Genomic DNA, 114,918 nt, shown 5'->3' on the forward strand with positions numbered 1-114,918 from the left:
AGGAACGAGGATGGTTTTCCCACCCTGTTTCCCTGCAAAGATTCCTCACCTTCTCTGTGCTGGGCCTGGGCAGCCTGGAGTTCCTCACAGTTTGTTTTTTATCCCGGCAGAGTGCTCAGAACAGCTGAGTTATTGTCTGTACCTCTGCTATCGACCCTGCAATCTCAGGAGTGACTGGAAGGGGCTGGGGAGGAGGGACGGGAGGGGGGATGGAGGGTCTCAGCTCCAAATTGTCTCATTTTGGGGGAACAGAGAGTGTGGCTGCTCTGCTGAGAGCTCCCATTCCTCTCCAGCCCCTCTCCTGGGGTCCGGGTGGAGCCTGGGCTGTGTTTCCACTGTGCCTTCCTCTGTCCTGGGCCCGTGGGAACCACTTCACCCTTCAAAAGGGACAATTTTCCACCATGTCCTGCTGCCGGTGGCACAAGAGCAGATGTCCCCCTGAGGTTGTATTTTCCCCCCCAGGCTCTGTCGCGGCAGTGAAAACCCCGATTCCCTCAATGCCCCTTCCCCTGGATCCCCATTTCTCCACCCCCGTCCATGGGCCTGGATCAATAACACTGATCAATAATCTGCTGGGGGGTGGGGCTGCCCAGGGCACCTCCAGACTCTCCCTGTGCTCCCCTGGGCCTGCAGCGCCCGAGGGACAAGGGTGGGACACAGGAGCATCCAGTGTAGGATTCCTCCCTCCTGATCTCTGCCTGAGCCCAGCTCAGGCCGTCCCTTCTTGTCCCACTGGAGCCTCCAGCCCCCCACAGCACCCCCAGGATATGTGGGAGCTGCTCCCACAGTTAGCTCTGAGGCTGCAGCAAGGGCTCCTCAGAGACTCCCTCCCTCTGCAAATCCCAGTCCTGAGGTTCAGCAGCTCTGGGGCAGCTGCTTCCCAGGCCTGGAGTGGGGCCCTCTCCCTGCATCCTCCCCATACCCGGATCATCCCTGTTCCTGGATCCCCACGCCCTCCCTAACCCTGGGTTATCCCTTTCCCTGAGTCCCCACATCCTCCCCATCCGTGCACCCTCCCCATTCCTGACCCTAACCCTTCACCCTCCTGGGTGTCATATCTGTCCATTCTCCCCATCCCATCCCATCCCATCCCATCCCATCCCATCCCATCCCATCCCCTCCTCCCAGGCTCTGCATCCCTGCATCCTCCCAAACTCTTCATCCTCCCCATCCCATCCCTGCGTCCTCCTCATCACCCCAACCCTGTATCCTCTCCATCCCTAAGCCCATCCCCGCATCCCCCCCATCCCGACCCTCTCTCCGTCGCCCCCATCCCGACCCTCTCTCCATCCCAACCCTCTCTCCATTGCCCCCATCCCGACCCTCTCTCCATCCCAACCCTCTCTCCATTGCTCCCATCCCGACCCTCTCTCCATCCCGACCCTCTCTCCATTGCCCCCATCCCGACCCTCTCTCCATCCCAACCCTCTCTCCATCCCGACCCTCTCTCCATCCCAACCCTCTCTCCATTGCCCCCATCCCGACCCTCTCTCCATCCCAACCCTCTCTCCATCCCAACCCTCTCTCCATTGCCCCCATCCCGACCCTCTCTCCATCCCGACCCCCTCTCCATCCCGTCCCTCTCTCCATCCCCCCGTCCATCGCCGCCTCTCCCGGCTCCCCTGTGCGGCGGGCTGGCAATGGTACAGCCCTGCCTGCAGCGCCCGCTGCTCCGGGGACGTTGCTGGAAGGCGAAGGCAGCGGCTGCGGGGGCTGCGGGGGCTGCGGCGGCCGCATCCGGCCCCGACACCTCCCGGCAGAAGGGCTGGAAGGGACCTCGCGCCCGGCTCCGTCCCGATCCCTCCCGCGGTACAGGCAGGAGCCATGACCCAGGGAAAGGTAGGAGGGAGGCCGGAGCGGGCAGGATGAGCCCGTCCCTGTTGCATAACGGCGCGTTTGGAGGAGGAAAGAGGGCTGGAGGGAAGGGGTTTAAGGAACAGAACCATGGGTGGAAGGGGGAGCTGGGTACCCGTGCCACGGGGGTGGAAGGGGCTGGGGGGCTGGTTTTGGGGTTGGGGGCTGGTTTGGGGCTGGTTTTGGGATCTGGGGCTGGTTTTGAGATCGGGGGCTGGTTTAGGGATGATTTTGGGATTGGAGGCTGGTTTGGGGCTGGTTTTGGGATCGGGGGCTCGTTTAGGGGTGATGGATGCACAGCTCAAACCCTGTTGGACCTGTGGTCGTTTTTATCCCCCTACGCCCCCCAAATCCCGGGTTGCCAGGGGCTCCGTGAGCTGTTTGTGCTGTCCCACCCCTGTCCCCACCTGGCAGCACCTCCTGCCCGGCCCAGGGGCTCTGGATTTTGGGGATTTTGGGGTTCTCCAATGCTCTCAGACCGAGGAGAGGGGGTTGTGGATCCTCTGCCAGCTCATGCACCATCGCCATGGCAACACTCTGGATGCAGCTCCATCCCTCGGCATCTCCTTGGATATCCGGGGGGGTGGGGAGGGGGTCTGTGTGAACTCGGCCCCCTAAACCCAAGGGACAGGGAAGGACAGGGAAGGACAGTCCCTGGGGCTGGCAGGGGACATCATCCCTGTGGGTGACACATCCCAGCCCAGCCCCTGCTGTGTTTTCCGGCCCTGTGGCCCCAGCTGAAGCGCTGCTCACTCTGCTCTGTTAACGCCTGCTTGCTTTGGGGCTCGTTGCTGTTGCAGCCCCCCCCGGAGCTGTGGGGACGCCAGCCGGGGCTGAGCTGGCTCCTCCGTGGGCAGCAGAGTTTATCCTGGCAGTTTATCTATCCCAGGCCCATCTGGAAAGGTTAAAGCGATCATGTTCCCAAGGAGAGGCGAGTGCTCAGGTGGCCCCAGGTTGGCTCCTTGCTGCAATCCCAAGTCCTTGGAATGCTGGGAAGCAGCAGAGCTGAGCCTCCACACGGGCAGAGAGGAGAAAATTCTGGAGGGCCAAACCAGAGCATTCCTGGGAGCAGCTGACCCACAATGGGGGTAAATGGGAATGAAGAGTTCAGAATTTTCTGCCCAGGAACTGAAAGCGCTTTTTAAGGAGCAATGTAGGGAGTTTGATGAGAAGCAGAGAATTCCTTGGATGGTTTTGGTGTCACGTTGAGCCCGAGGCACCGCGGGGGCTCCGTGCCTCCCCTCAGACCTCCCTACCTGGAACTTTTCATCCCAATGAGCACCTCCAGGGCTTTCCCATCTCCCCTGAGTCATGGATGCCCTTCCCGGGGGTGCAGGGATGGGCCTGTGTCCAGCGCCCAGGAATGGCTGGGGGGCTCCCAGCTCCTGTGTGCCTCCCAGTTCCTGAGCCCTTTTCCAGAACCTGTCCGTGCCAGCTTCTCATCCAGGGCGGTTTCTGGGATGCTTTTACTCAGATCTCTCTCTCTCTTTGCCCCTTTCTGTGCAGCTCTCTGTGAACAACAAACCCCCCAGCTCTGAGGGGCAGGGGGACAAGAAGGACAATGCCACAGCCCCCCCGGCTCCTCCGTCCTATGAGGAGGCGACAGCGGGAGAAGGGATGAAATCCGGGGCTTTTCCTGCCCCGCCCGCGGCCCCCGCTCCACCCTAGCTGGGCTTACGTGGATCCCAGTAAGTCCTTCCATGGCTGTGCTGGGGTGAGCCCTGGGAGAGGGGCAGAAATCCCCCCCAGGACTGGAGAGGTGAGAGGGAACCAGGATAAGAAGGGGACCAGGGATAAGCGGGGAAGCAGGGATGTGGTGCCCGGTTTGGCCCAGGGTGGAGGTGCAGCCATGAGCTGTGAGCCTCTGTCTGCACAGGAGAGTCTCTATCAGTGTGTAAAAGTTTCCATCTACACATAAAAGTCTCCATGTGCAGATGGAAGTCTGTATCTGTAAATAAAAGCCATTCCAGCCATCCCAGAGACCTCACCCCCTTCCAGACATGGGAGTAAACTCCTTCCCAGTCCCATGGTGGGAGAAATCCCCATTCCCAGCTCGCTGCCCTGGGAGATCCCAGTTCCCAGGGCTGGAGGGAAAGTCCTGGAGCAGCTGGATCCCCCCCACCCCCTCCTGCAGCTCCTGCTCAGCCCCAGCTCTCAGAGCAGCTGAGGTGGCACAATTGGTGTCACAATTGGTGTCACAGCCCTGAGTGTGGCTGTTGGCAGAGCCAGGGAGGCTGGGACACGGCTGGAGCCAAAGGCTGGATTGTTCCAGCATCCTTGTAGTCGTTCCTGGGCAAACCAGCAGTTTTTCCAACAGCCAGAAGCTCCCTGGAGCTTCTGCTGGGCTGTAGCAAAGGACAGAGCCCTGGCTGTGCCCAGGGAATGGCTGCAGGCTTGCAAGTGGGGCTGGAGGGGGATGGGGTGGCTCGGAAGTGACCCTGGGGGTGGCTAAGTGCTCACTCAGCACAGTTCCAGCCAGAGAAAATGCTGGAATTACGGGATTTAGGGACTTCTGAGCTCTTGCCCTGCTCCATCCTTTGCTGCCTGTTGTGCCCAGCTGCAGGGATGGGATGCCTGGGGAAAGGGAATGAGTGAAAACTTCACCTGCTGTGTGTGTGCTGGCATATTCTGATGTTTCTCAGCCTTTCCCCTAGGGAACAGGATAAATCCCCCCAGGTGCCTCTGGGGATCATCTGGATTTTTCTGCTGTTGTGTTGAATTAGGGTGGGTGAGGCCTAAATGGGGTGGGATGGGGTATTTGGGTTTAGGGGGTGGGATGGGGTATTTTGGGTTTCCAGATGGGAAACCCACGCTATGGGATGTGTCACACCTTACTGGGAGCACCTGGAGAGAAGGGATGTGGATTTGGGGTTGTTTCTGTGACCATGAACTCAGGACACTCTGTCCTGCTGTGGCCTTGCATGGGGGGGCAGAGGGGGGGACACCAGGAGGGAGGAGGATGAAACCTTCTGGATGCTGGGAGGGAGGGAGGGAGGGAGGGAGGAGGGTAAAACCCTTCAGCTCCTCCAGGGCACTGAGGTGCCAGTTTGGTGTTTAGGGGCCAGCTGGGTGTTTAGGGGCTGGGATTGCTTTGGTGCAGGAGGCTTGGAAATGTCCCAGGGGTTGTCCTGGCCCCAGGTACTCTGGGACCCATGGGGGATCCAGGAGAACACGTGGGAGGTTCAGCTCCAGTGGGGCAGGAAGGAAGGACCAAGGGATTTATTGACAGCAGAACAGCAGCAGAGACTTGTTTCCTGCTGGGGGCACCTTAGTGAGGCTCCTGCACTTTGAATGAGCAATTTTTGACCAGGAAAATAGGAGAAAATCAGGATCAGGACCTTGAGTTTGTCACTCCTGGTTTCTGCTCTGAGATTGAGAGGGCCTCTGCTCCATCTTCCTGAAGGATTTGGGTATCCCTGAGCTCAGAAGCTTTAGGAGGAGGGGAGGCATCTGTGGATCAGGCAGGGACAGGAATGTAAAGCAAGAAAATGACACAGAAGTCCTTCTGTGGAAACCCAGCAGGGGGGACTTCAGTGACACAGGAGGGGGCATGAGCAAGGGAAGCAAAGAGGGCACAGAATGATCACAGAGTCATGGAATGGTTTGGGTGGGACGGGACCTTTAAGCCCATCCAGTCCCACCCCTTCCACGGGCAGGGACACCTTCCACTGTCCCAGGCTCCAAGCCCCATCCAGCCTGGCCTGGGACGCTGCCAGGGATGGGGTAGGGGAAACCAGCAACAGGAGCTTCCGTTCCTGTTTGGGCAAAGCAGAGATGACTTGTGCAGGGATTTGAGGATTCGGGGGAAGGTTTTTCTCACTGGTAGCACTGGAGCTGTTTCCTCCTTTTTCAGGCTCGGTGCTTAACTGATTCCTGGTCCCTGCATGGAAATGGGATTGAGGGATGGAGCTCAGGGAGCTGCCAGGAGCTGCTCTCGGAGCAGAGACGTTGTTGACAAAAGCCACGATGCAAACACAGCTCAGGAGAGCAGCGAGGGAATCCTCCTGTTCCGCTGGGAATGCTGACTCACGGCTGCTCTGGGGATGCTTTAACATCCCGTGAAAGGAGAGCAAGGGATGATCCCACCCCCTCCGTTGCTGTGGAAGGTTTGGTGTTTCCTCAGACGAGGATTCAGCCTGGTGTTGGGATGGTTTGTGGGAATGGTTCCCCTCTGTTCCCAGGGATGGTCCTAGGAGCCGCAGGAGCGGGAAGGGAGCAGAGGAACGCCTGGGAATTTGGGGCACCTGAGCTGTGATTGCTCCATGGGCTCAGGTCCCACAGCTGGGGGGGATTTGGGGTGGGAGCTGCTCCTTTGGCCTCTCTGCAGGCACCAGCCCCAGCTACGGCAGCGGGGGGTACCCGGGGGACACGGAGCTGCTCACAACCTTCAGCTGGGATGACCGGAACGTGCGCAGGGTGTTCATCAGGAAGGTGAGGGAGGGACACGTCCCTCGCCCTCTGGGCTGGCAGAGCTGGGCCTCCAGCCCTTGGAGGGCCTGGCTGTGCTGGACTCTGGGATCCATGGATCACCACCTTTCCCTGCAGGTTTATGCCATCCTGATGGTCCAGCTCCTGGTCACCGTTGTCATCGTGGCTTTCTTCACCTTCTGGTGGGTGCTGGGTGTGTCCTGAGCCACCTGGGCCCTGGGCAGGTTCCTGGGGTTGTGTCACACCTGGATTCTTTCTGAGTATTCCCATAGAAAAGCAAAGCTGAGGGAACACTCAGAGGTTCCCCAGTCCTTTTGCTCCCATTCCCACCCACGCTCGGGATGGGATCATCCATCCTGGGTGCTCCCCAGGGCTGCTGCCCTTGGGCAGTGACTGCTGGGTTTTCCCTGTGGGAGTTACCAGATCCCAGCTCCAGGGGCCAGCTTCCCTCCCCTGCTCATTCCCTTCTCCAGCTCGGATGACTGAGCGCTCTGGGTGTGTGTGGCTCATGTTGCCTCCAGAATAAATAATGGATCAGCCAGCCTGAGGACTTGGGCTCCCTGATCCCCTGTGGGAGCCATTCCCAGCCAGCTCCAGTGTGGAATTGGGGGAGCAGCACTGCCCTTCCCACCTGGCAGCTGGAATTCCTCTCCACAGGCCCAGGCTGCCGAGAGGATTTCCCCAGGGCTGGGTTTTTAATCCCCGTGCTAGGGCTGTTCCTGGGTTCATTGAGCAGGGAGCTCTGAGGGACTGGATTCTTCCTGCTCAGGATCTTTCCTTCTGTCTTGCAGTGAACCAGTCAAGGGCTACATCCAGACCCACTCCGCCTGGTACTGGGCTTCCTAGTGAGTATCCCTGGCTTTTCCTGCAGCCTTGTGTGCTCCAGACAGCCTGGATGGGGCTGTGGGGATGTGGGAAGGGTCTCCAACACTTCCCAAACACTTCCCTGTCCTGCATGTGAAGCATCACTCCGAAGCGTCCAGGGACAACTGGGGAAGGTCATGGAATCATGGGGTGGGTTGGGAGGGACCTTAGAGCCCATCCAGTGCCTCCCTTGGATGGGCAGGGACGCCTCCCACCATCCCAGGCTGCTCCAAGCCCCAGTGTCCAGCCTGGCCTTGGGCACTGCCAGGGACCCAGGGGCAGCCCCAGCTGCTCTGGGCAGCCAGTCCGTGGGTGAGCCTGAGGTGAGCAGATGGGAAAGCTCACCTGAATGAGCAGGAGACACGGGAGAGGAGAGCTCCAAACACTTCCCCAAAAATGGCTCTAGAAACCAGGGTCGAAATAAATACCTGAGTATTTCCTGCAGAAAGCCAGAGAAAACTGGGGAGTTTCCAGGGAAACAGTGTGGAAACTCCAACATGAGAACTGGAAGGATGTTCAGGGTACCTTCGTGGCTTGATTTTGGGAAGGTCCCTTGGGAAGCTCCAAAGAGCTCCTTGCAGAGCTTTCAGGAAAACACTGTAGAACCACATATCTGACACCTGGAAGGATTTTCAGGGCACCGTGGAGGCTGGATTTTGGGATTTTTTTCTTGGAAGCCAGGTGGTTGTTGGAGTTTCCATTACATAATATTCAGTGGATGTGGGGGGATGGATTTGGAGGTGTTGAGATGTTCCTGGCCATGTCTGAGTGGGGTTCTCACTCCTGGGGCTCCATTCCAGAGCCCTGAAATTGGGATGCCATTCCTTGGTCCCCCGGCCCAGCCCAGAACGGAGCTCCAAGGTGCTGGCATCTCCTGGCTCCGTGGTTTCCGGGCTGCTGGCAGGGTCAGTGCAGCTCATTAAGTGTGAGGTGAACTCAGCTTTAATCAGTTCACACCCAAATCAGGAGATGAGACACCGGCTTATGTAACCTGGGAGAACCCTCCAAACAGCAGCAATGGGAGCATCCGGCAGCTCTGGGGCACCAGGAGGGAGCCAAAGGTGCTCCAGAGGGCAGCTGGCCTTGGAGAGGCAGTGTCACCTCCCAGGGGACAGGGAGAGGAGGCTCAGCCGTGGTCAGGTCCCCACCTTGGCCTCTGGGGTCACCTCTTCCAGCTCCCTGCCCAGATGGAGTTTATTCCCTCCTATTTCCCAGGAGGAACACCCTTGGGGCAGCTGGGGGGTCTCTGTCCTGGAGGAATTTCCCCCCTGGTCATTGTCCCCCTGTGCCCAGGTGAGACCCCACCTGCAGAGCTGCTCCAGCCCTGGGGGCCCGCACAGGGAGGATGAGGAGCTGCTGGAGAGAGCCCAGAGGAGGCCACGGAGCTGCTCCAGGGCTGGAGCCCCTCTGGGGCCGGGCTGGGAGAGCTGGGGGTGCTCCCCTCACTCCAGGGAGAGCTCAGAGCCCCTTGCAGGGCCTAAAGGGGCTCCAGGAGAGCTGGGGAGGGACTGGGGACAAGGCATGGAGGGACAGGACACAGGGAAAGGATTGCTAGTACCAGAGGGCAGGGATGGATGGGATATTGGGAAGGAATTGTTCCCTGTGAGGGTGGGGAGGCCCTGGGATGGATTTCCCAGAGCAGCAGTGGCTGCCCCTGGATCCCTGGAAGTGTCCAAATTCAGGTTGGACAGGGCTTGGAGCAGCCTGAGACAGTGGGAGGTGTCCCTGCCATGGCAGGGGTGGGATGGGATGGATTTTAAGGTCCCTTCCCACCCAGGCCATTCCATGACTTTGATGTTTTTTCACGGCCCAGTGAGCCAAGCCCTTCCCTTCATTGCAGTGTCTCCAAATGTTTTTCCTGCTCTGTGCCTGGGTCTCCTTCCTAACCAGAGACCTCTGTAAGATAAACCTGGGAGCCCTAGGATGTTTTCCCACAGCTGGGATGGCACCTCAGCAGGAATAAGCCCAGAGCAGACAGGGGATGGGTGACCCCGCCGGCTCTGTGCTCCCAACAGTCTCTTTCCAGCTGCTCAGCCGTGTCCAGTCTGGCTTTCCTGGTTTCCCAGTGGGAGGGCAGGGGCCAGGTTTATCTCTGTGCCCTGGGTCTCGTGGCCCTGGGCTCTGCCGTCACCTCCCTGCCTTGGCCGAGGGTCAGTGGCTATCAGGAGCCATCGGCACGCCCGGAACTGCTGCCCTGGGGGAAGCAGGGGAGCAGCTTCCAGAGCCTGGAAAAACACCCAGCTGCGGGCAGGAGAGCCTCCTTCAGCTCTGGGGCTGCTGTGCTTTGAGAGGAGTCAAGTGCTGGGGGGTAAAACCTGGGCGGGGCTGGGCAGCCACAGCACGTTGGGCTCTGCTGAGCCGAGAGGATCCTCCTGCCCTGGGCTTGTCCCTGAGCTCTTTTCTGAATGGATCCTCCTGCCCTGAGCCCTTCCCCGAGCAGCTCCTCCTGCCCTGAGCTCTTCCTCAGGCACTCCAGCAGGGGAATCCTGGAACGGGTTGGGTTGGAGGGACCTTGAAGTCCATCCAGTGCCACCCCTGCCATGGACAGGGACACCTTCCACTGTCCCAGGTTATTCCAATCCCTGTCCAGCCTGGCCTTGTGCACTTCCAGGAATGGGAAAGTCCAAAATTTCCCATTCCTGGAGGGATGTACCATGGGAGCAGCTCTCTCCTCCAGCGCAGCTCTTCCAGCCCTGCCTGAGCCCGGGCACTTTTCCAGCCCTTGGTTTAAGAACCTCCAGCCTTGACACCCTCAAGCTAGAAACGGTTTGGAAATGAGGGGCAAAGCCTGGCACCTCCATATGAGAAACTCATGAGAAGAACCATGGAATCTAGAATTGTGAAGGTGGGGAAATCCCCCGGAGATCATCGAGTCCAACCACCAAACCTCCCCTCACCGCTGGCCGTGTCCTCCGGCGCCACATCCACAGGCTTTTGGGCACTTCCAAGGATGGGATTCCACCACTGCCTGGGCAGCCCCCTCCCATGCCTGACCTCCCTTTCCATGAAGGAACGTTTCCCAAGAGCCAACACAAACCCAGTTCCTGCCCTGTTTGTCATTAACACATTTGGGTGCTCTCCAGGGTCTGAACCCGACCTTGACTCTGCTCTAAACCCAGCCCTCAGCTTCTCCAGGGATATTTTGTCCCACCCTGGGGACAGGCACATGCAGAGGAGGCCACTGACAGCAGGAAGGAGCTTAGTGAGAGGGAGCAGGGGTAGGAGCCACCCTGATCCACGCCTGCTGTGTGTCTACATTTCCCACATCCCCATCTCCGGGAATTCCCCCCTGCACCACCCTCCCAGGGGGTTTTTCCCCCCTTGAGCTCTCCCTCTCTCCTTGCAGCGCCGTGTTCTTCGTCACCTACCTGATCCTTGCCTGCTGCTCCGGGCCCAGGTAAAGGGAAGGCTTTGGGATCTGGGGCAGCCTGGGGAATGCAGCAGGAATGTTTTCCTCAGCTTTCCAGCTCTGTTACAGGGCAGGGATGCAGCTGCTGTGTTTCCATGGGATCATGGAATGGTTTGGGTTGGGAGGGACCTTAAAGCCCATCCAGTGCCACCCCTGCCATGAGCAGGGACATCTCCCACTGTCCCACGGTGCTCCAAGTCCCATCCAGCCTGGCCTTGGACACTTCCAGGGATCCAGGGACAGGCACAGCTGCTCTGGGGAACCTGTTCCAGATGCTGGAAACATCTGTTCCAGGCCTTGGGTTGCTGCAGCTCAGGAGTCCAATTGCAGCTGTGACTTCCCGGCAGAAACATTCCCCGTTTGCAGCTCTGGACTGTGGGAATTAAACATTCCAGAGGATGCTCTTGTCAGCTCCCAGTGGAGCAGGAATATCCTGGGGACCTTTGTCCTGCTGGCCCCGGAGGACCCCAAACGCCCTGCGGCTCCCAGCAGGGTCACTGTGCCCTGCACTGCCCCAGCACTTGTGCACAGGGCACCAACTACCAGCGTGGACACTAATTACCCAGCAGGGTCATTAATGGCCATTAATTACCCTCACAGTCACTAATTACCCTCATGGTCAGGGATTCCCTGGCACAGCCCCTGCTGACTGGCCCCTGTTTCCTTTGCAGGAGATACTTCCCATGGAATCTGATCCTGCTCAGCATCTTTGTGAGTAGCACATCTGGCCAACATCTGCCCTGGGGTCAGAGTGGCTCCAAGGACACACACAAGGCTGGCATTCCCGGGAAAAAGTGGGAATTTCATCCTCTTATTGTCCTGTGCTTGGGCTGAGGAGCTGTGGTTGCACTTGGATGGGAGAAGCTGGAAAAAAAGGGAGCCTCTGTTTGTTAAAAAATTGCAAAAAATAATCTGTGGAGTCTGGTGGGAACTGGGATTGGAGCTGGGGTGAGAATTGGAATGGGAATCAGGATGGAAACTGGGATGGGAACGGGAGTGGGAACAGGGATGGGAGCTGAGATGTGCTGGGGTGGGAGCAGGGATGGGAGCAGGGATGTGGGATGGGAGCAGGGATGTGGGATGGGAGCAGGGATGGGAGCAGGGATGTGGGATGGGAGCAGGGATGGGAGCTGTGTCCTGTGCAGGAGGGATGCAGAAGGGGATGCTCCCGTGCTGTTTGCCCTCGCTCTGCCCTCTCCTGTGCCTATCAATCACTGGAGGGTTCCCAATGCTGCCCAAGTTCCTTCTCCTGGGAGTCTGAGAGGCTTCCCTGCCCTTTTCTCTGGGATTGAGGGATTTCCTGTGGTGTTTGCTCTGGGACACGAGGGCACTAACCAGGCTGTGCTTTCCCCCAGACCCTGTCCATGGCCTATCTCACTGCGATGCTCTCCAGGTAGGTTGGGCACTGTCCTGTGTCCTGTCTCTTCCTGAAAACATTCCTTATTCCTGAGGTACCTGGGCCGCCTGAGCTGTCTGGGGCTCCCAGCAGCCACACAAAGCTGGAGCTTCCCTGTGAAAACACTTTCCAAGGAAGGTTTCCAAGGCCTGTCCCTGTCCCAAGGGAGGCAGGACTGGGGGATTCCCGCTTCCCAAATCCTGCAGGAGAGCCCTGGAGGGCCAGGACAGGGCAGCACCTGGATGGGCTGGAGGTGACCAGCCAGTGATCCCACATTTCTCACTGGGCAGGTCCCAGGCATGTGGGGCTGCAGTGAGCCAAGGAATTTTTTCCAGCAGTTTCAGGAATTTGTATCCCACAGCCTGTTCCCTTCCGCTCATTTGCACCAGGAAATCTGCTCCTAGCTCACGTGGGAGCCTGGAGAGAGGGACACGATCCAGGGTGGGTGATGGATGTGTTGGGACAAAGAAATCCGCAGCCTCAGCAGCTCCAGGGGGAAAACGCCAGTGACTCCACACAAATGGAGAGCAGGACTGGCTTTTCCAAGGGCTGAACCTGGCACTGCAGCCAAAATCCTGATCCAGCCTGGAAACCATTCCAGCCTGAGTCTGCAGCCCCTATCCTGCTCCAATCCCTCCTTCCTGCGCTTTTCCAAAAGCCAGACTGGGCAGGAGCCCAGGGGCTGCTCCTTTGCTTTCCCCTCACGCTGCAGTGACTTTTGTCATCCTGGTTTTGTTACTTCCCAGTCAGGATCTTCCCCATTCCCTGTCTGTCCACGGACAGTGGGATTGGTGGAGTTGGAGCTGCTCCGAAGCTCTGGGAGGCCCAGATGGACCCTCCTGCCTTCAAAACAGCAGGAAAACCCATCCAGCCTTTTTTCTCTCCTTCCTTTTTTTAACATCAGTGTGGAATATTGATAATTCCAGCGCTGTTTGTGTCCGTAGGATTTATGCTTTCCTTGCCCAGCTCCTGCCTGTCTGAATCCCCCTTTCCCATCCCTGTGGGAATGATCCAAACGTGGTTTTCCTGGTCATTTTGCAGTTACTACAACACCAAGTCGGTGCTGCTGTGCCTCGGGATCACGGCCCTGGTCTGTCTGTCTGTCACCATCTTCAGCTTCCAGAGCAAGGTGGGGCTGTGGGGACCTCCCTCGGGAAGGGCACATGTGGGGCAGGACAAGGAGCTGGGGGAGCTGGGAGTGTCTGGAGGGCTCTGGATACAGGACCAGCCCGAGGGATATGAGGAGGCTGGAGTGGATCAGGACACGTGCTAGGGAGGGATGTGGCTGGGATATAAGTGGGGCTAGAAGATGCTGATAAATGGGAATAAAATGAGATTTTGTGGATTGGGGTGGGAGCTAGGAGATGCTGATATATGGGAATGAGATTTTTTTTTTTTTTTTTGTGGATTGGGGCGTGCCATAGGTGTAAATGGGACTGGAAGTTGCTGACGTGTGGGAATAATCTGGGATTTTTGGAGGATTGGGATGTGTCAAGGATGTCAGTGGGGCTGGAAGAGGCTGCATGGTGGTAAATGGGGAATTTCTGATGGTTGGGCTATGGGATATGGGAGGACACTTGTATGTGATGGATTTGGAATTCCTGGTGCATGGTGGGACCCGAGCTCTTCCCTGTGGCACTAACGGGGATTTGGGAAGTTGGCTCTGTACCAGGGTGGGGTTTCTGGGATGGAGAGGCAGAACCAGCTCCGGGTGCAGCCCTGGAACGGGAATTCCTCCCTCCCGCCCGCAGTTTGACTTCACCTCGTACCAGGGCGTTCTCTTCGTGCTGCTCATGGTGCTGTTCCTGGGGGGGCTGGTCCTGGCTGTCATCCTGCCCTACCAATACGTGAGTGACCAACTGGGCCAAACTGGGCGTGCTGGGAGGGGGGGCCCAGCTCCCTGGAAATGGGTGGGAACCCCCATGGAGGGATGGAGGAGCAGGGTCATTCCCTGGGATGGACCATGGTACGGCTCAAGGATGGAACTGGCCCAGGGCTGAGGATGTTTCCTGCTGTTCCTGGTGATGGAATCATGGAATGATTTTGGCCAGGAGGGACCTCAAATCCCATACAATCCCACCCCTGCCATGGGCGGGGACACCTCCCACTGTCCCAGGCTGCTCCAGCCTGACCTTGGGCACTGCCAGGGATCCAGGGACAGCCCCAGCTGCTCTGGGAAATCCATCTCAGGGCCTCCCCACCCTCACAGGGAACAATTCCTTCCCAATATCCCATCCATCCCTGCCCTCTGGCAGTGGGAAGCCATTCCCTGTGTCCTGTGCCTCCATGCCTTGTCCCCAGTCCCTCTCCAGCTCTCCTGGAGCCCCTTCAGGCCCTGGCAGGGGCTCTGAGCTCTCCCTGGAGCCTTCTCCTCTCCAGGTGAACACCCCCAGCTCTCCCAGCCTGGCTCCAGCCCTTGGAGCAGCTCCATGGCCCCTTTGGACTCATTCCAACACATCCCTGCTTGAGCCAGTCCATAGGAGGGCAACAAGGCTGGTGAGGGGCTGGAACACAAGCCCTGTGAGAAACGTTTGAAGGAACTGGGGTTGTTTAGCCTGGAGAAGGGGAGGCTTAGAGGTGACCTTATTGCTCTCTACAACTTCCTGAAGGGAGGTTGTAGACAGGTGGGGATCGATCTCTTCCACTGGGCAGCACTGACAGAACAAGAGGACACAGCCTCAAGCTACGTCAGGGAAGGTATAGGTTGGATATTAGGAAAAAAAAATTTCACTGAAAGATTAATAAAGTACTGGAATTGTCTTCCTAAGGAGGTGGTAGGAGCAGCATCTCTGGATGTGTTTAAAAGAAGACTGGACATGGCACTTGGTGCTAGAGTCTTGTTGAGATGTTAGGGCATAATTTGGACTTGACGATCTTAGAGGTCTCTTCCAACCTCATTATTCTGTGATTCTGTGTGATTCCTGTACTGGGACCCCCCTGGGTGCAGATGGGGTCTCACCTGAGCACAGGTGCCTCTGCTCAGGCCTCAGTTTCCCCTCAGTAAAACCAGGGAAACGAGCACATTAAACTCTGTCCCAAGTCCAGGGCAGGACTTGAACTCAGGACTAACATCTGGCACCTGCAGAGTTCATATCTTGAGGCCTCCATTTCTCAGCAATGACCCTGAGGTCTCAGTGACCCTCAGGAGCCAAGTCCAAGGGGACAGTGACCCCCTGTGTGTCCCCAAGGCCTTCCAACCCCTCACACAGCTCCAGCCACTTCCTTTGGCCTCTGCAGCCACTCCTGGCCCCAAGCTGTGCCCAGGGGAAATCTTGGAGCAGCTTCCAGCCACCCTGGAGCAGGGCTGGGCAGCATTCAAGGGTGTGTCATCCTGGGAGATGTCACTCCCAGAGGGTCTGGCAGCCCCTGGGACATGGGCATGGATGAGGGAAGGGGGCTGGGGCCAGGCAGGTGCCATAAATCACCTGAGACGCTCCTGGGACCCCAAATCCCTCCCCATCGCAGCCAGCTCCTCTGCCCCGAGTCATTCCCTAAGGGAGACCTCCAGGAGATTCCCAGTGGTCCCAGCCCCGGAGCTGGTGCTGGACAAACCCAGCCTGGGCATTCCAAAGGGTTGGATTTTGGCTGTCTGGGCTTGAGCTTCTCCTCTTCCCAGTGGGAATGTGAGGCTGGAGCAGCTCCCAGTGCCAAAGCACAGCCATGAAACTGGAGAGACAGCTCCTCCTCTGACACGTGGCGAGTTAAGCACCACAGCGCGGGAATGAGCCCAGGGCAGGGACAGCCCTGGCTTCACTGAACCCATCTCGGGTTGAACCAGAACCTTCTCCTGGTTCCTCTGGGCCACAGCAGGGGCTAGGCTTTGCCCCCAATTCTGGTGAAATTCCCCCTGTGACTCCCATGGATTAATATGTTTAACTTGTGCTGGTTAATTAGAATCATGGAGTATCCTAAGGAGGAAGGGACACACCAGGGTCATCCAGTCCAACTCCTGGCCCTGCCCAGGACATCCCAACAATCCCACCTTGTGCCTGGGCATTGTCCCAGTGCTCCTAGAGCCCTGGCAGCCCTGGAGAGCTGTTCCAGTGGAGGAAGAACCTTTTCCCAATATCCAACCCAAACCTCCTCTGACACAGATCCCCCAAGCTGTGTCAAATTAAAGCTGTGTCTGGCTCTTGGAATATTTGGTGTTTCTTCCAGTGGGATCAGCTGTGTTTGGGTAAATAAATCCATTCTGGGAGAGCTCCAAAGTGTTCCCATCACGAGAGTGCTGAGACTGGGACATGTGGCTTCCCCACCCCTGGAAGTGTCCAAGGCCAGGTTGGACAGGGCTTGGAGAAACCTGGGATAGTGGGAGGTCCCACCTAAACCATTCCAGGATTCCAGGATTTCCACAGGACAGTTGCTGGGGCCAAGTGCTGTTTGCAATAAGGAGCACCTGATGGAGAAGTTTAAATGGATACAAAGGCCTCAGAGAGGGAGGAGCCGAGGCCCCGTGTCCTGCTCCTTACCACAGAAACGTTCCCAAAGCACTGTGGAAGTTGGAAGTGGTGCAAATCCAGCCTGGGCTTGTAGGGCATTTCCCAACTTTCCCCCTCCACCCGGGAGCCAAGTACCTTGGGAATGAAGTCCTAAATAGCCCATTCTGTGCAGCTCTGACGGCTGTGTCCATGTGCCCCTGTCCATGTGTCCCTGTGTCCCTGTCCATGTCCATGTATCCCTGTGTCCGTGTGTCCCTGTCCGTGTCCATGTGTCCCTGTCCATGTCTATGTCCCTGTGTCCCTGTCCCTGTCCATGTGTTGTTGTCCATGTCCATGTGTCCGTGTCCATGTCCATGTATTCACATTTGTGTCCGTGTCAATGTCCCTGTCCCTGTGTCCCTATCCCTGTGTCTCTGCCCCTGTTGCTGTCCCTGTCCATGTGTCTGTGTCAATGTGTCCCTGTCCATGTGTCCGTGTCCATGTCCATGTATTCACATCTGTGTCCATGTCCCTGTCCCTGACCCCATGTCCGTGTTCATGTGTCCCTGTCCGTGTCCATGTCCATGTATTTACATCTGTATCCATGTCCCTGTCCCTGTGTCCCTGTCCACATCCATGTGTCCGTGTCCATGTCCATGAATTCACATCTGTGTCCATGTCCCTGTCCCTGTGTCCCTGTCCACATCCATGTGTCCGTGTCCATGTCCATGTATTCACATCTGTGTCCATGTCCCTGTCCCTGTGTCCCTGTCCCTGACCCCATGTCCGTGTTCATGTGTCCCTGTCCGTGTCCATGTCCATGTATTCACATCTGTGTCCATGTCCCTGTCCCTGTGTCCATGTCCCTGACCCCATGTCCGTGTTCATGTGTCCCTGTCCCTGACCCCATGTCCGTGTTCATGTGTCCCTGTCCGTGTCCATGTCCATGTATTCACATCTGTGTCTGTGTCAATGTCCCCATCCCTGTGTCCCTGTCCCTGTGTCCCTGTCCCTGTCCATGTGTCGGTGTCCATGTCCATATGTCTGTGTCTGTGTCCATGTCCATGTATTCACATCTGTGTCCATGTCCCTGTCCCTGTGTCCCTGTCCCTGACCCCATGTCCGTGTTCATGTGTCCCTGTCCGTGTCCATGTCCATGTATTCACATCTGTGTCCATGTCCCTGTCCCTGTGTCCCTGTCCCTGACCCCATGTCCGTGTTCATGTGTCCCTGTCCGTGTCCATGTCCATGTATTCACATCTGTGTCCATGTCCCTGTCCCCATCCCTGTGTCCCTGTCCCTCTGTCCCTGCCCCTGTCCATATGTCCCTGTCCATGTCCATGTGTCGGTGTCCATGTCCATATGTCTGTGTCCATGTCCATGTATTCACATCTGTGTCCGTGTCAATGTCCCTGTGTTCATGTCCCTGTCCCTGTGTCCCTGTCCCTGTCCATGTGTCGGTGTCCATGTCCATATGTCTATGTCCGTGCCAATGTCCCTGTCCCTGCCCCTGTGTCCCTGCCCCGGTGTCTGTGTCAATGTCCCTATCCCTGTGTCCCTGTCCCTGTTTCCCTGTCCCTGTCCATGTGTCTGTGTCCATGTCCATGTATTCACTGTGTCTGTGTCCCTGTGTCTGTGTCCCTGTGTCCATGTCCCTGTGTCCCTGCCCCTGTCCCTGTGTCCATGTGTCCGTGTCCATGTGTCCCTGTCTGTGTCCATGTCCATGTATTCACATCTGTGTCCGTGTCAATGTCCCTGTCCCTGTTTCCCTGTCCATGTGTCAATGTCCATGTCCATGTGTCCCTGTCTGTGTCCATGTCCATGTATTCACATCTGTGTCCGTGTCAATGTCCCTGTCCCTGTTTCCCTGTCCATGTGTCAATGTCCATGTCTATGTGTCAATGTCCATGTCCATGTCCATGTGTCGATGTCCATGTCCATATGTCTGTGTCTGTGTCCATGTTCATGTATTCACATCTGTGTCCGTGTCCCTGTGTCCCTGTGTCCATGTATCCGTGCCCATGTCCATGTGTCCCTGTCCGTATCCATGTCCATGTTTCCACATCTGTGTCCATGTCAATGTCCCTGTGTCCATGTCTTTTTCCCTGTGTCCCTGTGTCCCTGTTTCCGTGTCCCTGTGTCTCTGCCCCTGTCCCTGTCCCTGTGTCTCTGTCCCTGTTCATGTGTCCCTGTCCCTGTGTCCCTGTATCCCTGTCCCTGTGTCCCTGTGTCTCTGTCCTTGTCCATGTGTCCCTGTGTCCCTGTGTCCCTGTGTCCGTGTCCTTCAGGTCCCGTGGCTCCACGCGATCTACGCTCTGCTCGGGGCTGGGATCTTCACCATGGTGAGTGGCTGCTCCTGGGATCTGGCAGGGAAGACAGGCAGCAGGGAAAGGAGCTTGGATCCCGACAGGGAGCCAGGCAGGGATTGCAGCTCGGGGCGGCCTCGGAGCAGCGATCCCGGCGGGAGGTGCCGCAGACGTGCCGGGCACGGTGTGAGTGCCGAGCTGTGTGGGGTGAGCAATCCTGGCTGGATTGATCTGCAGGGATCGTGAGGACACGCCAAAGGTGCCTCTGGAGTGGAGCGGGTAGAGCTGAGCTCGGCAGAGCTCCGGGAGCGAGGGGATCCAGGGATGGGGCTGCACGGTTGAACCGGGGCTGATTGGGTGAGAGCGAACCAAGGTTTGGGATGAGTTTGGCTCACAGAGGTGCAGAAAAACAGGGAAGGCTGAGACTGGGGATTAAGAGGCTTTAGGAGGGTTTACACAGGCAGGAAAAGCCCTGGAGCTGGGCAGCTCCTCCAAGGGAAGGCTTGGCTTGTTCCCGGTGGTCCATCCCCCGAGCCCCTTCCAGAGCGAGTCCCGGCGGTGCTGGGCTGGGATCCGGCCCGGGGAGGTGTCTGGGGAGGTTCCCGGTGCTCCCGGGGCCGGGGCTTGGCCCGGGGCTGCCCTGGGCTCCGAGGCGGTGCCCATTGGGCATGTTGGGAATGGGAGCAGTTGAGCAATTGCCTTTATCACCCATAAAAGTCACTCCGAGGGAGCGCGGGGAGCTCGGTGCTGATTCATGGCTCAAGATCCCTCTGTAAAATACAAGGAGGCTTCAACATCTGATAATTACCCCATAAACATCAGTCAGAGCCTCGGCCTGGCCCTGCCTGGGCAGCTCGGCTGGGATTTGTTCTGGGGGGACAAACCAGCATCTCCTGGAGGATGCTGCAGCCCCAGAGAGCTCTGGACCCATGAGGGACAGCAGGATGGAAGAAGGAGGAAAGGGAGGGAGGGGGAAATGGTAGATTGCAGTCATGCCTGGGATTTCTGGCAGTGCTGCTCTGTATCCTGCTAGGGCCAGGTCACCCTGTGACCACCTCATTCCCTGGCAGGTGTTTCCCACCCGAGGGAAGTCTGGGAATAACAAGTTATGGCCTCTGGGAGAGGATGAGGAGGGAGGGTGGCTCCAGAGCCGGCTCTGGGATGGAGGAAGCCTGAGGGAAGAGGGCCTGGAGTGGGAGTTATACTCGGGGTTTGATTGTCAGGAGGGAAATGAGGGAAGGGGAAAGTTGCAGCTTGTTCTGAGCTCTTAAATTTTGGCTCCAGCACATACAAAGGGGCTGCACTTTCATGCTGGGTTCAGGGAGGCAGTGGGAATTCTCCTGTCGTTAGAGCTCTTCTTGCATCTCTGGGCCAAACCTCCCTGTCACTGTCCCGGGGTTTCCTCCTTTCCCTTCCAGTTCCTGGCCCTGGACACGCAGATGCTGATGGGGAACCGCCGGTACTCGCTGAGCCCTGAGGAATACATCTTTGGAGCCCTCAATATCTACCTGGACATCATCTACATCTTCTCCTTCTTCCTGCAGTTCTTTGGCTCCAGCCAGGAGTGAGGGCAGCGGGGCAGGATGCTCCCTGTGCTGGCAAATGTGAGGGGTTAAATTGAGAAGCAGAGGTGAAAGGGTTCAAAACCGCCAGCCTGAGCCAATCCCTCCCTTTCTGGTCCATCCAACGCACTGAGGAGCCCCAGGCCCCTCCCGCAGCTTTGTACATTTGCTGCCAGGCCTTTGTGACCCAGAGAGCAAAGCAGGGCTTCAGTGTCGTGTCCCTTCTGCTCCCCCCACTCCCGCCCAGCCCAAAGCAGCCCAGAGGCTGGGGGCAGGAGACCGGGACCTTCCTGGCCCCAGGGGCTGCTGGAGGCACCCTCTGAGTCCTGTCCATCACGGGGTGAAAGTGTTGTGACAAAACAACAGTGAGGGCAGCAGAGCAGGGAATTTGCTTAGATCCTGGCAGGAAAATCAGCTGAGCCAAGGGAAAAGCCTTGGGGAATCCTTGCATTGCCCTGTTTCCCACAAACCATTGGCGCTTGGTGGCCTCTGCGCTATTCCTGGTGGCTCTTGCTGTTGGAAACGTGGAGTGTGGGATCACGTAGCTGGATTTCAGTGCTCCAGGCACAGAGAACCTGTTTGTTCAGGACGTGCAGCTCTCTGAGGTCATCCCTCGTGCCACTGCAGGAAAAATTCCCCTGGATCCCTTGCATCTGGCTGAGTGCCCTTCCCTTCCCTTCCCTTCCCTTCCCTTCCCTTCCCTTCCCTTCCCTTCCCTTCCCTTCCCTTCCCTTCCCCTTCCCCTTCCCCTTCCCCTTCCCCTTCCCCTTCCCCTTCCCCTTCCCTTCCCTTCATCCATGGGTCCCTCCCAGGGGAGTGTGCTGGTTCTCTTTGGAGTGTGGCTCCTCACCAAGGGATTGGGATCCCAGGGAAGGAATATTGCCAGGAAATGGCAGAGAAGAGCTGAAGGAGGCTGAGTTTCCATGCTGAGAAATGCCATTCCATGTGGGAAATGGGCTGGGATCCTGTGACCCACCCTGAGGCTCTGACACCCTCACAGAACTGTCTTGGTTGCTCCAAATTAGCGTTCCTAAGGGGGTTATTTCCAGGGACGGAGGCCATTGGAACAGCAATGTTCCCTCTCCCTGGCTGTTTTCCATTTCTCCTCTCCCAGACGGGAATGTCAGCACGGGCTCTGGATGTGCTCAGGTAACTTTCCACCATGGCCACGCTCACATTCCCTGTTTGGGGCTCAGCTGGCTGATCTTGGGCTGTAAAGCTCCCCAGGGAGATAAGGGGCCTTTTGCTCTCATTCCAAGAGTGATCCTTGCTGCAGATAGGACCTCGTATCTCCCATCTCGCTGGGAATGCCGGCGAGTGCGTCAGGGAGCTGCCTCCAGCAATTCCTGCTGCAGAGAGGCTCTGCCAGAACGCTGGAACGTTCCTGCTCCTTCTGCCCTGGGTTTTACCCCACACATGTCCTATCCTCCTGCCACACGTGTCCAGGGAAAGTTACTGTGCAGGGAATGGAAATGCTCCGGCCCCTCCGCGGGTGCAGTGATGAGCAGAAGTGATGCCTTCCCCTTATCTTCCTCCCTAAAACACCCCAAAAAAACCCCAACCAGACCAAAGAAGCCCGGTCAGACACAAAAAACCCCAACCAGACAAAAAAATCTCATCCAGGTCAAAAAACCCCCAACCAGACAAACCCCAGTCAGACACAAAAAACCCGAACCAGACAAAAACCCCACAACCAGACCAAAATAATCTCTGACCGGACAAAAAATAAATCCCAACCAGACCAAAAAAATCTCATCCAGATCAAAAATCTCCCAACCAGACAAAAAAAAAAAAAAAAAAAAAAAAAGCCCAGCCAGACACAAAATCCCCAACCAAAGCCAGATTCTTTGTAGGGATGAAGGACACCACGAGGTGATGCCAGCAGGAAGTTCATGCCCTGATGGTTCCTGCTGAGGAGAACCAAATCCTTGGATTGCTGAGCAGGCAGGACTGGGAATTGCATGGGAGGCACCCTAAAAGTGGATGGAATAAGAGTTTCAAGAGGGAACTTCCCAGCCCTCAGCAGACTGGCTGGGCAGCCTTTCGTTGCTCACGGTTATTTCCTGTAGGGATTTGTGCTTTCCAGGCTTGGAGGGAGGAGTGTGGAGCTCCATGATGAGCTCTGGCTCTGAAATAGTCCCAGAACTCCTCCAAAATGCCCTGCTGGGAGCTGGGGAGGAACACACAGACCTGCAGCCCCTTCTGGAATTGTTCTTTTCCCTTCTGGTGTGGAGTAACTTTGCTGCTGCTGCTGCATCCTGGCTTTCTGCTGATATATCCTGGCTTTCTGCTGATATATCCTGGCTTTTTTGCCCCTGCATCCTAGCTTTTCTGCTCCTATTGGGAACACCTGGCATGACCCCGCTCCAGGCACCTGGCTGGGGGGGACTTCTACCCTCCTGTGTCCCTTGCACATGTCCTGGTCCCTTTTCCACACTGATCCCACCCCAGGCAGCCCTGATGGATGCTGAGCACTGCCCTGCTCGGGGAGCTGGAGTTCCTTGGGAGGCTGAGGAATGCAGGATTTGGGGTGGGATGTGGAGGGCTGCTCCCCCTCCTCCTGTGTCCTCCACCCCAAATCCTCATCCAGCTCCATATCCCAGTCCCTTGGAGCGGTTGTTCCTATGATTTCACTGTAAATAGAATTTTGTATCTTCTCTGACTATTGCTAATAAATGGTTGCAAAACTGTTCCTGTGCCTGTTCCTGCTCTGGTTGTGCAGGTGCTGCTTCATCCCTCAAAATGTAAACAAGATCCTGGCACGGCCCAAAGGTTTAACGGAGCCCGAGTCACGTCTTCCCCGGTTATGAGTATGGAAAACATCCCACACAGAGCAATAAAAAGCACACGGATCTGGAACAGGTGTCATGGATGAGGAATAATCGAGAACTGAGGGCCAAAGGGCTCCTGGAATGAGGGGTTTGCTCCCTTTCCCACTTGGTTTATGTGACCACAGGATTCAAAAATCATTGAGTGGGGATACATTGTGGGAGTGCTCCAGCTCCAAGGGAATTTTCTGCAGTGCTGGAGAGCAGCTGGAGCTTTCCCAAGAGTAAATGGAAGGAAAAAATTCCTCCAGAGACAATTCACCACCTGATGAGATGAGATGAGAACCTGCACTGGGAGAGGTAAACTCCCATCTCACTCCCTCAGCTCTGAAGGGATGATTGTCCAGGACAGAAATCCCAAGGCAGTAGGTCTGTGCTTTTGGCAAGGAGTCAAACCCAAAATGAGGGAAATTTGGTTCCTGGGAAGTGATGCTGAACAGCCAGGAGGGATTTCCCTGCGTTTTCCGTAGGAAAAAAAAAAAAAAAAAGGCTGAAGTGGAACATTCCCACACAAATAATGAGGTGTCCAAGAGCAGTTGGATGAGGATTCCCTGAAATTACCACAGACATGATCAAGGCTGATGACTCCATCAAATTTCAGCACTTGGCTTTTGGATGCTCAGTCCAAACTGGGGATTAACCAGACAGGGACCATCAAAGGAAGGATGGAGGGGTGAAGGATAAGGGGGAAGATTTGTCAGGGTGTGAGGGATGCTGGAAGGAGGAAGGGATGGAGCTGCTTTCCTGTTAAAAACAGGAATTTGGGGGTCCTAAATCCAGCCAGAGAGAGTCGGAGGAGACTTCAAACCCCTGAATTCCATTGCCTGGAGAAGGGGGAGCATTGTATCTATTTTTGCATTTTTTCCTGCCTTTCTTCTGTGGCCAAGGGTCCCACACAGGGAGGATGAGGAGCTGCTGGAGAGAGCCCAGAGGAGGCCACGGAGCTGCTCCAGGGCTGGAGCCCCTCTGGGGCTGGGCTGGGAGAGCTGGGGGTGCTCCCCTCACTCCAGGGAGAGCTCAGAGCCCCTTGCAGGGCCTAAAGGGGCTCCAGGAGATCTGGAGAGGGACTGGGGACAAGGCATGGAGGGACAGGACACAGGGAAAGGATTGCTATACCAGAGGGCAGGGATGGATGGGATACTGGGAATTGGGAATTGTTCCCTGTGAGGGTGGGGAGGCCCTGGGATGGATTTCCCAGAGCAGCAGTGGCTGCCTCTGGATCCCTGGCAGTGCCCACAGCCAGGCTGGACAGGGCTTGGAGGAACCTGGGACAGTGGGAGGTGTCCCTGCTATGGGATGGGATGGGATGGGATGGGATGGGATGGGATGGGATGGGATGGGATGGGATGGGATGGGATGGGATGGGATTTAGGGGATGGATGGGATGGATTTTAAGGTCCCTTCCCACCCAACCATTCTGTGATCCCATGAAAACACAGAAGGGCCGATCCAGGGAGCAGGAGCCTTTCACCTTCATTTGTGAGCTCCAGGCGCCCTCTGCTCTTCACGCTGTGGTTGAAACCAGCAGCGAATGAAACCCAGCTTAACCCTAAACCTGCACCAGGGCCCTCAACCTGGGCCTCCCTCTCCTCTTAAACCCCCCTTTAGAGGGAACTTTTATTTTCTTCTGCTTTAAAACCTCTCTCAGCGGCAGCCTGTGGGGTCCTGGGCACCCCTAGCGCAACCATGTGTTTAATTGTGATTTAAATAACTTTTATTAGAGAATACCATGCACAACCATGTGTTTAATTGTGATTTAAATAACTTTTATTAGAGAATACCATGCACAACCATGTGTTTAATTGTGATTTAAATAACTTTTATTAGAGAATACCATGCACAACCATGTGTTTAATTGTGATTTAAATAAATTTTATTAGAGAATACCATGCACAACCATGTGTTTAATTGTGATTTAAGTAACTTTTATTCGTTATTGATGTGTACAACATTTATATGGTATTTCTTTGATAACATTGGTTTCTATTATTCAAAAATGCTTTCAATAACGCTGATATAATTAGCATTTACACTCCATTTATTTGAACAAAATTCATCTGTTTCATATGATAAATTATGGTTTTTATATTAATTAATTAATGTGTATGTGTCATTTGAACCCCTGAACCCCGCCAAGGCCTGAGACCCGCTGGTCGCCAGCACGGGGGGAGCGGGTGGTTGTCACCGTCCCTCTGCAGCCTGGCTGGGGAGAACAGAAATCACTGCTTAGAGATTTTCAAAGTTTAATAATAATAGTAACAGGATAAAAAAAGGACAATATTTCCAGCACTGGGGTGCTCCTGGCCAACAGCCAAAGAACACACCTGGGTACACAGACAGTGTTATCTTTATACTGTTATATTGCTAGGATACAGGCATATTCATGTGTTTCATGCATTATTCAAACGTTCTTTCAAACTTTCTGGTGTTTTGGGGACTCATTTATTTGACTTCTTCACACTCTGGCCTCTCTGCGTGACATCCTGGGTGTCAGGTCAATGTATTTTATTTCTTCTTGTGTCTCCATCCTGCTGTTTCACATCCTCTGGTAAGATTTTTGTATGTCCTCCTTAAATGTAACATGGTGTGCTCTCATTGTCCTCCTTAAATGTAACATGGTGTTCTGTAATTGTCCTCCTTAATTTTAACATGGTGTTCTCTAATTGTCCTCCTTAAATTTAACGCGGTATTTTCTCATTGTCCACCTTAATTTTAACATGGTATTTTCTCATTGTCCTCCTTAAATTTAACACGGTATTCTCTTACTGTCCTCCTTAGTTTTAACATGGTATTCTCTCATTTTCCTCCTTAATTTAACACGCATTCTCTCATTGTGCTCCGGTGCTCTGGTTTGTGTCACGGTTATCTTATCACTTGGACAGGTAGGTCAGTGGCTGGCCTTACACTGTTTTTAGTTACACAAAAGCCTTTTTTTCCCCACATCTGATGTTTTGCTATGGTCTATAACACAGTACATTCATCCCACTGGTATTTCCATAAGTTATATTATAGCTGTTATATTCATTACAGCACTATTTCTATGAGCAACACAGTGCACACTTAAACTGATAAATTATATTATACCAACATGCAGCTAAAAGGAGTTATAATTTAGATAACTATTGATGTGAAAAATGCATATTTTATGATCGGCTTTTCGCAAATATTAAAATGAATATTCTATGTGCAATGTTAGAAAGTTGTGCTGTATTAATTCTCTTAAGTAGTGTGGTAAATATAGTTTTAGGTTATAACATAATGTTAAAATAAAAACTCTGTATGTGGGTTTTCTTTTAAAAGAGGGAGATACTTCAAAATAACAGTCCCAGAGCACCTAAATCTTCCAGAGAAGAGGAATTTATGGTTCTCTTATCAGAAGAAGCTAATTTCTTCAGGCTTTGCTCAGACTCGAAGACGCCGTGGGGATTAGAAGAAGGAGTTGACATATTCCAGAGAGAGTTTCTTATTTTAAATAGAATGTATGCATAACCATGAAGTATGTATGAATATGCAACAGTGTATTGTTTTAAGGGTTATCCCTTTGTTCACAAACCATGCTTATCCTAGCTTAAGTGCCCGAGAGCATCTGGACATCCGTAATTCTTTGTTTTTTATTGTCTTGTAATTGTCCTAAATCTAAATTTTTATTACTCTAATTATATTACTATTTTTTTAACCATTTTATTAGTATTAAACTTTAAAAATTTTAAAGACCAAGTGATTGGCGTTTTTCACAATTGATATAACTATTTCTAAATAGTTACAATCACTAACAACATACATAGGCTAATGCGGAAATGCGAAAGACCAATATTATCTGGTCATTTTTCACAGGGTTCTTTACACAAAATCTCTTCTCTTCGCCCCCAGGGGGCTGTGGCTACCCTGGTGGCACTGAGACAGAGTGAAAATTTAACGGGGTAGAAAATCCATTTGGATTTAGGTGAAATGCGCCGCTTTGAGCTTGCTAACCTAAGTAAAATATGCTGTTTAGTCTGGTGACTGCAGCACTAGCACAACTGCCCCAGCTGAGGAGAAAAAAATGCGAATTTCCAAGCTAAAGAGATAAGAGATAAGAAAGACTCCTCGGACCTTGAAACAGACAGCGCAGAGTGACCCAGGAATTCTCTCTGTGCTTTCTGACAAAAACTGAGTACAAGTGTAACTGGCTGTAGGTGTACACGAAATCAGCAGAATAAATATGCATGAGCCTATTGTGAAATTCTATGAATATGTAAATTAGCTACAGTAATAGAAAAGGATCAGGAGTTCTCAGGGGCGCGCATGTCCTTTGAAGGGAAATGATTCCCCACGTGCGTCCAGCGCTGTAATAAACATACCGTCCCTACAAATCTTTATAGGAATTGGGGGGTCTTGATTTTTCACCGCAACTCTGCACTGTCCCTTGTCGCTGTCCCTGTCCCTTGTCGCTATCCATTGTCCCTTGTCCCTTGTCGCTGTCCCTTGTCCTTTGTCCCTTGTCCCTTGTCCCTGTCCCTTGTCCCTGTCCCTTGTTGCTGTCCATTGTCCCTTGTCACTTGTCCCTTGTTGCTGTCCCTTGTCACTTGTCCCTTGTCACTGTCCCTTGTCCCTTGTTGCTGTCCCTGTCCCCTGTCACTGTCCCTTGTCGCTGTCCCTTGTCCCTTGTCACTGTCCCTTGTTGCTGTCCCTTGTCCCCGTCGCTGTCCCTGGTCACTTGTCACTTGTCCCTTGTCGCTGTCACTTGTCCCTTGTCCCTTGTCCCTTGTCGCTGTCCCTTGTCGCTGTCCCTGGTCCCTTGTCGCTGTCCCTTGTCGCTGCCCGTCGTTGCTGTCCCTTGTCCCTTGTCACTTGTCCCTTGTTGCTGTCCCTTGTCGCTGTCCCTGGTCCCTTGTCACTGTCCCTTGTCGCTGTCCCTTGTCCCTTGTCCCTTGTTGGCGTCCCTTGTTGCTGTCCCTGTCCCTTGTCGCTGTCCCTGGTCCCTTGTCCCTTGTCGCTGTCCCTTGTCCCTTGTCGCTGTCCCTTGTCGCTGTCCCTGGTCCCTTGTCCCTTGTCGCTGTCCCTTGTCGCTGTCCCTTGTCCCTTGTCCCTTGTTGCCATTCCTTGTTGCTGTCCCTGTCCCTTGTCACTTGTCCTTTGTCCCTTGTCGCTGTCCCTTGTCCCTTGTCACTTGTCGCTGTCCCTTGTCGCTCTCCGTCGTCGCTGTCCCTTGTCCCTTGTCACTTGTCCTTTGTCCCTTGTCGCCGTCCCTTGTCCCTTGTCCCTTGTCCCTTGTCCCTCGTCCCTTGTCCTTTGTCCCTTGTCCCTTGTCTCTGTCCCTTGTCACTGTCCCTTGTCCCTTGTCGCTGTCCTTTGTCCCTTGTCGCTGTCCCTTGTCCCTTGTCCCTTGTCGCCGTCCCTTGTCCCTTGTCCCTCGTCACTTGTCCTTTGTCCCTTGTCCCTTGTCTCTGTCTCTTGTCGCTCTCCCTTGTCCCTTGTCCCTTGTCGCTCTCCCTTGTCCCTTGTCCCTTGTCCCTTGTCCCTTGTTGCCGTCCCTTGTTGCTGTCCCTGTCCCTTGTCACTGTCACTGTCCCTTGTCACTGTCCCTTATCCTTGTCGCTGTCCCTTGTCCCTTGTTGCTGTCCCTTGTCACTTGTCCTTTGTCCCTTGTCACTGTCCCTTGTCGCTGTCCCTTGTCGCAGCCCCTTGTCACTTGTCCTTTGTCCCTTGTCCCTTGTCGCTGTCCCTTGTCCCTTGTCCCTTGTCACTGTCCCTTGTCGCTGTCCCTTGTCCCTTGTCCCTTGTCGCTGTCCCTTGTCACTTGTCCTTTGTCCCTTGTCCCTTGTCGCTGTCCCTTGTCCCTTGTCCCTTGTCCCTTGTCGCTGTCCCTTGTCCCTTGTCGCTGTCCCTTGTCCCTTGTCCCTTGTCCCTTGTCGCTGTCCCTTGTCGCTGTCCCTTGTCCCTTGTCCCTTGTCCCTTGTCACTGTCCCTTGTCCCTTGTCGCTGTCCCTTGTCCCTTGTCCCTTGTCCCTTGTCGCTGTCCCTTGTCCCTTGTCCCTTGTCCCTTGTCCTTTGTCCCTTGTCGCTGTCCCTTGTCCCTTGTCGCTGTCCCTTGTCCCTTGTCCCTTGTCGCTGTCCCTTGTCCCTTGTTGCTGTCCCTTGTCCCTTGTCCCTTGTCCCTTGTCCCTTGTCCCTTGTCGCTGTCCCTTGTCCCTTGTTGCTGTCCCTTGTCCCTTGTCCCTTGTGCCTTGTCCCTTGTCCCTTGTCCCTTGTCCCTTGTCGTTGTCCCTTGTCCCTTGTCCCTTGTCCCTTGTCCCTTGTCCCTGTCCCTTGTCGCTGTCCCTTGTCCCTTGTCCCTTGTCCCTTGTCCCTTGTCGCTGTCCCTTGTCCCTTGTCCCTTGTCCCTTGTCCCTTGTCCCTTGTCGCTGTCCCTTGTCCCTTGTCACCGCTGCCGTCGCGGTCCCTGCTCGGGCTCTCTCTGCCCCGGAACGTTTCTCTTCAGTTGCGGTTCCCGCCCGGCGCGCGGAGCAGTGCGAAGATGGCGGCGCCCAGCAGCCGGGGCGGCCGCGGCCCCGAGCCCGGCGCGGCTCCCTACGGGAACTTCCCCAATTACTCCCGCTTCCACCCGCCCGAGGGGCGCGTCAGCCTCCTGCCCCAGGGGCTCCTGCGCAGCCTCTTCCCCGCGGCCACCCGCCCGCTGCTCGGGCTCGATGTGGGCTGCAACTCCGGGGTGAGGGGGCGGCCCCGCGGGCGGGTTTGGGGCACCTCGGGGGGACGGGGAGGGGGCGACTGGGGAGGCACCGGTTTGGGGTGTTGGGGGCACCGGGGCAGACTGGGAAGTCCTGGCGTGGGGTCCTGGGGGAGGCTGGAACAGACTGCAGGACACTGGCGTGGGTGCCGGGGAATCCTGGGGGGCACTGGGGGCACCGGGGCAGACTGGCAGTCCCCTGGTACGGGGGGCACTGGGACACACTGGGGAGGCACTGCTGGGGGGCACGAGGTGACACTGGGACAGACTGGGGGGCACTGCTGGGGGGCACGAGGTGACACTGGGACAGACTGGGGGGCACTGCTGGGGGGCACGAGGTGACACTGGGACACACTGGGGAGGCACTGCTGGGGGGCACGAGGTGACACTGGGACAGACTGGGGAGGCACTGCTGGGGGGCACGAGGTGACACTGGGACAGACTGGGGGGCACTGGGGCACAAGCCAGGCCGTGGCGAAGGCTCGGGGTGAGGCACGGGTCTGGCGTGGTGCAGACTGGGAACACTGGTGGGGAACGAGGGAGGAGGGCAATGGGACACACTGGGAATACAGGGAGAGGCAGGGGTCTGGGGGGGATGGAGGAGCCGAGGGAGGCAGATGGGAAGGCAGGGGGGGCACTGGTGAGGAGTGCTGGGAGCACTGGGAGAGATGGGGAGGATGGGGCGGGCAGTGCCGAGCGCCTGGGAGGGAGGGCTGCGAGCAGTGGGACAGTCACTTCCATGGGAGGACTGGGGCAGACCGGGAAGAAGCATTGTCCTGGGTCTGTTAATTCCCTCTGGGAACGGGGTACTCCTCCCCTGCCCTGGACAGCCCTTTCCGTGAGGAATTTTCCCTGAAATCGAACCTAAACCTCCCCTGGGATCTGCTTCCTCTCATTCTGTTCCTGGGAGCAGATCCCCCCCTCCTGCTCCACCTCCTGTCCGGGTTGGAGAGCGAGGAGGTCCCACATGAGAACCCCAGCTCCCTCAGGGATTTCCAGCTCTGACTGGTGCTCCAGCCCTTTCCCAGCTCCAGACACATTCCAGTCCCTCAGGGGCCTGCCCTGGATCCAGGTGTGGCCTCACCTGGCCCAGCAAAGGTGAACTATTCATCCCACCTGAAACCCACCCTGGCGGGGACAGTGCTGCTGTTCCTGGGGTTTGCAGTCCCCCTGAGGCAGTACCAAAGGGACAATTCCAGCTCCCATTCCTGGTGAGCCGGTGGAGCGGGTCAGTGAGAGGCACCTGTCACCCCCAGAGGACATTCCCAGCCTGTCCTGTGCCTGCAGCTCCAGGAGCTCTGTGGGATCTCCTTTAATTAAGGATTCATTCACTTTCCAGCAGTGTGCACTGTGGAAAGAGATTCCAGGCCGGGGACCTGGACATTCCAGGAGCCAGCTGCTCTTGTGGAAGGTGTCCCATGGCAGAGGTGGAGGGGGATGAGCTGGGTTCCTCCAGCCCAGAGCATTCCATGATTCCCTGGATTTTGGAGCAGGCCCTCGCTGTGGGGGTGTCCCTGCCTGGGTGATAAGTGACACAGACTCCATGCATTTACAGAAGGTTGAGCAATTTCTTTATTAAGAAACCCATTTCTTTTTTATACCCTAGTTCGCTACAGATAGACCTAATTGGTCCTCTAATTAAAACACCATCACCATTGGCTAATTAAGAGACCACCCTTTGGTAAACAAATCTCCATAACATTTCACATGTTCACAACACCAGGTGCAGCAAGTGAAGATAAGAATGAGAAACAGTTATTTTCTCTGATGTTCTCACAGACTTTTCCAGAACCGTGCCTGGGAAAGTTGTGTTTCTGTCGTGGCCAGAGAGCTGCTGCCACACAGGGGATCCACTCCAGGTGCTCAGGGCCCCTGGGACAGATCTTTTGCTGATCTTGGTCAGATTTTCCTTTGGACACCCACGGAGAGGAAGCTCTGGGAGGGTCTCCCTGAATCCCTGTTTTCCTCCCGCAGGAGCTCAGCGTGGCTCTGTACCAGCACCTCCTGGGGCTCCAGGACAGCAGTTCCAGCCCGGAGCCGCCGGGAGCCGCCAAGGAGCTGAAGCTGCTGTGCTGCGACATCGATCCCGAGCTGATCCGGAGGGCCCAGCAGAGCAGCCCCTTCCCTGCATCCATCTCCTTTGCCAGCCTGGACATCATGGATTCCGGGGCCAGGGAGCCCTTCCTGAGCTCCTACCTGGAGCGCTTCGGCCGCTCCTCCTTCGACATCGGCTTCTGCATGTCGGTGACCATGTGGATCCACCTGAACCACGGGGACAGGGGCCTGCTGGAGTTCCTGGCCCTCCTGGCCTCGCTGTGCACGTTCCTGCTGGTGGAGCCCCAGCCCTGGAGGTGCTACCGGGCGGCCGCGCGCCGGCTCCGCAGGCTGGGCCGGGACGACTTCGAGCACTTCCGATCGCTGCGGATCAACGGGGACATGGCCGAGAGCGTCACCCGCATCCTGACGCAGGAGTGTGCCATGGAGCTCGTCTGCTCCTTCGGGAGCACCAGCTGGGACAGGAGCCTCCTGCTCTTCAAATCCACCGGTGCCCGTCCCGAGGGCTCCGGCTGAGGAGCGGCCTCGCACACCCACGGGTTCACGGGCAAGGAGGCAGATCTGGGAATTCCTAAATCCCTGGTAGGACCAGGCCTTGATTTCCTGTGGGAATCCAGGGCAAGGAATGTGTGTGACTGATGTTTTAAACCAATTTAGTGGGGTGGGAGGTTGTTCGAGGAAGTGCTCCTTCAATCCAAGTTCCTACGTGTGCTTTCCACGTTTATGAAGAATATTCTCTGGAATACCAGGGAATATGCCCAAGGGAATGTAGAATGTCCTCATTGGAATGGCCTCACAAGGACCCTCGAGTCCAGCTCCTGACCCTGCACAGGACATCCCAAAAAAATCCCATTAATCCCAAAATCCTGATGCCCAAGTTGTCCAGACATTGCCAGACCTCCAGAATCATGGAATATCCAGAGCTGAAAGGGACCTGTGAGAACCAAGAGTCATGGGACATCTGGAGTTGGAAGGGACCCACCTGGATCATCAACTCCAACTCCTGGCCCAGCACGAGACATCCCAAAATCCCACCCAGAGCCTGAGAGTGTTGTCCAAGCACTCCCTGACCTCCAGAATTATGGATAATCAGAGTTGAAAGGGACCCACAAAGGATCACAGAGTCATGGAGTACCCTGAATTGGAAGGGACCAACTCCAGCTTCTGGCCCAGGACAACCCAAAAATCCCACTGATCCAAAAATCCCAGCACCCTGAGCTCTGGCTTCTTGGGGCTGTCATCATTCCCTGGGGAGTTGGTCCAGTGCCCGACATCCTCTGGATGAGGAACATTTTCCAAAAATGCACGCAAAACTCCCCCAGGACTGGGGTGAGGCACCTGCAGGACAATCCCCTCCCTGGACCCAGCAGCCCTGGCTCAACTCTCCCGGGACAGGGGCTCATCCCTAACGGTGAGTGCTTTTGGGAATGATATCCTTGGAATAAAAATCACTGAATTTTATCCTAAATTCTGTGTTGGGGTTTGTAATCCTGTTTTTATTCCCATCCCTTTTAGCACCTGAGGGGTGCCAGGGAACTGAGCTGGTAATTCTGTTGTACTTCCACTTTTCCTTGCTCCAATGGGAGCGATGGAAGCCCAGGGGTGTCCCGAGCCTTGTTCCAGGTGAGCTCCATTCCAGAGGGAGAGGAGGTGTCACCTCCAGGAGGTGGTGCTCGTGTGTCGCTGCTCCTGCCCAGGTGAGCAGGGACACGGGAAAACCTGGATGGATTTGTCCTTGTCCTTACTGGGAATTCCTTGTTTCCTGCTGCGGGGGGAAAAGCAAATGTGTGGATCTGTCAGGGGAAGGGAAGGGAAGGGAAGGGAAGGGAAGGGAAGGGAAGGGAAGGGAAGGGAAGGGAAGGGAAGGGAAGGGAAGGGAAGGGAAGGGAAGGGAAGGGAAGGGAAGGGAAGGGAAGGGAAGGGAAGGGAAGGGAAGGGAAGGGAAGGGAAGGGAAGGGAAGGGAAGGGAAGGGAAATCTTGGAGCCCCTTCTGGTGCCTAAAGAGAGAGCTGAAGAGGGGCTTGGGACAACGGTCTGGAGGCACAGGACACAGGGAATGGCTTCCCACTGCCAGAGGGCAGGGATAGATGGGACATTGGGAAGGAATTCTGGCTGTGAGGGTGGTGAGGCCCTGGGATGGATTTCCCAGAGAAGCTGGGGCTGCCCCTGGATCCCTGGCAGTGCCCAAGGCCAGGTTGGACAGGGCTTGGAGCAGCCTGGGATAGTGGAAGGTGTCCCTGCCGATGGGATGGGATGGGATGGGATGGGATGGGATGGGATGGGATGGGATGGGATGGATTTTAATGTCCCTTCCCACACAAACTATTCCATGATCCCTGGTGTTTCAAGATGCTGAGCAGGGTTGCAGGAAAACTTTGAGGCCCTTCCCATAAATGCAACTTCCACAGGGATCCTGCAGCTCTTCCAGCACGTGAATCCCTTTGGGAACTCCCTGATATTCCAGGAGCTCTGGGGAAGCTCTGCTGACTCCAGGGGTGTCACTCATATCGTGTTTTCCTCCCTTTGCTCCTGCTCAGCTGCTCTTTCCCAGCCGTGCTGCTGGGGGCACTGGAGGATCATGCATCCCACACCCTTCCCCCCTGGAATGTTTCCCTTCCCTTGTGTCAATATTTGGTGCTGTTTTCTTTCACCTTTGAAAAGTTTCTGAACTAAGCCCAGCCCCATCCCTGCTCCCAGTTAAAGGGGGAAAGATTTTCTGCCTTTTGTTTTCCTTTGGGGATTTTCGTGCTTCCCTGTGAAAAATTCTAGGAAGAGTTGCTAGGAGGGTGCATCCCCAACTGTTGTCCCTGCACCTGGCTGGAAGGATCTTTTCCTTCAGAAAGACCCTGGTTCATGCTCCTTATTTACTGGGAATCCCCCCAGGATGTGCCTGGGGAATCCTCCTGGGCTGCTGTTTGAGGGGATGGTGTGATAGTTTCTATTTTATTTTTATGGAGTTGATGGTTCCTATTTTTCCAGCCTTTCCATGCTGTCCATGCCTGGTGTGTCTGTGACTGCAATGGCTCCTTATCTCTCATTCCTGGACTTTGGAATTGCTGATCTGGCTCTGTCCCAGGGCTCAGGAGTGGCCCAACTCCAGAATTCCTCTGCTTGGCTTTGGCACAGCCAATTCCTTTGGGTTTTGCCACAAATACAGGTCAGAATGGTCAAAACAAGTCCCTGTGCTCAGCCTGGAGAAAAGGAGGCTTAGGGGGGACCCTCTCCCTCTCCTCAGTTCCCTGACAGCACGGTGGAGCCAGGGGGGATTTGGGATCTGCTACCAGGAAACAAGGGAAAAACAGCCTCAATTGCACCAGGGGAAGTTTGGGTTGGATATTGAGAAAATTCCTTCATGGAAAGGGTTGTAAAGCACTGGAAGGGGCTGCCCAGAGCAGTGGGGGAGTCCCCATCCCTGGGAATGTCCAAGGAAAGTGTGGATGTGGCACTTGGGGACATGGTCAGGGATGACCGAGGTGGTGCTGTGTTGATGGTTGAACTCAATAATCTCTGAGGGCTTTTCCAGCCTGAACAATTCCATGGTTCTGTGATCCTGGGATACTGCAGAGCACGGAGTCAGTCCTTCAGCAAAGAGGAGGAAAGATCACTTTAATTTTCCTTTCAGCTCCGTGCTCCTGCTGTCCAGGAAGGTGTTGGGACTGGAGAGATGGGAGCAGCTCTGGGATACAGCAATGGGAGAGCCTGGAGGAGATCCCATGGATCCCAGCTGCAGTAAGGATCTGCAGAATTCTGTCTGTTTTTTATACTCTGCATTTCCCATGTTGCTAAAATGTGTTCCCAGTTTTCCTGAGGGTGGGACAGAGGGAAATTCCAGCTGGGGGTTAAACTCACGTCTGCTTCTTGGACAGCAGCAAAGCTCTGTGGTGGTTCCTCATGGAGAAGGAATGGTCATGGGGAAATGGAGGTCCTGGACTTGGGGAAGGGTTTGGGTGGGAAGGGACTCCTAATATATTCCCATCCCACCCCTGCCATGGGCAGGGACACCTCCCACTGTCCCAGGCTGCTCCAAGCCCCATCCAGCCTGGCCCTGGACACTTCCAGGGATGGGGCAGCCACAGCTGCGCTGGACAACCTGACTCGGTTTCCTTGAGGGACCACTGGCCTTGGTCACCCTGGTAGGGTTCAGGATACCTGGAGCAGGGCAGGAGAGGGATGTCCCTGATCCCAGGATGGGCCTGCCAGTGGTGGTTGCTGCTGCTGAGGGAGCAGGAGCCTCCCTGGGAGTGCAGAGCTCCCCTGGAGTGTCTGGCTGTGCCTCGGGAAGCTCCCGAGCTCCGAGCTTTGGGATTGTTCCCGGCCTCCAGCCCAGCTTGCCTCCGTTTTTCCATCCCCAGAATGGGTTTGATTCCCTGATGGGGAATCTTGGCTGTGTGATTGCACTGTGCTTTTGGGATGGAGAACCTGAGGAGCTGAGCTGGAGCCTGGGCTCAGAGCTGTGCCATGTTCACAGTAATCCCTGCAGGGATTAATTAGTCCCCTGCCAAGTGCTGGGACTCATTAAGGCTCCCCCCTGCTATGAGGAGGTCACTCTGCCCTTCCTTGCATGGAAGAATCAAGGCAGGGGAGCTGAAGCATCAAAATTCAGATGTTGGAGCTTCCACTTTACAGGTGGTTCTGCAGATGCTTCCAGCCTTTGGAGGAGGCAGAATTGGGTTGGAGTCAATGAGATCCTTTTTTATTTTATTTTGGATTTCTCTTTACTGTCACTCCTGTGACAGTGTCGCTTCCTCTAAGTGACACTGCTGTCTCCCAGAGTCCTGTGCTGAGTGAGCACAAAGGACACATTGCCAGTGGAAAAATGGAGTGTGGACCTCTGGGGCCCAGGCAGGAACTGAGAGTGGCCAGATGAAACAACCTGAGAGCACCAAATGTCCTGGAGCTGCTCCCTTCCACATCCAGAACCTCCCGACACAGCTGGAGAGGGAGTCCCCACCCTGGTATGGATGTGGCACTTGGGCACATGGTCAGGGGTGGCCTTGGCTGTGCTGGGGAATGGTTGGACTCCATGATCTCAGAGGGTTTTTCCAACCCAAGCCATTCCATGATTCTGTGGTCATTGTGCCATTTCCATGGCTGCTTTTCCTGAGCCCCTGGAGCAGAAGGAATTCTTCAGACTCCTCAGCTCAGCTGTGATTCCTTCCCATTCCCCCACCCCTGGCCCTGGAAGGGATGAGTCTCCCCAGCAGCCCCTTTCCCAGAGCTCATCCAGGTTTTCATTCTCTACTTCCCAAATTTACCACATTTAGCAGTTTCTCTGAGTTCCCCCTTCCTAGAATTGGGTTTGACCTAGCAAATGGAATTGCATTTCCTCAGAGGGACTCTCCACACCAGAGCTGGATCATATCCATAAAAGGCTTTCTCAGAGTTTGTTCAGCTGTGTTTGGCTTTGATGCTGAGGGATGGACAGCTCCCACCCCTGGGAATTCCTGGCTGGGAAAATGGAGGATAATTCTGTCAGTGTTAAATCATGGCTGCTCCATCCCTGATGTTCCAGGCCAAGTTGGACAGGGCTTGGAGCACCTTGGGATAGTGGAAGGTGTCCCTGAGGATATTAAAGCCCACGCTGGGACTGGGTGGGCTTCAATGTCCCTTCCTACCCAGGCCATCCCATGATTTCTAACTGGGGACATGGCAAAAAAAATGGATTAATTCAACTTCCAGTTTAATCCAAGCAGCCCAGGAGTGGAGGGAGCCACTTCAGGAGCTGGGAGTTGGCAGCAGCTTCCTGGGCCTGGGAACTTGTCCCTGCAGGTCCCAGGGCACAGGTTTGGACTTCCTTGGCTCAGCTCAGGGCAGGTTCCTTCTTGCTCCTCCTGTCACTTTGGAATTACAGGAGAAAAGGGAGAGGTGGCAGCCTGTGGACATCTGGGAATCTGATTCTGGAGAGCTGGGAAAAGAGCAGTCCCAACCCAAACACACTTTGGGAATTTGGCTTTTACCTCCCAGTGTCACCAGTTCTGAGGCAAAGGTTGGACTGGGGAGGTGAAGTGGGGGGGGAACAGAGCCCTGGTGGGAAAACCAATCACAAATCCAAGGGTGAGGCTGGGGTCACTCTGGACATTTGTCCAGAGCAGCTGTGGCTGCCCCTGGATCCCTGGAAGTGTCCAAGGCCAGGTTGGATGGAGCTGGAAGCAGCCTGGGACAGTGGGAGGTGTCCCTGCCCATGGCAGGGGGTTGGATGGGATGGATTTCAAGGTCCCTTCCCACCCAAACCATTCCAGGATTCCCTGATGTGCTGCGGGCAGGTCCTTCTCCCTTGGGTTACAAACAGGGAGAGTTTGGCCGTTCCCTTCCTCGGGCTGTCCGTGCTGGAAATGGAAGTGCCTTGGCCATGAACCCTCAGGTTTAAATTCCAGGTGGGAAGGGTTCCTTGGAGCCCCCAGGGCTTTATCCTTGCTGATCCTGGTGGAGAAGCTGGCCCCTTGTGGAAGCTTCTCATTGAGCTCCTTCATCCCTCTCTGAGATTTCATTTCAACACCTCAGGTTTCCCATTTTATTCACTTATGGAACAAACTGAGGCAGGTTTGTTTTCCCCTTTGGCACAGAAGTCTCTTGGATGATTATGGACATGATCTTTGCCACCATTTCTTAGCTCAGGCTCCAGTTCTTTGGAATGAGTTAATTTGGAGCATCCTTGTTCCTGTGGAGCTGGGCCCACTGGAAGGGGCAGGAGTCGTGGTGCAGGGTGGGGATCTGCTTGCAGGGAATATAAAATGCTCTCAGACCTTATCTCTTCTGACCTGACAATCCCTGTTCAGTCAGGATCATAAAATGCTTCTTATCAGCCCCCTGGAATTTCATTCTGATGTTTAACAAAGCTGCTCCGTCCTTGGATCCTCCCCGGAGCACGGAGCCAGTTTTATTGGGAGTGAGAAAGTTCTGAGGCCAGAGCTGCCTAAACTCGTGTGGGGACCCTGCCGTGGAGCAGGGAAGCTCAGGAGGGATCTGATCCACGTTTCCATGGCAGAGCGCACATTGGATAATTGATCAAACCCCCATCCTGTGGTGGGTCAGGGGTCAGACCCAGCCCTGTGAGGTGGCATCCCTGTGGGATGGGATGCACCAGGATCCCAGAATTACCCATTCTGCTGGAATCCTGGGTTGTAATTCCTGGAAAGGACAGGGGAGCTGATGCTGAGGGGGTCTCTCTGTGTCACTTGATGTCCCTGCTCTGCCCCGGGGCCAGTCCCAGCCTCTGGAAGCTGCTGAGATGCAGCTTTGTTCCCGCAGGAATCTGTGAGCAGTCGTGCTGTAACAGGCCCTGCTGCCAGGCTGACACATCAAAGCAGCTCCCTGGGATCCTCCACGGATCAAACGGAGGCAGCAGGGAGGGAACAGGGAGGCTCCCAAACCTGCCAGCCCTGCGATGGCTCAGCTCTGTCTCCACATCTCCATTAACTCCGGGAACATCCATCCATGCTGGACACCCCTGCTCCAGGCACTCCCAGCTTGGATCCAAAAGCTGGAGCCCCTCTGGAGCCAGGCTGGGAGAGCTGGGGGTGTTCACCTGGAGAAAAGGATTCAGGGAGAGCTTGGAGCCCCTCCCAGGGCCTAAAGGGACTTCAGGAGAACTGGAGAAGGACTTTGGACAATGGCCTGGAGTGCCAGGATAGGGGGGAATTCCTGGCTGTGAGGGTGGTGAGGCCCTGGGATGGATTTCCCAGAGCAGCTGTGGCTGCCCCTGGATCCCTGGAAGTGCGCAAAGTCAGGTTGGATGGGGCTTGGAGCAACCTGGGATAGTGCAAGGTGTCTCTGCCCATGGCAGGGGTGGCACTTGGATGAGCTTTAATGTCCCTTCCCACCCAAACCATTCCATGGATCTGTGTGAGATGGTGCTGGGAAAAGCTCAGTGAAGGGACTGCTGTGAGGGAAGAGATCCTTGCTGGCATTTTGGGCCAAATTCCCGTTCCCTATGTGAGGAAAACAGGCAGGAGGGTGAAGGTTCTAATGGGAAAAACTCCTCTAATCCAGCCAGTCTTGGTGTCCCCTCAGAGCAGGTGACACAGCCTGAGCCAGGAATCATGGAATTGTTCAGGTTGGAAAAGCCCTCAGAGATCATCAAGTCCAACCTAGCAAGGTCACTCCTGACCATGCCACATCCGCACATTTCTTGGACACTTTCTGGGATGGGGACTCTGCCCCTGCTCTGGGGCAGCCTTTTAGGGCTGGGCAACCCTTCTATGAAGGATTTTCCCCAAATCTCTAATAAATGTATGCAAATATGGAATATCTCCTCCAAAGGCCCTGGTGAGGTGCTCTGGCTCTGTGTCCACCTGGAGAAGATCCATCCCCTCGGGCAGGAACATCCTCTGTTGGTGTTTCCAAGGGTGGCCAGTGCATGGACACAAGGGAATTGGAAGTTGTGAAGGCTCCTCTGGAATGTGTGGTGGCTTCTATCCAGGGCTCGTGGATCTCCTGGGAATGATTTGAGGGAGAGACCACTGTGTTGTCTGGCTGGACTTTCCCAGCCTGACCAGTGCCAGCTCCTGGGGGATAACTGGGGCAGATCCCAAAGGATTTCCTGTCCCCCAGCCCCTGAAGCAGGACCTGCAACACATTCCTCAGGTGGGGCTTTACCTCCACACCTGCCCCATTGCTGACACAGGTGGGGCTCAGTCCTTTCCTCAGAATTCCCACAGGATGAACACCCGGGAGCTGCCTTTGGTTTGCCCCAATCCCATTGTGGATCCCAACTGTGGCCAGCCTTGTCCTTGGATCTAGGCAGCCACAGGGACCTGGGAAGGCCCCATTTCCACTCAGCCTCATCCCACCTGAGGGTTTGGCTTCTTCCAGGACAGCTTGCTCAGTGCTCAGGGCAGGTGGGAAAGGTGTCCAGGTTTCCATGGAAAAGCCAGGAGAGAGCAGAGGGGTTGCACCTGGGAGCACAGGAACGTGCAGGGAAGGTCTGAGTGGAAAAGATGCTGTCTGGAAAGCTCAGGGAGAGGGAATAGGGATCCCATGGGAGCCTGGGAGCTGCTTGGGAGAGGAGGGAGGAAGGAAGGGAGGGTGACAGGATGAGAATTGGGAATCAAATTAGACATTCCTGGGGTATCTCCTGAGCTTTGAGTGTGGATGAGGTTTGGGAATCAGGTATTCCTGCAGTACCTCCTGGGCCTTGTGTTCATGAGCTCCATTCTCCTGAAGATTGAGGCTGGACGTGGGAATCTCAGCTGAGCTTGGCTAACCCTGGATGAGGTTTGGGAATGGAACCAGGAATTCTTGGGGTTCCTGCTGGCTGTGCCTTCCTGAGCTCCCTTCTCCTGAGGGTCGTGCTGTGGGTGCTGGGGTGGGATCTCACCTGGCCTGGATAACCTCAGTGCAAATCTCACCTGGGGGATTCCCGTGGCCAAAGGAGCTTTCCCTGGGCTGCGGGAGAAGGGAAGGCCAGGCCTGGGCTGGGTCCAGGTTTCCCAGGAGACTCCGACATGTCCCAAACAGGGCCCTGTGCCTGGGGGGGAGGCAGAGCTGCTCCCTGTTCTCTCCTGCTCCGCGTTTCTGCCGGGTGCTGTCACCAGCACATTCCCGGTGCCCCGTGCCAGCCTGGCAGGTCCCGGCGGGTCCCCTCCGTGGGGATGTGGCTGCGTTTTTCCAGGCCCAGCTCCAGCTGGTTTGTGGGAAGTGCTGACTCGGGCGTTGTGTGGCGCTGACTCACACAGGACAGGCTCAGCCAGGAAAGGCTTTGTAAGGAGTTGTAGGAGCTGGACTCCATGGTGGAGCTGGGCTGGTTCCCCTTCAGGCTCCAAGGGAAGAGTTGTAAGGATTTTTAAGGATTTAGAGAGTTGGAAGGTGAAGGAATGTTTTAGTGAGAGTGGAAATGCCCATAAAGCCTCTGATCCAGTGAGGGGTGTGGACACAGGAGCAGATGATGGGACAGGGCACCTGGTGGTTCCAGAGAGCCCTGGAAGCTTCCAGGTCCCCACCAATCCAACTCCTTCTGGGATTCCATGATTCTCCCCCTGTTCCCTGGGAAACACTCTAAGGATGGCCCCAGTTGGTTGATGCAGAACTTGGTTCCTTTGGACTCTGATTTTGGGTGCAGGGTGGGCCTGAATCTGCTGATCCCTGAGGGAACACCTTGTGCAGGAGCATCCCAAGGGTCCACAAAGCTTTGGGAAGCCCAGAGGAGCCATGGGATCCCTTGGAGGGAGGTCCTAGAGTGGCTCATCCCAGCCCCTCTCTGTGATGTCCCGTCACAGAAATCCAGGTTTGGTTGGTGGCAGAACAGGGAAAGGTCCCACTTTCCCCATGACAGGAGGATGCCTTCCCTGGGCATCTGAACCATGGTTCCAGGACGGGAGACCAGGTGGACTGTGAGGATTGGAGGTGGCTGGGTCAGAGGGAAGGGGTGGGAGATCCTGGAATCACAGAATCACCAAGGTTGGAAGACACCTTTGGGATCATCCAGTCCAACCCCAACAGCACCACCAAAGGGACCTTGGGAAGGCTGGAACAGGAGCTGGGCACCTCCACAGGCTCCAGGAGACCCCCTTCCCTGGCCTTGGCATTTCTGTGCCAGGATGGCCGGCCGGGAAGGCTCCGCTCCTGCCAATGTGCTGATGTGGGAGCTTTGCACCACCAAGATTTGCCTCCTGTGCAAAACCCAGGGAAAGTGGGTTGGAGCTGGAGCCGCGGCGTTCCCAGCCCAGGGCAGGGACGCGGGAGGATCAGAGGGATCGCAGCTCGGGAGGCTCCAGGGACGCACCCACAGCGGCTCCCAAAGCTGCCTCGGGGCCGGGCGGAGCCTCCCGAGTGCCTTTCCCAGCCAGGTGCAACAGCAGCTGAGGAAAAACGAGGATCCATACAGAAAACAGGGACGTGCACTTGGATTTTCAGGGATGCTCCCACACGGGTGGGATTCAGAGGTCCTCCCGCAGGTGTGTTTTACAGATGCAGGTTTAGCCCCAGATGTTCCATTCCCACATGCAGGGATCCGTGTGTGTGATCCTGGGCTTGACATCCCTGGATTCCCCTGTGCTCTGGGCACTGTTTGCTCTCTGAGTCTGTTTTCTCTCAAATTCCAGTCTCTTGACACTCAGAGCTGAGCACGTCGGGGAGCAAGGAGAGGTGAGAGGAGGGAGCTGGGTGGGATCTGGACGTGATCCAGGACTCCCTGTCAAAACATCCCCACCCCATTCCTGGCATGACTGGGATGGTTGGTAAAAACCTCCCAGTTCAGAGTAAAACACACAGGAATTGGCACAAAGGGACTGTTAAAGGGGCCCAGCTCCCACAAAATCCACAGGGATTCATCCCATTTGTCCTGGATCTGGAATTCTGGGTTTAAGCTGGCAGGGAAGGGCAATGCCAATGCCCTTCAGGAACACCTGGATTAGTCCCAGAATCCCAGGATGGTTTGGGTGAGAAGGGACCTTAAAGCCTATCCCATTCCTGACACCTTCCACAGCCCAAGCTGTTCCAAGCCCTGACCAGCCTGGCCTGGGGATGGGGCAGCAGGATTTTGGGGGACTCAGAAGCACCATGAGGATGTCTGTGCTGATCCTGCCTTTTCCATGTGCAGCTGCAGCCCCGGGATGGCCGAGCACAGGGAGCAGCTGGGGGGGGTTCTTTGCCTGAGTGGACAATTTGGGGCTTTTTCCTGGTTGGAACAGCTCAGCCTCTTTGGGAAGGAGAAGGGAATGCTGCCCCTTCCCAGGATGAAATGAGGAATAGGGTGAGCAGTCCAAAGGCAATTCCCAGTTGTGGACTGGGATTTTATCCAGAGCAGGGGCTGGAGCCACTTGAGGCCTGCTTTAAAAAGCCAAATACAAAGCCCTGAGCTGCTCCTTCCTCCACTCAAGGTGGGCTGAGGAGCTTCCAGCAAGGTGGGAATTCCTGGTCCTGGGGGACACTCGGGCAGTTTGTGTTGGAATTCAGTCCCACCAACCCCTGGATCCCCTGCTGTGGTCCAGGTGGGATCCCCACGGTCCTGCCCAAGCTTTTCCCTGCGTTGTGTAAGTGCAGAGCTGCCGCCAGTGCCAGGCGTGGGCCGATCCCAAATCCCGGCTCAGGTCGGAGCGCGTCCCGTGGCTGTGGGCCATGGCAGGAGCTGCTGTCGGGAACTGCTAGGAGCAGGGAGGGAGGGAATCCAGCCCTTCATCCAGAGGCTCCACTGGTGCTCCCCAAAAGCAGGCTGGGGGAGCTCGGACAGGGCTGATCCCATGGGAGCTCTGAAGAGGGGAAACATCTCATGCTCCTGAATTTCAGATTCCCCATGGCAAATCCAAGGCTAGATGAACTCTGGGGTTCTTTGAGTGTCTTGTGATCCAGATATCTGGATTTATTTCCCCTGGTTTAGTCTGGGTAGGGGGTCCAAGTTTTTGAGGGTTTTTCTATTGGTTTGAACCAGGAGAGCAGCTGGGATTCCATGAGGTCCTCACTTCAGGAACTGGGACTTAAACTGGTGTCACCACTGCGAATGCTGGGGGAATGAACTGGTGCGGATCCGTCATTCTGGTGAATTAGCCAGGGAATGCTGAGGGAATGCTGAGGAAATGCTGCATTTACCCACTGTGGAGGGCAGAGGGGTGTAAATCCAGAGTGGATTCGCAGCCGAGGCACTGAACTGGGACTGTTCTACTCCTCTCCTTGCAATTCCAAACCCCCAAAGGCTCCAAGTTTTATGTCAGTCATGGGGTCCTCATCCCTACTTCCCTTCTCCTGCCCAGAGAAGTGACAGGGCCCTTTGGCCCCATGACAAGGCTCTGGAAGCATTGGAAATGAAGCTGCAGGTGTTTTATATTCCCTTTTTCAAAGGGTGAATTACCTCTCTGTGGGCAGGGGGCTGCTCTTGGTGCTGCACTAGGATTTCACCAGCCTGAGAAGCGCTGGGGTGAAGGAGATTTTGGGACCCTTGCAGCTGATTCTGCGCCAGATAAAGGTGGGTGCTGGGAAGTTGGGAAGTGCTTGGAGCAGCTTTGCTGCAGCTGAAAACGTTCCATGAACTGTGATGGTCCGAGTCTCCCCGGGCACAGGGGTCAGAGGGGCTGCCTGGCCCCCAGGATCCCTCCCAGGGCTGCCCGACCCTCTTGCCACCATTCCCAGCCCTGTTTGCTTCTTGCGTCAGGGCCTGAGTCACGCTGGGATTCCTCAGCTCTGAAGTGGTTCCTCCTCTCCCTCCCGCTCCCCTGCCCAGGTGCTGAGGGTTTTTTTTCCGAAGCCCTGAATTTCTGGGTGTGCCCCGAGCCTCGCAAACACGGCAGGTCCCGGCAGGAGCGGCTGAGCTCCGCTCCCATTGTGAATTCCTGGCGTGGCTCCAGGGGCTGTGCCAGGAGCAGCCCCCGTCAGCTCCTTTCCCTGCTGAGCTGGGGCTTTTCTGCTCCCGCTGGGTCCCTCCATGGACACAGGCACAGCATTGCATCCCCCAGACCCCTGTGGCTCCTCCAGACCCCTCCATGGACACAGGGCACTGTCCCAGATCACCCAGACCCCTGTGGCTCCTCCAGACCCCTCCATGGACACAGGGCACTGTCCCAGATCACCCAGACCCCTGTGGCTCCTCCAGACCCCCCCGTGGACACAGGGCACTGTCCCAGATCCCTGTGGCTCCTCCAGACCCCTCCGTGGACACAGGGCATTGTCCCAGATCACCAAGACACCTGTGGCTCCTCCAGACCCCTCTGTGGACACAGGGCACTGTCCCAGATCCTTGTGGCTCCTCCAGACCCCTCCGTGGACACAGGGCACTGTCCCAGATCACCCAGACCCTTGTGGCTCCTCCAGACCCCCCGTGGACACAGGGCACTGTCCCAGATCCCCCAGATCCCTGTGTAGATCCCAAATCCCTGAAGTTTGGAGAGTTCCTGATGAATTTGTCATCAGAGAAATCTGTGGGGCTGGGAGGGAGCAGGCTGGGAGAAGGGAAGGCTGTAGAGACACCTTGGAACCTTTTCCAGTGCCCAAAGGGGATCCTGGAGAGCCAGAAAGGGACTGGGGACAAAGCCTGGAGTGTCAGGACACAGGGAATGGCTTCCCACTGCCAGAGGGCAGGGGTAGATGGGATATTGGGAAGGAATTCCTCCCTGTGAGGGTGGGGAGGCCCTGGAATGGATTTCCCAGAGGGTGCCCCATCCCTGGCAGCGTCCAAGGCCAGGATGGACAGGCTGTGGAGCAGCCTGGGACACTGGAAGGTGTCTCTGCCTGTGGCAGGGGTTTGGAATTGGATGAGCTTTGAGATCTCTCAACCCAGACCTTTCCATGAACTCCAGGATGTCCAGGCCCAAGCCATCCCCGTGTCCCACAGGGCAACTCGTGCTGTGATCGGGGCTCCTTCCACCTCCTCCAACCCCATGGTCTCCAGCTGATCCTGGGGAGGAAGTTCTGGGATGGTGTTCAGGGCCTGAAGGGAGCGGGGAGGATGAGCTGAGCCCAACTCCAAACCCCAGGAACCACCTCTGGTCGCTGCTGTCCACAAACCATGGAATTGCTCAGGTTGGAAAAGCCCCCAGAGAGCATCAGGTCCAACCATCAACCCAGCTCCACCCTGGCCACCCCCTGACCATGTCCCCAGGTGCCACAGCCACAGGTTTCTGGACACTTCCAGGGATGGGGACTCTGCCCCTGCCCTGGGCAGTCCCTTCCAGTGCTTTACAACCCTTTCTGTGAGGAATTTTTCCTAAATCCAACTTAAATCTTCCCTGATGCATCTTGAGGCCATTTTCACTTGTTCCCTGGCAGCAGATGCCGACCCCACCCTCCTGTCAGGGAGTTGTGAGAGGGAGAAGGTCCCCCCTGAGCCTCCTTTTCTCCAGCTGAGCCCCAGGGGAGCAGGTTTGGATAAGGGGGAAGGGAAGGCCCTGGAGCAGGAGCTCGGCCAGTGCCAACGCTGCCCCTCCGACCCCGCAGTGCCCAGGGGGAGCTGGAACTGGATCCTGGAGGTGCCCAAGGCCAGGCTGCTGCCCCCACTGCTGCCCCACCCTGGGCACGGGGGTCTCAGCAGGTGTAAATCCGGCAAAGCCCAAATTCCCTTTGTGTCCCAGGCAGGGCTGGTGCTTCCCTGGCTGGAATTGGGGCAGGAATTGGGGCAGGGCAGGGCCGCGGCAGCTGCTGGAGTCCCCGTCCCGGAGGTGGCACACGGGGCACTCCCAGCCCGCGGGGCTCCGGGCAGGGCCCGGCCCTGGCAGCACAACAAGGGAATTCTGGTTTCTCCCAAATTCCGGGGCTGGCCGGGCCGTGCGGAGCCGCGGCTGGCAGGGACGGGGACAGGGACAGCGCCCGGCTGTGCCAGCACCCCGGGGTCCCTCCCGTGTCCCCCCACCCTGGTGGCACCTTAGGGCTGCCTTTTCTCTGGTCCAGGGGCAGCCTTAGGGCTGGCATGCAGGTGAGGTCCCTGGATCCCAGAACACCTGGGGTTGGCAGGGACCTCTGGAGATCACCCGGCACAATCCCCCTGCCCAGACAGGGCCACCAGATCCCGGTGCCAGGGCCGAGAGCAGCCGGTGCTGCCACATCCTGCGCTGCCGGGATTCCCAGTCCCGGAGCCCCCCGGATCCTGCCGAGATCAGACTGAGCGGGGCTGGGGACACCGGGGAGGGGAACCCCGGTCCAAGCCGGGCACAGGGGGTGCATCCCAATCCCAAGTGGGTTTAGGGGGGTGAATCCCAATCCCAGGCAGGTTTAGGGGGGTGAATCCCTATCCCAGGCAGGTTTAGTGGGGTGCATCCCAATCCCAGGTGGGTTTATGGGAGTGAATCCCAATCCCCGGCAGGTTTAGGGGGGTGAATCCCAATCCCAGGCAGGTTTACGGGGATGAATCCCAATCCCAGGCAGGTTTACGGGGATGAATCCCAATCCCAGGCAGGTTTAGGGGGGTGAATCCCAATCCCAGGTGGGTTTAGGGGGGTGAATCCCAATCCCAGGCAGGTTTAGGGGGGTGAATCCCAATCCCAGGCGGGTTTAGGGGTTGAATCCCAATCCCAGGCGGGTTTAGGGGGATGAATCCCAATCCCAGGCAGGTTTAGTGGGGTGAATCCCAATCCCAGGCAGGTTTAGGGGGATGAATCCCAATCCCAGGCAGGTTTAGGGGGGTGAATCCCAATCCCAGGCGGGTTTAGGGGGGTTGAATCCCAATCCCAGATGGGTTTAGGGGATTAATCCCAATCCCAGGCAGGTTTACGGGGATGAATCCCAATCCCAGTTAGGTTTAGGGGGGGTGAATCCCAATCCCAGGCGGATTTAGGGGGGTTGAATTCCAATCCCAGGTGGGTTTAGGGGGGTAAATCCCAATCCCAGGCAGGTTTAGGGGAATGAATCCCAATCCCAGGCAGGTTTATGGGAGTGAATCCCAATCCTAGGCGGGTTTAGGGGTTTAATCCCAATCCCAGGCGGGTTTAGGTGTTGAATCCCAATCCCAGGCAGGTTTAGGGGAATGAATCCAAATCCCAGGCAGGTTTAGGGGGGTGAATCCCAATTCCAGGCAGGTTTATGGGAGTGAATCCCAATCCCAGGTGGGTTTAGGGGGATGAATCCCAATCCCAGGCAGGTTTAGGGGTTGAATCCCAATGCCAGGCAGGTTTATGGGGTTTAATCCCAATCCCAGGCAGGTTTAGGGGGGTGAATCCCAATCCCAGGCAGGTTTAGGGGTTGAATCCCAATGCCAGGCAGGTTTATGGGGTTTAATCCCAATCCCAGGCAGGTTTAGGGGTTGAATTCCAATCCCAGGCAGGTTTTTGGGGGTGAATCCCAATCCCAGGCAGGTTTATGGGGGTGAATCCCAATCCCAGGCAGGTTTACGGGGATGAATCCCAATCCCAGGTGGGTTTAGGGGTTTAATCCCAATCCCAGGCAGGTTTAGGGGGGTGAATCCCAATCCCAGGCAGGTTTAGGGGTTGAATTCCAATGCCAGGCAGGTTTATGGGTTTTAATCCCAATCCCAGGCAGGTTTAGGGGGTTGAATTCCAATTCCAGGTAGGTTTATGGGGGTGAATCCCAATCCCAGGCAGGTTTATGGGGGTGAATCCCAATTCCAGGCAGGTTTAGCTGGGTGAATCCCAGCACCGCGACGGCCACAGGACACAGGGAGAACTGTTCTACCTCCCGTGTGGAGAATGGCTGGCAATGGGGGAGGGAAAGGTGCCACCCGGCTTTAAAACTGAACCAGTGCGGCCACCTTGGGGCCTCTGGGGCCATTGTTCCCAGGGCGGAATTCCCACCGGACACAGCTCCCGTTCCGTGCCAGGTGGGGAGGGGCTGCAGCCGCGGCTCCCGCGCCCCGTGCAGGGCGAGCTCGGCTCACCTGGGCGAGCTCGGCTCACCTGGGCGGGCTCGGCTCACCTGGGCGGGGCCGGGCTCAGGTGTTCCCAATTCCTGCCCGGATTGGGCCGGGAGAGCCCAACCTGGCCTTATACGGGCACAGAGCGGCACCAGCCGCTCCCCCGGGATGGGCCGATGGGGCCGGGCTCGCTCTCTCCCTCCTCCTCCTCCCCTCCCTGGACACAATGCAGGGATTTGTTTGCAGCCAGCCTGGGGATCTGGGGCTCCCGGAGGGGTTTGGGGCACCCAGGGTGGGGCTGGTGATCCCCTCGAGCCTGGGGAGAGGGACAGGGACAAATCCCTGCTGAGCCCTTCCCTGCTCTGTCCTGGAGCATTTCATTAGGAAAACGAAATTATCCTCCCCCAAATTCCATCCTCCTCGGGGCTGCAGATGAAAAAAGCCAGGAAACTGAGGCACTGTTTGGGCCAGGATGGTGCAGGAAAGGGAAATCCAAGCCCTGTCTTTTCCACAAAATGGGGGATCTCCTTTTCCCAATGGCTGATTTCCCGGGGTGAGCCACTTCCATCCCTGCAAACAGTTGTGCCAGGTCAGGAGGGGGCCTGGAGCATCCGTCTTCCTCCTTCTGCTCCACTGGAGTCACTCCAGGTGTTGGCTGGAACTGGGGGAGCAGCTGTGGGAGAACTGGGATGGGTGGATTAAACTGGCTTTGGAACTGGAGTGGGAGCCCCAGGCCATCAGTTCCCCATGCCAGGATATTTCCATCTCCCTTCCCACACATTTAACCCCATGGCACACATGGGGGTGGATTTTGGCTCCCCTCTGGTGCTGAGCAGGAACTCAGCTGGTGTCGGATTTCTCCAGGCTCCGTGCACCGGGAAGGACTGGGAAAAGGCCTGGCTGCTTCCAGGCTGAGGGTCCATCCCGAAATCCACTGGGGAAGGAAGGAGAGGTGGAAGAAGAACCAGGAATGCTCCCACGTGCAGCTGTTTCCCGGGGAGCAGAGGGGCTGTGAGCTGAGATTCCAGACGGGGAAAGGGCTTTTCCCCTGATGATGTTTTGGGTGTGTTCCTGGAGGATTTGGCCCTTAGAGGATAAAAAAGTGGAGTCAGAGAGGATCTGGGGATATTTCAGAGAGGGACTGGCAGCACAGCCAGCCAGGGACTGGTGGTACCTGACCGCAGGGAGGGGAAGGTGACAGATCCATCACTGGTCCAGCTGGGATCAGATGGAGGGATGAGTTCCTCACCTTGGGAGCTCTTTCATCTTCCCAGAGTGATTCCAGGTGTCTGGGGGCTCTGGAGGAGGGGGGCAGTGAGTCTGGGAGCAATGGAACAGCCAGGCTGGATCCCAGGAGTCATTCCCACCTGGATGGGAGCTCTTGGTGGCTGAGAAACACCCTTTTGGATCACAGAATCATGGAATGCTTCAGGCGGGAAGAGACCTTAAAGCCCATCCAGTGGGCAGGGACAGGTCCCACCATCCCAGGGTGCTCCAAGCCCCATCCAACCTGGCCAGGGATGGGACAGCCACAGCTGCTCTGGGCAGTGGGATCCCCTCTGTGCCTCGCTCCTTGGGAGCCGTTTCCCTTTCTCTGCAGGCCGGGCCCGTGGAAGAACGCCGGGAATTGTTGGGGATTTTTGGGGACGCTGCAGCGGCGTCACCTGCCCGGCAGAGGGAGCCCGGAGCTCGTTCCTGGCCGCTCCAGGTGCGCTCCGGGAGCCGCTTCCCCCCTGCAGCCGGGACTGATTCCCTGCTGATCTTCCCGAAATCCCCGCAGCCCCCGCTTCCAGCACCCCAGGATTTGCCCCTGGGATGTCTCACGTCCAAGACCTCCAGGACATCTGACGTGTCCAGTCCTGGAGAGGCTCCAGGCAGGGATGGGATCATCCTTGGGAGCGGCTGGAGCTGATACGGCATTGCCTGGAGGAGGCTGTGCCGTGGATTCCTGAGTGGCCTGGCAGATAAGAGGGATAAATATCCCTTGATCCTACAGATCTCTTCAGCAGCTCCCAAATCCCCGTGGGGAATGTGTCCCTGCACGCCAGGGGTGACTGATTGAAGGGGATCCCTGGAATCGGCCATAAAACACCATTATTGAGCTATAAATGGGGGAATGCTCTTAATTATCCCATTTATTGGTTAATTACAATCCTTAACCCTGTTTCCCCCAGCAATCCTCAGGCCCTGATCCATTTTTTACATGGATCTGAGAACGTGAGTGATGCATCCACCCCCACAAGCACCCTCGAACCATCACACAACCATCCCTTTTTCCATGAAACCCGAGCTTTTCCATCAACTTCCCCCCACCACCACCACCCCCACCCAAATCCAGGACCCTTTAACTCCTTAGGAATTTTTACAGAGCAGCCAGGTGGGATTTTGTCGAATTTTGAGGCAAAACCAGGGATGTGACAACCCTGGCACTTTGTGGGGCTGCTCTTCACCACTGCATCCTTCTCTGTTTCCCCCTTTTTTCACATTCTATCCCTAATAAAATGGAAATCCAGTGTCTATTATTCTGGATTGACAGTGCTGGTCTGGACAACACGGGGAGGGCAGCCAGGACCTTTTTTCAAGGGCTAGGATAGGGATTTTCTGGGGGGTCCCGAGCTGATGGTGCTGCCTGGAACCTGCAGCAATTTCCTGGGGAATTTACAGCTGGAATTAGGGCTGGTTGTGATTCTGAGATGAGAACAGCAACGGGAATTTGTCCTGAGGAAGAGGCTGGGTCCTAATGAGGGAGGGATGGTGGAAGGGGCAGGATGGGCCTCCCAAAGCCACAGATCATCCCAGGCAGGCCTCAGCTCCCGTTAATGGAGGGCAGGAATTCTGCTGGATGGAACCATTCCCTGGTGCCCTCGGGAGCTGAGGCTGGGAGCACTGGGACAGGGGAATGCTGGCTTGGGTCTGTCCCAGAACAGGGACCGGGAATGCAGCCAAAATCCCAAGTCTCAAACCAAACCCTTTAATCCCCTGCTGTGGCCTCAGGGATCCCTCCCCATCCCATGGGTGGTGAAGGCTCAGAAACAGCAAAAAGATCCCCAAAATCCAATGTCAGCAGCGGGAAGGTCTCAGCTGAGCCCCAGCCCTCCCTAAGATCCCCCAGCCTCTGGCTCCCCCAGTTTGGGTGTCCCAGGCTCCCATTCCGGCCTCATTCCGGACAACACCAGCCCTGTTCCTGCTCCTGCCTGGGAATGGGGCTGCTCTGAGCACAAACCCTGCTCTGTTCCTCTGCCTGGGAAGGGCTTTTTCCAAGGGCTCTGCAGGTTCCTGGCTCCAGAGGCAGCCCTGCACTAAGCCTGCCCAACTGGGAGCAACTGCAAACTGCTCAGAGCCGCCCCCCTTCCCCATCCTGCCAGGCAGGGAAACTGGATTTTACTCTTTCCTCTGGTCTGGAATGTCCTTCCCATCCTCTGTCTCCCATCTCCTGCCCTGGACCTGGAGAGCTGCTCCCAAATTTGGGTCCTCTGGCACCATGGGGGCCCTGGGCTGCTTTGGATCTCCCAGGGAAGTCCCCCAGGGGAACAGGAAGCATCTGTGATCTGAAAGGGCACCTCTGGAATGAAGGGCCACAGGAAAATGTGGGGGCCCAGGTGTGCAGGAATTCCCCTTTGGAGATGAACAGGAAGAGTTTGGGAGTGGGAAGCTGACCCTGGAAGGGCAGAGTGTCTCCCAGGTGAGCAGCAAACAGCAAAGCTGCTCCCAAATTTGGGTCCTCCAGCACCCCAGGGAACCTGCTCTGGTTTGGATTTCCCTGAGAAGTCCCTGTGGGGATAAAGGAGCACCAAAAGGACACCTCTGGAATGAGGGGCTGCAGGGAAAGGGGTGCCCAGGTATTCAGGAATTCCCCTTTGGAGAGGGGCAGGAAGGGGAAGCTGAGCAGCGCTGAGTGTGTTCCCCTCATTCCCAAAATTGGTCCCCAAGCCCTTGGATCCCACCCCGTGCTCTTCATCCCGGGGATGTGCCCAGGCCAGTCCCTGGGAAGTGATTCCAGCCTCGCCTGGCTGCCAGAACTCAGCCAGAGGGCCCAGGTGAGTCCTGCTGGGAAGGAGCTGCTGCTCCAGGTGCCTGTGGTGGGAAGCTGAGAGAAAACCAAGGACAGGATGGGCTCTGAGTGACAGAACTTTATTGTAACAGCCAAACCCCGCGAGCCAGAGCTGTGCTTCCTATCCTATCCTACGGGAATGTGGGAATGGGGACCCAGAATCTGGGAATTCGGGGGGCTGAGTGACAGTGGCTGGAGCCAGGAAGGAAAATACTGCAGGATTCTGGGTGAGGTTGGGAAGAGGCCACAGCATCCCCCACTTGTGGACACGTGGCACTTCCAGGGCTGGCTCCGGGAGCTCTGGAGCATCGGGATTGGGATTGGCCAATGGGGGCAGCTGGGTCAGGTACAAGCTGAGGTCAATAAATACAAAGGCAAGGGAGTTTTCCAGCTTTAGGCTGAAAGACGGAAGATTTGGATTCGATTTTAGGAAGGAAATTCTTCCCCATGAGGGTGGTGAGACCCTGGGATGGATTTCCCAGAGCAGCTGTGGCTGCCCCTGGATCCCTGGAAGTGCCCAAGGCCAGGCTGGATGGAGCCTGGAGCAAGCTGGGACAGTGGAAAGTGTCTCTGCCCATGGCAGGGGTGGGAATGGGATGGGCTTTGAGGTCCCTCCCCACCCAAACCAAACCGGGCTGTTCCCAGTGCAGTTAAATAAGAACCAATTCCCAAATTTTAGGACCTGGAACTGCTGCGTGGAGCTTGGAGAGAGGGAGGGATAATGGAAATCAAGAGTTTTGAGGCATTTTAGCTTTGGTGAAGGAATGAGGGCCCCTCCAAAGGCGGGGAAATGCCCTGAGGTGGACAAGGGTCCCCCAGATTGTCATCAGATCTGTCAATCCTGGTGACAAATCCATCCCTGGGGTTGTTTTCCTCCCTCTCCCCCGGTGTGGAAACCTGGATGGTGCTTTCCTTGGAAGCCCTGTCAGGGATCGCCCTCAGAGCAGGGAAAGGGTTTGGCAACACCAGTAAAGGGATCGATGGCAGCTGCTAAAACTGGGCTAGGGACACTTCCCTCGTGCTGGGCACATTCCAAGGGGTGACTGCAAATCCCCTGGGAAGGGAGCCGTAGAGAGGAAGGTGAAGGAAATGGAAGAGTCCCTAAATTCCTGGGGTGGTTCCTGCTGTAACTGGGAACGGAGCTGTGAACTGGGATGGTGGAAAGACAAGGGACAGCCTGGACAGGACCCTCATCCTTCATCCCATGGATGTGGGCTGGAGTTCAGGAGGAAGAGCTTCCCAGGTGCTTTGGGTCCATGTTCTTCACATTCTCCTACGAACATTCCCCGGGGGCCCCGGAGCTGAACTTGGGCCGGGTCCCGGTGTCTGCAGTCCCCGGCACGTCCTGGGCTCTCCCAGGGCTCCTGGGGCCACCTCCGCTCGGCTCCGTGTCCCCCGGGCCCCGGGCAAACAGCCGTGAGTTCCGCAGGGTGCTGGCAGAAACTGGGAGAAGGGGAAGGTTAAAACCCTTCCATCCATTCCCCCCCTTCCTGGATCGGAGGGATCAAAGCACTTACGAGGCTTCGGCCGGGAGTGGACAGCACTGATGACGGTGGGAATGGGCTGCTCCATGCTGGGAAGGGAAGGACACAGCGTGAGGACACAGCTTAAGCTCTCCCAGAGGAGTGGAAAGGGCTGGAATTTGGCCTGGAGGAGTTGGGATAGTGGTAGGACCAGGATGGGCTTCAACAGCCCCTGGGCAAAGCACCTGGAGAAGGTCTGGAACCTCAGCCTGGGGAGTCTGAGGAAGACTTGGGAGCAAGATATGGGATTGAACTGCTGGGAATCACCAGGATTTGCTCCTTCTTTGACCAAACCTTCAGTACCCGACTCAGAACTTGGGATTTGGGCAGGCTGGGCTTTGGGAGGTGTCCCTGCTCGTGGAAGGGGTCCTTGCCTGTGGCAGGGGGTGGGACTGGGTTCCAAAGCATTCCATGATTCCATGATGTCTCCATCCCCCCAGGGGTGCTGGTGCATCTCTTCCCTACCTGAGGCAGAGGAATCCTGGCTCACCTGTTCTCCTCCCCTTCCACGAGCTTCCTGTAGGTGAGGATCTCCACGTCCAGGGCCAGTTTGATGTTCATGAGCTCCTGGTACTCCCGGACCAGGTGAGCCATGTGCTCCCGGCTGCGCTGCAGGGCCTCCTCCAGCCCAGCCACCTTGGCCTTGGCGTCCCTGAGCGTCCCCTCCCCCTGCTCGCCAGCCTCGCGGATGTGCTCCTCCAGGTACAGGCACTGAAGTGTGGGAAAGGGAGCTGAGGGGGCTTGGGAGAGGGAATTCCACATCTATCCTATTATCCCACCCCAGTATACATCTGTCTGGTTGTTTCGCCCAGGACACACGTATCCAGTTATTCCCACCCCAGGACACACCTGTCCCGTTATCCTACCCCAACACACACCTGTCCTGTTATCCCACCCAGCACACACCTGTCCCGTTATCCCACCCCAACACACACCTGTCCTGTTATCCCACCCAGCACACACCTGTCCCGTTATCCCACCCCAACACACACCTGTCCCGTTATCCCACCCCAACACACACCTGTCCTGTTATCCCACCCAGCACACACCTGTCCCGTTATCCCACCCAGGACAGACCTGTCCCGTTATCCCACCCCAACACAGACCTGTCCCATTATCCCACCCCAGCCCAGACCTGTCCCGTTATCCCACCCCAGCACACACCTGTCCCGTTATCCCACCCAGCACACACCTGTCCCGTTATCCCACCCCAACACACACCTGTCCCGTTATCCCACCCAGCACACACCTGTCCCGTTATCCCACCCAGCACACACCTGTCCCGTTATCCCACCCAGCACACACCTGTCCTGTTATCCCACCCCAGCACACACCTGTCCCGTTATCCCACCCAGCACACACCTGTCCCGTTATCCCACCCCAACACACACCTGTCCTGTTATCCCACCCCAGCCCAGACCTGTCCCGTTATCCCACCCCAACACACACCTGTCCCGTTATCCCACCCCAACACACACCTGTCCCGTTATCCCACCCCAACACAGACCTGTCCCGTTATCCCACCCAGCACACACCTGTCCCGTTATCCCACCCCAGCACACACCTGTCCCGTTATCCCACCCAGCACACACCTGGCTCTTCTGGGACACGATGCAGGAGCGGAGTTTCTGGATGCGGATGTTCAGATCCGCGATTTCCCGCCGGCTGTCCAGGAGGTGCCCCCCGAAGGAGCCGCACTGGGAGCTGCTGTCGGTGAGCTGTGGAGGGAGCGACAGGGGTGCCCTGGCATCACCTGGATTACTTGGGGAAAGATCTGGGGCTTGTTCCCATCCTCTCTGGCTGTGGCTGTGCCAGGCTCACCTGGCTCCTGGGACCAGTTACATTCCTGCTCTTTGGAGAGCTGGAAGGACATTTCCCTCTCCACTGGGAGATGTCCTGGGTTCCTCCAGTGTGGAAAGCCCAGAGTAAGAAACCTCTGGATTTACTGTCCAGAGCTGATCACAGATAGTGCCTCGTCCCTCCCTCCATTCCCAGGGCCAGCCCATCCCTCCCATCCTTGCTGATCCAGCTGTTTCCAGGCCAATCCCTCCTGTCCTTTCCCTGCCTCTCCTGGCAGAGCAGGGATCCGGTACCTTCCTCCGGGTGAGGGCCTCGGCCTCTTCCCAGCTCCGCAGGGCCAGAGCCTCGTACTGGGCCCTGACGTCCTCCACGATCCTGCCCAGGTCCGGCCGGGAGCAGCTGTCGATTCCCAGCACCACGGAAATGTCCTTGATTTCCGTCAGCAGCTCCTCCAGTTCCTGCGGAGCCAAGGGACCACAGGAAAGAGAACACAGAGCTGGGAATTCATGGAATTATTTGGGTGGGAAGGAACCTCAAAGCCCATCCCTGCCCTGGGCAGGGACACCTCCCACTGTCCCAGGCTGCTCCAAGCCCTGTCCAGCCTGGCCTTGGGCATTGTCAGGGATAGAGCAGCCACAGCTGCTCTGGGAAATCCATTCCAGGGCCTCCCCACCCTAACGGGGAAGAACTTCTTCCCAGGATCTGGTCATATCCAAGATTCCCAGTAGTCAGAGAGAGCTCCAGGTGGGCTGTGCTTGGCAGAACAGCTTCCATGTGTAGAGGGGGACAGTTCCCAAGTTTTCACTCTCTGGAGCTGGGGATCTGGTATTATTTGCTCCATAAAATCCAGATTTGGGTTAAGTTGGGGTTTGGGATCTTTGGATACAACCTGGTAAAAATCTGACAAAACAGTGCCTTTGGACTAGTCCAGGAGCAGGGAGAATCCTGGGATCCTTAAGGCTGGAAAAGACCAGATTCCAACTGCTCCCCAGCAGTGCCAAGGCCACCCCGACTCTGTTTCCAAGTGCCACATCCACACATTCCTTGGGCACTTCCAGGAACGGGGACTTCATCCCTGCCCTGGGCAGCTATGCCAGGACAACCCTTTCCAGGAAGGAGTTTTCCCTAATATCCAACATAAACCTTCCCTGACACTTCCTCTTGTCCAGTCAGTCGTTCCTCAGGAGCAGAGCTGGAGCCAATGATCATGGATCATGGAAATGCCCTTTCCAAGCTCTGCTGTGGGATCCAGCGAGGCTGGAGCTGCTCTTTGTGATACTAGAGCCTGATTTAGGGCTCCTCAGGGAACCAGGAGCCTTCCCTGTACACACCCAGGGCTGGCAGAGCTGCTCCGCTCCTCTGTCCTGGGAATGTCAGTGTGGAGGCAGGCAGGAGCAGCCCTGGGACCACCACCAGGATATCTGCTCTGGATAAGTCACAGCTGCAGAATTTCCCTCCCTGAGCCTGGAAGGGCCCCTGGATGCAGGTTTGTATCCAGGCTTGCTCCAGAGCTGCTGCTCCCTTATCTCAGGCTCAGCTCCTGCTTTGCACCAGGAATTCCTTCTCTTCCTCCCTTTCCTTTGTTCCTCCCTTTGTGCTCAGATCCCTTTGGAGCAGGAATTGTGTTCCTTGATTCCCTTCCCTGGCTGGGCTCACAAAGGGCTCTGTGGCTGAGGGATAACACAGACATACCGCAAAAAAAGCAGGATGATTGAGAGATTTTATCCCACTGCTGTTTAATCCGTGAGTTTCTTTGTTAAACTTGGAGCAGGTGAGAAAATTTGTGTTTATGTGGAATGTTGGATCATTTGGTGAATAAAACCCCCAAACTAGTTATTTATTAATGAGAATTAATAAATTATTTTCTCCTGATCCATCCCAACAAGCAAAGTTTACCTCATTTTCCCTCCCCCTGGGAATGTGTCTGTACCTGATGCAGGTGAGAAAATTTGTGTTTATGTGGAATGTCGGATCATTTGGTGAATAAAACCCCCAAACTAGTTATTTATTAATGAGAATTAATAAATTATTTTCTCCTGATCCATCCCAACAAGCAAAGTTTACCTCATTTTCCCTCCCCCCGGGAATGTGTCTGTACCTGATGCCATCGAATCCACAGAGAAGGTGAGACAGGAGAGGCTGGGGATGAGATTTTTGTATGAACTGGGGGCTAAAAACCACGGCTTTTGTGGGACCCATGCGAAATCAGGTGGAGATCCTGGAGCAGGGCCTGATTTCCATAAAAACTGGGCTAAAATTGCCTTGCATGAGGAATAATCTCATTTTAGAGCAGATCAGGCTCCCTGGGCAGTTGTGCTGGGAGGCAGTTCCAGCCTCTCCGTGCCTCAGTTTCCCACATGGAATGTTCATATTCCTCCATCAGGCATTGTAATTGTTTGGATTGCTGGAGTTTAGATAAATCCCCAGTGTTCCCACACTGCTGATCCTGCTGGGTGACATTTTCCAGGCCTGAGTCAGTGTTCTGATGGAGGCCCTTCCCCCCTGGCTGCCATCATTCCTGACTGGGGACCCCTTGTTTTCCTGGGAAAGGAGGAGGCTGGACTGGGTTTCAGAGCATCCAGGTTCTCCAGGTGTCCTGGTTTTTGGGTTCTTCCTGGAGTCTGAACATTTGGCTCACCTGGGCAGGGGTCTGGGGCAAACCCCACCCCTGGGGGCAGGAGCTGAGCCCCAACAGCCAGTTTGGGATGAGGTTGGAATTCTCAGCTGTTCTGGGGGGACCCCTGCAGAGGCTCTGGGGCAGAAGGAATGTTCTGGCCCCATTCCAATGTTGTTTTTAGGGGAGGGATCAACTCCTCAGGTTCTGCCTGAGCAATGGAATGGCTGTGACACCCTGGCCAAGCTTCCACATGGGTGGAAATTCAGGATCTGTCCCCAAAATGCTGAGTCTCCCACAGTGTCCCAGCCCTCTCCAGGGGCGTTCCCACCTGCTCGTAGATGGTTTTCTTCAGCTCCAGCAGCTCCTGGAGCCCTTTGAGCTTCACCTCCAGCTCCGTGCGGTGCAAGGTGCTCACATCCAAATCCTGCACGGATGGAAAGGGATTCATCAGTCCATAACTGGATTTACAGCGAGTCATTCCCACTGCCCCCATCCCCAGGGAGTGCCCTGCTTGCTCCATCCCTGGCAATGTTCCAGGACACGTTGGACAGGGCTTGGAGCACCCTGGACAGGGAAGGTGTCTCTGCCCATGGAGGGGTGGAATGGGATGAGCTCCTTCCCACCCAACCCATTCCCAGATTTATTAACAGAGACGTTTGGAACTGCTCTCCAGCTGGGGAGGCTCCTTTGAGAACCTTTTCCCTTTGTTTTGTGGGACTTGGTGTTGGAAGGATCCCTTGGGCCAGGCAGGGCTGGGCCATCTCCTCCCAACTTTTTGTTCCCCACAAAAGGCTCCACTTATTGAAAACTTGGGAGCCATCCATGGAAGTGTCCAGAAATGCCTTTCCTGGGGAGTGTTCCAGGGAAAACATGGAATTAGCCAGGATGGATATTTGTGGGGAGCATTCCCTCTCTCCAACACCCTTATCCTGCTCCCAAATGGGGCCTTTTGATATAAAATCCCAATTCCAGCTGATTCCCACTGGGCTCCTGCTGGAGTGGGAGCTTTGCCTGGGGTTTGCCCAGGGTGTGGCCCCTCTGCAGGGAACAAAGCAAATTCTTTATCAATTCCAGCCTTTCCCAACCCTAATGGCACCTGGAGGGAACACGGGGGGAGGGAGGGGGGGGGGGGGCAGCCGGGGAAGGGTTTGGACCCCTCAGGCCAGGGAAATCTCAGGGTGCAGGGATGGGGACAGTCTGACCAGGAAATCTCAGGGTGCAGGGATGGGGATGCTCCGATCCCCATGTGCCGCCGGGGGATTTTCAGGAGCCACTCCAGACTCACCCTCCTGTGGAACTGGGACTCATCCCCTCCCTGTCCTCCTCCAGACCTTGTTATCCCAAACCAGCTGAGCTCAGATCACCTCCAGGCCCTTCCCTGACAGTGCAGGGCTAGGTAGAGCCTGTGGGAAACTTCCCCTTCCCTTCCTGCTGACCTTTTTGAGCTCCATGAAGGTGAATTCCATCCCGCTGCAGAGGCGAATTTCATCCTCGTACCTGCAGAGCACCCAAAGCATGGGATCAACCACAGGGCAACTCAGAGACACTCATAGTTCTCTTTAGACCCCCAAAGTATCCAAACTTTCTGCTTTTCCCCTATCCTTGAGGCATCATGGGCAGGAGTGAGAAGAAGCTGCCACATTCCAGCTGCCCTGGAGCACCAGGAGCACTTTTGGGATGAAGAATCCCAGGAGGGAGTTTTAATTGGGATTTCATTTGGGGGCTGGGCAGCCTCAGGTTCTTCACAGAGGGACGGGGGATGGGGGTGGGGATCGGGCTCTGCCCAAACTCCTCAATTTCACCCCAAACCTTTTCTCTTCTGCTCACGTTTCCTCAAAGTTTCACTTCCAGGGTCGGAGTCTTCCCAAGGGAGAAAATTTTGGCTTGTGGAAATTCTGAGAATTCTGGACTGGTGTCATAATTCAGCCCAGGTGATTTGTGAAGGCACACAGGCAAAGGAATTAATGGAAAACTGCCCATGGAGTGGAAGGAAACCACACCAGGATGGGGTGGAGTCTTGAGTGTCCCTGTGAAGAACGAGCCCCACAGGTGTTTAAATCCAGGTGGGATAGGGCAGGGCCAGGGAGCAAAGCCTCAGTCCAGGGGCAAATGGATATGAGCGGGAATTGGGGAATACTCCAACCCTTGTTGGCTCCTGGGACAGGGGTGTGGTGATCCCAAATCCCAAGGACCTGACCAGGAAAGGCACAGGGTCCATTTTGGGCCCAGCAGTGCTCGGTCAGAGCAGAACGATGGGATGGGGTCGGAGTCTCCCCCAGCAGCTGGACTGGTGTGGGAGCGTTGGGAGTGATGGATCAGAGCAGGCTGAGCTCTCGGGGAGGTCCTGGCTCCCCTGCTCTTCCCTGAACCCTCAGGCTTCTCTTAGCCTAAGGGGCACATGACATTCCATAGAATCAGGGAATTATTAAGGTTGGAAAAGCCCTTGGAGAGCATTGAGCCCAACCGTTCCCCCAGCACTGCCAGGGCCACCCTGACCATGTCCCCAGCTGCCACAGCCACACGGCTTTGGTGGCCCCACCCCTGCCCTGAGCAGCTGTGCCAGTGCCTGGACACCCTTCCAGTGAGGAATTTTTCCCAATATTCAGCTAAACCTCCCCTGGCAGACCTTGAGCCCGTTTCCCTTGTCCTGTTGTTCCCTGGGAGCAGAGCCCAACCCCCTCTGGCTCTCCCCTCCTGTCAGGGAGCAGTGCAGAGCCACAAGGTCCCCCCTGAGCCTCCTGTTCTCCAGGCTCAGCCCCCCAGGTCCCTCAGGAGCTCTCCAGACCCTTCCCTGGTGCTCCAGCCCTTTCTCAGCTCCATTCCCAGCCCTGATCACTGTCCAGCCCCTCAGGGTCTTTCTTGGTGGAAGGGGCCCCAAAATGACCCCATTTCCAGACTGTGAACTCATACTTTCAGTGCTGCTAATGGACCTAAGGGAAACTGACACCTTTGGGAATGAGGTAAAATGGGATCTCCCAACAGACTGAGGAGAGGAACATCAGGAATGCGGCCGTGTGTGGCTGTTTGGGGTCCGGTGCATCCAGTCACAAGGTTCTTGGGAGCCCAGAAGGATTTGGGGAGCCTTCCTTGCCATGTACAAAGTGTGGAAATAGGGAGCTGTGCCTGGTGAAGGGGAACAGATGTTGGGAAAGGGGAGAAGCCATGCTCAGGAGCTGACCTGGAAATATCCAAAGCAGCTCCCTGGAGCTGCAGCTCCCTCACTGAGGGGACCATGGGGGCAGGGGGTGTGTGACAGTCACAGCTTTGGGCACTCCTGGGGTTCCTCCTGAGTCCCCCTCGGTGCTGAACTCGCCCTCTCCTTCCCTGCTCTTCCAAGGCCGGGCAGCAGCGGCTGATGGGATTTACCTGTCTGGTCTGTGCTCCTCAGCTGGAATGTCAGCCCAGCTGGAATGCTGTCAGCCCTGCTGCACCAGGACCAAGCTTAGTGCCTGTCTGCAGCCCCCCTTCCTCCTCCTCGAACTCAGCTCAGGCCCAGTGTGTCCCAGTGTGTCCCAGTGTGCCCCAGTTTGTCCCCACGCCCTGGGCGCTGGCAGAGCTCTGCTCCCGGCGGAGCAGAGCTGGCCCAGCTGGCCCAACGCGCTCCTGCCACGCTCCCAGGACTGTGACTCACCCCGGGCTGGAGCTGGAGCATTCCACAGGCACATCCCAGCGTTTATCTCCTGGGAGATAATCCCAGGGCACTGCAGGAGGGCAAATCCAGCTCTTCCTGCACTTAGCACACTTGAGACGGAGTCTGCTCGCCCCAGGCTCCTTCCATGGAGCAAAATCCAGGGAACCAGATCTCAGGCAGGCTTAGTTCCCTCCTGCATGTGCCTGTGTTCCCTCCTGGATGTGCCTGTCCCCTCTCCATCCCTCCCTTTGGAATAGCTGGTCCATGGCAGAATCATTTGAGGAGAAGGTGGGAATGTCCCAGTGAATCCCATCCAGGCGGGTTTGGAAAGCAGTCCCTGACTCAGGAGGAATTCAGGGCCTTATGGGGGGACTCCCCCAGGCACACTTCCCATCCTGGAGGACTTGAGGTGTTCCCATGCCCATGGGGTGTTCCATCCAGAATGCCACAGCCTGGCTGAGGGCATCATTCCAGTGGGAAATCCAACTGGTTCTTCGTTTTTCCTCCCCCAGAATTCCCTGGGGAAAAGAAACCTCCTGGATTTGCCTGGTTTGTACAGAGATTTGCTCCAGAAATGCCCCTGGGCTAGGCCAGGGCTGGATGGGGCCTGGGAATTCTCTCCCTGTGAATCAGATTTGAGGGATGAAGCATCCCAATTGTCTCCTATCCCATTGTCCAAGTCACTGGAAAAGTCACAAGAAATCCAATGGGGAGAACCCTCGGGCAGCACCTTCACCCCCAAGAAATCAGGTTGGAAGACCCTGGAGTGCTGGGAGCTGGGGATTCCTGCAGCAGCTCCTGAGTGCAGATCTGAGCAAAGACCATGGCTGCCCCATCCCTGGATCCCTGGATGGGATGCCATGGCATCCCCATCCCAGTCCAAGGGCTGGGGACACCCTGGGAGAGTGGAAGGTGTCCCTGCCCGTGGCAGCGTCCTTTCCCACCCAAACCAGTCTGGGATTCTGCTTCCTCAGGGGTGTGCAGGGAGGGCCAGGTGCTCCAGAGAGGGATGGCAGGTCCTAACCTTTGCATTATCCAAATAAACAGCAGGCAGGCACCTCCCATGAGGAATTTAGGACTTTTTAGGCACCTGGGTGTCATTTGAAGAATTCCCAGGAGGATGATTTCAGTGTAAAGTGAAGAATCAAACTCCTGGTTCTTATTCCTGTCAAATTCCTCACAACATTCCTTGTCCTTGGCACTGCTGAGGACCCTGGAATCCTGGGCTTTGGGTACCTCACAAGAAAGACCCTGAGGGGCTGGAGCAAGTCCAGAGGTGGGAAGAGAGATGGGGAAGGGCTGGAGCGCCAGGGGAGGGTCTGGAGAACTCCTGAGGGACCTGGGGGGCTGAGCCTGGAGAACAGGAGGCTCAGGGGGGACCTTGTGGCTCTGCACAGGAGGAGGCAGCCAGGTGGGATTCAGGATCCACTCCCAGGGAACAAGGGAAAACAGCCTCAAGTTCCATCAGAGGAGGTTTAAATTGGATATTTGGAAAAATTTCCATGGAAACGGTTGTCCAGCCCTGGCACAGGCTGCTCAGGGAGTGCCCACCCCTGGAAGTGTCCAAAATTGTGTGGATGTGACACCTGGGGATTTGGGGTCAGTAGTGACCACAATGGTATGGGGTTGATGGATAGATCTGATGATCTCCAAGGGCTTTTCCAAGCTGAATGATTCCATGATTCCGACCTGCTCTGAGCTGATTAAGGCATTTCACTGCTAGGTCTCCGTTAGAAGGAGCTGTCAGCCCTTCCTTAATTTGCAGCCACCTCGAGCAGGGCTTCAGGAGCTGGAGAATCCTTGATGGAACTCCCTGGGGAGGGCATGGATGATTTGTGCCTCACCTCAGGAGTGGGTTTGGATCCCAGCAGGGATTTCGACCCCCCTCCCGACCCCCGCCGAGTCCCTTGGCACCACTTTGGGTTGGACAGTCTCTGCACAGCCCAAATCCCCAGGGGAGCCTCCAGAGCTCCAGGAAGGTGCTGGGTGTCAGTGGGAGGGAAAGGAGCTCATTTGGGATTCTCCTGTGGGATGCAAATGAGCCCCATAATGAGGGAGGCATTGTCTGCTCCCCTGTGACCGGGCATGGCCCAGCTGCTCTCCCTTATCTGCACATCTCTGAGCTCTCCAGAGATAAGAGGAGCTCCCAGAGATAAGAGGCAGCTGCACCTCCCCTGACCTTAGGCTGCCTCCCTATTCTTGGTCAGGACCATTTGGGGCACAATTTTGACCTTTTGGTCAAAGCAGAATTTGGCAGAAATGCTTTGGTTGAAGGGGGAAAAGAAGAGATCCCACAGTCATGGAATAGAATATTCTTTCTTTATGAAGGAATTCCTCTCTGTGGGGGTGGGGAAGGCCTAGAATGGATTTCCCCATGGCTGCCCCATCCCTGAAAGTGTCCAAAGCCAGGTTGGATGGGGCTTGGAGCAGACTGGGATAGTGGGAGGTGTCCCTGCCCATGGCAGAGGTGGGATGTGTGTGTGCGAGCCTGGAGAGGAAAAAGCTTCAGGAAGAACTTAGAGCCCCTGCCAGTGTCTCAAGGGACACCAGGGAAGCTGGAACTTGGGACAAGGGATGGAGGCAGGGGACAAGGGGAAATGGCTTCCCAGAGGGCAGGGATAGGTGGGATATTGGGAAGGAATTCCTCCCTGTGAGGGTGGAGAGGCCCTGGGATGGATTTTCCTGTGGCTGCCCCTGGATCCCTGGAAGTGTCCAAGGTTGGATAGGGCTTTGAGTGGAAGGTGTCCCTGCCCATGGCAAGGGTGGCACTGGATGATTCTAAAGGTCCCTCCTAACCCATTGTGTGATGATGAATATCCTGAGTTGGAAGATACCCACAGGGATCATCAAATCCAACTCCTGGCCCTGCCCATGTAGCCATGAGCGTTCCCTGTGCCCCAGCTGAACCCCCCTGGATATGGATAGACATGGACAAGGACACCTACTTGCTCCGGAAGGAGTCCATGGTGCTCAGGACCTTCGCCAGCTCCGACTCCAGGTTTTCCTGCTCATAGTTGAGCGCCTTCATCTCCTGGTTCATTTTGCTCACGTACTGCTCATAGATGGCCTTGACGTCCGAGTCAGAGTGGGAATTGTTCTGGTCCTTCAGGAAGTTCCACCTGGTTGTCAGGATCTTGTTCTGCTGCTCCAAGCTCTGGACCTACGGGAGAGATTTTAGAGGAGTCAGTGACACTGAGGGCCACAATCAAAGCATGGTAGGGCAGGAGATTTTGGAGACCTTCAGAGGAGCTGCCAGAATCCGCAGATTTCCAGTGAAGAATGAGAAATCCCTTCAAAATTAGGCCTGAGGATGGAAGGTTATGGCATCATGGAATGGTTTGGGTTGGAAGGGACCTTAAAGATCACTCAGGTCCATCCCCTAGCATAGGTAGGGACACCTCCCTCTTTTAGGGGACTTTTAGGGGTTTTATCCATTACCCACTAATTAATTTCTCAATAGAACACGGTGACATCAAAATAGACACAGTAACATTGGAATAAACATAGTGACATCAAAATAACCAGTGACATCAAAATAAACATGTTCACATTGGGCTAAATACAGTGATATCGGGATAAAGGCGTCACTGACACCAGGAATGGTCAGTCTTGTCCCTTTTGCGTGTGACCATGGACTACTGAAAACACCTCCAGCATCACCAGATCCAGGTTTGAGTCCAACACAATGGAGCCAAGGCTGCGGATCCACCCCAGGTCACACAGGGATGTCCAGGGTCAGGGAAGGGCAGATTTCCTACCCCAGAGAGCTGGACTGCGAGGAATTACAGCATGGAGAGGTTCAGGGAATGAATCAGGTTTATTGCAGAGCAGCTCAGACAAAGCTCTGGAGAACATCCCAGGTAATTACAGACTCCAGGTGAGCTCCCTGTGCTGGCTCTGAGAGGACAACGCTGCCCTTCTACCACCCACCTTTGAGGAACCTGCTCCTCTTTCCCAATATTCCCAATCTCACCAGTAACACTCCAAGTTTAACAGTTCTCATCTTCAAAGCTCTTGGCCAACTCCAATTAATTGGCTAATTGCTACCTCTGGGAGCAACCCCAGTCACGTTTTGGCTAGAGATGCCAGAGTTGCCTCCAAGTTTCCCGTGTTGTATTCCGGGATGACTCAGGGCCGATGCCATGCCCGGAGCACTGGGGACACTGGGGGCAGGAGCCATCAGACCTCCAGCCTTGGCTTGGGGCCCAAAGAAGAAGCAGAATTCTAGCTGTTGGCCCAGATGTGGCACCATCTTTCTCCAAATCCTTTTCTGAACAGAAAGAGCAAAGCAGAACCATTCCAGTGCTTGGGAGTTCCCAGCAGAAGGGATGGGAGTGTTGGGATGTTCCAGGTCTCACTCTTAGAGACCTCATCCTTCCCTCCTGGGATGAGAATGGATTGTGTTGGCTGTTGTTCCATGTCAGTCTTTGACCTTTAATTAATTCCTGACCTCATTCCTAATCCTCACATCCCTGCTCCTTTTATCCCTCACATCCCTGGGCTCAGCTGGTTCCATTTTGGCTTCCAACATCTGTTTGGAATTGGATGAACTTAAAGGTCCCTCCTGACCCAAACCATTCCATGATTCTGTGACTCCTGCAATGTCCCCCTCAGTGGAAATCCCCCCTTGCAGAGCCTTTCAGCAGGAGCTTTGCAGAGGGATCACCCAGATTTGGCCTCATTCCCTGGAATTTCATGCCTGAACACACAAGTGGACAAAGTTTGATCCTTGCAGACCCTCACATCTGGGCTGCTTGGGATAACGCTAGGGCTTCAAACAGGACCTCCAGGGCTTGGCTTTTCCCTGTCTTCTTTTACATCTGTCTGGAAAATAAAAACCAGCAGATCTGTAACAGCTGGAAAACCACCAGCACCAAACTCCTGAAACTGTGTGGTCAATTATGCCTGGAATCACCTGCTGGGGATTGAGAACATCTGAATCCCTGATTATAAAGCCAGGTTCTCCTTGACAAGGAAGTGTCATTCCCTTCCTCTGGAATGAGGGCCTGGGGCAGGTGCCTGAAGTTGCCACTTGATGCAGCTCTTGAAGCCTTCAAAGGAGCTCAGAGCTGCAGTCGGAGACCTTGGCCAGGAGGTGTTTGTGCCCCTGAACCCCTGGCCCCAGATCCACATGGATCAGGAGGTTGCTGGGTTGGGTTTGTTGGGAAACCTGGAACTCTCAGTTCTTCCCTCCATGGTGTCAGGGAACAGGCCTGGCTCTAGCACATGGGGTTTTGTCACTTTCCCCTACTCCCATCCCTGCTCTGAGGGCCCAGCAAACCCCAACCTCTCTGCCTGGACAGTCCAAATTCCAGCCTCTACTGTGTGGGTGTTTCCACACCAGGTGTTCTCCAAATCCCCAATGCCACAATCCTGGAAAGGCTCACAGGAGGAGGCTGTGCCCATCCATGAGAGCCAGGCCTGGGCCCTGTTGACACTGCCAGGTGTGACTGGCCACAACTGTTCCCCTTGGAGAGATCCACTGGAGATTTTCCCACGGCCTTCTCCTTCCCAGTGTGAATTCAGGTCCTTGGAGAGTTGAAATGAATCAATCCCGGGCTGCTGGAGGTTGGCAGGGAGAGCTGCATGAAGCAACCCCAGAGATTACATCTGTTTACGGAGCAGGGCTCTGCAGGAACCTGCCTGCTCTGGGAGTTGTTTTCCTTGGGGAAACTTCTGCTTCTGCCGGCTCCGCAGAGATGAAAGCAACACTTCCTTGGCCCCTCTCCTCAGAAGCTTGGAGGCAGTGGCTGGGGGGGTCCCCCCGGCCCCCCGCGCTGCCCAGGTGGAGGTGGGGATTAGTTTCCAGGGATGAGTTTCCAGGGATGAGTTTCCAGCTTTCTTTAGCAGCCGGAATTGGAGCTGCCGCCAAAAATGGCGTCACTGCTCGTGGCTGTTTGGCCACTCTGGGAGCCAAGGCCTCCAGTCCATGGTGCCTCCTGTCCATGGTGCCTCCACGACTCTGCTGGGGCTGCTCTGGGGGTCCCCAGGAGCTGCCCGGGGGTGACAGGCACAGCCCCCAGCCTGCCCCAGGGATGCTACCTAACGCTCGTCAGACAGAGAGCTCGGAAGGAATAACTAATTGGGTTAATAAATAATTAGCCGGATGTGCCAGCCTTGCCGGGGGTGGCTGCAGACCCCGGCAGGTCCCTGAGAGCCCCTCCCCGCCCCAGCCAGGAGCTGTCCCTACCTTCTCGATCAGGGTCACGAACTGGTTGTTGAGCACTTTGATGTCCTCCTTCTCCTGCTGCCGCACGGCCTGGAACTCGGTGTCGATGTCCAGGCGCACGGGGGGCGGCAGCCTCCCCTCCACGGAGAACGGGGAGTAGGGCAAGCAGCGCAGGCTGCCCAGGGAGCCGTAGCCATCGCTGGCCACCGAGCCGCGGCCGTCGCTGGCCCCGCCGTCGGGGCTGCGGCGCTCCGGGGACGGGCTCCCGGCGGCTCTGCCGCGGCTCATCCTCCCCAACGCCTCCCCGGAGCACAGGGAGCCGCTGGAGAAGGCAGAGCTGGGGTTGGTCATGCCCGGGCTGGGCTCCGGGGGAGGGAAAGGCACCGGGAGAGAAGGGCTGAAGCTTTGCGGCTGCTGCTGCCGCCGAGAGAGGAGCAGCAGCGCAGCTGGGCCGGCGCGATTCCCGTCTCCTGGGCTTGTGGGCTGGTAATGAATTCCAAGCACCTGTTCTGCGATGTTCATTAAACGGAGGAGGGTGGAACCCTTGATGGAAATCCAGATCAACCTGTTGCCTTTTTTTTTTTTCTTTTTTTTTTTTTCTATGTTTTTTTTTCCCTTCTTATTCCCTCCTCTGTCTGTTCCCTCCTTTCTTCAGGAGCTTGTTTGTGCGAGGAGGACTCAGGCCCTTGCAGCAAAAACAAACCCTCCCAGGTAATTCCGGCCCCCAGCAGCTGCCTCCCTCATCCTTAAAAGGTGAGGAAAGGAATTGGAGGTGCCAGGCTTGGGAAGGACTGCTCCAGGCACAGCTCTGCAAAAGGACTTGGCACACAGAGCCGGCATCAGCCCCTGGCTGCTTTCCAGCCCAAATTTTCAGGAAGGAACAGTAATACTTTTTTTTTTTTTTTTTTTTTTTTTTTTTTTTTTTTTTTTTTTTTTAGTACAGGAGGGTTTAAAACCATAAAGAGTCTGAATTGGCTAAAAGAGGAGTTGGAAAATGCATCCCAAGCTTGGTGTGGCTGGAGCTGCTCCTGCTCTGTCACCACAGGGGCACAGCATGGATGGGTCTGGTGCTCAGGTGCTTTAGAGAGGATAGGTTTGGTTTTAGCAATGTTTGGTCTAGTTTATGGATAATAGGTCTGAGTTCAGGGAGGATAAATCTGTTTTTAGAAATGGTAGGTCTGGCTTTCAGGAAGATAGATCTGGTTTAGGGAGCATAAGACTGGTTTTGAGACCCCTGGGAGTGGGGTCCAAGAGTGCTGAGGTTTTTCATTCATCTGCTCTGGCAGCACCAGAGACCCTCAAAACCTCTGCACCCGAGGCAGATCTCAGGTACCCACGTCCATCTTTGACTGCCCCATTCCCCAAAAGCCCTATGAAAGCTGGAGACACAAAACCCCTCTGAATTTCAATGAATTCTGGTGTCCCACCCTTAAATCCCTGTTTGGTACAAACCCACCCTGGACATGGTTTCTGCTTTGGCTCCGTTTCTCCTGCAAAGCTTGGGAAAGAAGAATTCCCATCTGTGCCTTGCTTTGTGGCATCCTTGGGAAGGGGGATGGTCTTCTCTGGCCATCCCAATTTCCATTTTGTGGGAAAGCTGTTGCTTTGCTGTTCTGGTCCTGCTCCACACTGGGGTTTCCCCTTCGAGGGAGGTGAGGCAAGGTGAGGTTGGATCTCTGCTCTGACAAGAAATGTCTGCTGAGGAGCAGCTGTAGTTTGGGAAGGACTTCCCAGGGAAGGGGACCTTTTCCAGTGGGTTTGACCTTTCCTTCAGGTGGAATTGCAATATATTGCCAGGAACAGGGGGTTTTCCCCTGTCTACCTTCCCAAAACATCCTTTCCAGGGAAAATGCATTTGAACACCCAGTCACTCACTCAGTGGGTCCTTGGCAGGACTTCTCACGGCAATCCTGATGGTTTATTTTAATGATTAAGCCCAAATTCCTGTCTGGGAGCAGCCATAGCTCGTGGCTCCTGCTCTGTGGGTGACATTTTCCCCTCCTGGTGGCTCTGTGGCTGCAGACACGGACAGGATCCCAATGGGCACCAGGTCAGAGGTCACCCTTGGCCTTGGGGCTGCTGGTGGTGCTGAGGGCACTCGGGACAGCCCTGGGAAAGCTCAATCCCTCTGAGGGAAGCAGGTGCAGGTGGATTGAGGGCACTTCGGTGCAGTAGAGGCTGGGAGCAGTGTCTGCTCTGATCCTCCTGGGATCTTTCATGATCCCAGGTCATCCCACCTGTCTGAGCATCAATCCCTGCTCCTTTCCTCTCCAAGGATCAATTCTTTCCTTCATCCTTTTTCTTCCATGAAATGAAGTTTCCAAACCTAGGTCTAGCCCATGGGAACAACAAGTTTGGCTCAAAAAGCATCTCCCAGTTCACAGTGGCCCAGGAAGCTTCTCCAGGTGATGGGATCCAAATGGATCTTGATGCCTTTTGATTCTCAGTTCCTGCACAGCATTGTGTCCTGTGTCCCACATCTTCCCCATCCCTGGAAGTGTCCAAGGATAGGGCTTGGAGCAACACGAACTAGTGGAATGGGGTGGAATGGGATGAGCTTTGAGGTCCCTTCCTACCCAAACCATTCCATAATTCCATGATTAGATGCTGGAGTTGGGCCCAAAATCCCTCTGCCACAGAAAGGTGCAGAAGGATGATGGATGGTTCAGGATGAAAACTGCCTTTAATTCTTGGGCCAAACAGCATGGAACCCTATATTTCACTGGGATCACTGCAGCCACTCTACTTTGAGATGCCTGAGGGTTTTCCAAGTGCTGTGCCCTTTCAGCAGGATGGGTTTGACTTGCAGGTGGCATGGAATGTGTTGGAAGAGGGTTCAGCCTCTCCTTTCAAGGCTGAAGCTCCTGTTGGGCCACCAGGCGAGCAGAGGGCCCAGGGGAGTCCCGTGGAGGAGGGACACTGGGGGACCCTGGCTTCAGTGCCCGTGGTGCTGCTCCTGGGCATTTTTGGTGTTTGTAGGGAAGGATCCTGTAGCTTCTCCCTGCCAGAGAAGGGAGGACCTGTCCCCAGCTCAGCATCTGCCTCCCGAGTTCCTGCCCCTTGTTGCTGCCCCTGCTGCCCTCCCAGCCCCGGGAGAGGCTGAGCTGACTCAGGCAGGTCCTGCCCTTCCTGATGTTCTCGGTGCTCCTCCTTGGCCAGGTGTTTGGTTCAGTTTGGGATGGGCTGGTCCCCAAAACAGGGCTTTTCAGCCTTCCTGGCTGCACAGAAATCCTGCTGGAAAGGGACAGGGACATAGAAAGGTGGGGATAAGGTGGAGAAAGGGATGAAGGGCCCAGCCCCATCCTGCTGACCTGCTGTGTCCCCCTCTGCAGGGGGTGCACACCTCCCTGTGTACTCACAGCCTGCAGGGTTGAATCCTGCTGTGGTTGCATGTGGAGCAATCCCAGGATCTCCCACTCTGGATGTGTCACCGTGTGTGGTTCTCTGGGGGGCTGAGGCTCGGGCTGGGCACAGGGAGATTTAAACCATCACAGGGAGCCTTGAAGGTGCTTCAACCCCCTTGGACAAACCTGGGAAATCTGTAACCCTTCCCTGGACACTGGGGGTTATTGTCTCAATAAGTTCAGGCAGAGTGGGATAATTTCTTTATCAAGGCTCCCCAAGTAACTGGTGTTTATTAATGAGGAATAAACTGGGAATCAGCCCCAAGGATTCTGAGTAGGAGGTAGAGCAGGACTGATGGAGCTCAGGAGGGAATGAGAGGGTGAGCAGGAGCCAGGTAAGGGAGCTGCCCCTGGAATGGAAATTGTCCCTGGAATGGGAGCTGTGTCGGGCTGGTCACGCAGGGCTGGGAATGGCCAGAGCTGTGGGACAGGGAATGGCCAATACTGTGGCCAGGGGTGGGACAAGGAGTGGTCAATGCTGTGGCAACAGATGGGACAGGGAATGGCCAATGCTGTGGCCACAACAGGACAGGGCAGAGCAGCTCCTGGTTCTGCTGCTGGAGCCTCCCCGAGGTCAGCTCAGGTTTAAAGAAACAGAAGAAGGAGAGGATTTCTTTTGTGAAATGTGTGGTTTGGTTTGTTTTATTCAGTTTGGCTGGGCGGGGCAGGCGTTTCCTGCTCCACCGGGGGCTGGGCTTGGAGGTTCCAGTTTGGGACTGGGCACTGCTCAGTTTGGGTTGGGGGCTTTGAGAGCCCCTTCCTTCAGCTCTGCTCTGTTCCCTCTCTGCAGGTCCCTCTGGGGAAGGGAAGGGGCCAGGCTGGGGACATGTCCAGGCCATGCCAGGGTGGGATAGAGGGGCTGAAGGAGATCCATGGCCCTCGAAGGACAGTGCCCAGCCCCAGGTGGGCACAGAGAGGGAACACTGAAGCCACAGGGGTGGGGGACACTGCAGGGACGCTGCAGGGACAGGAGGTGGGCACGGAGGGGACACTGCAGCCCTTCCTCCCCTTCTCCCCTGCCCCGTGCTGGGATCGGGCTGAGGGGGCTGGGAATGGGAGAAGTCGATGCCAGAGTGGGGGTATTTGTGTACCCTGGTTTGGGGGGTGGCTGGGGGGAGCTCTGCCACCTTCCCAGGCTCCTTTCCGTCCCTGTTCCTTCTCTCACTTCATTTTTCCTTCTCTTACCGTCACCTATTCCTTCTCCCCCTCACTCCTCCCCCCTCCTCTCCCTTCTCGTGTCCTATTCCCACTCCCACCTCCTCTTTTCTTTGCTTTCTGCATCTGCCTAGAGCCGTCCACATCTCTTCCCTGCTTTCTTCTGGAATCCCAAATCAGGCTCTTTCTGATTTCTGGGTGAAACACGGAGAAGCTGAAACTCAGCCCCAAGCAGGCGTCAGAGCCCAGGAATGTCCCGCGGGGCTGGGACGGCCGGGACCTGCCCACGGCAGCTTCACTCCCGGGAAACTGAGTGTTTCCCACTCACCTGAGCTTTGGCTCACGGAGTTTCCAGGAAATGTCAGGTATTGAAAAAAAAAAAAAAAAACAACCCTAAACAGGACTAAAGGCGGGGTGTGACATCCCCATTCCTGTGGGGATCTGCTGGCCCTGCCCGCTGGGCAAAGGGGTTGGGTGGTCGTGGCTGTGCTGGGGGGGTCGAGAGTGGATCCAGCTCTGGGTGCTGGAAGTGCCCCAGCAGCGTCTCCCTGATGGGATCGACCACTGTAGTCCTGGAACGGGAAGGGACATTAAAGCCCATCCAGTGCCACCCCTGCCCTGGGAGCAGCTCTGCAGGTGGGGTCACACCTGACGGGGCAAAGGGGCAGAACCCCCCCTCCCCTGCTGCCCACGCTGGGGGTGCTGAGGAGCTGAGGGGGCTCTGCTTCATCTCCGAACCCTCTTTTTTCACCTGAAATGACCCCAAAGTCCAGGAATGGTCTTCCCAGGGAAGCTGTGGCTGCCCCTGGGGCCCTGGCAGCATCCAGAGTCAGGTTGGATGGGGCTTGGAGCAGCCTGGGATAGTGGGAGGTGTCCCTGCCCATGGCAGGGGTGGCACTGGATGGGCTTTAATGTCCCTTCCAACCCAAACTACTCCATGATTCTCCAGCTCTTTCTGTTGTCCATTCTCTTCACTCTGGGCTGCACTGGGAGCCTGGAGGTTCCCAGTTCCCTCTGCAACAACCAGTCCTGTTACTTTGGCAAATGGCTTCTCCTTTCCCAACATACCGCTAATAAAAAAAGCAGGAATGAGAGGCACAGGGAGGATTTACAGCTTGGTGTTTCCCAATCCCCACCGGAGTAAATGACTTCATTCCCTTCAACAGCACCCAGATCCAGCTCTGATCCCGACGGGCCCTTGTGTCACTTTAATGAGGCTTTTGTTTGCTCTGGGTGTCACTCCCAGGCTCTGGAGCACAAAGAAGGAGCTGCTGCTGTGGCTTCTTGGAGCCTCTGGCTCTTCTGGAGCTGTGGGAGGTTTAGGAGCCAGCTCCCTGTTTTGCAATGGGTTTTGTGCATTCAATACACTGTGAACAGTTTTTTTTTTGTTTTGTTTTGGTTTTTTTTGGGTTAGAAAAGGGCCGGTGACATCCCAGTGACAGTTAGAGGAGGATGTTTGCATCTGGAATTGCAGGAGCATCCTTTTGCCCCCGTTTGGGGATTTGTGGTCAGAGAAATCCCAGCCTGCAGCAGCTCCTCTCCCAAATCTGTGTAGCAGCAGGAACTTTAGGGGTGGGATATCTCTGGGTATGGGTTTTTTTCCCTATGAGGATTTGGGCTCATCCACAAGCTGGGAGTAGAGGATGGTGGGAGGGGGAGAGGGGATAGTGCCACTGCTGGAGGCAGGAGCTGTGTGGGGACAAACTGAGGGACAATTTCTGGTGGGCTCAGGATGGCAGCACCTCAGCTGGAGAACCAGGGCCTTGTGCCTGTAGTTTCCAGGGCCATATGCCCAAATCACCAGGAAAAAGGTCTATTTTTTCCCATTTTTTCCTGGCCACTTATGGGAATTGGATCCATCTCCCACTTTCCCCCTTGTGCTACCAGAACCTTTCTGGTTGTGTAAAACAGGTGTTGGGCCATGGCCAGACCTCACCACAGCGTCCATGGGGTGCCTTGTCCTGCTTCCTAAATCATGGAATCATGGAATTGTTGCGGTTGGAAAGACATCCAAGCTCAACCTTGGACCCAGTGCCCATAAACCTGTGTCCCAGGTGCCACATCCATTCTCTCTTTGCACACTTCCCGGGATGGGGCCTCCACCACTGCCCTGGGCAGCTGTGCCAGGGCTGGACAGCCTTTTCCATGGAGACATTTTCCCAAATCTCCAATGCTGTGATGCAGGGTGGAGAGGGGGCCGAGCCCCAGCCCTGGAATTCCTGCAGAGGGGCACTCTTGGGGCTGGTGGATTCCTGGAGCTGCCACCCATCCTGATGCACCTCGGAGGGGAATCTGGCACTGAGTCTGCGCCCTCGGCAGGTTTGGAGCCCGGGATGCAGGCTCAGGCCCGAGCCAGCACCCAGAGGCAGAGGCAGGAATCTCCTGCTGCTCCGCTGCTCCTGGCCCCGGGAGGCTGGGCTGACGTGGCCCCAGGCCTGTGGCTGTCCCCACGTGTGTGACGTGTGCCAGGGCCACCCTGTAATCCCTGTAAAGTCAGAGACCAGGGCTGAGTCATCCCAAATTTTAACTCCTGGGCTCAGATTCTGAGGTGCTGAGTCACAGCCAGAGCACTCAGGGAGATCATCCTGCCTTGGAGGGGCTGTTTTGCCTCGGTTTTTGGGTGGCAGAAGCTCTTCCCTGCACTGAGGAGCTCTGGAGCCCATGGAGTGCAGGAAGGAAACATTCTCAGCATGGAACTATGGAGTGGTTCAGATGGGAGGACATTAAAGCCCATCCAATCCCACCCGTGCCATGGCAGGGCCACCTCTCACTGTCCCAGGCTGCTCCAAGCCCCGTCCAGCCTGGCTGTGGGCACTGCCAGGGATGGGACGTCATGGAGAACTCTTCTTTTTCACTGATTTTCCCTGTCTCCTTTTCCTCCCGTGGGAGGTGGGAAGTGCCACGGGTGGAGCTCGAGGCTGCAGCTGGGTTTGGGATGCAGGTGGCTGTGGGTGTGAGGCCGTTGGGAGCTGGGGCTGGAGGAGGGTTCCAGGTGTGGCCCCTGCTCCATGGAATGCTGGACCAGCTCATCCCTCCCCTCCCAGGGCGGCATCGATGTCCTCGGCAGTGTGGGCGGGTCCAAGGCAATTATCATTGCAATTATAATTGTAATTATTGTTGTCAGCGCTGAGTGCATTGATTAGGAGGGGCCCGAGACAGACAGACAGACGGGCCCCACCCTCTGCTCCATCAGCACCAGGGCTGGGCTGCAGCAGCTCCAAGGCTGCAATCCTGCCCTTTGCTCCCACCGTCCTTCCTGGTTGCAGGTCTCCACCCGGGAGAAGACCAGAGCAAAGGAAGGAATGAATGGCACCTTCCTTCTGGAAGCTTCCGACTGTCATCTTTGTGTTCAGCCTGGCCCTGGAGCAGTACCTGCTGCTGAGATAAAAATGCCGAGATAAAATCCCTGACTGGGGTGACAGGTGGGAAGGCCGAAATCCCAGATTTGGGAGCTCAGTTCTCCCTTGTTCTGTAGGAGGAGAACCCCCTGTGAGCCGGATTGGCCCCTCGGAGGCAGGGATAACTCAGGGGTTACAGCAGCTGTAAAATCCTTGTAAAATGTTCTTTGTTTGCTCTGCTCCCATCCCCCCAGTGCAGCCAGTGACTCACGGGGTGGAGGCATCGCTCCTTCCCCCAGCCCCTCTGCTCTCCTGCTCCTTCTCCTGCCCCAAAGTGGGCTCTGGGTTCTCAGCTTGGAGCTGTTTTAGGAAGGTCCTTCAACCTCCCGCTGTGACCAGTCAAATCTCTTAAAATTCCTGAGGTATTTAAGAAATACATAGAAAAACAAGATATACATAGAAAACATTTGAGGTGAACAAACCCTTGGTCATCCCTCATCCTTCTGGATACAGGGGTGCCACCTCTGGAATTCTGGCTGATCCTGTCCACCCTCTGGAGCAGGAGGACGGTTTGCCCTGAAAATGATGGAGTTTTTCCAAGATTCCAAGGAATTTTTGGAGCCACATGTTGGTGACATGTCCCTCGGTGTTTGGGAAGGGAGGGAGATGACACCAGTTCTACTGCTGCCTTTCCCATGTCCTTCCTGCAGGACAGCTTATCTTTGAGTTCCTTTTCCATGGGCAACGAATCTGTTTGATTTTGCCAAAGATCCTGGAATTCCCTCCTGGTGGCAGAGGGTGAGGAGCAGCTCCATCCCGTGTCCTCCCTGGGGCGAGGATGGCACTGCATTCTGTGGGTGATGTTGAGACCCCAGGTCCTTGCCCACCATTCCCTTTGCCAAGGGCTGTGGCAGCACATTTCTCTCTCTCTCAGGATTTTTCATGGAAGTACACAGAGAGAAAGAAAGAGAAAACAATTTCTATTTCTGCTCCTTGTTTGTCTCATGTAGAATGTACTTGGAGAATTGTTTACCTGGGGTGATTGCTTGATTAGATTCTGGTGAGGATTGTTTGGACCTGGTGGCCAATCGGATCCACCTGTGTCTGGACTCTGGAGAGCAGGATCAGGAGTTGTGAGTAGTTCGATATTATAGTTAGAGAAAGTAGCTTGTAGTTTTTACTATCCTCCTTTATATAGTATATAAATGTATTATAGCACAGTTATAATAAAGAAATCATTCAGCCTTCTGCACTGAAGTCAGACATCATCATTCTTCCCATTAAGTTCACCTACATTTTACAACAAAGGGCTGCACAAACAGAATTGGGATGGCTGCTGATGGGAACTGAACGTTCTGGGGGCAGTGAGACCCTTCCAGGATCCTTCCTGGATTCAGAAATGAGATCCACTGGTGGAAAGTGGCTTTGTGTGATTGACTCTGCCCAAGGAGAGGAAAGAGGGCTTTGATAAGAGCATTTTTGGGATGACTCTGCTGGATTATCTCCCTCCTTGCTCTGTTTCTTGCACCGTTCCCTCCGACCTGGGCAGGACTCAGGCCTCAGACACCTGCAATAATCCTGAGCTCTGTCATCCTGGGTTTATTCCAGCTCCCATAAACTGATGTTCCCTCCGAGTGACCTCGCAGTTTCCATCTGCTTGGGAAAGGCCACCTGAGCTTGGAGCTAACAGGAGCAGGGACATGGGAAGAGCTGCTGAGACCATGTGGGATCCTGGGAGGGACAAGTCCAGCCAGGGAGTGGTGGGGACATGGGACCATCAGGGATGGTCCAGGAGCATCCTCACCTTGGGAAGGTTACCTGGAGAAATATGGATGGAGAAAGGAGAATTTCCTAATGATTCTGTGCTTTGGGGCAGATCAGGCTGGATTGCGTCACTTCAGGAAAGACCCTGAGGGGCTGGGGTGAATTCAGAGATGGGAACAGGGCCAGGGAAGGGGCTGGAGCAGCAGGGAAGGGTCTGGAGAACTCCCAAGGGATCTGGGACACATAGCCCGGAGAAGAGGAGGCTCAGGGGACCTTGTGGCTCTGCACAGCTCCCTGACAAGAGGGGACAGGCCAGGCAGTGTCAGGCTCTGCTCCCAGGGAACAGGGACAGACAGGAGGTTCCCTCTTCCCAGGAGGAGAGGGAACGGCCTCAGGCTGGGTCAGGGGAGGCTCAGCTTGGACATCAGGAGGGATTTTCCCATGGGAAGAGTGGATGGCCATTGGAAGGGGAGGTTGGCGTGACCATCCCTGGAGGTGTCCAAGGAAGGACTGGATGTGGCACTCAGTGCTCTGGGCTGGTGACAAGGTGGGGATTGGGCACAGCTGGGACTCGATGGTCTGGGAGGGCTTTTCCCACCTCAGGGAGTCTGGGATTCTGTGTTTGTAGCTCAGGGTGTCTGGAATCTGCTCTGTCCCTGGGAGGATTTGCAGTTTCCACCAGATCAGCCCCTGGAACCTGAGCAGACCAAAGTCAGATGGAATTTTGTGAGGAGAGAACAGGAGTTTTCCATCCTCTCCTGAGATGTTTCTTTTCCAAAAAAACTGAGCCCTGCATTCCCAGTGCTGGCAGTTTCACCCAACACTGAGAATTGAAGTTTTAATTTCTTTGTTTGTTTTTCCTTATGGCTTTGGCTGTGGGAGGGACTCTCGACTTTCATGTCAAAATTATGCAGGTGATGATGATTATCCATAATTATAACTATATTTATCCATATTCCTTCAGGTTTTCTTGTAATCACAAGGTCTTGTAATTTGGGGGAAAGGGGAAAAAACAGCTTTAGGCCCTTGTCCAATGAGCTGGAGAGGGGGAAAGTGCATAGCTGGAATACTGGTATCGCTGGCCAGGGGTTTGTGTACACATCCCAAATGGGACGGGACTGCTGAGGAACGTGTCTCGAGCTGTTTATTTTCCAGCATCGGTCTCATTGCATGGTTATGACAATGGGCAGATGCCAGCAGCTCACATCCCCGGCAGCAGATGAAGAACTGAGTGTTACAACTCACTTAAAAAGTTTTTTGACCAATCACACAAAGCAAAAGCATACTGGCAGTAGTTCTATCCAACCACTAGAAGCACACGTACCTTTGGTTAAAAAAAGGCTCGCTTATTTCCAATACAATACCTGCTTGTAAGCCTTAAGATACAATGCACAGAGCTCCATTCTTAAGCTTAGAACTTCCTAATATCTCGCTAGAGATACTTTTCTGTAGCTTAGGGAGTTATTCTAGACAATCATTAGTACACTGACCATTGTTCTATTTGTCTATACTTTCTACTTCTTGTATAATTTTTCTGCTGACAAATCTTATGGCTACTGCTTAGCTCTGATCACAGTTCTGCTGTCTCTGAAGCCTGCCTTTTGCAGCTTTCCCAAAACCCTCTGATTTTAAGGATTCCAACAACTGGAATACCTTCCCCATGTGTCAGGCCACGTTCCATATCCCCGGGAAGGATCCTGGGCTGGGCTGGATTTCCTGGTGTGTCCAGGAGCTCCTAGCAGTGGGCTGAGCAGTGGGGGTGGAAAAGCTCCTCTGCAAAGAGGGCAGGAGGAATGTGGGTCTCCATCCATGGGGGAAGGGCAGCCCCATCGCTGCACTGAGCACCTGGAGGGGGCTGGAGGGAGAGATTCCAGCAGGAGGAACTCCTGGGGGGGTCCAAGTTGTTCATAGAATCATGGAAAAACCTGACATAGAAGGGTCCCATGAGGATTATAGATTCCAACTCCTGACTCTGCACAGGACACCCCAAAATCCCCCCAATCCCAAAATCCCAGTCCTGAGCACGTTGTCCAAGTGCTTCTGGAGCTCTGCCAGCCTTGGGGCCGTGACCATTCCCTGGGGAGCCTGGGCAGTGCCCTAGCACCCTCTGGGTGAGGAACCTTTTCCCAATATCCAACCTGGCCCTCCCTGGAACAGCTCCAGCTGTTCCCTGAGTCCTGTCCCTGGTCCCAGTTCCTGGTGGTGCTGGTGACTGGTTTTGTGCTGTATCCAAACATTTCGGATTTTGGCTGATAGTCCTTTTGGGTTGCAGCAAACAGGAGAAGTGTGGGCAACTCTGAGCTCCAAAAGCTGTTTCCCAGGGATGGATTTCATGGCCAGCAGCTGCCAGGAGTGGCCAAGAGCTGAGCCAAGAAATTCCCAGCCTCAGCAGGGTGGGCAGAGCCAGAGGAGAAGTTAAATGCAGCTCCTGGAGGGAATTAGGAGCTTGTGGGAAACCTTGGGAACACAGCTGGATCTGTCACCCTGGGCAAGCTGAGACAGTGCCCTGGGCACCCTGGGGACCTTGGGGCTCATGGAGAATAATGAATGATTTGGGAAAATTTCCTCCCTGTGAGGGTGGCGAGGCCTTGGAGCGGATTTCCCATAGGAGCTGTGGCTGTGCCATCCCTGGAAGTGTCCAAGGCCAGGTTGGACAGGATTTGGAGTAGCCTGGGAAAGTGGGAGGTGTCCCTGCCCATGGCAGAGGTGTCACTGGATGAGCTTTAAGGTCCTTTCACACCCGAACCATTCTATGATTCCGTGATCCCATGATTCTGTTCCTACTGGTCCCTGTGATAATTCATATTTGGGTTTTGCTGTGTTGCAGCAAGAGGAATGCCTGGATGAGGGTTTCCTGGACAAGGAATGCCTGGATGAGGATTTCCTGGATAAGGAATGCCTGGATGAGGAGTTCCTGGAAGCCTTGGAGCTGTTTAGGTGAGCCCGGACCTGGCTGCCTCTGGCAGAGCCCTGATTCCTGTCCCAGTGCAGGGCTGGAAAAGTGGAGAGGAAAAGGACGTTTCCATGTGTAAATCCACGTGAAGTTGCAGCCTGAAGAATCCACTGGCCTCTGCCAAAGGCTCTGGAGCAGGGAGAGGCCATGGCAGGGAATTCAGGTCCTTGGAAAAGTCACTTCATGGAATGTGAGGAGTTTGGCCCACTCAGGCTGTGGGATAAAGCTTGGAGTGTGTGACCGGGATGGTGGAAGGTGTCCCTGTCCAGGCCAGGGGATTGCACTGCATAAACCCCAAGGTCCCATCCAACCCAAACCATTCCATGATTCCCGTCAATGGGGGAATCCCCTCAGGCTCACAGGAATCGCTGCAGTGGCAGGGACAGAAAACCAAACCAGGCACCATTTAAAGGACATCCAGTGGGACACGGGGCCCCGAGTGCTGCCCGGAAGGAGGCACCAACCTTTGGAACTGATGATCCCTGCGGATCAGCAGCTGTTGCCAGGCTGGGAAGGGCACTCTCTGTCGCTGAGCTCTGGGCTGGAGCTGCGTCATTCCATTGACTTTATGGCCCGGTGACACAGGAAATGGGCCTGGAATCCATAAAACCCTGATAAGCCTCATCCCGATAATCCTCCAGTTGTGGAATATCCTGAGCTGGATCCCGAGGATCATTGAGGCCAACTCTTGCCTGGTGGCATCCAACATCCGCCTTTGGGATGCAGGAGAGCAAGTTCCCTCACAGGAATTATGATGAGCTGGAAACTTTGATTAATGAGGCTGCTTTGATCCTGGAAAGGGATCTGGGTTCTCACTGTGGGGAAATCTTCGAATTTCCCAAGGATCTTGGGAAAGGTGCTGTCGTGTTCCCATTGATTTTGGGTGGGTTTAGCAGGAATAAGAGCTTGGCAGTGCCATTGGATGTCAGGAGAATTTCTTGGGACGTCATGAGGAATTTTTCCATGGAAAGGATGGTCAGGCACTCCAGTGGTGGAGTCCCCATCCCACAAGGTATCCAAAGAATGTGGCACTCAGGGCTTTGGTGGGGACTGGTCACAGCTTGGACTCCATGATCTGGGAGGGCATTTCCAGCCTCAGTGATCCTGGGATTCTGGAATTCTGACAGTCCCGAGTGCCCCATGTGGGAGGTTGCCATCCCCCAGAGCCTCCTGCCTCCCTGAGCCCGGAGATTGATCCCAAAATCCCATATCCATCCCCAGCCATGAGCCCACGCAGGCATTGGGAGGTGTTGGAACAATAGATGTGGGATCCAGGGCCAGAGCCCTTTGGATCAGGAAGCACCAGCAGGGCCTGTGCAAGCAGAACCTACGGACGCTCCTGCTCCCAAAAGCTTTCAGTCCAAACACGGAAATCCAGGCAGGAAGCAGGAGGGATCCCCTGGGATAACACAGGAGGTGTGGAAACCCCACAAGAACACATTCCCAGTGCATAATTTGACTCACCTGTAAAGGTTTTCCTCTTCTATTACAATATTTGAGTTTGTTGGTTTTTTTTTTCCCCTTTCCAGCTGGAATTGCGAGCCTGGCTTGTTTTCCCAAGGATTCATGGAGGGATTGTGGGGGTTTGGCTGCTCTGGGAGCGTCGGAACCAGTCCTAGGTGTGCAGGGCCAGGGGCGATGTGACTCCCAGCATGGCAGGCAGGGAAATCACTTCCCCAAAATGTCAAAAGTGAGCTCGGTGTCACCAAACCCCAATCCCTGGGGTCACTCACTAGGGCTGGGAGGAATTTACCGGTCGGAGCAGTTGTGGAACAACCCCGGGTTGCCATGGAACAACAACACAACAAACCCTGGGACACCTCTGGTGGCCACGTGGCTTCAACCTGGGCTCAAACAGAGAATATCCACCTGGCAGGGGGGGAAGGGAGCAAAACTGGTTACAGCAAGCAGGGGATGAGGGTTCCTGATCCCACCTGGATTGCTCATGGTGCAGGGAAGGAGGGTTGGGCTTGGGTTGAAGATGGGCTCACTCTGACCCAAATCCTGGGTGAAGTCCAGCTCCCCAGTGCCAAACTGGGATTCCTGGAGGCTGCTGGGAGCAGCTTTGCCTTTGTGGCAAAAGGTTGGGATTCACCTGCCCGGATTTCTCCCCCTGTGCCTCTCATGTTGTGCACAAATCCCTGTGTGGTGATCCAGGCTGGAATGCAGCCTGCTAACTGCCAGAGCCAGGTGGGAATTGTTGCCTGAGCATCAGTGCCATACTCAGCTTCCATCCCTGCTTTCTCGGGACATCCCAGCACTGTTCAGGAGCAGCCTGGCTGTGTGAGGCTGGACACTGCCCTGCTCCCAGCTGTGCATGGATGGAGAGATCCCTGTCCTGTCCTCCAGCCCCAGGGGAGGTGCAGGGCATGTCTGTAACACTCCACTTCGTTTACACTCCATGGATTATTTTTATAATCCCAGGTTCAATTAGGCTGGAAAAGACCTCTGAGATCATCGAGTCCAACCTGTGATGGTGGGAGCCAAGCCAGGTGCAGGGCTGGCAGGAATCCTGCAGGAATCCTGCCCCATCTCTCTTCCTAGATCAAATTCCCCCTTTTCCGTCTTTAAAAAGAGAATTTCCCTTTCCAGGGAATTTCCAGCCAGCCAGGCTTCTCCTCTAACCCCAGAGCAGGACGGGTGGATTTTGAGCAGGCTGAGTTTGCAGCCAGCCTTATCTCCCTGTCCTGGGGACAGAAAAGCTGAAGGGTGACACTTTCAGGCCAGACTTTGAAATCTCTTGGGGAATTTACGACCTGATAGTGAAGGGCTGAGGTCCTCTGGGACTATTTGGAAATGGTGAAAACCCTGAAACCCAATTTTTTCTCTGATTTTTCTTCATAGAACTCCAAAATTCAAGCAGGGACCCAGAACGCTGAGGCAGGATTTTAATCCAGTCTCCTTTTGAGTGTGGACTAAATTTTGGGTGGGTGCAACCCTCCTAACCCACTTCGGTTTTGAGGATTTATTTGAGGGATTAGCTGGAGAGGGAAGGGCAAATATATCCCCCTGAGCGGGCAGGATCCCGCAGGTACTGCTGGCAGGGCCCGGGCAGCGCCCTGGTTTATATTAAACAGCCAGGACCTGGCGCCGGGGCCCTTTTATCAGCTTTGGGCCGTGCCCAGGGGAGAGCCCGCCTGCAGCACTTCCAAATCCATGTGTATTCCCTGTGCCCCCCCTGCTCATCGCAACACCCGTCTGGGCACGGCGAATCCGTAGGGAACGGGGGTCAGGGCTCGGGGTGCACCCCGCAGGTGGCGGAGGAGCAGAGCGGGGACGCGGCGCCAGGTGTGACCTGTCCCTTCCCTGCGGCCCTTCCCTCCTCCGCTGGAGGGTGGGAATGCAGCCAGGCACACCCAGCTCCGAGCAGTAAAATGATCCCTGCGGTGCCCTTGGGCCAAGCCCAGCTTTTCTAACGGATAAAAGGGGAGGCAGCGGGAGCGCTCTCACTCCCCTGGGCTCCAGCGCAGCCTCTCCGAGCTTTTGCAAGAGCGAGGCACCCGGACCGTCCCTCGGAGCAGCATGTCCCGCTCTGTGACCTTCAGCTCCCGCTCGGCCGCCGGGCCAGCCCTGAGCCAGGTGCGGGTCAGCTCCGTCACCTCCAGCCGCAGCTCCGGCCTCGGCCGCGCCGGCGGCTTCGGCAGCGCCAGCCTCTACAACCTGGGCTCGGCCAGCAAGAGGATCAGCCTGGGAGGGGGCAGCTCCTTCAGCGTCCGCTCGGGCTACGGCTATGGGGGAGCGGGCTTCGGGGGCAGCCTCAGCCCCGGCGGCATCCAGGAGGTCACCGTCAACCAGAGCCTCCTGACGCCCCTCAACCTGGAGATCGACCCCAGCATCCAGAGGGTCCGCAAGGAGGAGAAGGAGCAGATCAAGACCCTGAACAACAAATTTGCCTCCTTCATTGACAAGGTGAGGGCTTGGACGGGCTCGGAGCTCTGGGGGTGCTGAACAGTAGCTGGGGCCCAAAATTGGTTTAATCACGAACGGGGTGAGGATCAGTCCTGGACAGCGTGGTGGGATTTGCCCACTGCAATCAAATAATTCTTATTAAAGCCCTGATGGCATTGCCAACAGAACAGGCCGCCTTGCTCGGGCTGTCTTTGCAGCCTTGATTTACCTGGGATTGCCCAAATGGGGGTGCAGGCTTTGCACCCCTACCCCAGCACCAAATCTGGAGAGGGAGAGGGTCCTGGAGGGAGTTTTCCCAAGAGAGCAACTAAAACCAGAGACTGTCCCAGGAGAGCAGATGGAACCAGAGCCTGCCCCGGTTGTTCATACTGTCCTGCACAACTTGGCTCTCTTGTGCTAACTAACCTTGTGTAAATCCCACTCTGGCATCCCCGAAATGTGAGGAATCCAGCCCTGGAGTTGGAGCAATTGGAGGCTTTGATGTCTGGGGCAGGTTTCTGTCAAGTGTCAGCCCAGCAGAATCTGCTTTTCTTTAATTCCTCCAAAGCCTCAAAGTCACAAACCAGGTCCCAGAGCAGCCCAACCTCTTTAGCATGGTGTCCACGACCCTCCCCCGGTGCTTCCCGTGAACACCCAAATTCCCGGGCTAGAATTCCCACCTGCAGCCCAGTCCTTCCATCCCCTGCAGTGTAAGCTCCCCTCTCTCCCACCATCCCAAATGACCCCTGTGCTCCCTCCCAGGTGCGGTTCCTGGAGCAGCAGAACAAGATGCTGGAGACCAAGTGGAGCCTCCTCCAGGAGCAGAAGACGACACGAAGCAACATCGCTCCCATGTTCGAGACCTACATCAGCAACCTGCGGCGGCAGCTGGACGGGCTCCTGGCGGACAAGGGGCGCCTTGAGGGAGAGCTCAAGAACATGCAGGACCTCGTGGAGGACTTCAAGACCAAGTAAAGTATCAGTGTCCCCCTAACGGGGTGGTGGAGCTGCCAGCTGGGCCAGTGGCTGGGCACGGATGTCCCCGGCTCTCCTGCCAGAGAGGGAGTTGTTTTCTGGCCTGGAATGAGGTGTTTGGTGCAGAGAAGCTGCCTGGATTCTTCTTGCTCGTTGTTTCTGACACCCTGTTCCTCCATGGGCTGGTGCCTCCATTCTCTTGGCTTTGCTTTGGGGCCTGCTCAGGCTTGGAAGTGGCATTTTGGGGCCACCCCGGGGTTGGAGGTGGTGCTTTGGGGCCTTCTCAGGGTCAGAAGTGGCTCTTCGGGGTGGCCTGAGCCCCGAGAGTTCCACAGGAACTCCCAGCTGATTCCTTGGGCAGGGAATGGAGCAGCTGCCCTTCAGTGACTTTTCAGTGTCACCTGGGAGGAGCCCCAGAAGAAAGGTGGCCTTTGTCCCAGCCTGGGGCAGCCCAGCCCAGCCAGGAAATACCTCTGAGAAGGGAAGGGAAGAATAGGACAGAGCTGGCAAACTGGATCAGGCAGGAACTGCAAACAAACAGAGCTGATAATTCCCAGGGTGTGTTCAGGGAGGGTCAATACCCAGAGATTCCCAAAGAGCTGCTTGGGAATGATGCTGCCCCCAGCCCTGCCTGATTATTCCATCCACAGTAGGCCTTGGAATCTCTGCAAGGAGCTGGTTTGCAGCCAGAGGGATTAAACCCTAAAGTTTAGTTACATTCCACATGGATTCAGTCCGTGGACTCATGAATTTAGTCCTGTAGCCTACAAATCCATGGAAAGCCAAACCCTCTGTGTGCTAGCAGAAGCGAAGCAAGAGTTAGGAGCTGAGGGAGCGAGGATGCAATAATTAGAATGCAGAATCTGCTGCTCCCCGTTTATATGGAGAAAACCTCAATTACAGATGGAAAACATAAACCATTATGTGCTCCGGGGGTGCCTGTGGCCTCTTTTCCATAGGTTTGGTTTCCACAGGAATTCCCAGATGATATTTAGGGGAGGAAAGGCTCCAGGGATGAGACCTAGCCCCTAAGTCAGGAATTGCAGTGGGAGAGGGTGTGGAGCCAGCTGGGATCATGCTGCTCATGGGGCTCAGTTCCAAGGAGTGAGTGTCCTGGGCTTTCAGAGGGGCATTGGGACACTATTGGACAATTTAGGAAGAAATTCCTCCCTGTGAGGGTGGGAAAACCCTGGAATGGATTTCCCAGAGAAACTGTGGCTGCCCCATCCCTGGCAGGACAGGGTGGACAGGGCTTGGATCAGCCTGGGATAGCAGAAGGTGTCCTTGCCCATGGCAGGGGTGGGAATGGAATGGGCTTTATGGTCTCTGCAAACCGAAATCATTCCAAGATTCCATGCGTTACCAGCTCATTGACCAGCTTGGTGGAGCTGCCCCCAAGGAAATGAGGAATTTGATGATCCATTCTGGAAGAATTCAGTGTTTTTACCTCTCTCTGCTGATCCCTTGTGTACAGAGGTGGCGTCTCTGCGTCACTTCCCAGGATTTATTCCTCTGGAATAGCACTGGCAGCTCACTGACCTCCAGAGGGGCAACGTCCATTAATCCTGGTGTGGATGGGCACAATTCCAGGTGGGAGCAGGAGAGAGGGCCAGGGAGGCTGGGCAGGTGAAGCAGCTCCTGCTTTGGAAGGCAAATTCCAGCTCTGGCCATGCAGGGCCCGTGTAAATAAAGAGCCTTAACCTGGCAACAATTCCCAAACAGCCAAAGTGCTTCCTGCTCTGTTCCTTGGATGCTTTCTGGATTCCCAGATCCCCAGAGCAGGTTGGGGCTGGATGTTTGGGCAGGTTGGGAGTGCACAGACAGGTCCAGGTGGGCTCCAAGATCCAGGTTTGCGGATCAGTGGCGGTCTTGTAAAATCTATGGAGAGGAATTTTTATCTGCTGGAGACCTTTAGGTGAACCCCTGGAGATTTTCAGATGAGCCCCCCATCTGAGGGTGAACACGTAAAGAACGGGAGTCACCAAGACTGGAATTTGGTGAGGCTTTGGAGGAGAATGAGGGTAATCAATTACCTTTGGCTCTTCCCAGGACAGTGCCGTGTGTTCAACACCTGCAAAATGTTGCCAACAGTCTGGAGTAGGGAAGTGCAGAGTGGAAGCAGCTCCAGCAGGTCCTGGGATCAGCCCAGAGGAGTTTGTGGGATCTGTTTGTGTCTCTCCTGCTTTGAATTTGCTCCCTGAAGGGTTGGTTAAAAAGTGGGGGCACAGCCTGGGCCCACCCCAAAGGAGGAGCAGGAATCTTCTGAAGCACAGGGAATTTTAAGGATTATGGGAGAGCAGAGAGGGGATGATTTTCAGGTGGTGGTGGTGGTGTGGAGCAGCTCATCCAGAGCAGACCTGTGGCACCGCTGCTGCACCAGCCCTGGGGAATTGCTGGGCTGGCTCCCAGGAAATGGAGGAATAGAGAAGAGACCTGGGATAACCTTTCACTGGGATGTTTTTCCTTTTATCCAGGCTCTAACTTCACAGAAATCCCTTTTTTTTGGCAGATACGAAGACGAGATCAACAAGCGCACGGCAGCCGAGAATGAGTTTGTGGTGCTCAAGAAGGTGAATATCATCATGGGTCAGGGAATCCTCAGATGGGTTGGGTGGGAAGGGACCTTAAAATCCATCCCATTCCCACCCCTGCCATGGGCAGGGACACCTTCCATGGGCCCAGGGTGCTCCAAGCCCCGTCCAGCTTTGGACACTTCCAGGGATATGGCAGCTGTGGCTCTTCCCTGGGATTGATCATCAGTGTGTGCAGCCCTTCCCCCTGTTTGCCCCTACTCACAGTTTACTCTTTGTCCTACTCACAGTTTACTCCAGCTCTGATGAAGCTCTGAGGGGCAGAATTCCATCCAAAGGCAGCTCAGGGGAGGCCTTGAGGTCTCCACACATGCAGGGAAGAGGTGTCAGGTCCCAGGGGTATTGGAGATTATGCCAGATCTTTATTTGGGATCTTTCCTGAAGTCTCCGTGTTCAACCTGACACTGAGCTTGCAAACAGGGATCCAAGGGATCCCCAGGACTCTCAGGATCTGCACTCCAGCAGCGTTCAATGCCCTGGGAGATTATTTGTAGGCCGTGGGGTACCACTGGGACACCTGGAGCTGGTTTGGGGAACTCTCCTTTGGAAACCACCAGAGGCTGGGTGGGCTCAGACATCAAAGCTCCACAATCTCAATGGGTTATTCCTCGTTTTTCCAGGATGTGGATGCTGCCTACATGAACAAAGTGGAGCTGGAGGCTAAGGTGGATGCTCTGACAGATGAGATCAACTTCCTGAGGGCTTTCCATGAGGCGGTGAGGACCCTTGTGCTCCTTCAGAGGGGGACAAAAGGGAATGCTGGCTGGGAAAATGAACGTGGGCAAGGTGATGGATTCATGGAGTCTTTCCCTCCATAAGCAAAACTATGCCTGCAAGTGAAGTGATTCCTCTGAATTCTGTGGATTGTCACACGGATTTCTCCCTGTATGGGATGTGGGATGGATGGATTGCAGACATAAGGGGACAGACGTTGTATTTGAGATGCTGTTTGTATGAAAACAAAGAAAATGAGTGGTTGGGGGAGGTGGTGCTGTGTGACAGGAATGAAGGAAAGCTGCTTGTTCCAGGCTCCTTCCTCCTCCCCACTGTGTGCAAGATCAGGGATTACCTGAGCTGGACAGACATCCTTGAGAGAGGTGCTGGAATTTGGCCCCTCCAGGTTCTGCACTAGCTGGGTTGTTGTCTAAGGAATGGGATAACAGTGGGATAAGCAGCCCTGCTGCCAAAATAGGAATAAACAGCTCCAGCTCTGCTGTTGGTTGTTGCTCTGTGCTTTGCAAGGTTGGTTCCCTCCTAATTAATAATTATTTTGATGGAATTTTTGTCTGCCTCCCTTTCCCTTTTTTCCTTGGATTCTCTTTTTAATGGGCTTCCAAAAGAGGGTTCCCGAAACCTCACTGATTAATGGGCTTGGTTTTCCTGCAGGAGCTGAACGAGCTGCAGGCCCAGATCTCCGACACCTCGGTGGTGCTGTCCATGGACAACAACCGGAACCTGGACCTGGACAGCATAATTGCTGAGGTGAAGGCTCAGTACGAAGAGATCGCCAACCGGAGCCGCGCCGAGGCCGAGTCCTGGTACCAGAGCAAGGTCAGCTTTGGGAGGGGAGAAGGATCCAGGGACACCTTGGAGCCCCTTCCAGTGCCTAAAGGGGCTTCAGGAGAGCTGAAGACAGCCTGAAGTGATGAGACACAGGGAATGGCTTCCCTATGCAAAAGGGCAGGGATACATGGGATGTTGGGAAGAAATTCCTCCCTGTGAGGGTGGGGAGGCCCTGGAATGGATTTCCCAGGGAAGATGTTGCTGCCCCATCCCTGGAAGTGTCCAAGGCCAGGTTGGATGGGGCTTGGGAGTTCCCTGGCACAGTGGAGGGTGTCCCTGCCCATGGCAGGGGTGACGCTGAATGGGCTTTAATGTCCCTTCCAAGCCAAACCATTCCATGACCTCCAGCTGTGTCAGCACCTGTATCCCCTGTGCCATGAGTGGGGGGGCTCTATCCTGCTCATTCCCTGCCATCCTCACCCCATCACTCTGTCTCCCACTGCTCTGTCCCAGTACGAGGCACTGCAGGTGACAGCCGGGAAACACGGGGATGACCTGAGGAACACCAAGAACGAGATCACGGAGATCAACAGGGTCATCCAGAGGATCCAGGGGGAGATCGAGAATGCCAAGGCCCAGGTGAGGCGTTGCCCCTCTCCTGTCCTTCTCTGGCCTCGGAGCTGGGATCTGGCACCGATCCCTCTGGGGCCCTGGGATAGCATCTGAGGGAGCGGCTGGGGAGGGTCAGTGTGGATACTGGGAAAAGCCTTCCCCCAGAGGATGTCTGGCACTGAACGGGCTCCCCAGGGAATGGTCACAGCCCCAAGGCTGCCAGGGCTCCAGCAACCTTTGGACAACACTCTCAAGTGTTGAATTTCAGGGTTAGTGGGATTTTTAGGGTTGTCATGTGCTGATCCATGATGGTCCTTGTGGATCCCTTCCAACTCCGGACATTCTGTGATGTTAGGGATGTTTCAGGGGTCTGGGTGTCACACAACCCCTTGAACTTGGTGATTTCGCAGATCTTTTCCAACCTTCACAATTCTGTGGTCTCGAAGATCCATTCTGGGGTGGCTGCACTGCTCATCCTGAAGGATTTTAGTTTTGCTGGGGGAGGGGGAGCATTGGGAGCAGGGTGATCCTGCCAGGAAGGTGGATATGGGAGAGGATGAGTGGAAATCACCCCTTGGACACAGAGGGGCCCCCACAAAACCATCGTGCCCTCCTGTTCCTGGGGTCACTGTCCACTCCCTTTCCCAGTAGGGAACACCATGTTTGGGCACACACACAGAGATTTGGGGAGCTCTGTTTGCTTTCACTGGGGTTTTATCACTTTATCAGGGCCATGGCTTAGGCCTGGCCTGGAGCTCCCAAAGCTCCAGATAAACCTGGTGATTCATCCCGGATTATTTGGTTTCAGGGCAGGGAGGCTCTGGCACCAGCCAAGAGCTGTCCTGGTGGGGCTCCCCTGGACAATGGATGGGAGCACAAAGCCTCTTGGGAGCACTTTGTGCCAAACATGGAGGTTTGGGAGCTGTGGGGGCACAGCTGGGGGTTCCCTGGGGCCCCACAGGGCTGGTCTTGGGGTGGGTGTGGGTGTTCGGTAGCTCCAGGTGTGCTCCAGTCCACACCCACCCACATCTCAGCCAGAGCCTGCCCAGCTCTGAAAGAACTCTGGGGAAATTAGCAGAGAAGACCTGAGCTTTCCTGAACCCCAAAGGATCTGTGGGACGTGGGGGACTGGGAAGCTGAGGATCACTTGAAAAATGTCTAGCCAGTGGAGAGAAACTTGGTTTTCCTTCTGGGAGACCTTGGAAGGAGATGAGTTTCTGTCTCCCATCTAATGCCCAAGAAACCAGGTAGGGATGAAGACCCAGGGATCCAGTTGAGCTCCATATCCACAAAGGGGGTCTGGGCAGCAGAGCCAGAGGTTTGGAGCCCAGGATCCTTCTCCAGGGATCAGGAGCCCCCTGATGTGGCCGCTCTGTCCCTGCAGCGAGCAAAGCTGGAGGCGGCTGTGGCCGAGGCCGAGGAGCGCGGGGAGTTGGCCCTCAAGGATGCTAGGGCCAAGCTGGAGGAGCTGGAGGCCGCTCTGCAGAAAGCCAAGGCTGACATGGCCCGGCAGCTCCGGGAATACCAGGAGCTCATGAACGTCAAGCTGGCCCTGGACATCGAGATCGCGACCTACAGGAAGCTGCTGGAGGGCGAGGAGAGCAGGTGAGGACACCTGGGGGGATTGGTGAGCAAAGATTCCCCGTGTTCCCTGTGGGAAGGATCCAGCCCTTTGCTTCCTTTGCTTGGGGACACTGTGAGAGCCCAGTTCTGATTTCCACAAGGAAATGCAGACAAGGAAAGTTTTGAAAAACTGAGTTCTGGTCCTGGAAATGCTTTGGCAGTAGAGCCAAACTGGTAGATTCTGGAGAAAAAAAACAAAAACAAAAACAAAAAAAAAAAAAAAACTGGGCAAAATAAGTGAAGAAGGAAAAAATTGGTTTCCCTCATGTTTGATGCTGTGGCAGAAGACTTCCAAGTGGAAATCCCTGTGGAATTAGGACAGAACCTCTGTGCTCTGTCCTCCCCCCCAGTGGCGATAACAGAGCTGGTAAATGCAGGGCTGGAACACAGCCCTGGAGGGCGCAGGGATCCTCCCTGGATGGGTACAGCTGGAGTAGTAACTCCCTGCCTCTGTCCTCCTCCTCGACCCCCAGGACCAAGGAAAGCTGAGTTTAATCGCTCCCCTTGCCTTTGTCTTTTCAGGTTGGCTGGGGATGGAGTTGGCAACGTCAACATCTGTGAGTGGATTTTGTTGTTTGCAGTGGTTCCACCTCATTCTAAACCCATGGAAAAGGGGGCTCAGAGTGTCCCAGTTCACCCAGTTGTGCCCCTCCTCAGTGGGAGCACCCTGGGACTGGGGGTGGTGCTGGGGCTCCATCCCGAGCTCAGCTCCAACTCACCCAGATGAAATTGGAATTGGGGCAACATTTATCTTCCTTTCCTCCCATTTTTGTATGGTTAGAAAAGCACTAATGGGAAATGCATTCCCTAGGTTGGGAATTAGTGCACAGGTGATGGCAGAGGGCATTTTTCCAGTTTGGGAAGTGTTGGATCCTCACCTGGCCTGGATCTTGGGCGGGAGCTGCTTACTCAGGGGTGCTCCAAACCAGTGGCTCTGATTTTCAGCCACTTAATTCCTGCTGGGAATTGGGGAACCACATTCCCACAGCTTTGGGGCACCAGGAGTTGAGCTGAGTGTGTTTGTGAAATGGGATTCTCCATGGATTTTCTAGGGGCTCTCCATGAGTCAGGGGATCCTGAGCCAGGTTGGGTGATGGAGTGACATGACAAGAAGGAAGGACTTTAAACTGAGAAAGGGGAGGCTTAAATGGGATATCGGGAAGAAACTCTTCCCTGTGAGGATGGGGAGGACCTGGAATGGATTTCCAAGAAGATGCCCCATCCCTGGCAGTGCCCAAGGCCACCTTGGACAGGGCTTGGAGCAGCCTGGGATAGTGGGAGGTGTCCCTGCCCATGGCAGGGGTGGCACTGGATGGGCTTTAATGTTCTTCCCACTCAAACCATTCCATGATCCCATGGGAGCCTTTCCTGAGGGTGCCCAGCTGGGTGCAGTTTCCAGGTGCTCACGTTCCCTTTGCTCCTCTCCCACCCCAGCTGTGGTCAGCTCCAGCGGCGGGGGCGGATATTCCAGCTCCAGCGGATTCCTGGGAGCAGGGATCGGAGGAGGCCTCAGCCTGGGATCAGGAATGGGCAGCGGAGCACTCGGGTTCTCCTCTGGAGGCTCCTCCAAGTCCTACACCATCACCACCACCTCATCCAGCCGGAGAAGCGTCAGGAAGTAACTGCAAGAATGGAGCTTGGCATTCCCAGCACCTGAGGGAAACCATGGAAGGAAAAGTCTTGGAGCCTTTGGCAGGATGAATTGGCTGCAAAACGCCTGCAGTACTGAGGCCCTGCCCCTGCCTGCCGGGGCTTGATCCTGCACTCTTGGATTTAAACCATTCCTCTGGGAGCAGGATCAAGCCTGGGGGGTGAAATTTATCCCGGGATGCAGGTGGGATATCCCTGCTGTTACCCTTGTGCTTGGTACCCCCTGCTCCAGGCTGGATTTCACCCTTGAAAAGGCAAATCCCACATTTCTGCTGTGCTTCTGCAAAAGACCACAAGATTCTCTCCCTCTTAATGGGATTTGGAAGACTCTAATCCCTCAGGCTCCTCAGCCCCTGCCAAGGGCTCACCCTGGGTTGGGTTTTTAAAATACACCAGGAAGAAAACAGGCTTGCGTCTCCTCTTCTTTTCTTTGGAAATGGGCTCAGGGTTGGGGTTCAAAATTCTCCTGTGACTGAAGCTGTTTCTGACCAAAGGCAGCTCTGACAGATTGATTCCAGGCTCCTTGTAGCAAAATAACTCCTCAAGAACCTCCTACACCCTTTCCTTCTCTTTAAATGAAGCCCAAAGCTTGAGGGATCTAAAACTGCTTCAAATGCCATGTGTCCCACTGAATTGGGAGATAAATTCCCTATTTTTGGGTGTCTCTGTTTACCACTCCCTATTTAGGGGTATTTAGTGATATCTGGAGTCTCCTGCAGTGAGGGTTCAGTTGATGCCCCATTCCAAAACCTCCTTGTTCCTGCCAAAATGGGTCTTCAACATACCAGGGAAATTGTTACTGCATAGGAAGAGTTGTTAGGGAACTAACTCCAAGGACCTGCTCTCAGTTTTTGTGTTGATGTTCAGCCCTGTCCTGGCATTGGGGTTTGGGTTGGATCTTTACACTTTTTATGTCTCTCACGAGTCGTTTAATAAAGTTTCCCTTTTAGCTGCATGTCCAGTCTCAGCCAAGTTCTTTGTGCTGCTCTGGGTGCTCAGGAGCTCTGGAAAATATGCAGGAATCACCTTCCTGCCAGGTCCAGAGACTGCCCTGGCTCTGTCACCTGAAGCAGGGCCGTGGGCAGGGGCAGGCTTTGGGGTTTGCTGCCTGCACAGCTCATTCCTGGCTGGATTTTGCCTGCCTGGAGTCTGGGCAGAGGGATGGGGGAAGTTTGTTCAGAGTCGTGGTTTGAGCTCAGGACTGAAATGGAATCTGGTTTTAACGGGAGGGAGGAGCAGGATTTTAGCCCTTCTTCCTCTTGGATTCCCTGGGAAAAAACAGCGAAAATCCTGAGTGTGGAAAAGATGCTTCTGTGTCCCAGTGCAATGGGAAACGTGGGGAGCTTTGTTCCCAGCTTTATTCCCAACTTTGTTCCCAGCTTTGCCACGATCCACTGTCCCTGTCCCAGCCCTGGCTCCCTCGTGGGAATGTTTGAGCCTCCTCGGAGCTGGGAGCTGGGGTCTGGCTCATCGGGAACAAGGTCACAATTCCTTCTGCCTGGGGGGGCTCGGGGGAGCTGGGTCCATCCCAGGGTGGGTTGGGTCTCTCCCAGCCCTGTCCCAGCCTGGGGGGACATCCCTGGCTGGAGGCATAGCTCTGTGGAGCCAGGGCCAGAGGTTTTGGGATCACTTGGGAATGCTGATTCCTTGAATCCTTGATGAATTCAACTGCCTCTTACCCAGCCCCGCCACGGCCCAGCAAGTCCCAGCTGATCTGTTCTGAGCCAGTTTGTGGAGAAAGTGCCACTGTTTGTCATCCTTTGGATGGCTTTGGGATACTTGGGCAGGAATGATGTGGTTTGGGGATATTTTGGAGGAGTTGTGGGTCTCACTCAGCATTACCAGGGATTTCCAAGTGCTCCAGTGCTGCTCCTTGAATGTTTGGCTGCCGGGCCCTGGGAAGGGCAGTTGGTCTGGGGGGCTGCAGGTGACAGCCCTGAAGGACGGGGCCATCCCGAGGGACCTGGACAGGCTGGAGCAGCGTCCTGTGGGAATCTGCTGAGGTTTAACAAGGCCAAGGGCAGGAGCTGCCCCTGGGTCAGGGCGACCCCCAGGATGGACCCAGAGGGATGAGCAGATGGAGCAGCCCTGGGAGAAGGACCTGGGGGTGCCAGGGGGTGAGAGCTGGGCAGGACCCAGAGACCCCCGAGCCTGGGCTGAGCCCCAGCGTGGGCAGAGGGAGGGGGGCTCTGCCCCTCTGCCCCTGTGCCCAGGTGAGACCCCACCTGCAGAGCTGCTTCAGCCCTGGGGGCCCGCACAGGGAGGATGAGGAGCTGCTGGAGAGAGCCCAGAGGAGGCCACGGAGCTGCTCCAGGGCTGGAGCCCCTCTGGGGCTGGGCTGGGAGAGCTAGGGGTGCTCCCCTCACTCCAGGGAGAGCTCAGAGCCCCTTGCAGGGCCTAAAGGGGCTCCAGGAGTGCTGGAGAGGGACTGGGGACAAGGCATGGAGGGACAGGACACAGGGAATGGCTCCCACTGCCAAAGGGCAGGGATGGATGGGATATTGGGAACGCTGCTCCAAGGCTGACTCATGGAATTGTTAAGTTTAGGATCATCAAGTCCTGGTTGAGAATTTCATTTGATGCTTCAAAGGAATGAAATAGCCTGAAAACAGCAGGGCCTGGACTCAGCTCCCCTGAGCAGGGGGGAGTGGAGTGGGAGAGAGGGAAATTCCCATCCTGGGAAGGCTCCCATCTGGATAGCCTCCCTGGCTTGATGAGGTTATAAAGGGCAGCACCGCAGGGAGAGGAACTTTTCCATCTCCTCTTGCTGGAGATGGTGGGATTTGGTGCTCTGGTTGTCTTCCTGGGAAGAGGTGAGTGGGACGGGACGCGACGGGACGGGACGGGACGGGGTGGGATGGGATGGGATGGGATGGGATGGGATGGGATGGGATGGGATGGGATGGGATGGACTGGGGGTTGAGGGTGCCTTTGCTTGGGGATCACCCCAATGAGCTGAGCAGGACCTGGTCAAGTCCGTGGGACAAGGAGCTGCCTCCCCTCCTTCCCACCTCATTCTAATCACTTGTGGGAAAGGAAAGACCAGGGAACTACACAAAAGGATCTGGTTTTAATGGGAGAGATGAGGGATTTTAGCCTTTCTTTCTCCTGGATTCCCAAGAAAAAAATAGCAAAAATCTTGAGCATGGAAATGACCATTTTTTGTCTCCAAGCAAGGGGAAATGTGGGGCTTTGTTCCCAGCACTGCCGTGATCCACAGGTCTTCCTGGACACCCTTCCCATGGGAGCTGCTGCTGCTCCTGCTGCTCAGATTCCAGTGCTCCAACCCCAGCCCTGCTGGTCCAGTGGGAATTTCTGTGTGCTGATCCTGGGGCACTTCCAAATCCAGGCTTTGGGATGTAGGTGAGACCTCACTGGGAGTGGAATGTGGCTGCAAAGGGCAGAGAAAAGGAATCAAAATTCCTTGGAGAAGAGGCAGATTTTGGTAGGTGACTATTCCAACTTACAGGTGTTGATGGGAAGGCACCTTCCCCAAAAACTCTGTGGAGAGTGTGAAAAGGGTCACGTTATTTGTCTGTCTGTAAATTCCAACCCCTTTGGCCTCCAGTGCGAGCCTGATCCTGTATCCCACTGTCCCGACAATGGGATTGGCTCCTGGCATGTGTTTGCAGCTCTCTTGCGCTGGATGGGATGAGCTGACCTGTGCAGGACTGCCTGGTGGGTTCACAGCTCTGGGAGAACTTTGTTCAGGAGCTTTCCCTCCCAGCACATAGAACTGAAGTAGCTGAAGAGTCCTGGAGTCCTGTCCCCCTCCTGCTCTCCTCACCCTCCCGCAGCTCCCTGAAGGTGACAGTCTCCATGTTCAGGGCCAGCATGAGCTCCTGGAACTCACAGAGCTGCAGGGCCAGGTCAGCCTCGACCTTTTCCAGAGCCATTTCCAGCATGGAGACTTTGTTCTTTACATCCATGACAGCAGCCCCAAGCTCAGCACTCTGCAAGGAATGGGACACAGCAGGGAATGGGACACAGCCAGTCCTGGCTGTCAGGGATGACAGGGGTGGGGCTGTCACAGCTCTGGGAGCAGCAGCAGCTCCTGAAGAGCCTTTGCAAGTTGCTCCAGTATCAGGAAAGGTGGCTGTGGAATTCTCAGGAGGAGCAAATCTGCCCTCCCTGCAGAAATTCCCACACATGGCTGTGCTCCCCTGGCCCATTGCATTCCCAGCTTCTCACTTGGTCCTTGGTGCTGGCAATTTCTCACCTGGCCCTTAGTGATCTTGATTTCTCCCTCCAGTCTCTGGACCATCTGTGTCCGCTCAGCTGTCCCAGATTGCTGCCTGCAGTGACTCTCATCTCCTCCAACTAAAATCACAGACATGGAATGGTTTGGGTTGGAAACTCATCCCGTCCCACCCCTGCCATGGCAGGGGCACCTCCCACTCTCCCAGGCTGCTCCAAGCCCTGTCCAGTCTGGCCTTAGGCACTGCTAGGGATCCAGGGGCAGCCACAGCTTCTCTGGGAAATCCATTCCAGGGCCTCCCCACCCTCACATGAAGGAATTCCTCCCCAATATCCCATCTAAACCTTCCCTCCCTCTACTTAAGGCTGTTCCTTGTCCTATAGACAGCCCAAAAGGTGTTGTTGTATATCCCAAAACACATACTGAGTTAAACCAGAGCAGATCAGGGAGCGTGAGGTGTTTCTGTGGGGTTGAAGTTGGCCTGAAGAGAGGTGGGGCCCTCCCCACCCTTTCCAGGTGCTCTCTTTGTTTTCCTGCCAGGCCTGGGCTTGTGTCCAGTTCCTACAGACAACGTCCCTGTGCCGTGCCCTGACGTCCTTGATGGTTCCATCCAGGTGTGGATCTCGGCTGTTGCCACTCACAGAAGTGTCTGGGACCTGGGCCTGCAGCCAGTGGAGCTCCTGGTGGGGACACGGGCTGTGCCTGCCGTGCACCCAGTCCAGCCCCAAACTGGTGTCTCCCCACTGTCCTGTTGGGTCCCCCTTTGCTGTGACCACAGTGAAACACCGTGAGTCCCGGGACACGCCCTGCTCCCCCAGGATAACCAGCTTCTAAATCCAGCTGGGAAATGGGAATTTGTGGGAACCCAGGGCAGGGGTCCTGACCCCCAGAGAAGCATGGACTTTGACCCTCATTCATGGAGAATGTTTCCAAGACTTCAATATAGACTAGATTCCACAAAAGTGTGAAATAGTTCATTGAGTATAGTATAGCATGTCACTTGGGTGAGAAATTTAGGTTTTGGGATTTTTAGTATATTACAGATGGGAACAAGATGGAGGTTTTAGGGCAGAGGCAGGTTGTTCTTCTTCACCTTCTTCTTCCTTCTTCTTCATGGGTTTGGGTGATGTCTTGTAATTGGACAGAAAAGTCTGCATTGCGGGCTTTGAAGAACCAGTTCTTATGTTAAAAGGGAAAATAATCTAGGTGTCACTTCTTAATTGGATAGTTTAATCTTAAAAGACCCTGTAACAAGAGATTATTAGCCATTTTTGTGGTGCTTTTCCAGTGCGCAGAGTCTGGTATAGACAGTGTGCAAAATTTTAGATAAGATAATAATAAACAAGAAGCCAAAGACCAAAAAAGTCCTGTGCATCTCCTTTTCCTGACACAGACCCGATCCAGGAGGGTTTCCCCCTGACAGGGGAACCCCCAGGGAGGGGCCCAATGTGGGGCCCAGAAGCCAATAGGAATTCCTGCTGGAGCCCTGGGGAAGCCTCTCACCTCTCTGTGGAACATTCTCAGGAATTCATCCTCTTCTTTCAGCCTTTCCACCTTGGCTTCCAGCTCAGCTTTGGCCAAGGGAACTCTCTCTGTGTTCTGGAGATGCTTTGGGGATGGAAAGAGGAATTTGAGGAGGGAGAGCAGACTCGGGGCTGCCCTCAGGGTCGGTGCCATGACCGTGCTCTGGTTCCTGGGATCTGGGGTCTGATTGGAGTTTGAGCAAACCCAGCTTCTGCTTGTACTTGTTTCCTGTGCTGCCTTGGAGAAAGAAGTCACAACAACCACCCAAAAACCCGAACCAGAAGGGGAAAGTTCAACTGCCGAGTCCCTTGCTCAACTTCCTTAGGACAAGTAGCTCCTCCTGGGCATGTGTCTGCAGGCTCTGCTCATCCCTGGACCTGCATGGGAAAATGGGAGGTTTTGCTGGAGTTCAGCACAATTCCCTCATTCTTTGAGTTCCTTCAGGCCACAAGTGAAACAAATGAAACTCTGATTTTTTTCACTCTCCCCAGACAGTGTTTTGGGATACCTTACTCTTGTTTTGTAGCCCATGGGAAAACAAATGTGTTTTCAGAGAGGTTTCTGCTGCAGAACTGCTTTTGTATGACCTCAAATAGCTGCTGAACACTTGGAAATCTGAATTTCTGAGTCAGGAAGGAGGGAAAGCAAATGTGGAAGAGGGATATTCTGCTTCCTCCATGTGTCTGTAAATGTGGATGTTACTTTCTGCACTGAGGTCTTTCCATCTTCTTCACCTCCACCATGGGGATCTACTGGGGGTGAAGCTATTTCATCTCCACCTACGAGTTCTCTGCGAACCATCTGCTACCCTAAAAAGTCTAATGTTTCTGCCTGTTCACAAATTTCAAGCAACAATTTGAGCTCTGAAGTTGCATTTCTCTGGTTTTTATTCACATTTTCCTGTTTGTTTCCCAACCCTACTTTGCTGCTCTTGGACTTGTTTGTAACTGGGCACTGCTGCTCCTGAGGGCTCCCAGTTTCTCCCTCAAATTCCAGATAAATGCCCTGAGCATGGCCTTGATGCTGCTCTGTGGCTCTCCAGGAAGCTCCACTTGGTCTCCAGCACCTTCTTCTGCTGATCCAGGAGCCAAACCTGAATCCCAGAAAGGAAAATGGGAAATGGGATGAGGATTGTGAAGATGGTGGCGAAGAGTCTGGAGGGCCCTTATGAGGAGCAGCTGAGGTAATTTGGCTTGTCAGGCTGGGGAAGATGAAACTGAGGGGAGGCTCATTGGGGGCTGCAGCTTCATCCTGAGGGACAGCTCCAATCTCTGCTCTGGGGACCAGGGACAGGACTCAGGGAATGGCTGGAGCTGTGCCAGGAGAGGGTCAGGCTGGATACCAGGAAAAGGCTCTTCCCCAGAAGGTGGTCAGGCTCTGAACAGGCTCCCCAGGGAATGGTCACAGCCCCAAGGCTGCCAGAGCTCCGGGAATGTTTGGATAATGCCCTTGAGCACGGGGTGGGATTTTGAGGAGCCTGTGCAGTGCCAGGGGTTGGACTGGATGATCCCTGTGGGTCTTTTCCCAGGTATTTTGTGGCAAAGTGCTGATGCCCTGGCAGTGGGATGTGTTCCTGCTCTTGGCACACCCAGCAGTGTTTCCCAATCCAGCAGCTTTTGTTTGGGGGCACCCGTGTGGAAATGCACAAAAAAGCAAAGACATTCTCAAAACCAGCTCTGCAACAAATTTGGGCTGTGCAGAGAGGGCTGAGAGGGGACTGGAGAGCAGCTGGAACTGGTTTTAGCTTGTTCCCTGCCCCAGTCAGGCCCAGAGGTCAGAGCAGCAGTGCCTGGACACCGAGGTCTCATAAATACCAAGGTTGTCCCCTGACAGCTTGTACGAGTTCCCTTGATGTCTCTGAGTTGTCCTGCCAGGATCCAGTGCCCTTTCCATGCCCTGTCCATGCCCAACACCTCCCTTGTGCTCCAGACCCTGGGAACTGGAGCTGGGGGAGGTTCTCAGCTCACCTGGTCAATGAGTGAAGCAAATTCATTTTTGAGGGTCTCGGGCTGCTCCTTCTCTTGGTACTTCACCCTCTGCACACTGGGATGGAGCTCTGGGCAGAGCAGTAGCTCTGGGGTGGTGATGGTGGTGATGGTGGTGATGGTGGTGATGGTTCAGGGGGTGATAGTGGTGGTGGTGGTGGTGTGGTGATGGTGATGGTGGTTCAGAGGGTGATGATGATGGGGGTGATGGTTCAGAGGGTGATGATGAAAGGGGTGATGGTTCAGGGCGTGATGGTGATGGGGGTGATGATGATGGGGGTGATGGTGATGGGATGATGGTGATGGGGGTGATGATGATGGGGGTGATGGTGATGTGGGTGATGGTGATGGGGGTGATGGTGCAGGGCTAGGAGGCTCTGCCTAGCCTGGAACCAAAGTTGGCACTGCTGTCGCCAAACCCTGCTTTGGCTGCACCAAAACCATGTCCATGTCTTGCAGGACAACTTCCACCAGCCTTTCTGGACCTCAGCTGTGAACCATCACAGTTTCTGCTGCTGGAAAGTGTCACGCCGTGGGAGGTGGGTTCTCAGTGGGATTTGCTGCAGTTCCAGAGGTGATGGTCTCTGCTGTGTCCTCACTGATGTTACAACTGGTGGTAGCTCAGTCATTGGCTGTACCAGACCCTTCACTTGGTGCTCAGGTTACTGACGAGCCTGAGAGGTGCAGCTCATCCGAATCCCATCAGAACTGTCTTTATTGTTCCCATGCTCTGTAAGAGGTTTGGAAAGCCACAACTTGGGATTGCAATGGACACCTCAGTGTCCTGAGTCATTGTTCCCTGGACTTTGGTCGTTCCCTGTCCCAGGCAGTCTCTGGATCACCTCCACAACTGCAGTCTTTGTGTCCAAGGAGCTGCTGTCATTCCAGTGGTTCCTCTCAGTTCCTCACATCGAGGAATACAGACAGAGTGAGGAGATGAGTCACTGATCAAACCCTTGGTGGGATTTTGGGGCTGCAGTCCCATATCTGGAGTTTTAAGACCAAACCTTTGTTCCTGGGGACATGAGTGACTTAGCAGCAGCAAGAAGTGGACAGAGGATGTGTCACAGACAGGGAAACCCAGCAGGGGCTGGGAATATCGACATTTAAAAAGTCTTTTTAATACAAATTTGGAAAGCTGAAGAATGAAGCCCTTGGCATCTCTCTTACCCATCAGGTTGGAACAGATTCCTTGGGATATTGCCCAAATAGTGCAGGAGTAACATCTTTGAAATGCAGAGCAATCGACTGACATATGCTTGGAACACCAAAAATCTCTGGGATTTAGTGATGGGTTGTGGGACCCCAATTCCACAAAGACCCCGAAGGGACATGGCAGGGAAGAAGCGCAAAGGAAAAGTTGTTGCCACTTTACAGAGGCTCTTCAGTGCCCTTGGATGAGGCACTCCACCTTGGCTTTCAGCTTAGCTTTGCTCACAGAGGCACAATCCATGTGTCCTGGAGCACTTAAAGGGTTTGGGAAATGAAAAAGAAAGTGTTTAATGCCAGCAGATAATGCGGACACAAATACCCAGGGCTGCTCTCTTCAAGGACACACATCTCCCTGTGCTGTTAAAGCCTTTTACTCCCTTATTCTCTCAGGAAGCCAACGAATGCCACTGGACATGGAGAGGAGAAGGAAAGGTTTGGGCCAGTTGGGGTTTCCAAATATCCTAAATGAACACACTCAGCTAAAGTTGATCCACTTAAGGTGGGATTCTACTCTTTTTAATTAAAATCAGCGCAAAAGTTGGCCTTTAGGTCCCTCTAGAGTCTCCGGAGAGGGAGAGGCCTCACTTTCCTACTGACGACACTGGCTGCTGTTCTCCCTAAAAGCCTGGAATAAATGTATTTGGTTGAAAGAGCTGTGAGTGCAAGAAACTCCTTCTCTGCACGTGCATGGTGGGGGGTTTGCTCCTCATACCTGCAAGGGTAGGAAAAAACATAATTTTGCTCCTCATTATTCAGCTTAAACACATGGTGGGATCCTTGGGATTGTCCTGGGCAGGGGTAGGACTTGGACTTGATGATCCAGCTCAGGATATTCCATTATTAAACAGAAACATTAATCTAATCCTCCTCTTCCACCTCCGAATGCCCAACCCCAGCAGCTGCTGATGGAAGTTACCCATAAGCATCTAGCGCAGATCCTGATCCTTGTGCAGCCTTTGCCATCCCAAAGATCCATGGAGTGACACCTCTCATCACTTGCAGGAGTATCTTCCATGGGGAATTGCTGCCAGGAAAACCAGACCCGGGTATTCCTTTCTGCTGGCATTGTTGGGAAATCCCTGTGAGTTTGGACTGTACATGTATTTATTTTTCAGTGAAAGAGGTGGGTTCAGAGTGACAAAACTGTAGGAAAGGTGGATAAATCTTTCCTGGAGACATGAAATATGTGATTTTCAGTCCCATCCTTGCTGGAATATCAACAGGGCTCTGTGACATGGGTGGGAACACTAAATTCCTTTGGCTGCAAGGGGATAGGGCTTAGCCCTGGAAATCCCTCTTCCAGAAGTGCTTTTATGTGATTTTATTGGCATTCCCGTGGCCTGGAAACATGTTCTGCTCCATGGAGGAGAAGTTCCTGCATGTAACCCCGAAAGCCATTCAGCGTTTCAGGGTGAAGGTGTGTGGGAGTTCTGGGAGTTGAGCACTTTGGGATCCAGCCTAAAAGGAGCTCAGAGAGTTCAGCATTTTCCTGGTTGGGCCCTGGGTGAGTTGGCTTCTCCTGGGAAGTGGAAGGAGCGAGGTTGGCTCATTCTCTCCGCGTGTTTAATTGCAGAGCTGGGCTGATCTCGGCACCTCCAGCCAGACTGATCCGGCCCAAACCCTGGCTTGGGAGCTTCTCCCTGCCATGGAATCACATCCTTGGTAACTCCTGGCCTGGTGGCTCTGCCAGCTGCTCCAGACAGGGGATGGGGATAAAGCCTGACTGCTTTCCCTCGTCTGGAATGAACCTTTCCAAAAGTTTAGCTCTGATGCTTGGGATCCATCTTCCTTGGTTTTAAATTCCTCTTGGAGCATTCCTGCTCTTCTGGCATCTCCAGGGACTACCTAAAGTACTCTCAGTCCATGCAGTGGGGGAGATGCTCCTGGGGAACAACTTTTGACCCCAAATTGTCTTTCTGCTCTCTGGCTGGTTGAGATGGTGGTGTTTATGGCCAGGTGAAACCAGCCCCACCTTCTGGTCTCTGTTGGTTGTTAAACGTGGAAAACATCCCAAGGTACTGCTTTGGGATCTCTCCCAATGCTCCAGTGTTCCTCTTCTTCTCAGAACACAGACAGGGAGGAGTGGGAGATGGGAAAGCTCTGAGCAGCAGCCGGTGATGAGGCCAAATCTTCTAAAATTACTCTAAAATTACACTTGCAGGGGGATTTCATGGTGGCACAGAAACCCTACACTGCTCATTGTTTGATCACAGTTTATTGAAGAAATTTAATAAAATTCATATAAAAAGTTCAGCAGGAACAGAAAATTGGATGAACAAGCTGGTTACATTTTGGAATTTCCCAACCTTTTTCTTTGCCCTCTCCCCTTCCCATAAAACAAACAAATAAAAAAAAAAAAAAAAAACCAAACCAACAACAACAAAAAAACCCCACCTATACCCAAAGGTGTTAAACCAGAGATGTTTTTCCAAGTTATGTAAAATTTATAGTTTGTGTTTTCAACAATTGCTGTTCCTTCTTTTTTTTTCCCTGCTAACCCCTTTTTTCCCCCTGTTTCTAACCTGTCTCCAGCTTCTGAGAAGGGAAATGATTTTCTGCTGGGACACCTGTGCATTATGTGGGCTTTGGGCTTAAAATGATCCATTCTGGGGGGGGTGAGGAATTAATTGGACATTAGAGAGAGCACTTTCACCTGTGGAAAATTAAGGTTGAATTTTGGGATGTAGGTAGAGCAGGAGAGCCCTGGAGTGAGCCAGCAATGCCAGAGGAACTGGGGAATGGAGAAACTGCCTGTGGGAGGACGTTTTGTTTTCAATTTCTTAAGAATTTGAGGAGTGAGGGAGGAGTAGGTGGGAGGGAGCACCATGGGCTCAACTCTCCTGGATTCCTGGGCAGGTGAAAGAACAGGCTCTGCTTCCAGATGTAAACATAATTCTTGCCCCTCCTCTGGATTGGCACCAGGGCACTGGGAAGGTGCTTGCTGAGCTCTGACGTTAATGAGACTCATTAATGAGACAGCTGATTATTCACTGACAAGCTGTACTCGCCAGCTGGGGGAGGGATACGCAGGGAAATTGTTTGGACTGGGAGAGTGCTCCCAAGCCGAGAAATAGCACTGGGAAGGTTTTTCCTCAATGGCAAAGTGACAAGTAGGGATTTTGAGATTATTCCAAGGCTTTGTGCTGGCAGGTAAAGGTGCTGCTTGCCTTTCCGTGCTCCAGGTGAGTGGTGCTCACTCCACTCACTCCACTCAGCTCTGATGGCTTTCCTGGGTGGTGCTTTGTTGTATTGTGTTTTTATACCTTTGTAAGAGTTCTGTAATGGTTTGCCCCTTCACCCCCATTTTCTCCCAGTGGTTCCACCCCAAGCGTTCCTGCCTTTCCCTCAATGCCAACCTCCCTGAAAATGCTCAGTCATTCCCCTGTCCCCTCCCTGGTACCCTGTCCATCACTCGACTCCCCATCCCACTCTCCTAGAATCTTCCACCTTGGGCATCGAGTGAGTGGATGAGGGCCAGGGGTCCCTCCCTTGAACTTCCCCCATTGGTTTGTGTGTCTGTCTGTCCCTCCGCCTTCCACTCCCCCGAATCCCTCCATTGGGTGGTGGGTGTCCCTTCCCTCTGGTTACCGCCCCAGTACTTAAGACGATTGCAAGAGACTCGGGGGCTCTTTAGGCTGCCGGATACAATGGCATTCAGAGCTCCTTGGAGCTCGGTTTAAACCTGAGACCTTTTCCCCGGCCTTGAGTCGATCCCTCATTACCTCCTCGGACGCCGCCTCTCCTCCATACAAGGCAGACAGTGCAGCGCTCTGTCTTAGCCGCTCCCCGACTCTCCTTGAGAAACAAGGAAGTGTCCCCCACAGCTGACCGTGCCTCGGCCGGGCAGGCGAAGCCAGGGAGCTTCAGGGTGAGCACAGCGGCAGTGTTTTTAGACACAAATCTCATGCTGGAGCTGCTTCCTGCTCCGGAGCTGAATTCCCCCATTCCAAGCCTGCTGTCAAAACCCGCTCCCAGCCCCAGTATGTTCCCACCTCTGCAGCTGCTCCCAGATAAGACCACAACTGCGATGGGAAAGCAGGGGCACAGGGTTTGTTTCGAACACTACAAAGGAATTTCAAGCTTTAGTTTCACACATTCTAGTTATTTCTTGGACAGTCTATAACTGACTGGATTTCACACATCTTATTCTCGGGCTTTTCTTCCTGGCCTGAGGCATCTGAGTCTCCCAAGGGACAATCTCAATGTACAAATCCTTTCAAGTTCAAATCTGGTCGAGGAAAATGTGTCTCAGGCTCTTTGGGCTCCCTAGTCCCACCTAAAGGGCTGGGAAAAATATATTAATTTTTGTGCGGATAACTACAAGCTGCATCTTCATTGTCTTACCCTCAGTTCCAGGTACAACCAAGGAATCACTTAATACATTGTTTTGTGAGATGAATTACTTACAAATATTCACAGCACCTTCTCCAGACAGCCTGGGAGAAAGAGAGGATGGAGAAGTCAGGGTTCCTTATAAGGATAATTTCAAGCAATATTTTTGCACCGGGGACCTTGGAAAACAGACCCAGTGGTGGCTGGGTCTGGTGGGGAGTATCCAAGAGGATTTGGAATGGTACCTGTTACTGTGTAGGATGGGGGTGAATTTCCTCTGCAAACTTTTGTGACACTTTCACCTCCTTGCAAGGCAAAGGTGAGAACATTTTTGGATTTGGACATGAATTGGTTTGCAGGGGCAGTTCCCACCTGTTCTCCTCGCCCTCCAGCAGCTTTCTGTAGGTCACGATCTCAATGTCCAGGGCCAGCTTGACGTTCATGAGCTCCTGGTATTCCCAGAGCTGCCGGGCCAGGTCAGCCTTGGCTTTCTGTAGAGCGGCCTCCAGCTCCTCCAGCTTGGCCCTGGCATCCTTGAGGGCCATCTCCCTGTGCTGCTCCATGTCAGCGATGGCCATCTGCAGCCCAGCCACCTGCAGGAACAAATCCAGTGACCACGTGATGGGTCTGGATCCCGATTTTCAGGCCCCTTCCAGCCAGGGGTGGAGATGGGAGTGTCCACATTTGGGGAGGTCCTGTGCCTGCACCTACATGCTGTCCATGTCTGAGTGGAGCCGCTGGACCAGGCGGTTCATCTCTGAGATCCCCACCCTGGTGTTCTGGAGGTCATCCCCGTGCCAGCCAGCCAAGAGCTGCAGCTCCTTGTACTGGGTGGGCAGGGAGGTGACATGGGGGACAGGCAGCGACTGACCCTGCTCTGATCCCCTCTTCACCAGGACTTTCCACACTCATCCCCTTGAACTTCCTCCTTCTGTGTCCTTCTGCTCCTCCATCTCTCATTATCACAGCAGCATTTTCCCATAGAATCGTGAAGAATCATGGAAGGTTGGAAAAGACCTTTAAGATCATCAAGTCCAACTGCCAAACATCTTCAAGGAACTATTTGAACTCCTCTCCAAATCCACTTCATTTTACACCTTTTTCCCCTGTCCTCGCTGCTTCTCCGCTGCTTCTCTCCAGTATAAATCAGCCTTTGGGAAATGCTAAACGAAGATCTCCCCGTTTGTTTTCACCTCCTCACCTTGCTCTGATACCAGGACTCAGCCTCAGCACAGCTCTGGTTGGTGATCTCCTTGTACTCCTTGACCTCGGTGATGATGCTGTCCATGTCCAGGTTCTGGCTGTTGTCCATGGACAGCACCACTGAGGTGTCGGAGATCTGGCTCTGCATCTCGGACAGCTGCTGTAAGTCAAACAAATTCATTTTCTGTCCCAAATGTTTCACTGTTTGTTTGTCCTGAGCCAAGGTGTAGAAGAGAGTTGGGTTGGAGCTGCAGCACTGATGTGAGAGATGCTACTCACTTCCAAAAATTTAGGAAGGTTTGTTAAACCTTATCAAAAATAGAACAGAAGACTGAATAGAGAAAATATTACGGCGCTGGTAGCAAGAATTTTCCCCACCATGTGCTCACCCCCACCATGGAGGTTTTGCCTTTTAATCCTTTAGCCCCTCCCAAAGTTCTGTCCAACAACTCCTTCTTCACTGTCCAGCAGTGGAGTGTACTGCCTTAAATCTTGATTGGAGGTCAGGTGTTGCCATAGTAACAAGCCGACCCTCAAATGTCCCAAACCCAGGCTGTCCCCTGAAAACAATGCAAGGGATAAAACATAAACTATAAATCTATAAAACTTAACATATATACATGATATTTGCCTTTTAATTGTGAGAGTCAAGCATCGCATTACTCATCTATCACACTGACCAGCTCTTGGGCTCTTTGCGCCTCTGGAGACTGGGAAATGGGGGAACAGCAGACTGGGAAATTTGGGATGCTCTTACTGCTTCATAGAGGGCTTGCAGGAAGTTTATCTCATCTGTCAGGGCATCCACCTTGGTCCCCTGATCCACCTTGTTCATATAGGCAGCATCCACATCCTGGAATGGTAAAAATGGAGCTTGGACCAGACCTTCTCTGGGTCATTGGGTGAAGTCTTTGTATCTAACACAAATCTTTGGAGTTTCAGATTAAATTAAGAACTGAAATTTAATATTAAACCAGAAATGGAGGATTTCTTGATTTCTGTGCCCTTAAACAGAACCAAGAGTGAAGTGATTTCTCACCTCCACCTTTTTTTTTTGAGAGGGGAGAAGGGAGGATGTCCATGGATCCAAACAATGTCACACCACTGAATTTGCCTTTTCCTGCCAGTGCCCATACAGATATTTTGTACAATACTTGAAACAGCAGAAGCTTCTTATTGTGTCTCCTGCAGGTGAGACCAGGGGGCTGCGGATGCTGGGATTGGACACAGAAAGGCTGAGGACTGGCAGAGCATCTGGTGAAGGGACGAGGTCTGGATGACCCAGAGCTGATCTGGGGGACCAGATCAGTGGGATCTGTGGAATCTGTGCTGATCTGTGGGACACTCCTGAGTTTGGGATGAAGGACCTGAAACAAGGAGGAATTACAGCCCAGCACTGTCCACTGGCACAACCAGGTGTTTCTGCTTCCTGGGATAACTCCACCCATGCCCCATGCTCTGGGCCTGGCATTGCTGGATACCAAGGGTGATTTGAATGTGGTTTGCCTTTCCAAAGCTGTCCCTGCTTTGGTGGTGGTGCCTCCTCACCTTCTTGAACTCGACAAAGTTGTTCTCTGCAGTCGTGCACTTGTTGATCTCCTCCTCGTACCTCTGGGGAGGGAGAGCTCAGAATCCCTTCACAGCCTCCACCAGTGGCCTGTACAAACCCCCTCTTCACACGAGGAGGGACCAAAGGGTCTCTTCCTGTGGGCGTTTGCCAACAATCCACAGATTTTTGGAGGGAGCAGCGCTGGAGCAGAGTCCTTGATGGAGCTTTATTGTTTCTACTTATGTCACTGATTATGAAGGAAAAGGCAGCACCCCTGCATTGGAGGGTGGGAAGGGCCGTCTAGATAAGCTGAAGGCCCTCATTAAAGGCACCTTTTGTCCCATGAATGGGAGCCTTGTGCTCCCAAAATATTCTGGGTGGAGCCGGGAGTGAGCTCATTGCCACACCTGGTTAGTCAGGAGAACCGGCATCTGCGATGCAGCTCCAGCGGGATGGCCGGGGAGGAGGGCGGGGGGTGGCCTGGGCAGGGAGAGTCAAGGCCACGCTGTTGGGAAAGGTCAAAACCCAGCGGGAGCCTGGACTCATGCCCAGCTCCCATGGAATGCTTAAGTGGAGGAGATGAAAGAGAGAAAGAGAGGAGTTCAAAGGAAGGAGTCTGTGCAGGTAATAAAACCTTGGCCTCTCCTGGCCCTTTCATGGGGGAAGATTTATTCCCATCAGGAATATCCATCCCTGAAAATAATTTCCATTAAGCAGAGCCCCGGCCTTGCATCCATTTGTGGGTCTCAAAGCTCTTGGCCATGTAGAAGAGAAAAGTTAATGTCTGTTTTCCAGTTGCTGGATTAATGTTTGGCCCAGAGGAATGAGAGGTTTGGGTTGGAAGGGACCTTAAAGATCACGTCATTCCAATTCCCATATTAGGAAGAAAAATTGGGATCTAAAAAGTTTAAAATAGTTAAAGGTGGGAAGGACAAATTCCTAGGAAGCGGGGCAGGAGCCTGATGTCCTTTTGTAGTTGTAGATGCAAGAGGATGGTCCCTGCCCAGCAATGTGTGTGGTGTCATTGAGCTTCACCCAGAATCCACTGATCCCAAAGGAATGTTTGCCACTTTGTCAGACACAAGCAGAGCTCTAAAGTCTAAACTGCTTCTCTGGTGTGAACTTTGACTGTCCAAGGATTTCATGTGCGTGCTGATTTCCTTCCCCAGGGCAGTCAAGGATGTTTCAATGCTGCTTTGGGGCTGGAAGGAACTTACCCTGTTGGGAAAGTTGGCACAGAGTGGCAGGCACGTGATCTCCTGGGAAAGGAGAGCAGAGGGATCAGACAGGATGCATGTGCCCTTGTTGGGAGCTGGAATGAGCACCTCACTCCCACATCTCATTTTTCTGGTTCCACACTGACAATTTAAGCTCCTCATTTATTCACATCCATTCCCAGCAGATCCCTCATGGCCATGGGAGCAGACACAAATACTGGATGGATGTTTTCCTGAAGTGCAAAGAGCAGAGGAGAGAGGGAACTCCTGCTCCCAACAGCCCAAAGATCTGCTGAGTGGAAACTTGGGCCCAGGATCCTGGCGACTTTCCACGGGGTGGGAGGTAACTCCTCACTTTCCAAAGTGCTCAAACTATCCAATGCACTGAATGAGTTCTGATTTAGTTTTAAACTAAAGGAGGAGAGATTTATTGGGAAGAAATTCCTCCCTGTGAGGGTGGGGAGGCTCTGGAATGAATTTCCCTGGAAGCTGTTGCTGCCCCATCCCTGGAAGTGCCCAAGGCCAGGTTGGATGGGGCTTGGAGAACCCTCGGATAGTGGGAGGTGTCCCTGCCCACGGCAGCGGGCGGGATGAGATGATCTTTAGTGTCCCGTCCCATCCAAACCTTTCCGTCATTCTGAGGTCATGTTTTTTGGGCTGTCTTGGGCCTTTTCACTGACGCAGGAAGAACAGAGTGAAGTAAAACTGGACAGGTCTTTCTATGGGTGTTGCCTACCTGACCTTGAAATCCTGCACCACATCCTGCATGGCCTTGAGCTCAGAGCTGAGCTGCAGCCTCTCCCGTCCCAGAGCTGCCACTGCCTCATGTTGCTGATGACCAACTCAAACATGAGCTCCAGGTTATTCTGCACAATTTTCTGACCTTTCAAGAGGCTCCACTTGGTCTCGAGAACTTTGTTTTGTTGTTCCAGAAACTGCACCTGAATCCCATCAGAACAATATAAATAATTCAGGATCCTCAACTCAAAACTTGCCTTGCTTTTCATGAAATGGAAGTTTAATATGGTGGGGGTTGTAAATGTTTTCTCTAATTTAAAGCATGATTTGATGGGCATGTTACCAAAAGATCATTGGTGGGAAGATTTGGGAGAGAGGAGAAATATTCAGCTACAAGGAAACCTAGAGAAATAATTTGCTCTGCTTTTGGGTTGTCAAAAAGATCTATATGGACAGTCTGGGTATGGAAAGTTCTTCACAAAATCCTTAGCTCTGCTTTAATAATTTACAATTAAATTTCTAACATTAAGAACTTCCTGATCCCATCTCCAGGTAAGGCCAGAGCTGGAGGAGCAGAATGTGCCTCACCTTGTTGATGAAGGAGGCAAATTTGTTGATGAAGGATTTAATCTGGTCCTTGTCCTCCTGCTACACGTGCTGTCTGTTGGGGTCAATCTCCAGGTTCAGGGGCACCAAGAGGCGCTGGTTGACCATTGTCGCTGCAGGCCCCCAGTCAGGTAATAATTAGCATTGGCTCCATGATTGCAGAAGGCTGATCAATTGCTTTATTATCTCATCTTATACTATATTATACTATATATCTTAAGAAACTCAGTAACCCTTACAGCCAGTCTGATACAGCTCTGACCTAATTGGTCAATCCATCCAAACACCATCCAGTGTCCAATTAAGGAATCACCCTCTGGTAAACAAATCTCCATGACACATTCCCATGCGCACAACAGCAGGTGCAACAAGTGGAGGTAAGAATTGTTTCTCATTCTTTTCTCTGATCTTCTCACAGCCTTCCCTGGGAAAATGCCTGGGAAAGTCTGTGCCTGCTCTCTGTGGCCAGAGAGCTGCTGCCACAGACCTTTTGGATCCCTCCAGGGCCACATCCAAGCCCTGCTCCTCCAGCTCTGCTGCCTCTGGGGCTGTATCCTGGTCTGGCAATCCCAGACCCTCTGCTCATGGCCATCCTTGTGCTCACCCCAAGGCTGTGAAGGCTCCTCCTGCTGAAGGCTCCTGTGGCCCTCCCCATGCCTAAAGCAGGGCTGTGGGACATGGGCATGGAGCTGCAGCTGCTGCGCTGGACAGGCATCGTGGCAGGAGCAGCACCAGCTCCAAGAGACCCAACACTGAAAGGGGAAAATGAGGTGAGGTGGCAGAGGAGCAGGAATCAGCTCTAATGCCATAGGCTGGCAGCGACAGCTTGTAAAACTTTCTAACCCATATTTTCTAAGCTGTTTTTCAAAGAGGAGATTACTGGCTGGGCAAAAGAAAAAAAAATCCATTTCCATCCACAAGTTGCCTTTGGGCTTGGTTTTAGCTTGATTAGAGTGGTTCCTGTTTAAAGCTGATGAGACTGAAGTTGCTGTGAGAAGGAATCCAGAGACTGGGAAAATGGCAGTTTGATGTGCTTTGCTAAAGAAGAATCCTGGCTCTGCCGCCAGATTTCCAGCCATTGTGTGGTAGTGACAACCTCTGCTGATCCAGGCAAGAAGTCCCCGTCTTGGTCTGCACTCCTGAGCTTCCCAGGCAGAACTTCACCTGTACTGAGGTGCTGCTGGTAAAGGTAGGGATTTAGGAGACACCAGTGCCTTTCTGGGAGCCCAGGTATTTTGAGTCAAAATGCTGAATGATGAGAATTCTGAAAGTCCAGGGTGCCCTGAGAGAAAACAGTCTGAGGTGTGAAAGTCCTGCTCATCAGATTAGTCACAGAATGTCCTGGGCTGGAGGGCACCCACAGGGACCATCAAATCCAACCCCTGGTCCTGCACAGACACCCCAAAATCCCACCCTATGCCAAAGGGCATAGTCCAAAATGCTTCTGGAGCTCTGGCAGCCTTGGGGTTGTGACCATTTGTAGTGGTTTTAGTTCACCAGTATGAGATTTCCCAGCCAATGCACCAATTAATGTGGTGGGTCTAGTGCTGGTCACACACCAGTGCACCCACTAGAATACACTTACTCATTTCCTGCTGTGAGGTAGGATTAGAAGGAAGGTAAATCAGGCTCAAAACTTTAAAAGGTTATAAAGAAAGCTTTATTAACAGTAAGTAAAAGAAAGAATAATAAGAATCAGAATAAAATCTTTAGAACCCTTCTCCCCCCTACTACCTTTTCTTTCCCACTCACAATGTACAGAAGCAGTTCAGTTTATCCCTTCTAGAATAGTCATTCTTCAGTTCACTTAGGGAGAGGAGTCCCTCTTGTCAATTTATGGAGACTTCTCCACAAGAAAACAATTCTCTCATGGCTTTTAATTTCCATGAATAGCAGCCACCGGGGAATCTGCAATTGTGAAGTGCCTCCCACCTTTCACAGCTTTCCCACAGCTGCATTTATGGGCTATGTCAACTTATGGGATATTAGTTTAAAGATGAGCTGTTCCAGAGGAAAGGTTTTCTTTATCTATCTCTGAGATCATCTTCATCTCTGAG

At 54.7% G+C, this 114,918-nt stretch overlaps 4 protein-coding genes and 1 long non-coding RNA gene across 5 annotated transcripts; 4 read left to right on the forward strand and 1 right to left on the reverse strand.

Moving 5' to 3' along the window:
- The first annotated feature begins 1,640 nt into the window (after positions 1 to 1,640).
- On the forward strand, positions 1,641 to 20,886 carry FAIM2 (Fas apoptotic inhibitory molecule 2). Its single transcript, XM_068212754.1, is given in 13 exon segments — positions 1,641 to 1,809; positions 3,263 to 3,506; positions 3,508 to 3,542; positions 6,182 to 6,285; positions 6,400 to 6,464; positions 7,074 to 7,127; positions 10,493 to 10,543; positions 11,227 to 11,266; positions 11,911 to 11,948; positions 12,993 to 13,080; positions 13,703 to 13,798; positions 18,658 to 18,711; positions 20,094 to 20,886. Coding segments are annotated over 13 exon segments (1,188 nt in total). The 3' UTR covers positions 20,244 to 20,886.
- An 8,629-nt stretch (positions 20,887 to 29,515) lies between these two features.
- Positions 29,516 to 33,294, forward strand: BCDIN3D (BCDIN3 domain containing RNA methyltransferase). Its single transcript, XM_068211741.1, has 2 exons — positions 29,516 to 29,753; positions 31,746 to 33,294. The coding sequence occupies exons 1-2, from the start codon at positions 29,562 to 29,564 to the stop codon at positions 32,340 to 32,342; spliced, it is 789 nt and encodes a 262-aa protein (XP_068067842.1). The 5' UTR covers positions 29,516 to 29,561; the 3' UTR covers positions 32,343 to 33,294.
- Positions 33,295 to 34,927: 1,633 nt separating this feature from the next.
- Positions 34,928 to 56,337, forward strand: LOC137486440 (uncharacterized). The gene is made up of 3 exons (XR_011005736.1): positions 34,928 to 35,555; positions 55,065 to 55,326; positions 56,210 to 56,337. It is a non-coding gene; the product is annotated as an uncharacterized lncRNA (long non-coding RNA).
- LOC137486438 (keratin, type II cytoskeletal 80-like) lies at positions 53,166 to 69,671 on the reverse strand. The gene is made up of 9 exons (XM_068211740.1): positions 68,863 to 69,671; positions 65,618 to 65,832; positions 60,478 to 60,538; positions 59,370 to 59,465; positions 56,718 to 56,882; positions 56,217 to 56,342; positions 55,115 to 55,335; positions 54,619 to 54,674; positions 53,166 to 54,544 (listed from the first exon to the last, which is right to left on the reverse strand). The coding sequence occupies exons 1-9, from the start codon at positions 69,361 to 69,363 to the stop codon at positions 54,375 to 54,377; spliced, it is 1,611 nt and encodes a 536-aa protein (XP_068067841.1). The 5' UTR covers positions 69,364 to 69,671; the 3' UTR covers positions 53,166 to 54,374.
- Positions 69,672 to 84,884: 15,213 nt separating this feature from the next.
- KRT7 (keratin 7) lies at positions 84,885 to 94,703 on the forward strand. Its single transcript, XM_068211742.1, has 9 exons — positions 84,885 to 85,364; positions 86,106 to 86,314; positions 88,828 to 88,888; positions 89,530 to 89,625; positions 90,296 to 90,460; positions 90,926 to 91,051; positions 92,409 to 92,629; positions 93,170 to 93,204; positions 94,082 to 94,703. Exons 1-9 carry the CDS (start codon positions 84,978 to 84,980, stop codon positions 94,267 to 94,269), a joined length of 1,488 nt encoding a protein of 495 aa, XP_068067843.1. The 5' UTR covers positions 84,885 to 84,977; the 3' UTR covers positions 94,270 to 94,703.
- The last annotated feature ends 20,215 nt before the right edge of the window (positions 94,704 to 114,918 follow it).

This window comes from Anomalospiza imberbis, chromosome 22, assembly GCF_031753505.1.
Source record: "Anomalospiza imberbis isolate Cuckoo-Finch-1a 21T00152 chromosome 22, ASM3175350v1, whole genome shotgun sequence".
NCBI lineage: Eukaryota > Metazoa > Chordata > Aves > Passeriformes > Viduidae > Anomalospiza > Anomalospiza imberbis.

Coding starts and splice junctions, on each gene's coding strand:
- BCDIN3D (XM_068211741.1), top strand. CDS start 29,562: ATGGCGGCGCCCAGCAGCCGGGGCGGCCGCGGCCCCGAGCCCGGCGCG. Junction 29,754..31,745: donor ATGTGGGCTGCAACTCCGGG/GTGAGGGGGCGG, acceptor TTCCTCCCGCAG/GAGCTCAGCGTGGCTCTGTA.
- LOC137486438 (XM_068211740.1), bottom strand. CDS start 69,363: ATGAACATCGCAGAACAGGTGCTTGGAATTCATTACCAGCCCACAAGC. Junction 60,539..65,617: donor ATGGACTCCTTCCGGAGCAA/GTAGGTGTCCTT, acceptor GGTGCTCTGCAG/GTACGAGGATGAAATTCGCC. Junction 54,675..55,114: donor GTGGAAGGGGAGGAGAACAG/GTGAGCCAGGAT, acceptor TTCCCTTCCCAG/CATGGAGCAGCCCATTCCCA.
- KRT7 (XM_068211742.1), top strand. CDS start 84,978: ATGTCCCGCTCTGTGACCTTCAGCTCCCGCTCGGCCGCCGGGCCAGCC. Junction 92,630..93,169: donor CTGGAGGGCGAGGAGAGCAG/GTGAGGACACCT, acceptor TTGTCTTTTCAG/GTTGGCTGGGGATGGAGTTG. Junction 93,205..94,081: donor AGTTGGCAACGTCAACATCT/GTGAGTGGATTT, acceptor CTCCCACCCCAG/CTGTGGTCAGCTCCAGCGGC.